This window comes from Siniperca chuatsi, linkage group LG15, assembly GCF_020085105.1.
Source record: "Siniperca chuatsi isolate FFG_IHB_CAS linkage group LG15, ASM2008510v1, whole genome shotgun sequence".
NCBI lineage: Eukaryota > Metazoa > Chordata > Actinopteri > Centrarchiformes > Sinipercidae > Siniperca > Siniperca chuatsi.
Window position 1 is genome coordinate 11,824,634 of NC_058056.1, and position 121,896 is coordinate 11,946,529.

General features: G+C 40.6%; 12 protein-coding genes and 1 long non-coding RNA gene across 31 annotated transcripts in view; 8 read left to right on the forward strand and 5 right to left on the reverse strand.

The window, feature by feature from the left end:
• LOC122888998 (uncharacterized protein KIAA1522 homolog) overlaps positions 1-14,108 on the reverse strand; it is a 29,873-nt gene extending 15,765 nt beyond the window's left edge. The window contains exons 1-2 of one of the 5 annotated variants that reach the window (XM_044223971.1): positions 13,588-14,108; positions 4,168-4,483 (exon numbers count right to left, since the gene is read on the reverse strand). In XM_044223971.1, coding sequence (XP_044079906.1) covers positions 4,168-4,459 — 292 coding nt within the window. In that variant the 5' untranslated portion in view covers positions 4,460-4,483; positions 13,588-14,108. The other 4 variants (XM_044223968.1, XM_044223969.1, XM_044223970.1 and 1 more) reach the window with 4 other exon arrangements.
• LOC122862226 (syncoilin-like) lies at positions 11,674-17,807 on the forward strand. Its single transcript, XM_044167574.1, has 7 exons — positions 11,674-11,705; positions 13,872-13,929; positions 15,266-15,346; positions 15,616-16,104; positions 16,947-17,357; positions 17,456-17,580; positions 17,655-17,807. The coding sequence occupies exons 1-7, from the start codon at positions 11,674-11,676 to the stop codon at positions 17,698-17,700; spliced, it is 1,242 nt and encodes a 413-aa protein (XP_044023509.1). The 3' UTR covers positions 17,701-17,807.
• Positions 17,808-17,938: 131 nt separating this feature from the next.
• On the reverse strand, positions 17,939-23,188 carry LOC122889002 (histone-binding protein RBBP4). Of its 2 annotated transcripts, XM_044223978.1 has the most exons (12): positions 23,031-23,188; positions 22,375-22,522; positions 22,110-22,255; positions 21,747-21,755; positions 21,415-21,588; positions 21,205-21,320; positions 20,720-20,880; positions 20,471-20,597; positions 20,302-20,379; positions 19,004-19,138; positions 18,650-18,760; positions 17,939-18,509 (listed from the first exon to the last, which is right to left on the reverse strand). In XM_044223978.1, exons 1-12 carry the CDS (start codon positions 23,044-23,046, stop codon positions 18,447-18,449), a joined length of 1,284 nt encoding a protein of 427 aa, XP_044079913.1. In that variant the 5' UTR covers positions 23,047-23,188; the 3' UTR covers positions 17,939-18,446. The 2 variants fall into 2 exon arrangements, with proteins under 2 accessions (XP_044079913.1, XP_044079914.1); XM_044223979.1 differs by lacking the exon at positions 21,747-21,755.
• Positions 23,189-23,645: 457 nt separating this feature from the next.
• zbtb8os (zinc finger and BTB domain containing 8 opposite strand) lies at positions 23,646-26,748 on the forward strand. The gene is made up of 7 exons (XM_044165493.1): positions 23,646-23,857; positions 24,098-24,122; positions 24,224-24,345; positions 24,476-24,558; positions 24,967-25,019; positions 25,838-25,874; positions 26,106-26,748. Exons 1-7 carry the CDS (start codon positions 23,776-23,778, stop codon positions 26,190-26,192), a joined length of 489 nt encoding a protein of 162 aa, XP_044021428.1. The 5' UTR covers positions 23,646-23,775; the 3' UTR covers positions 26,193-26,748.
• A 1,592-nt stretch (positions 26,749-28,340) lies between these two features.
• khdrbs1a (KH domain containing, RNA binding, signal transduction associated 1a) lies at positions 28,341-34,285 on the forward strand. Of its 2 annotated transcripts, XR_006380804.1 has the most exons (11): positions 28,341-28,710; positions 29,257-29,384; positions 30,013-30,129; positions 30,252-30,398; positions 30,554-30,681; positions 31,104-31,371; positions 31,549-31,625; positions 31,725-31,786; positions 31,926-32,099; positions 33,876-33,937; positions 34,020-34,285. XR_006380804.1 is itself a non-coding variant. In XM_044223980.1 (9 exons), the coding sequence occupies exons 1-9, from the start codon at positions 28,545-28,547 to the stop codon at positions 32,033-32,035; spliced, it is 1,203 nt and encodes a 400-aa protein (XP_044079915.1). In that variant the 5' UTR covers positions 28,341-28,544; the 3' UTR covers positions 32,036-33,171. The 2 variants fall into 2 exon arrangements, 1 of the variants encoding a protein (XP_044079915.1); XM_044223980.1 differs by lacking the exons at positions 33,876-33,937; positions 34,020-34,285 and having other exon boundaries at positions 31,926-33,171.
• Positions 34,286-35,867: 1,582 nt separating this feature from the next.
• tmem39b (transmembrane protein 39B) lies at positions 35,868-41,067 on the forward strand. 2 transcript variants are annotated; one of them, XM_044165495.1, is made up of 9 exons: positions 35,868-36,054; positions 36,732-36,986; positions 37,158-37,377; positions 37,640-37,723; positions 37,958-38,112; positions 39,645-39,978; positions 40,108-40,295; positions 40,391-40,511; positions 40,686-41,067. In XM_044165495.1, the coding sequence occupies exons 2-9, from the start codon at positions 36,856-36,858 to the stop codon at positions 40,917-40,919; spliced, it is 1,467 nt and encodes a 488-aa protein (XP_044021430.1). In that variant the 5' UTR covers positions 35,868-36,054; positions 36,732-36,855; the 3' UTR covers positions 40,920-41,067. The 2 variants fall into 2 exon arrangements, with proteins under 2 accessions (XP_044021430.1, XP_044021429.1); XM_044165494.1 differs by having other exon boundaries at positions 35,869-36,054; positions 36,784-36,986.
• Positions 41,068-42,485: 1,418 nt separating this feature from the next.
• ccdc28b (coiled-coil domain containing 28B) lies at positions 42,486-49,365 on the forward strand. Of its 4 annotated transcripts, none has more exons than XM_044165502.1 (6): positions 42,502-42,856; positions 44,103-44,413; positions 45,192-45,361; positions 45,586-45,740; positions 47,173-47,195; positions 47,328-49,365. In XM_044165502.1, exons 2-6 carry the CDS (start codon positions 44,178-44,180, stop codon positions 47,380-47,382), a joined length of 639 nt encoding a protein of 212 aa, XP_044021437.1. In that variant the 5' UTR covers positions 42,502-42,856; positions 44,103-44,177; the 3' UTR covers positions 47,383-49,365. The 4 variants fall into 4 exon arrangements, with proteins under 4 accessions (XP_044021438.1, XP_044021437.1, XP_044021435.1 ...); XM_044165500.1 differs by having other exon boundaries at positions 42,503-42,856; positions 43,986-44,413; XM_044165501.1 differs by having other exon boundaries at positions 42,503-42,840; positions 43,986-44,413.
• Positions 49,339-63,384, reverse strand: LOC122861324 (TOG array regulator of axonemal microtubules protein 1). 3 transcript variants are annotated; one of them, XM_044165499.1, is made up of 24 exons: positions 63,107-63,380; positions 62,490-62,501; positions 61,326-61,762; positions 59,389-59,455; positions 58,123-58,251; positions 57,606-57,869; positions 57,201-57,484; positions 56,722-56,951; positions 56,053-56,153; positions 55,804-55,968; positions 55,623-55,688; positions 55,130-55,299; positions 54,859-55,030; positions 54,066-54,302; positions 53,540-53,663; positions 53,154-53,259; positions 52,626-52,861; positions 52,052-52,210; positions 51,829-51,955; positions 51,616-51,731; positions 51,271-51,454; positions 50,891-51,110; positions 50,696-50,782; positions 49,339-50,597 (listed from the first exon to the last, which is right to left on the reverse strand). In XM_044165499.1, the coding sequence occupies exons 3-24, from the start codon at positions 61,743-61,745 to the stop codon at positions 50,341-50,343; spliced, it is 3,921 nt and encodes a 1,306-aa protein (XP_044021434.1). In that variant the 5' UTR covers positions 61,746-61,762; positions 62,490-62,501; positions 63,107-63,380; the 3' UTR covers positions 49,339-50,340. The 3 variants fall into 3 exon arrangements, with proteins under 3 accessions (XP_044021434.1, XP_044021433.1, XP_044021431.1); XM_044165498.1 differs by having other exon boundaries at positions 54,859-55,027; positions 61,326-62,501; positions 63,107-63,384; XM_044165496.1 differs by having other exon boundaries at positions 61,326-62,501; positions 63,107-63,384.
• Positions 63,385-64,556: 1,172 nt separating this feature from the next.
• LOC122861327 (kelch-like protein 28) lies at positions 64,557-72,577 on the forward strand. The gene is made up of 6 exons (XM_044165505.1): positions 64,557-64,723; positions 65,639-65,899; positions 65,997-66,634; positions 66,775-67,218; positions 68,594-68,802; positions 68,896-72,577. Exons 2-6 carry the CDS (start codon positions 65,639-65,641, stop codon positions 69,057-69,059), a joined length of 1,716 nt encoding a protein of 571 aa, XP_044021440.1. The 5' UTR covers positions 64,557-64,723; the 3' UTR covers positions 69,060-72,577.
• Positions 72,578-72,651: 74 nt separating this feature from the next.
• On the reverse strand, positions 72,652-77,179 carry lg15h14orf28 (linkage group 15 C14orf28 homolog). The gene is made up of 5 exons (XM_044165506.1): positions 76,874-77,179; positions 76,063-76,587; positions 75,454-75,543; positions 75,229-75,363; positions 72,652-73,777 (listed from the first exon to the last, which is right to left on the reverse strand). Exons 1-5 carry the CDS (start codon positions 76,957-76,959, stop codon positions 73,594-73,596), a joined length of 1,020 nt encoding a protein of 339 aa, XP_044021441.1. The 5' UTR covers positions 76,960-77,179; the 3' UTR covers positions 72,652-73,593.
• Positions 77,180-77,405: 226 nt separating this feature from the next.
• On the forward strand, positions 77,406-91,005 carry mthfd1b (methylenetetrahydrofolate dehydrogenase (NADP+ dependent) 1b). The gene is made up of 28 exons (XM_044165504.1): positions 77,406-77,596; positions 79,980-80,064; positions 80,368-80,427; positions 80,510-80,563; positions 80,819-80,955; positions 81,097-81,197; positions 81,306-81,442; positions 81,906-82,017; positions 82,127-82,254; positions 82,647-82,744; positions 82,898-83,071; positions 83,794-83,930; positions 84,016-84,062; positions 84,156-84,263; positions 84,361-84,435; positions 84,520-84,622; positions 84,744-84,820; positions 85,264-85,404; positions 85,495-85,563; positions 85,840-85,951; positions 86,182-86,321; positions 86,714-86,755; positions 87,060-87,160; positions 88,134-88,311; positions 88,766-88,873; positions 89,038-89,190; positions 90,225-90,338; positions 90,449-91,005. Exons 1-27 carry the CDS (start codon positions 77,559-77,561, stop codon positions 90,312-90,314), a joined length of 2,805 nt encoding a protein of 934 aa, XP_044021439.1. The 5' UTR covers positions 77,406-77,558; the 3' UTR covers positions 90,315-90,338; positions 90,449-91,005.
• Positions 91,006-95,157: 4,152 nt separating this feature from the next.
• LOC122861330 lies at positions 95,158-97,201 on the reverse strand. Its single transcript, XR_006374476.1, has 5 exons — positions 97,055-97,201; positions 96,925-96,970; positions 95,626-95,636; positions 95,477-95,536; positions 95,158-95,354 (listed from the first exon to the last, which is right to left on the reverse strand). It is a non-coding gene; the product is annotated as an uncharacterized LOC122861330 (long non-coding RNA).
• Positions 97,202-99,755: 2,554 nt separating this feature from the next.
• Positions 99,756-120,991, forward strand: LOC122861331 (coiled-coil domain-containing protein 9B). Of its 7 annotated transcripts, none has more exons than XM_044165507.1 (14): positions 100,199-100,248; positions 105,642-105,749; positions 105,923-106,027; positions 106,179-106,334; positions 108,675-108,821; positions 111,363-111,428; positions 113,492-113,670; positions 115,103-115,152; positions 115,292-115,342; positions 115,552-115,648; positions 116,820-116,853; positions 116,953-117,571; positions 117,656-117,738; positions 118,130-120,991. In XM_044165507.1, exons 1-14 carry the CDS (start codon positions 100,222-100,224, stop codon positions 118,154-118,156), a joined length of 1,749 nt encoding a protein of 582 aa, XP_044021442.1. In that variant the 5' UTR covers positions 100,199-100,221; the 3' UTR covers positions 118,157-120,991. The 7 variants fall into 7 exon arrangements, with proteins under 7 accessions (XP_044021443.1, XP_044021447.1, XP_044021442.1 ...); XM_044165510.1 differs by lacking the exon at positions 100,199-100,248 and adding an exon at positions 101,884-102,576 and having other exon boundaries at positions 106,176-106,334; XM_044165511.1 differs by lacking the exon at positions 100,199-100,248 and adding an exon at positions 102,665-103,168 and having other exon boundaries at positions 106,176-106,334.
• Positions 120,992-121,896: the final 905 nt, after the last annotated feature.

Below are 121,896 nucleotides of genomic sequence, written 5' to 3' on the forward strand. Positions count from 1 at the left end.
TAAGTATTGAGAGATGAAAAAGATTTGAGTACACTGTGTTTTGAAAAATGTGTTTGCAAAAAGAGTTTGAAAGAATACAGAATATGCTGCTTTGTATTGCTGGGTCAAATAAAACATTTTATTTTGTAAAAACACAACAAACAAAAAGCTGGTTGTAATATTGGAGCTGCAACAAACAATTATTTTCATTATCGAATAATGTGCTGATATTTTTTCATTTGACGAATCATTTGGTATATAAAATGTCAGAAAATTGTGAAAAATGCCCATCGAAATTTCCTAAAGCTCAAGGTGATATCAGAGAGCTTGTTTGTTTTGTTTAAGATATTCAGTTTACCGTCATATTTGAAAAAGAGAAGCAGAAAAATCCTTACAATTTAGAAGCTAGAACTAGGGAAGGTTTGGTTTTTTTGCTTAACATTTTGCTTAAGTATTAATCGATTATCAAAACAGTTGCAGATTACTTTTCTGTCAATCAACAAATCGATTAATGAACTAATCGTTTCAGCTCTGATATTGTCTACTTTGTTTTTATGATGATATATATACTCCTCTTGTAATTTCAGTATCCACTAAGAGTAAATCTGGTATTTTGTGAAAACTATTTTTAAAAAGATGATGTAAATGTCGTTCTGTATACCTCGTATCTATGGTGATTTATAAGTCACATGACTGACCAGCTGATCCTAAGACTGTATGTACTGCAAGGAAACCAGAAGCAACCTAAGACCACCCTGATGAAAAAGAGATAGCTAGAAACATTTGGCAAATCCAGCATGGTGTACTGGAGAAGGGTCGTGCGAAAAAGAACTGAGGTTTGATACTCAGGCGTTCATACTAGTCTCATACGTACACATACTCCATGTGATCATCTATGGATACCAGTGTCTCAGTGTGAGGAACAGTGTGAGTGGAGGGGTCATGAAAAACAGAACCCCTTGTTCCTCACTCACTGTAACGGTCCTGGCATGGCTTTTAATTAACTGGCATTGTGCCTACCATACCAGGCATTTAGTGGGCAGGAGGCCCCTCTGGCATCAATGCAGATCATCATCAGGGGCTCAGCTGGAGGTATTCAATTTTCTGGGCAAGTGTGTTACACTGCACCATGTCCTGTTCCTGCAATAAACCTCCTCTGGATGCATTTTGGGAATTGCTGAGCTCCTTCTCTAATCAGAGGAAGCGTCTGGTGAGGAGTTTGCTGTGGTTGTTGCCAGCACCAACAATCTGCATTCCATACATAACACGTTGATTGCAGAAGGCTCAATAGCAGCATATGTTAATTAACATAAATCACACTTTACAGTCAACACTCCCCAGCTTTGAAGTGACATATTTCTGTAACCATAAGGCAACAGGTACACCATTTAAAAGAATATTCATTGTGGCTGCCATCACAGCAATCATTAAAAGGTTGGTTTCAACTTCCAACTCCAAAAAAAATCCAGAAATTGGCTCTTTTCAGTAATTCTTCTTGAGTGCACGGGTGGAAAAGTGAAGGAGAAGATTTCACAGCCTCTGCCCGATGTGGGAGGTAGCCTCTAAGCCAACCTTGGCGAGATACCTTATCTGTCCTCACAGTTCACTTTCTCTTCCAAAAAGCTTCACACTGCTGCTGTAACTAACCATAAGTAGCACAATGTAGTTGTAGTTGTCAAAGATTGTGTAATGCAGTCTACATACGCATGTTTCCAGTCAATGCTGACGCGCTTGTCTATGCATTCATCATCTACCAAAGCCAAAGATGTGACTGAGAACATGTTTATACATATTCATCTTCTGTTGTGGATATATTTTGACCATGTGAGACTGAACAAGTTTGAATCCCGTGGAAATCCACTGACACCCTTCCAGCTGAACTACAAGCTCTGGGCTTCCACTGGGAGAGTACGCAGCAAGAGAAACAGGTGGGGCCTCCTCTGTCTGTAAAGCAATTAGCCAAGACTGCACAAGCACTGCCAGATACACATAAAACAGCCCAAACCAAATGCTGTTTGTACTTTTTGTGTTTTTGTATAAGCCGACTCAGTAGAACAAGGTTTAGCTAGTTGGTCTGATGTTTTTGTGTTTCAGGTCTGACTGCATTGTGGTGTGATTAACGAGGGTGTAAAACTAAAGTTAGTGCTTACAGTTCACAATACACTAAACTGAAAAAAAAAACTGTTCACAAAGAAAAAACAGGACTTGTAGAGTTCAACATGCTGACATATGAGTGCACATGTGCAAGCTCCAACAAGATCCTAGAGCTCTGGGAAAAGTCAGAGTGTTGCTGCAATTTTCTTGGGAGTGTGTGAATAATACGTTTTTATGCGTTCACTATGTGTGTGAGTTGGGTTTTTACTGGAGTTGTTGACTATATGGGTGTATGTGTGTGTCTGCACAAAGGTTAAAATAAAATACACCATCCGCTCCATGCATGTCCCGTGTGAATAGCAGCCACAGCGCAGCACTTCACCCTCCATGTAACCCGAAGACCAGGTAAGATAAGTAATGGTATCACAGAACAGGACAGACAGAGATTTTTTTTTTTTCGCAGCAAACAAAGCAAGCGTGAGGTCAGAAGGCGAGTAGGAAGTCAGTCTGTTCAAACATCCCTCCACTGAACAAGCATGCCTGGGAGCCAAGGAGCAGCATATTCAACTGGTTTTAAGGAACTTATTCCTACTCAGATGTCACTGTTACTATACTAAACTGCTCTGGCCCATTAGCAACAATTTACTTCACTTGGTAATAATGTACTTATTACAAATATTTCTTAGATTAACAAGTTTTTAGAGTAATTTCCTTGCTTGCAGGCACCCATTGGTTTTCAGTAAAAAACCTTAATCAACTGGAATGGTCTTGACTGAGATAGGGAATTCATCACAGTTTAATCATTTGTCGCTTATATGTTTTGGTTTTTGTGTGTGTGTCAAAGGTACCTTATCTTGTACTCCACTACACTACTTGCAAGCAGAGACTCTGGTGATGCATTCAAGGTTGCTCTGACATCCAGAAACTGATTGCCAGCTGCTGAAATTGCCCTTTTGTAAGGCTGTAACTAATGATTATTTCTGATTAATCTGTAGATTATTTATTTCATTTATCAATTCCTCATTAAGACTACAAGAAATGTTTGAAAATAGTGAAAAAATAGCCCATTGCAAATTCCCAGAGGCTAAGGTGAATTCTTCAAATTCTTTGTTTAATCTAACAACCCAAAACCAAATGATATTTCATTTACAATGATATAAAATCACACATTTGAGAAGCTGAAACAAGCCAATTTCAGTCAGTCCAACATTATGAAGTTATATTATGGGAGCAAACACAGACGCCATGAGGAGGATAATGTAAATTTGGTCAGCCCAGTTTGAAAACTGATGAGAGAGACCCTGCTTTCAACTGCATCACCACACAAGGGCAACATAAATTTGGCAAAAAAAAATCATTCAGTGTAATGGATTAGCTATCTCAAGCAGGCTTCAAGTCTCTGCAAGCTGATTCTCATTTTATGGTGACATGAAACCAATGGAACACGAAATGGAACATGAAACCTACCCTCCAATTCTGGAGGGTAGGTTTCATGTTCCATTTCCAAATAAATATCGGGGTTTTCCCCAGATAACTGTTTAGCTGAGGTGATTTGCCAGCCAGATCTTGACACATCTCATCTAGTGATCAACGAAAGTATAAGAGGACAGCCTAATCAATAGACACATTCATTAAATATATGGCATTTGCTGTGTCAAATAGTGCCTCTGCTTTTTCCCCCAACAGGTTAATGTTTTATTTCATAAAAGTGTATTAACTTTTATAATGATTGTGGGAGTAGTTTTTGTTTCTGGCGAGGTGGCCACCCTAAATTGGTGTGCTAAAAGAAATGTTGTTTTACTTTGGGTTTTTTATTTAATATATTGTAAAATACAGGCAAATTGTAGTTGGTCTAACACATGCAAACCTGGTGATACGCTCCTTTGTCTTGTGGTGGAAATTCATATACAGTAACTTTTTGGAAATGTTCAGTCTACTTTCCAGGTCATTCTTTTACAATGGATAATTAACAGCATGTAGTGTACTGTCAACTACACCACTGAACAACTGTTAAGATGCAAACACCCTTATAAAATACTAAAAGGGGATAAAATGGCTGTCGAGCATCCTGTAGGCTCTTACCATGGCCGTTACCTTGGGGATGAGCCTGCCTCCCTGACTTGTGTCCTCCCTTGTGTCCTCCCTTGTGTCCTCCCTGATGACCAGCAAGGTGTCCATCCAAGGCCAAGTCAAGTGCAGGACCTAGACCCAGCTGCCCCTTAGCGCCAAGATCCTTCCTCTTCTTGCCCTTCAGCCAGCCCAAGGCCCGGCCCAGGGAGTGACTGCGCTTCTTCCGGCCCCTTTTGCTGTGCTTCTCCTGGGCAAAAATATCAACCACATCCTGGGGAATCAGTTCCCCAAACCCCATCGAGTCACGGTTTGACATTCCACCTCACACGGGAGCTACTCCCTGAAAAAAGAAAAAGAAGAGAGGGGGGGCAGAAATCCTATTTTAGTCATCATCGTCCAGGTTATACATGTGTTGGCACTCAAGGAGAGGTAATAATCAAAGGACCATACCAGATTTTTTAAATTGATTTCTAACCTTCCTGGTATTAATTAATGCCAGCACTGTGTTAAAATCAACTTACGGATACCTGAAACTTGCTTTACAGCGAATTTTGAAAAAGGAGACAAAATGTCAACTTTATTTTTATTACTTGTCAAAGTTACCCTGTCACTGTGTGCAGTTGCAAGCAGGGGCTGTTATGAAAATTAACCTTGCTTCTGTTGAAGGAAATCTCAACATATGATATTTGAGAGTTGGCTGCTGCAAAGAAACCTTTTTAACTCAAGAAGCTGCGTTCTTACAACAATTACCATATCTGATTACTGTCTGCCTTCCAGCTCTGATTACCCATCAACATAGCTCACTGTTCTCACGCTTTTCCGCAGCTGATGTACTGGACATTGGTGCTTCCTTGAATGCACCACAAAAGTCATTACCTATGCCAAACAGGTTTCAAGTCTTGGTAAGGTGATTTTCATCTTGAGAAAAAATTGTTTTTTAAATAAAGTAAAAACTTTAGGTATGCTTTGGAAAATGCTTGTCAGTAATGTAACGTGTACAAAACCAGCAGTCTGATGAATCCAGTTGTACTGCAAATATATACAGCATCAGAAAAGTGTCCATAGTTGCAAAGTTTTTTTAGACCACCCCAATTGGTATGTGTGTGTATATGTTTGTGTTTGTGCGTCTCCGTGGGCACTGCTCATTCAGCCCACATGCTCAGCCTACACAGACCCCCTCCTGCCTCTAAACCAAACTTCACAGTTCCACAAAGAAAGACCTGGCACCGCTCCCTTCATTCCATAACATGGAGTCATAATTCACAAAGCCGCACCCGTAGGCTCATGCACTTGTATACACAGGCACAACGGCACACTAGGAAGAGCTGGAGAATAGAAAAATAAACAGACACCAATGTGCATCGGGGGCATTTTTAACAAACAGTGTCCATTCATATATAAATGTAGTTTCTGTTGTATGTTCCTTGTTATGTTTCATTGTCTTCCTTCATCTTATTTTTATTTTTTCATTCTCAGTAGAATGACCTCATCGCCTTCTCTCAGCCTCCTTCCTCCACCTTGCTAAACTGCTCTACTTTGAGGCAGGTTTCCCAGCATTGCTCCTGGGGATCTGTAGCTTACACTAGGCTTCTTCCAGCTGCGTACTTTATTAGATACTTATCTCCAAATCACAGGTTAAAAGTAGGATCAGGCTCTTAAGATGACAGGAGTCATATCTTGTATATAAGCACACAAAGACTGAAGGAAGGTAGGAGCGGAGTGGAGTCAGAAAGCTCATGAAAAGTTTTTGGTTGCTATGTTGCTTCATGGTCATGCATGAAAAACAAGGCAGACAGATTTTAGTACAAGCAATGTGTGAGCAATATAACCAAACATCTCTCAGTAACACAACTCTAGGAATACTTTCCTGCCCCCAGACTAGACATGAAAATGAAACACAGAAACCTATGTCATGTTCTCTGGGGATTACAAACAAGACTTTTCCAAACCGCTCCTTATCATCACAGCTCTGTGTAATGCAGAGGGGCAGTTGTGATGAGAAGTTAGAGGTTTGGATGTATCACATGGAAAATTTTCGAGCAGATGTGCACTTTTTAAAGCCAGATGCCTTACATACTGTACACTGATCATAAATTAACCTTTTATCAGTCAAATCTTGACAATGTCAGAATCTCACAGCTGGAGTACAGAAGACACGGGGAATATACAGTAGCCAGTTTATTAAGTACACCTAGCTAACACTAATGTAGTCTAATACAACAGTCCTGCAATAAATCATCCCTTCATGGAGGTTATAATGTTTAGTTTCTGTTGAAACTATTTTAGAGAGGTGTCAACTTTATGGTCATTTTGGAGGCTGTAGTTTGTGGTGGTGGTGCTGTTGAACTGCGTTGCATTATACTGACTATTATTTTGTCCACCCCATTTAAATCAATGAGGGTAAATAACAGAAACACCTCTCTATGTAATGCACTAGCACCACATATTAAATCCTCCAAAATGATCATAAAGTTTAATCAACACCTCTCTGAAACAGAACAAAAAAGGGAGGATTTTGCAGGACTGTTGTGTTAGGCTGCATTAGTTTTGGCAAGGTGTACCTAATGAACTGGCAACTGAGTGTAGTTTCCAAGGCAGGCGGTGGTTTTCACTGTGTACTTGAAGTAGATACTAAAGTCTATAGCCATGCAAGCGGCTCTGTGAGGCTGTAAGCCTACTTAGGCACAGCGATGCTAAATGCTAATGTCAGCATGCTAACATGCTCACAATGACAATTCTAACATGCTGGTGTTTAGCAGGTATATTATATATATATTAAACCAAGTATTGGACAAAGTAAAATTAGTAGAGGAAAGGTCACCAAAGAGATTAGGGTTCATCCTCTGGGCACCATGAATTTCTGTACAAAGTTTTGTGATAGTTGTTGAGATATTTTTGTCTCAACAATGCCGCTAGTATGGCTAAAAAGTAGAGTTAAATCTGGTTTGATTGGTTTGCACACTCCACACTCATGACAGGAGTATGCAGTCCCATATGAGAGGCTTAAGATGAGTACTTGAAGTACTTGAATGCTAATTCTAAACTTTATACAAATGTGGGCGTTTTGATGCAGTTTGTTATCATAATGTAGCCATGGTAAACTTGTTATTCACTGTAGCACAACTGAAGTGGCACAGTGTATATGGAGTAGACGTAAGGAGTGAGTTGTAGTGAAAGGCCAATAACAAGAAAGACCATCCATCTTCTCTGGAGAAAAGTACAAGGCCTCTCCCTGCACTAAGCCCTGTGTTTCTCCAACTCCAAATTACAGTCATTTGGGCATGACTAAGACCGTGCATCTGTATTGGCTACAGTCACCAATAATCAGACGCCACTCTCGGACGAAGAGGGGGATGGTTCATTCATTTACAGCCCAAGGGCTGCTGGGAGTGCAACAACTCCTCGTATTATTTCCATTACGGGGGACCAGAGTAATGCTAAGAACCCTGGGACACGGCGGAGGACCACCCGGCAGACTGCTATGCAATCTGGTCACAAGGAGTTCACTCAGGCCACCATTGCTGTGGTTACACATGACAACCTGCAATTTTCAGTTTTGCAAACAAATGTAATGAGGTGACGCACACAGTGGAGTGTTCTTTAAAACTGTCAATGCTCTAAAAATGTCTGTTTTTTTGTTTGATGACGTCTACTTTTATACAATTTGTATTGAGATTTACTAAATAAAATGTCACATTCCTTGGGTTTATCTAGGTAAAAAGCTACTGTCACAATCCTCTCTAGCAAATAAGCTCTCACAATCTCTCTTCACAGCTAAAGCACCAATGCCGACATCTTAGTTACAGAGTTGCTTCATTGTCCCAGCAATCACTTAACCCTTAACCACACCTCTCAATTCATAAAAGTTGATACACAAACTATAGGCACAAAAGACAAATTTAAAATCAGATTTTTTTTTAGGATTTGTAGCACAAACCTAGCTAAAAACCTTTGCCAGCATTGCCTACACTATACCACATCAGGGTGTATCATATTATCATAAAGATCATGTTCAAGTTATATGCCCTAAGCTGATTTACAAACAAAAAAGTTGTATGTTCTCTCTCCATCTCTCTCTCTCTCCCACACATTAAACCTGCTGTGGTTTTCCAGCCCAGCCCCTTTCCTGCCGGAGCAGGCATGTGTTCCAACATGCTGTTTACTTATCCTTTACAAAAGACGCCAGGCTTTCACATTGGACAGGAGGTACTGCTCAAACACAGCAAACCTCTACCCAGTGTGTCAATACCTGCAGCACTGACTGATTATCTGACATTGACAGCAGTGTGTACACATCAGCATGAAGTAAACTGGGGTTGATAATAGTTTATACACTGTCAGCACTCAGCATATCTGGAAATGTTGTTTATTGATTGTGTACTTTTGACAGCTATATGTCCTGGAGCTTGGGACTTAAATTCCAGTGCAAATGTGGGTCTCCTCTCCACTTTTATGCAGGCAGGTAAACAGAGTTAAAGCAAAGCAAAGCACTGACACCTGCCTTGCCTAAAGCAAAGCACATAACGTAGCTTTCTGAGCAAATCCAAACCCAAATCCATGAATATATGTAAGATCTCCATCTTACACTGGGCTCTAATGTAAGTTTCTTTGACAAACTGGTGTGTACAAGAAAGAGGGAAAGCAGCTCATGTTCTATATGAAAATTACTTTAAGTCCAAGTATCTGAAGCACGTACACACACTCAACTGATCTATGTCAAAGAGGAAGTGCAAATAATTCTCAGTATTTGTTTTAAACATTATGCCTTTCAGCTGGGATTTACTCCACAAGACAATTCAGAGAACTATACTGACTCTGAAATAATTGTTTTCTGTGACAAACAGCACCCATGTGGTAATGAATTAGGTTCAAACATTTCAGAAAAAGTAGGTTAGAATACTATTTGATTCAAATTCAGAATCCAACTAAAGAGTACAGCAGCCCTCTGTGCGTAACAAATCTTATGGTAAACTCACAATACTGATTTTATGCTCAAGTGTAATCACACCCTTATCTACTCTGGCAAATATGAACATTGTGAATTTCGCAGGCAGTGACGGGGGACAGGGGAGGGGTCTCCAGGAACAGTAACTTTGACTGCGGTGAGTCACACAGGGAAGATGACGGAGCAGACTCCAGTGTCTCAAGGGGATAAGGCAAAGCCAAGAGGGAGTGGCAGTGATACAGGCAGCCACCTTTGTTTGAATTAGGACTGGCTCAGTTTAACCAGGAGGCCATTCACATCTTAGCCTGAGCTGCTGGGTTAAGCATGGCATGACTAAGCTGACAGTGAGCAAGGTTAAGCTCAGGCTGAATGTGGTTAGTCTCTGCAAGATGGAAATGACAGATTAACAAGGTTAATATTGTCCTTTTTTGGGGAAAAGAAGGATGTTTTGGATCTGTTCCAGTCTTCCTGCTGAGATCACCAGAATAGCCTTCACAGTAACAGCCAGTTTTGGCAATAACAGTTTTTAAACCACACTTAAAGTGACTCTGTAACTAAATGGCAAGTGTTTAGCAGTGTGACAACTGGTGTTACTGTACAGCACCTGCAAGCATCATTTAGGGCGTTGGCTGTCTTCTCTGGGCATTATCAAACAAAGGAGAGCACTGCTACTCAAGAGCAGACTTAAGCAACCATGTCTGGGCTACAGCTCTGCACACTTATGTGCAAATACTCAGTGTACAAGAAATGTACTGTGATGGATGATGAGGCCACCAAGATATAAACTGGAAAAACTCAATTCCACCACTTGAGGAGGTTTGAGACCAGGGACAGTCTGAGGAGAGCTTTTTAGGAGAGCTATGTGGGAGTCATCAGGCATCAATGAAAGATTTCCCATCTTAAGGGAAGTATTCTCCTCTTTCACAGCAGACTTATTTTTGTACTGACAGAGAATTTACAAGAAATATATATAATGAGACCAAATAGCTCAGGGTTCAGGGTGGCCACACGTTTCCTACAATTTGGTTCCACACCAACATATCAGCATAAACACACAGTGACGAAGGACTTGGACTGAAAGACAATCCCTAACTGACATTATGTGGTCCCTTTGTTTGCTGCAGAAAGGATACAGTTTCAGAAAAATACCATGTAGGTAATGACAGTGATAAAAAATAAACACAACAACGCTGTAAGACAATAATGACACAAATACACCAAAATGCTATGTAAGTGAACTCACTGAGGTTATAGACACTGTGTGTGTGTGCGTGTGTGTGTGTGTTTGTGTGTGTGCGTGTGTGTGTGTGTGGTGGTACCATGCAGAGATCTGTGGGCAGGGTAATGCAAGTTGGCGTGCTGCGAGGCCGCTGTAGCCATGCAGCAGCTTGTCTGGTAAGAGCAGCAGCTGCATTCCTGAGAGATTGATAATTACCGACTGAGGAACTCTTCACTCCAAATCTGCTTTCACCCCCCCACACATCCCCTCCTCTTGTTCTCCTATTCTCCCTTTCACCCCTCCCTCCCTCCCTGCCACACATCCCTCATACAGTACAGTGGCCTAGGAGACAGAACCATAAAAAAAAAAAAGGATAATGGCTGGCGCATGAGAGTCATTTTGAGATAACATTATAACATGTGGTTGTGTGCACTGGCTGAGATTATTGGTCACTGTGTATTCTTTTTAGAGAAGAGTCACAAATATTTATCTGTGGAAACAGGACATGTTTTTCTTTTACAGAATATGTGGGGAAAGTATGAAAAAACATATTTACACATACAGATGACAATTTTCTAAATATATTTGGAATTGTTGATATATTTTGACGAACGTTTGTGAGAATTGCAATTTCCTGGTAAGTGATCCGAGCGTAGAACCACATTTTGGTTCATTTTTGTCTACATTGATACGTGTGTTAAAATATAATGTGAAGTCAAGCCGCAGTACCTAAAATGTTCTTATGTAAGGCTGCAACTAAAAATCATTTTCATTAACGATTAATCTGCAAATATTTTTCTTAATCAATCAGTTCATCACTGTCAATAACATGTCAGAAAATAGTGAAAAATACCCATTATAATTCCCCATAGTCCAAGGGAGCCTCTTCAAATTCCGTGTTTTATGTGACCATCAGTCCAAAACCCAAAGATATTCTGTTTTCTATCACATAAGACAAAGAAGCCCAAAAATCATGAAACTGAAAGTAGGTCATGCTTGGCATTTTTGCTTGAAAAAGACTTAAACGAGTAACTGATTATCAAAATAATTGCAGATTCATTTTCTGTCGACTAATCGATTAATTGACAAATCGTTTCAGCTCTAATATTCTGAGCTGCTGACATACTGTAGTTGTCAACAATGCATAAGAAGTGCACTTGCCCGGAATGTGATATAAAAGTACAAACAAATTTTGGTCCAATTGTCGATTTTGGTCTTTAATTACATTTTGAAATAAATGACAGTAAAATGTGGTCAGCTCCTACAATGTTACTGTTTGAATCCCTATAATCTTAGTTTCCATTGTTTACTTCTTTGCTTCTTTCCAAAACAAGGACAGAAAAACTTTTCTCTGGTAGTATAAGAGATGGCAGCCAGGAGAGACAGTGGCAGAGCTCTGTAAAGTGTGTTGTTTGCTTTGCTTCCAGGGGTTGCCAGGGGGCTCAGTCTGGACTGCAGCCTCTGTGGAGCTTAAGACCCCTGAACTGACAGGTCAGTCAGGGGTGAAAAAGAAAGTGTTGTGCAGCAGCAGTGACCAGCTCGCAGCGAAGGCAAACACAGCTGGACCCTCGGGGTTTAAAAATACATCCTGGCATCTCAGTGTCTCTGCTCTGCCCCAGTCAAAACAAAACTCTGTAGCTGCTTTGAAATCCTTTCAATCTAAGGTTCACTCAGTCTGACAGTCGCCTGAGTGGACGGCAGTCAAAGAAAAATGTAGTGTGGGAATAAAAAAAAGAAAGAGTCCTCAGTTTGGACCAGAACTTATGTGAACTTTCAGAAAGACAAGAAAAGAAAGGATGCAAGTGAAGTAGAAAAATCTGAAACGGGCTTGTTTGTACGCACACACAAACTCCATCATGCCTTAATGCCACTAACAGCTATTGATTTAATCTTTCGGAAGTGTTGATGAGGACTCACTGATGAGTTACTGATCAGCTAATCCTTCTGATTAACAGCACACTGTGTCCTACTCATCAGGAAGGAGTTTCCTCTCACTGCAGGCCTGCATGACACACACACACACACACATAATCATGTGTCTTTGTCTGTTACAACACCAATTGTTGTTCCTGTTGCCCTCCCCTTTCCTCCACTGAGCTGGCAGCTTCGTCACTTAGGCGGCACGAGTGAACACATTAATCAAGTGCACCATATCCCGAATACAGAATGCAGGTTCAGTCTTTCTTTCCAGTGAATTCCTTACCCTGTTCTATCCCTCATGTCTGACTGCCTCTGCGTTATCATCCCGTCTCTGCCTTGATGTCTGCCTTACACCAGGCTCTGCTGTATCTCTAGCGCTTACATAACACACCTGTGATCTCCATGGGTACAAGCCCTGGCATGGCAGGCTGGCGAGGAAGGAGCACCAGTATGCGACACACCCTTTCTAAACAAATGGCTCTGTCTTCGCCTCACCTTCCAGAGGGTACAAGAGGTAAACTTGAAGCCATGGAGCTGAAAAATAAAACATCTGCCAACGTTTGATCACTGAAGTGCTGCAGAGTTTTCAGAAAAGTTTGGATTTGGAGCTCACTTCCAGTCCAAAGTCTAGGAGAGGCAGCGGACAAACAGAGAGGGGGAGACCGCTAAGAGGTCCCGAGGTGGTCCTGTTATCTCTGTCAGGTTAATCAACAAGCAGTGGATCTATAGAAGAACATTATGAACTGCACACAGACTGTCATTGACTGCCATAAATGAAACCAAGTGTCAGAGCGTCATGCTGTCAAGCAGTCATTTGCTGCTGAGACGGTGACGGAAAAAACACAATAGTTTTCATTGTCATAAGCTCCATAGATGAGAGAAGCACTATAGGTCTTAAATTACCTCTGCTTAGGATCCCTCAAGGCCAAGATAAACAAATCTCCCACACCTAGTTTTCAGTGCATGCCTATACCTCAACTTGGAACTCCACTTGCACCTCACTTTATCTGATTACACTTTACACTGGTTTCGACAATGTTCTTTATTTTAAAGCCTGATCTTTCTTTTTTTTTTTTTTTTTTTTAACATTACAGCAACTGTTGTAGACCAATCAGACAACATGATGCAACAGCTTCACCTAAAAATGTACTTTCTATACATCCTTAAAAGTTGATTCAGCCGATCCTGGTGTTTTACTTTAATTTGAACTTTTGGAAAGAATACGAAACAATATTTTTCATTATTTATCACGCGAAAGAACAGTTTAGGAGGCTTTATAAGTAGGAATTGACAAAAGACACAACTGTACTTTTCTGTTACAACTTATACAACGACTAAGAAAAGCAACTGTTAATCATACCTTGTTGAACTTTTCTGATCCAGATGGGTTGATTCACCCTCTCTCCATTTGAAGCGTCTCCCTGCTGCGTCCTTCCACTCCAACTCCAAACTTTCACCGTCCGAAGGAAAACTTCAGGTGAACCATTTCCGTGAAAAGCACTTCAGGAAGCGGCTGGAGTGTGGATTTGTTTTTGTACCCGCGTGCTCAAGTCCGTTTGTTGGATGGCAGCTATAGACTGACTGCTCCACTGTCGGTGCCGTTCGTCTGCGGGCGGTGCTGTGGACCAAATAGGGGAAATGAAGAGAAGTCGCGTCGCCGTCGACCTGCAGCTCCCACCTGGAGAAGGCTGGGCGCCCTCAGGTGAGAGTGAGAGGCTGCGGTCAGTGCTGTGAGGACATCTAGTGGCGAGACAGCGGAACAACAAGTGACACAGAGCAAGTGAGGGCGATGAGGACTTTTCTCACGCTTAGTTTGCATTTCCAGCTTTTTCTATGCAAAGACATGTTTTTCTATTTCCAACCTGTTTTTTTCTGGATATGCACATCCGGGTATTAACTGCTGCATAAATTGCATTACATTCTGCATTTAAATACCACTTTGAATGTTAAATGTTAAAACACAATCTCAAACATATTCTTTGATAATGATCTGTATTAAGCCTACAGTTCATTTTTTGCTTTTCTTTTTAAAAATATACATATTCCTTTTTGTTTGTTTGCCTGTTTTTATTTATTTATGCAGAACAACAAATCGGTGCAAAACCATACAAAATACACAGGGCAAGTTGCTGTCCTGACAGGCCTGTTTTCAGCTTTGCAACAATGCATTTTTCACATTATCCAATAGGTTTTTAAATTGTGCATTTAATTGAAGACGTATTAGAACTTTATTGACCCATAAAAGAATCCTTCAGTTTGTCTGAAAAAATCAAAATCACCACATTTGGAGATACATGGTTTTCTTTGGACAGCGTAGAGATTTTCACATAGCAAAATATGATAAATGGTTAAATGGTTGACAATGACACAATGTTGCCATGGACACAGATGATGCACTCATGTTATCTTAAAGGCACTCTGGATAAACATACAGTGGCAATTCAGTGCCAATCAATTAACTTCCCTGTTTGAATACTCTTTTACTGTATTTTAGTGGGGTTTTTATGTGGAATATGGGATATTATAAAATACATTCTTTAAAGATGCTCACATCTCCCTTCTTCTTCCTTGCATATCCCAGTGTGTGGTGTATGTTTGTCTCCATTTGTGTGTGAGGATAGGCAATATGCAAAACACCACAAACAAATACTGTATATGAACCATGCAAACTTTATGGGCAGCTGAGCTCAAAAAAGATATTCAAAGAAAAGCCTGCATGGGCCTGCTAATGTTGCCTCCTCTGCCTGTACAGCAGTCTGAGGCAAAATGTTTTCAGGTAGAAAGTTGAGGTAAGGTATTGCTCAATAATACAAAACACATAAAAAACAGGCTGTAAAACGGCATAAATATAGCTCTCTCTGGCACCCAGGCTGGTCCAGACATGTGTTAGCTGATGCATCCAGAGCATGTAGGCCAGTCTGCTCTCAGCACTGACACAGTTTGTGATCCCATGTGGGGGTATGAGAGAGTCTTAGATAGAGTTTCCCCCGTGCCTCCAGTGTTATTAATAAATACAAAGTGTGCCTCTGTTTTCCTAGAGACAGATACACTGCAGAGCTGTCCTTAAAGTCAAACGAAAATTGTCTTCACAGCTGTCTGGACTGTCACCTCCAAACAAAGTAAGTGGAAATATAAGTTAATATGAATTGTTACTGATTTTGACAATGAACCGTAGGTTTTTAAGGCCCCTCTTGTGTGCCATCTTTGGATGTTTTTAAGGTTTGCAGCTATCAGTATTTTAAACATGATTACATTTACATTAAATTGCTTTCTTATGCAAAACAACCTAAAAGGAATGAGCAGATAAGAGGGATTTTAAAACCACAATCTCATCATTTATTGCTGTGGCTCATTTGATTAATGACCGTTCTCTCCTTTTCCTTTCTAGTTTGCCTCTCAGAAGACCATTGACAATCAAACATCAGCAGAGAATAGGAAAGACATGGCATCTACTGAGGACTCACACATTAGATTTGTTGAGGATATCACAGACAGCAGCCATACTGACTCTGAAACAGAGACAAATGAGTGTACAACACATCCCATAATACAAACGGATCAGGCGCTCATGGACAGCTTGGGGCAGCTTTTCGACCACTGCATCCAGCAAGTGTCCCACCTGGAGATGCAGAGGAACGAGCTGATACAAGAGCTCCTCCGTCTGCAGGAACCCATGCTGCGAGTTGTGGAGCACCTGAGAGGGAAGCTGGTGGAGACGCAGAGGCTGCTCACTCTGGCTCAGCTGGATTATATTGCTGTTTACGAGGAAGTGCAACAGGTGAAGAGGAAACTGTTTGCCACAGCCAGAGACTGCATCCAGAGCCAGGTGACACTGGCTGCACACAAGTACGAGGTGGCTGAGTCCGCTGTTACACAGGTAGGAACCGCTGGATTCATGACACCTGGAGGATTGATTTACTGTGGCAGGTTATAACAGGTCATTGTGTTCCCAATGCTAAATTTGAGGCACAGTGACAAATTATCATCATCACTATGAAATCTACAAAGCAAACTTTGTACATTGTCTGGGAGTGATAACAGATGATAATATGTTGGAAACCACATATAAATTATGTTAAAGCCACTTGTCTCTATTAGAATACTGTATAAAATGTAATCAAGCATAATTACACACCTTATATTGTTCACCTATAATAGTCATATACATTACGTACTGTGTAGAAGTATGGGGAAATATATATAGAACAAATACAAATATAATTTCCATACTTTAATAGAGACCCACAAGAATGGTAAAACAAAACTATCAAGAACCAAAAAACTCTCTATTTATTAAATTATTATTATTTTAAAAGGCTCTAAAAGTCAATAGCTCTTGAAACAGCACAAATCATGTGTGAAATAAAAATAAATAAATGACTACGCGTACAGTAGGTATCCAAAAGATGTTTTCAATGAGAGAAAGTCAGTATGACTTGAGAAGAATGTGCCATTTTATACATGTAAAAAAATGTATGACCAGAATGGCATGTTGGTAAAGTCTGGCATCAAATAGGTTGTGTATTGTAAAAAGGGTCGGCACAGTAAGCTGTAGCTTCAGCCTAATTGTTTGTTTAATTACTATGGACTTCAATAAATTTCAAATGAAATCTTGATGAACAAATGTCTCCAGTTTACGTGTTTCTGCAAAAACTTGGTTTACAGTAGCTTTGCTCCAGAGTGTTGTGTATGTTTTTTTGTTTCAATTTCCATCCATAGGAGGAGCTCAAGGCCCACATCCAAAGTCTGACCCAGGAGTTGTCCCAGCTCCAGGACGCCTACCAGAACCAAGTAAACTCCCTGAGGGACCAGGCCGCTAAGCCCTGCAGGCCAAGGGCCATGAGTGACGTCAGCCAGTGCCGGCAGGCTTCTGTCAGACTGCAGCGGCGGCTTAGCGGCAGCGTAAGGGCACTGGAGGGCTGGTACGAGCCTCGGCTCATGGCCCTGCTGAAGAGAAGGCAGATTGGGGAGGACGCCTTGAGAAAGAGCAGGGACCAGGCCATGGACCTGAGGGCCAGCCTGGGGCCCCTGAGAGAGGACATACAGAGACTGGAGGTGCAGAGAGCCTGTCTGGAGCAGAGGATCACTCTGATGGAGAGGCAGAGGGAGGAGAGCGTCACACAACACAAGGTACAGTAACTGAAGTCAGGTAGGACATGAAAGTTTGGAGAAAGGAAAGGATGTTTGGTGAAAGTAGACCAACTATGACGTTTCTCCACTTTGCACAGGAGACTGTGGAGACATTAAAAGAGACTCTGAGAGAACTACAAGTGGAGTTTGAGGTTCAAAGAAAATCTAAGAAAGACTTGGAGGTTCATAAGGATGGCCTTTTAAAAGAGCTGAGCTTTCTGAGGTAGGTTTACTCTTTTCCTGTTTAACTTACAATAAATTGTGAGAATTACGATTTACAAATACCTTATTTTATAGAGGCTGTGATGAACCCAATGAAACCACTGCAGAAGAGGATCCCTAATTTTCTGTTTCCAGCGGATATTCTTAAACCGAGTATCTACACCAGACCAAACCTCAGCATTGCATTTACATTTAATGTCAAAAAGATTTAAAAAAAAAAAAAAAAACGTATATACTATGCAGCAGAATTCAAACTTGGTATTTATTTGCTTCTACTTCTAGACTAATTTAGTTATTAATTCATATTTTACAGGAAATTACTTGCATGGAATGCTGTGCAAAGAAACAAAGCAAACAGATTTACTGTAAATATTTTATTATGAATATATTTAAGTACACAAAAGATCAGAGGCAGCACAGAAAAAAACAAACAAACAAACAAACACACATACAAGTGACACAACACGGAATCTGGAAAATTTATACTATGAATATCAAGCAAATACAAGAAAACCCTACAATATGTACAATTTTAATAAAAATTAATCTCTGTAGAAATGTTTTCAGCACAACTAATCAAGACGAAAAAAGGAAACCTGAATGTTGGACACATCTGTGATGGCTTCACAAGCCAGAGTTGAGTTCTGGGAGTTTGAAAAACTAAAAGATCTAAAAATCTGACCAATACAGACTTAATTTAAATACTTCACGACATGATGATAACGCACCGTTTTATTCTTTCATTTTCTAGAAGATCACTGCTGCCCAAAATGTATTTTAAAAACACATTACTGCTTATGCACCCAGCACTGGAAAATGGATCCATTTTTAACAAGCAGATCAAATGAAGAGACGTGGAGACTGGACTCATGCCTGGACCTCTGAATCTGCAGCACCTTCTGGGTCCTCGTCATTGTAGATATTTTCAGCCTGTACAAGAAACAATTCAAACGTATATTCACTGTAACTGGTGTTCGATGTTAATAAATGCACTTCAAAATGTGTCTGACATTTACTGTCCTTTATAATTCCACATCATTTCATGAACCTCTGACAAACAAAGCTCTTACCATCTGCCAGACTTGCATGATGTTGTCTTCTGATACAGAACAGATGACCCAAGGCTCATTGGGGTTCCAAGAGAAGTCTGAGATCTTAGCTGTGTGTCCGCCGTGGATGAACTAAAGAGAAACAGAGCAGAAGGGATTACTACAGCACTTTACATTCAATTAAAATATACAATATAATGCATTCCCTAGCCCCTTACCGTCACAACTAAATGCCTAACCCTAACACTTACCTAACCCTTAAAACCAAGCCTTAACCATCAAACAGCCCTTTGAAGTTGTGAGGACCGGCCAAAATATCCTGACTTTCCAAAAATGACACACACACACACACACACAGTTTTTGTCACAACTGACCAGCAGCTCAGGAGGGCCATCCTCAGCATCCTCTGGTGACTGTTCCTCTCCGATCTTGCTGAGGTCCCAGACGTTGAGCCTCCTGTCAGTGCCGCTGGAGGCCAGGATGGTTTCGTTATGAGGAGACCACTGAACCTGTTGGGTGGAGATGGGCCAGATGTTACATTTCTGCGGCAAAGTGCCATAAAACGACATAAAACTACAAATAGCCACAAACAATAAGACTAAAACTGGTCTAACAGTTGGCTGACTGTTGTTTGTTGTGGGAATATTCCTCTGTTTCAGATGGATAACAACTGTAACATGCTTGATGTCATACAGCCAGAAGCTAGGTATATGCATGTATATGACTGGCAGCGCTCCTTCAGCCTGAATTTTTAACTAAAAGTCTTCTGTTTCTTCTTATGATTCCATTGGCCATCTGTAGTTGAAGCTAGACTTTGTTTGCTGACATTTAAAACCCAATGTAACTCCAGATCAGATCATAAAAAGCAGCTTTAATTCCATTAACAATTTTCAGCAAAGTGGGCTCTGCAATTAATCATTTAATTTAAAGTTTTAGTGTTCAAATGGCAAAATCCCATTTTAATGTCAAATTAAATGCCTGGCTCCATTGGTCTTTTAACAGTCAGAATCTTTTAGTTGAGTTTATGTCTTTTTGCTCAGTTTCTCAAACTACATTTGGCTTGGTTCTCTTTTAGTGTACAAACTTTTATTTTGTTGTATATTTTATCATGCATACAATAAGTATAAGTAACTCTTCATTATGAAAATCTAATTGTGATAATTACACCAACAGATCTTAGTGATTTCTCAACAACCTGCATGTTCTCATCTAAAATCATAATTATATCAACTCTTCATTATAAATTTAAGAAATGGAGCCATTTGTATTTGAAAATCATTCATGTATGGGGCTGCTAGCACTTACTTGTGTCTCTTAAAAAATACATCTCTAAGCACTTGTACTGTAGCATTAAACATGCTTTTAGTTATTCGTTAAAAAAGGAATTCACTCCCAATTTTGGATGATATCTAGCTCTTGTTCCTATGTGGTTTGAATATACTTTTTGTAATGTAATGTAACGTAACATAACGTAACAGGTTCTCCTTAATACATCTTGGTCAGGCTAACTGTCATTAAGCCTGAACAGGTTTGGGCTTAAGACTTGTTTCTCTGACAGCAGTTCCAGATTAATTTTAATTCAGCTTCAAGGGAACCAAAAAATCCAGACTCATGTCAAATCGTTAACATTCAAAATGAAAAACTTCTTCTTACTCAAGAACTCACTTCTTACCTGAAAGATCTCGTCCTTGTGAGACTCAAATGAGTGCAGCTTCAGCTTCAGGTTCCTCAGGTCCCAAAGTGCCACAGTCTAAAAATAAAAGCAGCCAGTTTCAACAGATCCTGCGTCAGGGGACAGCAACATGCTGTGTAATAGTTCTACAGAGAATGAGTGGACCCACCTTATCTGCAGAGCCAGTGGCCAGGATGAACTCGCTGTAGGGATTGAAGGATAGGCAGTTGACCTCAGCGGTGTGGGCGTCCACTGCATGGCTGGGCTTGGAGGTGTTGTTGGACCGCGTGTCCCAGCTGTGCCAAAACAGACAAAAGCATCATTGTTAAAGACAAAATTGAAACAGAACAACAAATTTTTTTCTCGTGAGTCATCACAGTGGGTAATAAATTTTGTTACCAACTTAAGAGCTGCTCACATCATGAGTTTCTGGTCATCGGCAACAGATCCAAAGAGTGACTCGTGGAGCAGGTGCCAGGAAACATCCTCCACCACAGCAGTGTGTCCTGTGAAGATGGTCTTGGCATCCACAATCTTTCCCTCCTTGGGCACTGTGCTGATGTCCCACAGGCAGATAGTCTGTAAAGGAGAGCAGAGATGGGTGAGGAAATGTATCAACAACAACAATATTTAAAAAAAAGTTTTACATACAACATTCCAAACAAAGTTACAAAATGCTTTGCAGTAATAACAACAGATAGGTCAACACAACAGAAAGACTAGTTAAGTAAAACAGTAATAAACTGGTTAATCTGTAATAATTCATAATTATTTTAATATCCAACAGTGATGATTAAAAAGTTAACATGAGCCACAGGAAAACACAAGATTCTAACAGGGTAAAACAAGAAGAGAGACAATACTAGGAAGAAGAATTCCAGTCAGTTGTGACAGGTTGCTTACATGGTCATCTGAAGCACTGAGGAGGCAGCCGCTGAGGTTTGGGTTCCAGGAGAGGCCATAGCCCTCCTTCTGGTGGCCTCTCAAACGCAGATCTGGGGTGCATTCTCCAGAGGGGTCTTCAATATATATAAAATCAATGTTACAAAATTTGTGCAGAAACAACACTTGTTTTTGAAAACTCTGAAAAATGTGTTTTGGCTGTAATCCTACCAGGCTTGGAAGGGTGCTTTGTGTAATCAAAGACCAGCACGTCGCTGGTGGGGGTCTTGGTGGCAATGATGCAAGGATTCTGAGGCATGTACCGGGCTCTGTTCACTTCTCCTTCATGGTTGATCTTGATCTCAATCTCTATCTTCCCACTTACAGACCCAAAGCCTCCAAACTCTGGAATGAAGGACAACAGATACATAAAATGGCTCTTGCAAATGACCATGTGTCGAATACAATTCTGTTCTACTAAGACTGTTAAATAGTAAATTGTATGCATGTATGGTTTATTGCATTTTACTAACTAAAATATAATCTAAAACAAAAATACGTACCTATATTTTCTGAAGCATTAAAGATTTCAGCAAAATTGTACTTTATTCATTCACTGAGAAGAACTGTGAACCACAATATTCAAATATAAGAACTTGTTTGTGACAATTTGAATACACTGAATGACAATAATGTTAATATTATAATATCGCACAAGCCTAGCTGCGACAATGTGAATTAGTTTGTTTAATCTATTTGACTTCGTATTGTATATGAATAATGGCTATGAATTGATATCATTTTCATTAGAGAACATAGTTTACCCATCAATACATTTATTTTGTGCTATAAGCAGCTAGGCACAACATATAGTATACTTTAGTTTTTAACACAACAAATCTTGCCACGCACATATCATCCCTCACCTCCTTTCTCGCTGTCGTAGTGTGAGGCATCAAACTGGGCATCATCATTTGGGAGCTGAACGCTCGCAATTACAAGGTGATTCTGCTCATCAGAAGTGTGTGTCCCCAGGACCAGCCTGTGCACGCTGTAGTCTTTCCCTTCCGGCCTGAGAGAGATGAATCAAAATATATATAATTTATTCATTCATAAAATTTTTTAAAAAATCTGGTCGCTCTCTAGTGTCATGTTGTGGTGTTTGTCAAGGTGCAGCAGACCTCCTCTCACCTGGTGACATCAGGCAGCCACTGGGCAGTGAGGCTGGGCCACTCCAGGGCGTGTGTCATGACCAGGTCGTAGAGGAAAGGGGTGTTCTTCTTCCAGATCTTGTACTCCTCATTGATCACCCTCTCCTCCACAGCATCATCAAATGCAGCTGCAAAAGTAATATTCACCAGCAACACAAAGCTATGTCATAATGACTGTCAAAACTAAAGCCTGTAGCATCTAAGTTGCTTGAACTGAACAGAGGATATTAGGGTGACGTTAAAGTTATAACGTTACCCTAAATCACCCAGTCAAGCCATTTCCTTGTTAAATTAACGTTTAATTTTGCAGTTAAGATAGCGTTAGCACACGTTACTATGGTTACCTACATGAATACAAAATCCTAAATCAGCCCGCGAGGAAGATCCTGAGCAATACGTCATTCCATGTGGGACAGAAAGTTAACCTGCACTTGTAAATTAAAAACCCTGTATAGCCAGCCTGCTAGCAGCTAACCTTAGCTAACAGCTAGTTGGCTTGGCTGGTGTGTGACAATGAAAGAAGATGCTGCCTGGCGCGCCAACAACCACCGGTACATCCTGACTAGTAGTTTCTATCATTCTGGACAACATACACACACATTTAATCATGTAATTCAGAAAAGTGAACACCATTACCGTCTTTATCAGCCATTGCGTCGTAGTTAAACCGCTAATACTGGCAAAGAGTAGCAATTCTTTGGGAAAGCGCTCTTAAGGCAGCACGGATGCTTGCGATTAGTGATGTGTCGGTCGCGAAGTGAACCATGGGAGCCGACTCCCGTCTGAGAGCCGATCAGAGCAGAAGTATTTTTTGTTTCACATTATATCATAGAAATTATGAACTATATTGTATGTGTCTGTATAGAATTGTGTGATTATTTATTAACCATACTGTTTCATTAGTAGGGCGTTATTTTTGTTATACAACTAGGATACTTATTCTTGATATATTCCACTTTTTAACCATCAATATGACAGAGTATTTCAATGTATTGCAGATGAAGAATCTTGCATATTTATTTCTTGCAACAAATAAGAATGTAACTTAGGCAGTGACTAGCAGAAGTGGTACTAAATGAAGAGCCATTTGGCAGCCGAAAGAGCCGGCTCTCGGAAAGTCTATGAAAGGAACGGAGCCATAAGATCCGGCTCCCTTCAAAGAGCCGTAATTCCCATCACTACTTGCGATGGCGCCAACTCCATGGAACAAGACTGGCCAATCAGCACTCACCAAAACCGACAGGAAGTCGCTACAGCGAAACATCACTGCATCCGGAACACCTTCCTACGATCCATTTTGTTAGCAGTTGTAACCACACACTGTAGTAACACAGATCTGATGTGATCATCGTTTAAAACGTTGAACAAACTCACAGCTACAATGGACGACCGTCAGCTAGACCTGACAGAGGCGCAGAAAGCTACCAAGTCAAAATACCCGCCAATCAACAAGAAATATGAATGTAAGTCTGATAAATAATGTAGCTGGCTTATCTTGTTCGTTTTACTTGTGAAAACAGTGACAGAAACTATTTTCACCGTCTCCAACGTCAGCTAACTGTAGCTAATGTTCATGAAACAGTATCTAAATTAAGTGACCAATGCCATACATAGCCTTTGAAAACAGTATTATCATATCTGCCCAGCTTTTCTAAGTTGGTCTGACAGCATGCCCTGGCTCACCTTGTGTTTTACTATTACAGACCTGGATCATACAGCAGATGTACAGTGAGTGTGTTTTGATATCATCTAACTAGTGTTTGTCAGATCTTGTGTTTCTCTGTTATTCAGTAGTCATCACTATCATATTTTCTGCTCTGTCATCCAAGAATTCACTCCTGGGGAGACTCTCTGGAGGAAGCCTTCGAGCAGTGTGCCATGGGCATGTTCGGCTACATAACGGACACAGAGACAGTGGAACCGCTTGATACTGTTGATGTGGAATCAGAGGGTGAGAACACAGACAGTTTGTCGCTGTCTGTTCAACACAATCCTCAATCAGCCTTTTCTATACCTGCATCAGTCCTGCTGGTTCCAGATCAGTGAAACTAAACTGTATGCATACTTCTTCCCTTCTCAAGGTGACGACATGGAGTCTCTTCTTTTCCACTTCCTAGATGACTGGTTATACAAGTTTAGTGCAGACCTCTTCTTTGTTCCCAGGGTGAGTATGTCATGGTCAGTAGTCCGTTATGGAGTGCTGGATTTTTTGCATGTAGTTTAAAAAAACATGCAGGGGAGGTATGGTGGTCGCAGCAAGAACAAGCATAGATAGATTAGAAACTGTTAACTCACCACAGATATGACTATGAGGGCTTGTCCTACAACGGACTTGCGACCTGCTCAGGTGTTTCCCTGCCCTTTGCCTACTGTATGCTGGGATAGCCTATAGACCCCTGTGGTCCTGAAAGGGATTTACATCATAACATGTTGCTTATTAAATGAGTTAATTTGCACTGCTGTGCATAATTTACATTTTATATATAATTATTTCTAGTTTGATGTAAAGATCATGTTTATTAATTGTTATGTTATTCTCCTGACACAATTATATGTTACATCTGTCCACTAGGAGATCAAAGTTTTGCACATAGACAGAATGCGCTTCAGGATCCGCTCCATTGGGTAAGTTTGGGTACCTTTTCACTAGAACATAGTGCACTCTTCACTGCTATAGTACCATCAAGGATGCATATTAGGCATCCACACGCGCTCCACTGTGGAACTCTTTATCACTCACTCAAAGTATCTAAGCCAGTAACAAAAACAGTGAAAATATGGTCCCCTGAGGCCATAGAGACTCTGAGAGACTGCATGGACTCCACAGATTGGGACATCTTCATGACCACCAGTGACAGCCTGGATAACGACGCTGACACAGCCACCTTCTGTGAAGACACCTGCATTCCTACCAGGATCATCCGCTCCTTTTTAATAATGATAAACCCTGATTCTCTGTTGAGCTCAGGATGCTTTGATACACGAAGGAAGAAGGCTACAGGAGTGCTGACGGGGTGGCTAACAAAAGTGCAAAGCAGGCACTCAGAAAGGCAGTAAAGTTAGCCAAACAACGGTATAAGGACAAACTGGAACAGTATTTTTCTGCTGGGACTTCAGACCTGCACAGATTATAAACCTAAACTTTTCTACAGCTTCTTTCCTCAGGCCATAACCCTCATAACCTAAGACCCCTCTCACAGCCCCACCATTCCTGTCTGCTACTTGCACCCCGCTACACATACTGACAATGTGTCACCCATCACAGTTCCTTGATCTCCTCCATTCCCTATACTTTGCACATTATGCACATTGTACTCGAATACTGTTGCACACTATGTGTATTTATCTAAACTGCTGATGGCACTGGATGTAACCGACAACTATTGCATTTATCTCCCTGAAGCTACTCTCTCATATGGTCAATTTTCTTTTGTTTATTAAAGTTGGGGTGAAGAATTCTCTCTGGCAAAGCATCCACAGGTAAGCCAGTAAAGGAAGCTTGTTTGAAGGTATCACTTAAGAATACCACTGTAACATTGTTCAGAATCTAATTCTGAATATAATAAAATTATGGAATAAAAATACAGAAGGCTTTACCCTATTTTTTTTATCATTGACACTTATTAGAAGAATTCTGTAAAATAAATCATAAAAACATCCATAATTGTAGAGTGTTTATTCTAAGTGTTATGTCCTTTGTTGTCAATCCAGGGAACTGAGGTGAAAGCCATCACATACTCCGCAATGCAGATCCACGATAAAGAAAAACCAGAGATATTTACCATAATTGATATCTGACGATACCTCCAGAGGCACCACACTCCTGGTTCATTGGAACTGGAATATCTACATGGCTAATTTAAGTGGCCTTTTATCTAATGCATTGATTATTGATTTGTAAAATCTGGTTTTCTACTTGTAGGGTGAAGCATTTCTTGTGATTATGGATGCACACAGTACAGTGGAAGAGCTCTCTGACAGATTACAGATGAGTGATATGACATTGATATCTTATGAGTTGCATTATTTCAGAAATCACAAAACCTTTAATATAAATAAGACTTCTGAGAATGGCAAGGATATGTAGGGAAATACATTTCACGGATATAACAGAACTATTTATTTAGTCATTATTGAAACGTAAAACTGATTTAGAACAATGTGTACTTTTTAACACATCTGTTATCCCAGTTTTACTTGAAATGCTTTTGCAAATTCTTATTATTTATCACAAATTTGAAATTTGTATGCCTTTTATTAATCATTGTAAGTCAATCAACACATGTTTATTTTTTTCTGCTTTGGGATTGATTAAATGATTACTGGTACTTCAAAGTAAAATCTCACTTTTGAATATTTTGTGGATGTGTGGTCTTTGTGGAGGACAAAGCAGTAAACGGGAGCTCCAAATTTAGATTTACACGGCAAACATCATAAACAAAAAATAACCATGACTCTTACCATCATACATTGACTCTTCTTTTTGAATTGTTTAAACCTGCTCACATATATACAAGCCTTTTAGTAAATGTAGAGTATGCATTATTGTTAATAACACTATGGTTGATTTAAGTTGTTCAACACACAGACATCCAGTTAGGACATCCAGTATTTATACATGTTGATTTCTACATTTTTTAGAGCACTAAAGCTAAAGATACATTGTGGACTTCATGGTGTGTGTCTATGCCTGTTCAAAGGATTGAAATTTGGGGAATATGTAATCTTAAAAGAAAGAATGCTTCCAATGAGTCAACATGGAAGAATAGCAGGACGTTTTGTTTTGTAGCATATTGGCTGAATGCCAGTATCTATTTGCTTATAAACTCTAGTGTTTCCACAACGTGAGTAGGTTTATTGATAAGTTGATTGACAGAAACAGACAGAAAACAAACACTTGCTGGTTACACCCTCTCAAATGTGAGATCATCTTGCTTTTCTTTGTTTCATATTATTGTAAAGATAAATAACTGGGTTCATTGGCTGTTCAGCTGAGTAAGTAGACAATTTGAAGGAAAACCATTGAGCTGTGTTAAGACAAGAAGGACATTTAATTATTTTGACATAAAAAATGATCAACAAATGATCAACTAATTCAAAAAGAAGAGGCAGTGCAATAATAATTGTTGCAGCTTTATTAAAATATGTTAATTCTGTAACTTACAAGTACATACAAGTTGCAAAACTGTTACCAGTTGAAACAGTTTGTATGAAGCCACAGCATAACCCAGAGACACCTTATCCTCAAAGTAATATAAATAAAGTATTAGGCTACTAACAGTATTCAGGACTGATAGAGGATTCACCTTCTATCGTTTGTTTTGGGGATAAGAACCATGATGAGCTAGGGTGTACACTTCCTTTGTGGAGGGGGCGTTGGACCCATTACAATAGGTTGCAGTGGTATGCCAATGGCATAATGAGATCACGCCCCTGCTTGTCTTTCCCTGCAAACATGCTTGGCCCCACAGGGTTGCACTGTGTGGCAGATGCATGAGGTAAAGACATGTTTAATGCAGAAAGTAAACAGTTAGGCACAGAAGTAGTAACTCTGTCCTATTATATACCAGTGGGATACTGGTGGACATTTGGGAAAAACATGCGATTGTTTCAGTTTTTCTTTTTCATGACCTCTGGCCTCTGTCTGGATGGTACAGTCAATGGGTACATCAGGAGGTCATATCCAGAACTATCCTGCTCTCTGTGTGCCTGCCTTTGTTAAAATTGTATTAATGCCTGATAATATGAATTTATACAACATGACTGAACAATTTGAGCTTGCTGCTACCACTATAGCATGGTATCTTGACAAAGTGACCACGTAATCCCGCCACTGGGAAAAAAATAAGCGGCGCAAAGAGGCTCTTCAGGATTTTGTCTCTACCTTGGTGCGCTCTGGTGGTGACGTCATTGTCGCCTCCCGTATTTCTTCGTCCCACCGCACTCAAATGCAGCTGCGCCATTTCTCCTTTGTCCATTGAAGAGAGTGAGACGACTTGCAACGGGAAAAAATACCGGGGCTTTGCAACTTGTCCGTTTATCGCGCAGTAGTTGGAAACTGCTGTTATATACTTAGCCACCGTTTTATTTAAGGCGAAGATAACGAACCTAGCAAGGCTTCGTTCGTTAATCTGGTCGTACTAGTGCATTATGAGCCAAGTGGATGCTAATAAGAGCAAATCTGAGTCCGCCATAGAGTCAAGCCCAGTACAGAAGAAAATCAAAATGGAAGACACTAAATACCTCCCAGAGCTACTGGCTGAAAAAGACAGCTTGGATTCATCGTTCACGCACGCTATGAAACTTATTTCTGCAGGTAACGTTAAGGGGATTGCACGTTAACTAGTTTATCGAGGCTAACACAGACTAGCTAACGGTAGCGTGGCGTGAGGCCTAGTCTCTTTCTTGGACGAGTCTACAGTATAGCGGCCGACAGAGGCCTGAACAATGGTGCATGAAACACGTGGCTGTTAGCGCCGTGGGTCAGTCCCTCTCGGATGAAAATGTATCTGGTTAACGAGTAGTCGATGTATAAATATTGTATGTATGCAAGAATCAGTTTTTGTTTAACCAGACGTTAATACTAGAGTTTGTTGAATAGCTTAAATTCGCCTCAGCGACTCATTCATTTTTGCAAGGCACGTTCATTTATTATAGGACTGTGTATTATATTTCATCTGATATTGGTATTGACCCAAAACCTTGATATTCATTTAAAAGCATTAGAATATATAGAGTCTTTGTTTTGAGTGTATTGCAGGCTGCTACAAGATCAACTGGCTAACATTGCGAATACATTTCTCTGTATAGCTGGTTGGTCATTGCATCTGTGAATGCTTAAAAACCCTTTTCTTGCCTGCAGAGATTGAGAGGATCCAGAAAGGCGAAACCAAGAAAGAGCCAGAGAAGGAAACATATCTGGATCTATTTGCTACCAAGAACCTCAAACTCAAAGAGCGAGTACTCATTCCTACCAAGCAGTACCCCAGGGTGAGTATTTCCTTTCTTCTTTTACTCATGGGTGGGCTGCTGTCTGTTGTCCCCAGGGAGCTTGGATCAGCCAGCTGAGGAAGCTGTTTAGTGACTCTTAAATGTTCCCAGTGGGACTTAAAAAATCACCTATTATTGTTATTATAATAATAATAATAATAATTATTATTATTATTATTATTATTATTATTATTACTACTACTAGTATTATCTTATTACTAGTATTATTATTAATGCTGTTTTCTTTTTTCACACTGGGTTTAAAAACATACAACTGTGTGGTACATGTCCGACTAATCCTGTGTATCTGATAGATGCATCCCCTCTTCCGCCTGCTTTGCTGTCCCAGAATTAGACAAGTCATGCGCCCAGTGGCCTACTAAACTTGTTTCTGCATGAACAGTTTTGCAGTAGTCTAAAAATGCAGTTTGTGAAGAGGGGGCTGTAGCAACTACTGTGGAGCCAAGAAAGGAAATTTTGTGCTGAATGTGACTGCTATAACCTGATTTCATATTAGAGCATTGTACTGTAGAGCCTGTCGTCATATTTACCTGCAATCTGCTTCTCTTCTGTAATGGTAACAAAAGGTAATATAGTGCTTCAATTTTTACTAAAATATTTCCTACAGGTCAACTTTGTTGGTAAGCTTTTGGGACCTCAGGGCAGCACAATCAAGAGACTCCAGGAAGAGACTGGTGCAAAGATTTCAGTTCTGGGTAAAGGTTCCATGAGGGACAAAAATAAGGTATGTGTAGAAGTTTTCCTTGCTGCACTGTTCAAAGGATCTTACCTTGTATTATTCATGTGGCTGATGTTTTATGTTAATATAATGTGTTAATTATCATTTGTATTCAATATGTTCATCAGGAGGAAGAGCTGAGAAAGGGCGGTGAGGCAAAATATGCTCACCTGTCCATGGAGCTGCATGTGTTCATCGAGGTGATGGCACCCATACCAGAAGCCTATTTGCGCATGGCTCATGCCATGGAGGAGGTCAAGAAGTTCCTTATCCCAGTATGTGTCCAAGGCAACCTTTTTTATAACCCATTTACAGAAACATTTTGTACACTCAAACTTGACCATTGCATTCCAGATGTGCAAGCTATTTCTTCTCTGGCATACCCCAGGGGAATGCCATTCATCATTGACGTATTTTGTCTCTTCTGTAGGAACCTGGTGAGCATGACCCGTACATGGATCCCCACTTCCTGAATGGATCTCAGGATGGTTCAGGCAGGGGGCGAGGTGGTCACCTAGGAAGGGGCAGAGGTGGGCCACCTGGTGCTGGAGGACCAAGGTAGGAGCCTGATTGATAACACAACACACTGCATTGGCATGTTAACTATATAAATGGCAAATGGACTGTACTTGTATAGCGCCTTTCTAGTCTTCTGACCACAAAGCAAAGTGCTTCACACACTACATTTCACATTCACCCCATTCATACACTGATGGCAGATGCTAACTGCTCATCAGTCCAAAGAAACTAATAATTCACACACCGGAGGCACAGCCCTCGGGAACAATTTGTGGTTCAGTGTCTTGCCCAAGGACACTTTGACATGTGGGCTGGGGGAAGCTGGGATCAAACCACTCTACCACCAAGCCACAGTGACACCTTCTCACTGGAGCCATGTATTATTACGCTTTAGTCTCTTGTTTTGCCATTTGTTCTCAGTTTGGTTGGTCACATTTTACGCCCTGGCTAACTTTCTACAGGGGGCGGGGAATGCCACGTGGGGGCCCTCGAGGAGCAATGCGTGGTGGAGCTCCACGTGGAGGACTAGGACGGGGCAACGCTCCTAGGGGTGCACCGTCTGGTAGGGGCGGACCACCTTCTACTCCTAGTAGAGGAGGCTCGGCTCCCCGCTCTAGACCACCTGCAGCAGGGGCTCCAAGGATGCTCCCCTCTTCAGCCATGTCTCACCAGCAACACCAGGGTCTTCCTTCAGCGTCACAGCCCAAAGCTGATGCCTATGAGGACTATGTAAGTAGCTTAAATCCTGTGTTTGTTTTTTTTTTTCCTCCATTTCACATGAATTGTCTATTTATAAGCGGTAGTGATCTCTTGTTGGGTGTAGTGTGGGAACCTACTATCACAGTAGTTGTGACTCACTTGACGTTGCCTAAATATTCTGTTTTTTGGGTTGTTGTTTTTTTCTAGCCTCAATATGAAGAATCCTATGCAGAGCCTGCCTATGAGGGATATGATAGTTATTATAGTCAGCAATCTGCACCTGCGTAAGTCAAAATTAATTTGGGTGACTGTCTGCCCATTTAATCTGACTATTTATTTAAAAGTGGAGGAGTACTGAATTAACACTACTTTACTTCCCTCAGGGATACTGAATATTATGACTACGGACACGGGGAGGCGCAGGAAACATCATATGAGCCTTATGGTAAGGTTATAAATGACTTTTTGTCTTGCCATGTAGCACACACACTGCCTGAGGACCCTTGTGGAGCACTTATTGGATGTCTTGTCTGCCTCATTGAGAACTGATGTTTTGTTTCTTTTTCTCTTTTCTGTCCTTGTAGCTCAAGATGATTGGGACAACTCATGGTCCAACTCCGGGGCTGGAGGCAAAGCCCCAATGTCCAGGCAGTCAAAGGGATCGTATAGAGAGCATCCATATGGAAGATACTGAACAGCTACTGGTAGAGAGTTGCTATGGCAATGTCTCAGATTGTAACTCTCTGAACTTTTCAAAAGTAATTTCCCTCTCGTTTGCTCCTCTTTTTTTCTCTTTTTTATGGTTTGTTTTATTTAGTTTTTTTTAAACTCAGACGTTTTGTTGTATGATAGTGCCGGAGGAGAGACATGAACACAAAGTTTTTCATTGTTTACCTGTTTCCATTTAATGTTTGTTTCAGTTGCGTAGTTGGCAGTTGAGGTCCTAGTGACATAAACCTAACAAAGGAACAAGAGTGATATTTGATGGTTATCGTTTCAGTTAATTGTTCCTGAGCAAAATGTGATTGTGGCGATAAACTCTTCTCACGTAGGCTGCATTTTAAAAGTCCTTCATGACTGGACAAAAATTATTCATAATGCCTCAGTGTAACTTTACTATAACTAGAATAGATTTAGTTGCAAACTCAAACACCCTGAGCTGTTTTGATTTAAAAACAAAAGTCCCATATATTTGTTTATACTACAATACAAATCTACTCTTGTGTAAAGTCATAGAATCTCCTAAAATACTATTGAAATCCATTTGACAAAGCAAAATGCTTCTATTTTTGCCACCCTTTCCAATTGGTATATTATGATCTGTCGTTTTATTACTTGCAAAATAATCGCTGATGATCGACTAATTCTTGTAAAGCTTGAAGGATTAACAATCCTTACTGTGTGTAAGAAAGGCTGCAGCCGACTTAATATTTTGTACATAACCTTTAGGACAACTGTGTATGCTTTAAGCCGTGCCGTCTCCAAAATGCATAATGCTTGTGTACCTTTTGGCTAAATAGGATACTAAATATATCCCAAAATGTTTTTCTGCAGTGCGTGTTTCAATAAAGTTTCTAGTTTCTTTTTAATCAATCTAAACATGGTATTTTGCCTTTGTTGTACCAAAGGAATGCCTTCAGTTTGTGAAAGTGGTCCTCAGTGGTTTCTCAACGCTGAATAAGTTGTATGTATACACATCAGCCTGAAAAAAAACAACCAAAAACAGTGTTTTGACAAGCTTATCCTCTTCGTCTGTTTTCAAAACTTATCTAAATGACGCTTGTAATGTCACCTTCAAAAAAAAAACAAATAAAGCTGATCATTCCTTGAGGTAATGTGCTGCCAAATACATGTTTGACTTGAGAATGATAAAGTGCTTGAACATGTATTGTCATTAACCTTTAGTTAGTGTATCTATTCAAGCTCTCGAGAGCAATGTATCTTCAGCCACTTGAAATAACTGAATTTCAACAGTATTTCAAATCAAGCTTGCAGGGATCTTACTTGATGCAAAGTCATGCTGGCTGGTTTTTATAAAAGAAAAAAATCGCAGAGGAGAGGATTCTAAAAGCCTAAAGATCGCCACAAGAAGGTAAAACTAACCCCAACACTCATTTGTTAGATTTTTGTTTTGTTTTTTTCTGTGCAAAACATCAAGTTATGCAAGTCATCCAAAACATATCAAAAACATTGAAGTACAAAATTATGCTATCTGTAGTTATTCCGAGCAAAATAAGCCGTACAAAACAATCAGAAATGGTTGTGATGCAACTCTTGCTCAAATAAAACCAATAATGGTCCTTCATTTCACTCAATACTTAACAATTTCCATCTTGATAATTTCTGTAGAATGTAGATTAATGAAAATTAGTAGTTGCACTCAAAGCGTTAAAACATCCCATTGGTGGACAAAAGCCCCTCAGCTTGAGTTGCATGATATTTTGTAGTATAAAGTTAGTGTTGCATGTGTGTTGTCCACTGTGTGCATGTAGGCGCTAGTGTGTCCATGAACTCATTTCTGTTTCTCTTCTTAGGTTGTCAGAGAACTGTGTTGGTGCAGTTGACACACTGAACTCCAGTTTACCAGACATTCATGGTCAGTTGAAAAGAAAATGCAGACAAGTGATAGCATTGAATTTTGCTGTTGATATTGTTAAATTCTTCTCTGTCTTTAACAGGTCCATTGAAAGTCCCTGGAAAGAGCAGAGGCCTTGCAGTGTCTCTGAGACTGATTTTGCTTGTTTATCAAAATCCCTCAAGGGATTTGTCTGGTTTAAACAACAAAGTGTAGAGGGAGCGTTCTCCCTCACTACTGAGAAAATGCTCTGCTCTTCTGAAATATTGCTGTAGCAAGTTTTTAAAAACATGTTTGTATTGAATGTGTCCGTTTTTACAATATTTTTTTTTAAAAAACACCCTGAAAATAAATTATTTTTAATGTAAATTGTGGTTTTATTCTTAAGTTATAAGAAGTCTGACTTTACATGATGTGATTGGATCACTAAAAGTGGATTGTCTGTATTAGCTGGATTGTCTCTACACAGAATCACCTATAGTCACCTATTATGATTCACTGTACGTTGTCTTGTTTGGAATTAAGTCACTTTTCGCTTTTCAAAAAGCACAAGTGAGATTTACCAAAGACAACCTACTGTAGACTTATTTTCAACTGTATGCCATTTGAAGACCCAGGATAAGCGGGTTTACAGTTCACACAGCATCTAATAACAGACACAGATGAACTGTGCAATTTATAAAAAAATAAAAAGTGAAATGAGGTGTTGGGGTGGTTGGACCATGGCAAGTTTTTCACTACATACTGTACCTCCCTGAATACCCAGTTCAGAATTTTAGCTACCATAGCTGAGCCTGTGGTGGACTTGGGATTTGGAGTCAACTGGGTCAGCAGAAGAGGCCTGGTGCCTGTGGTGAGGCACTACTAGCACCAGTGAGAGGAAAAAGCCTTTCAATTCTGATCTGTGTCTTTATATCGGCAAAACAAATTGAGATGTATTTCCACTTTTAAATGTGGCCCAAAATATTAGATTCCGCATGGCTTTTCCCAGTTTAGTTCCCATATTCCATGCGAGGTAAATGTAAACAAACGTCAGTCAGTATCTAAAACATTATGGATGAAACACTACAACTGCACAGGTTGCAGCAAACGGATGTTTTTGATACGTTAAAAGCATAATTGTATACATTAATTCTACACTGTACAAAAATACTGTTACAAGAGTCCTGCATTGAAAATGTCACTTAAGTAAGAGTAATAAATATAATCAGGAAAACGTATTCAAAGTAAAAGTCCTCAATGCAGAGAAGTGTCCCCTGTGACTGTTGACCTTCACAATGCTTTTTGTCCAACCAAAAGTACAAAATTCTAAATTATTAAAAATACATTTAAATTAGTAAAAATGATAAGCAGCAAATTTTCACATTTGAGAAGCTGGAATCATGAAATGTTTTTGCATGAAAAATGACAAACGATTATCAAAATAGTTGTAATTAGTAATAGTATAAATAGTAATTAATTTTCTGTCGATCAACTTATTGATATTCAACTAATCGTTTCAGCTGCAACGTTACTTGTATATACTGTTGCGTAAGTTAGTTTAATTTATAACAAAACATAATTTATTATCTTTGTATGTTTTGTGCAAAAATCTTAATTTGTGAAGTAACTAGTAACTAAAGCTGTCAAATATTTGTAGAATACAGTTAAAAGTACAATATTTCCCTCTGACTTAGAGGAGTAGAAGTACCAAGTGGCAGGAAAAGAAAAGACTCAAGTAAAGTACAAGTACCTCAAACTTGTACTTAAGTACAGTACTTGAGCAAACATTATATACAGTTGCAACAGCCTAGATTTGTTAAAAAAAGGTCACTTTTATGATCCTGCAGTTGTATTACAAAGAAACATAAACATGTGCAAGTATATTCTCTATCATCAAAACACACTGCTTTCCTTTCTTGTTGCGGCTGTCTGAATATCGGCGGAATGTCCCTTTAAATGACTCTCCTCCCACAGGTCGCTAACATATCCGCGCCCCCATCTATCAGCGGCTAGTTTCACATCAACAATGACTGTCTTCGCTGATTTCATAGAAAAACACGCCAGTATTTCAATAAATATTTTGAAAATGTTTTGCGTTTAACTTATTATCAATGCAACAGAGCAGCATCTAACGCAGACAACAGACGCCGCCACTGGTAAGCTTACATTTTCTTGTCTAGCCTGTTTGATAGGTTGGTTGGAAGCTACCTAGCTGGCCAGAGAGACTGTTAGCCTAGGCCTCAATCTTTGTATTTAATCAAGCATGGTCTTGGCGGACACATTGGAGACCGTCGCTCATTGTGTTCGTCCACGTTGTTTTCGCCGTCTGCCTCATGTCCCAGATTGAAACGGCTCTCATGAGCTATTTGACCCGGGAAGAGAGAAAATGATGTAGCTATTAAGCTAGCTTGTAATGTCAGCTTCCGCAAAACTTGCACCATATTAAGGGATGCTATGCAGCTAGTGCAAACTTGTTTAACGCTAGCTGTTTGTGATGCATATTTATGAGGGAGAGTTTTTGCAGATCATATGATCTAGTTGGCCGTGCACGTGCTTAGTTGGCAAAAAAATAAATAACCTTGTTTGGCAACAAAAAAAAAAGAATTTAAGATTGCAAAGATGTATTTTTTGTTGTGTTTGTTATGACACCACTCCTTTTATTATCAGCTCTGTGTCTAATCCAATCACTGACCAAAATATAATTTCATTACTAACTGTAGGTTGATGCTGTGCCAGTAAATTCTATCCTACGTGACACATATCACAGACTCATTGAAATAATTTACACCCATTACTCAAGACATATCATTACATATTTTGTTGGATGTTCCAGGTTCAGCCCTCCCAGTCACAATGTGTCTGACCTGCTCTCTTCTTGTAAAAAGGTATAAGAACAAGGAGAGAAATCATAAAACTAGACACACAGCTGGGAGAAGTGAGCTGTGGGTGTGTCTGCGATGGCTGGTGGAAGGAGAGGGGCGAACCGTACCACGTACTGCAGACCTCCACTAAGCAGTGAACCAGGCTCGGTCAGCAATGGCAACCACTCGACCAGCTCCCCGGTCACAGGGGTGCGATCTCGTACAAGGTAAGTCGAGCTCGGATATACCGCTGCTAAACACACACTGTGAGAGTAAAGAAGTGAACGTTGCAGCCTGAGAGTCTGGAAGGATTTCCTTCCATCTGGGCTGCAGGAATGCACTATGACATTATAACAGAATAATACACGTCATAATAAAAGGCTTTGTTTTGTCTGCAGGAATGGTTCGGGAACGTGCATGTCCAGCCCCCCGCTGGCTGCGCAGACGGTGGTTCCTCTGAAGCACTGTAAGATCCCAGAGTTATCTGTGGATCGTAATGTGCTGTTCGAGCTCCATCTTTTCTTCTGCCACCTCATTGCCCTCTTCGTCCATTATGTCAACATCTACAAGACTGTGTGGTGGTACCCCCCGTCACACCCTCCCTCACACACATCACTGGTGAGTGCTCAGTGGTCAGCTATTGACTGACGATAATGTTTATTATGGTTATCAGGTATTATATTCAGCAGTTGTTATGTTTTTAGTATGTGTTTTATGTGGGCTGCCATAGATGACTGCATCTCTATTGGTTTTTAAATGTAAATATCTACTGGTACGGTATGGTTACTGGTACTGTTGGGCTGTGCTTATTTATGCTGACAGAATGATGTCAGTGGGTGTGGTGAGAGCAATAATCCTAACTCAGTCTTATTATTTACAGAACTTTCACCTTATTGATTATAACATGCTGGTGTTCATTGTCATCATACTGGCAAGGAGGTTAATTGCAGCAATTGTTAAAGAGGTAAGAATTCTGTTTTTGGCTTCTACCTTTTTGGAATTAAGCGTTTGTCCCTGACTTGTTTCTCTATACATTCAAATATAAAATAGTTATATGTATGTTACTCTGTAATAGATGCAAGGGTCCTTTTGTTTCTCTTTTACATCTTAGATTGTGTTTCTATATTGATTAAAGGTGCAATGGCCAAATTGTATCAATGCATTTGACTGTTCTGTCTCCCTCCTCTTCTCTCCCCAGGCATCACAGAGTGGGAAACTATCCTTCCCTCATTCCATCTTTCTAGTGATGGCTCGGTTCGCTGTGCTGACGCTGACAGGCTGGAGCCTGTGTCGCTCCCTCATTTACCTCTTCAGAACCTATTCTGTCCTCAGCCTGCTCTTCCTCTGCTACCCGTAAGTGTCCACAGGAAGAACAAAGCTGCCTGTAGTCATACCATCATTTCACCTAATAGCTGAAGGGCAGTCACAGTCTCCTTCCACTGATTCTCTTCTATCAGTGTTGTCATAATCTGTGCTTGAAATGTCCAATTGACACTCATTCCTCCACATTTCCACAATTATTTCCTCCAACTTCACCGAGTCCACTTAGGAAATAGTTTTATATATTTATTTAAACTTTCATGTTGTCCACACACATTACTGAAGTTCCAATGCTTGAATTTCATACCTTGTGGTACCCAGCTTTAGCTGTATTTTCTCCATCTGTCATTATCTAGATGTGCATTTCTGCACACAAATGTGTTTTGAAAACAGTTGTTGCTGAAACAAGCTGTATATATGGTTGACAAAAGGTTTGTGCTTGCTTAAATGTAGTCTGAACCAAGATTTGAATGCTGAAAGTGATCATTCAAGGCTTGTTTGCTTGTTCTGTTTGCTGTTTGTTGTGTGTTGAGCATAATAGTGAAGAGCTTCAATTGAAACACATTTGGCTTATTTAAATATTGATAACTTAATGCATGGTGAAATGGCGCTTGAATGATGTACCCCTCATTTCCTGGTAGGCCTGATGGTATATGTTGTTAGGACACTGTTGTCCATGGTGTCTGTGTTTGCAAACATTTTCAGCCTGGGTGGCCTGAGTATATCACCTAGTTAAACCAAGTCAAGACAATGTAGTCCCTCATTCGTCCAGGAATGTTCCATCGTAGAAAAGGTTTCAGTCGTAGTCATCTGGACATTGTTTTCAGAATCAAGACGTTTCGGATCCGGAAGTCATTCTCAATTGTGAAAATGGTCTGAGAACTCAGAAATTTAAGCTAATCTGTGTTGCTTACAATAGGCCTGATTACTGGGCCATCATGGAAACAAAAGAAGGTCAGTTTCAGGTGAAACTAGGCAGGGTAAACAGCAGACACTCAGGAAGACTCCTCCCTGAGGGCAGGGCCTAAGCAACGCAGAGTAGCTTAAATTTCTGAGTTCTCAGAAAACAGAACAGTGTCCAGATGACTACGACTGAAACCTTTTCTTCGATTAAATCAAGTCAACTTTATTTATATAGCCTAAAATCACAAATTTGCCTCAAGGAGCTTTATAATCTGTACAGCAAATGACACCCTCTATCCTTATACCCCCACCTAGCAAGCAGTTGAGTGATGTGCAGAAGGTGGTCAAGTTTAACGTTTTTCTGAAAGAGGATACAATTTTCATGATGTGGTATTATTTAGGTTTTGTGAAACTGTTTTTAACTGATGAGACAAAGATACTTGGCTCACAGTTTTACAAAGCCTTGCAAGTCGAAACTGTGTATACTGTCAGTGTCAACCACCATTTTGGAGCCATATTTATTTGGGGTTTTAACATCAGTGCAAGCTGTTGTACCACAAATGTATGTAATCAGTGTAAGAATATTTGCCCGCCTACCCTGGCAGTGTTGATGCAGGGCTTTAGGTATGGTAAACCTTAATTGTAGCTGTTCTTTTCTGCAGATTTGGGATGTATATTCCATTCTTCAGGCTGAGCTGTGACTTCCGGCGAGCAGGTCCGCTCTCCCCCATTGCCAGCATCGGCTCCAAAGAGGTGGGCAGTGTGGGCCCGGGCAGGGACTACTTGACGGTGCTGAAGGAGACGTGGAAGCAGCACACCAGCCAGCTGTACGGCGTCCAGGCCATGCCAACTCATGCCTGTTGCCTCTCCCCGGATCTCATCCGCAAGGAGGTGGAGTACCTGAAGATGGACTTTAACTGGAGGATGAAGGAAGTGCTGGTCAGCTCAATGCTCAGTGCTTACTATGTGGCCTTTGTACCTGTCTGGTTTGTCAAGGTAAGAAACTGTTGGACTTCTTTAAGTCTTAATTGTAACTTGTAACTTTTCTTAAACTTCATCATTTAATATGCTCTAATAACGCTTCTCAAAGTCTTAATATTTTTCCGCCTGTATATTTTCCTTCAGAGTACACAGTATGTGGACAAGCGCTGGTCTTGTGAGCTCTTCATCCTGGTGTCAGTCAGCACGTCAGTCATCCTCATGAGACACTTGTTGCCACCTCGATACTGTGACCTGCTTCACAAAGCTGCAGCTCACCTGGGCTGCTGGCAGAAAGTAGACCCCTCCCTCTGCTCTAATGTTCTTCAGCACATGTACGTACCGCTCGTAGTTTATTACTGGGCTTTAGGTCCATTTGGACTCATTTGAGTCAAATCCAACTCTCACTCTGCTGTCTCTCTTTGCACAGATGGACGGAAGAGTACATGTGGCCACAGGGAGTCCTGGTCAAACATAATAAGAACGTCTACAAGGCCATGGGTCACTACAATGTTGCAGTTCCATCAGATGTGTCCCATTATCGCTTCTATGTGAGTATTCCTAAATGATCTGTTCCTGCAGAACAACAGCGGACGCCACAGATTTCAGAGAGCCTGTACTGACAAAGCCTGTTTTGTAAAATATTTGTGGTATTTCAAAATGGCAGCTACTTGCACATACGTTATCTGATGACTGACTGCATCCTGTCTCTTTCCCTCACCTAGTTCTTCTTCAACAAGCCTTTACGAATATTGAACATACTCATCATCCTAGAGGGTGCCATGATATTCTACCAGCTCTACTCGTTGATATGTTCAGAAAAGTGGCATCAGACGATATCACTGGCTCTGATTCTCTTCAGCAACTACTACGCCTTCTTCAAGCTTCTCAGAGACAGAATAGTCCTGGGAAAGGCATACTCGTACTCGAACAGCTCATCAGACCAGAAAGTCAGTTAGACTTGAGTTATTATCGGTCGCATTCACTTAGGAACAACACAAACATGCCTAAGAGCTCTGTATTTTTTTCTACCAACTGCATTTTGTGTCATGTTTTTGTTCTGATCTGCCATAATAATAAAAATAAATATTTTTGTATTACTTTAAAGGTTTGCTTTAGTTTTATTTGGTTCTAAAATATGTTTTCCATTCTGACCACAAGAGGCCTCTGTGTTTCAAAAATGAAACAATTTCTCAGCAAATAGGTGTAAATGTCAGTTGACAAGGTGCACTAATTGACTCTTCATTGCTGTGAACTTTTAATGTTTTACCATTTCTGAATTAAAATATTTAATGGGTTTTTCCAGCTATTTAGGATTGATATGGAAGTATTGGCATTGAAGTATTTTACTTGTAAAACCATCAAACTGAACTGAAGTGCTTTGACAATTTAAAAAAAAAGCTGTTGCTCAAATTCAGTTGCTCATTTTTAGATTTAAAGATTTTAAAAAGATAAGTAAAAGAAATTGCTCAAATTGGATTAGTGACCACCAGACATCCGGGCTGCCCAATCTATCACACCTATCAGGTTCTGTCAGTCTTGTTCCAAAGAAAGAGAAGTTCAGATTTTTGAAATTGCAAAACTTTAAATTACTAAAAAGACAGATATTCCAGCCACATAAATTTAGATGGATGGTTTTTACAGTGCTATAAATTCAGTGGTGTTGAAATTTCAATCCTGAGTATTCAGTAGTTAAAATAAAATTTGACAAACAGATATTCAGTTGTTTATGAAACTCATATTGTCATGGCATTTTTCTGCATCCATAGTATCGCACTTTTCATAAAGCTGTGGGACGTACCTGAGACAGATTTAAAAAAGGTCAATCCGATGCAAAAAAAAAATGCTGGATCATTCAATTCCCATAATACAAGCCAATATCAATTTATTTTAGACCCTTCCTGGCTGGTAAACATCCACTTCTTTCAAACTCCATCCCTTTAGTTTGTGAGGAAGTCTCCAAGCCCAAGCTGAGATAACCCTGCTGACATCATCAGTTATTTTCTCTGTGGAAAGCTCCCTGCAGAACCACAGAAGAAGAGGTGTCCCTGCTCTGTTAGAAGTTTCTTTCCTTTTTCCCCCCATTGAATGTTTTCCTTATCCTGTTGAGGGTTAGGGTAGAGGGTGTTGTATAGCCTACTGTACATTTTGACTCGACAGAAGACAACCTTAAACGGGTCTTCATGTGTCAAATCCTCTTTAAGTTACAAGGAAAGCCACTAATAGAGGTTTCCCATGTTTACCAACAACATATCAACAACAGTCCTACCCTATTATGTACAGCACGCAACACCTAATTATTAAATAAAATATTTGGTACTACTATACTTCGAGACTTCAAGACATGAAAGGGACTGAGAGGGAGAGGCGGGCTTGAGCGACTCAGCGACTATCTATCACTCAGTGCTGACTGTCTTACTTCAAGATGTCAGTGACAGCGATGAGCACTGGAAAGAAAGATGGAGAACACTGGCGCCACCATGTGGCCTGTTTGTAGTTACTGCAGGTCCTGAGTAACTGTAACGCTAAACCCTCTAGGCTATAAAAGGGGATATAAGTATAGTTGTAAAGAACCATCATCAGCTGATCAGTGTCCAGCAGTACACACGCAGCACCCTGTTCTCCGCACCGTAAAGGCTGCTGCTCTGCTGGCACACGGCGGGGCGGACTGGCCCTTTAAGAAGGATAAAGACTACTCCGCACGAGCCGAGCGCATCGATGCCGCGCTTTGCATTTTATCGGTAATTCACACTGGTGCTGCAGGGATAATTCAACACCACCGTGATTTATAAAGGCCAATGCATATGACTTAAGTGTACTTCAACGTTTTAAGTGGCAGGAGGAGAAATGTGACGCTGTGCCCAGCCGGTTTGCTCTCCGGTGCGTAATTGATTCGGTAAGTCTTATTTGTGTCATTCGTAGACGATGCATCTATCTACACGTCTTCTCTCCCACTGAATTTAAGAACATGGTGTAACAAACTGCTGTCTGCATATTGGTCTTTCATCCGCTTTTCTGCAGTATTGATGGAATCCAAGTAAAGAAGGATTTCAGTGTATAAAGTTGCCTTTGTGTATTACTGTAGTGGCCATCTTTGGATTCTACTTTGAACGGAGGCTGGCGCAGTGTTATGGAAATGACAGCTATTATAATAGTAATTTCTTCCATTGTAAAAGGATACAGTGTTATTTAGGCTCAGTGCCGAGATCATAGTGACATTAATGCACTCACTTGGTCTGTTGATATAACAATAAACTCTACTGCTGTAATTGGGAGAAGATACGGATATCACTGCATAACTGCTAAGAGCCTAATATAAAACACCACATTTATAAGTCAACAGCAAACGAGAAACAATTGCAATCCAATACAAGTCCTGTAATAATTTTAATATAAAAGTATTTGCATTTATTGCAAGGCATTTCTATTTCATTGGATTGCTTCACACTGAAAATGTGTTTATTCTGGTCACTGAGTTTAAATAGATAAGAGTAAGGCCTTTGAACTCCACTATCCTACCATAGAGAAGTCTCAATAATAATGCAGCATATTGATTTTCTCCTTCAGCCATTTGTCTGAACGCTATGTTCATTTGGTCCATTTGTACAACATACAGTAGGACTCATGTTCTGCATCTTGGTGTCTGTCATTCATGTAGTAAAAGATGAAAACAAAGCCTACTGCTACTGTTTGATTGGCTGCTGGAAAATGTCCTCAAACCAGTAATTCGCCTCCCTTCACTTCACACATATTCTCTAAGGTCTAAAAATATCTTTCCAGGCAGCTGTTTCACTCCCACTTTTTACACCAGGGAAGCATTATGAAAAAACAACTAGAAAATGGCTTTCTATTAAAAAATTTCATCTAAATGCAATCCCATTTAGGTGGGCAGATCAGTGTTATACTCTTCCTCACTGTCACTTAATTTTAAAATGCAATAGCACATAGATTTTTCTGTGACATTGTTGTGATTACCTGGGAATGCTGTTAAACTAATGAAAGCATCACTGTTTATTTTTTTGCAGAGTGGAGAATTTTGAGCTGCAGCACTAATTTAGGCACAGTCCGGATCCTCCACAGGGCCCTTGTTTGAGGGAGGGGAAGACTGCTGGTTTTGAACTTCCTACCTTTGTTGTTTTCAGGACATCCTGAACACCAGCCAGGCAGTGCCCCCTCATCTTACCCCAGAGAGCTTCGCTTAAAAGATAAAAATAATAATGGAAGACAAACGCAAAAAGCGGAGCCCAAAGGTGTCTCTTCCCCAGCCCCCTCCTCCCCCCATCAACCCCCGCAAACTCACCGTCCTGCCAGCCAGCAAAAGTGCCACCTTCTCTCTCGGCCTGCCGCAGCCCCCCTCCCCCAAGAACAGAGGCAAGTTTAAGCGGTCCATAGGAGCACCAGGACAGCCCAAAGAGGTGTTCACAGCCGTCGTAGCTCCACCAAAGACCACCAGGTTTGTGTCTTAATGTAACAGGGAAATCCTCCAGGAAACACCAGTAGTTCTACTGCTGCAGATGTTGTTTGCATTTTTTTGTCCTATCATTCTAACAGATTACTGGCTATGAGAGATGAGATCGCATGAGATCACGTACAGTGTGCAGTATCTCCACCACAGCTACGTCTGAGTATAGTAGAAAAAGTGTATATAATCTTGAAAATCATGATTTTGGAGTGCCTCAAAATTAGATGCACTACACTCACCATTTTGTCAACGTTGATAATATATACGGTATATTACATCAGAATAGTTCTTTAAAGCGTGACTACGTAACTTTTTCTGAACAACTGACATTTATTGGTTAATGGTGAATGCATGAACTACTGTTCAGCATTTAGCTAAAATGCGTACAGAGTCATAACGTCAGGGGACTGACTCAGTAATGTCTGTTATACAGTGATGTTTACATAAACTTTTCTAACATTAGCCTCCATAAGCTACTGGTCATACCAGACCAAGTAAGGCTGCAGCAGCAAAACCCCTAAGTGTGTTGAATTGAGCATGGGTTGCTTTTTATTGCTTATGAATTCAACTTTTCATTTGTAAAAGGAAGATTGTGTTGTTGTTTTTTTTCTGAAAGTTACATATTCTCACTTTGAGGTTTGTCAAAAGCCATTCTGGGAATAATAGAAATAGATGAGGCAGGTTGCATTTCACCTTAAAATGTAATAAAAGAAAGAAACAATAAATACTTCGTACTGTATGCGTGTAATGAGACGATTTTCTTTTTCAGGCCCCACAAAGAGAAGCCCAGGCCCCCCCAGCCTGCAGGACCCAGCAAAGTAGTCCAGTCTTCCCCCCTGCAGCACTCCTTTCTCACCGATGTCTCAGACGTGAGAGAGATGGAGGGAGGCCTCCTCAACCTCCTCAACGACTTCCACTCAGGCAAACTACAGGCTTTTGGTAAAATAACCTTGATTAGAGAGGCCACCAAGGGAATATTCTGTAACAGGCCGAAAAAAAAAAAAGCCAGTTGAAAAGTGGCTTTGTTACATGAATCAGACTGAAATCAAATAGCTGTGGTGCTATTTATACACACCTGGTGCCATGGAAATACTTTTGACTTTAACCAAAAGAGATGACACTTTGTGCCTTTGAAAAGTTACACTTGTCTGGTTGAACTCTAGGTAAGGTGTGCTCCTTTGAGCAGCTGGAGCATGTGCGTGAGATGCAGGAGAAGCTGGCACGGCTGCACTTCAGCCTCGACAGCCACGTGGAGGAGCTTTCGGAGGACCAGAGGAAGTGCGCCTCTGACCACAACCTGGAGCACCTGCTCTGTAACGTAAGCACAAACCACAGCAGCACAGGGTCATCCTCATCTGTGTTGTTTCTTTTGATAAGAAGATACATAATCTCAGTTTTCACCAGGTCATAAACCTGCATGAATGTGTGAATATTCAGTACCTTTTTAAATTTCACTTTTGGCATGCCAAAACTGCCCCATAAATGACAAGAAATCGGTATGTGTTTCACTATCGTCTCTGCCATGGTGTCACAAGCCGCCACTGAAACAGCATCATATAACACTAAAGCTCTCCACTGAAAGTCTACTCTAGTTTAGTTGGGTTAGAAGTTCCGTAGTGCAGAGTAAGACAGGTTTCACTGTTGGTTTTTACAAACTGTAAAGCCTGAGGCTATGGAGTAAAGTACTTACACATAACACTGAAATGTTTTCACCAGTGAGACATTTCAAGTAAAAATAACATTAAAACAAGCTGACAAGCAAACCTCTGTTATAGGTCCAATTAAATAAATGAATACATGCAGTTTGATGGATTGTAATAAGTGTATGTCAGACATAGAACATCAGGGCATTTTACAGCTGTGACTTTATAGCAGTGTACCAGAATGCATTGCCCACACATTGAGTGCATTCAATGTATTTACCCATTTAAAAACAATACCAGGAGGGAATTAAATTATTAGGTCATGGCAGCACCCCAGTGTAGTTATTAACTGCCAAAAAAAGTATCATGGAATATTTTATCAGGGAATAGTGAAACACTGCAATATGTTTTTTTTTTTGTTGTCCTTTTTGAGTGCTCCAAGGCTCAGAAGAGTGAGGCATTTATCGCATGTATGCAGTGTTAATGAGTCGAGAGTTTCACTCTTAGCTGTGAACCTTCCAATAAAGCAGATATGCCATAAAATAAAAATACAATATAGTAAAGACACGGTGAGGTTAATCATATAGCAGTGTTAAAATTGTTGTATGCTTTGCAGATTTTCTAGTATGTTTAAATGTTAAATATTATCCAGCACAAACAGTGATGTGTAGTCCAAGAATGCCTTGAAAGTGTTTCTATTGTTAGCGTGTTTGTGTGGCTCCTAGTTACCCACGCCTGAGGCTGGTATGCTGGCTGTGGGGAAGTTGCAGTATTGTGTGTGTGTGTGCGTGTGTGTGTGTGTGTGTGAGGGAGGTGAGAAAAAGCCTTCAGCTCATTACAGATTCTGCTGCCAGGAATACTTGTTAGCTGTAGCAGCGGTGGATAATTGTGCCTCAGCGCAGATGGGCTGTGAAGTAACTTTGCTTTCTGTGGATAAGAAGGGAAGCTAACCATTTGCTTTTGTAAACAATGCTGTCGGATGATGGCAGTTTAATTCAAATACTGACCTGACACACAGGCCGTTATGTAATATCATCACTTTTAGTGATTAGTCTAGTTTCTATTTTACGATACACCTCTCATCCATTTGTTCATTTGTTCCTGCAGCTGGAGGAGCTCAGCACCTCAATGTATCCTTTTCTAATTAAATGACTGTTTATTGATGAGAATCACCCAGCACTCTGGGTGCAGATACTGGATTTAAATAATCTGTTTTCAGTTCAAACTCTTTCTGTGTGAATCCTTAATGTCTCCGCGTTCAGACAAAAGCTCCACTTGGCTGAGAACCAGGACCTGCCCAAGACATCTGGTCCCTGACAAAGTGAGGTGCGGAGGACGGCAACCACACACTCATCTTCTCCCAACATCTAACCAGTCCAGGTTGCCATGGCATTAATCCAGCTGCCTTAGTAACAGAACGGAAAGATCCACAGGAGGAGGGGCCATTTTTCCATTTGGTCAGCGAAGCCGAGGGAACAATACAGTAAAGCATGCAGAGCATTAAATGAACACTCAACCAAAATCATAAACCCCTCATTCATGGCACAAGAAATGATCAGAGGGTTTACTGAACAGTTGTGTTAGAGGAAATATGTTGTTTTAAAGTTTTCAGCATGGTCTTGGCTCCAGTTATTAGTTACATCATTTGGTAACAAATAACTGAATCCAGGTGTAGTCTTTGCTTCTCTATTTGTGTTCACAAAAAAGCACATTTCATGACAGTTTAAGAACTAGAATTTCATATTATGGCTTGTCTTTTGCATAATTTCAGAAGGTATTTGTCTCTGTTAGCAAAGGTAAGAATTTGCCATTCTTGAGTAGCAAAGATATTTGGCCCTTGTCGACAATGCCACTGTGGTTAGCTCAGAACTTTTTAAAAGGGAGTTTTCACTTTTGCTATTATTCTGAATACACTCCCTCATTTTTATATCTTTGCTCTTAAAGTTTAATACTGGAAAACAGACTGGATTTAATAAACGCAGGGTGAACATTTGTTATAACTGTGCATTTTAAAGGGACTATGTGAGGAGACCTAATGTACAAAATGTATGTTTGATTAACTTACATATGGTTTATGGTTACAATGGTTTATTTGTTTTGCCAATGTGCAGTCCTACTGTATTTGTTGACACTGATGGTTTAACATAACTTGAGTTGGAGGATTTTGTCAGTGCTTTATCAGGATTGCCTTTAGACTTTGTTTTTGTGAAGGCCCAGTAGCAGCATCCCTCCAAGTGCAAGCTAGTCCATCCTGCTACTGCAATGCTGTAAAATCACTTACTGTAACATGTAGGTCACAGGGACTCCGTCCAGTCTGACATTCACTTGTCTCTCATTACACTTTGTTGGACAGCACATCCACAGAGTAATGCAGCTGGCAAAATCTCTGTACAGTACAATTTCAAAATGGCAGCTACTTTCATAGTTAAAAGTTTAGGCGGGGGAAATTATGATTTGCATTGTATTTAATTCCAAACTTGGTAGCGATGTACCTTGGCCATAATATTCAATCCCTGAAAAGCCAATTAAAATCATATTAGTGATCAATCTGAAACATCAAAGCATGTCAAAACATTGGTGCATTCAATGAAATGTAATATAAGTCTTTTTTACTGCTTGCTAAGCCTACCTCTTTTCTAAGGCCTTGACCTGGATCGCCTCTACAGTGACATAATACATTTCTTATTCTGGTTACTCTGTCAGATCCTTCACAGTAGGGCCGCAACTAACAATTATTTTCATTATCGATTAATCTGCAGATTATTTTCTTGATTCATCAGAAAATACTGAAAAATATACATCCCAGTTTCCAAGGCGATGTTTTCAAATGTTTTGTTTTGTCCAACCAACATTCCTAAACCCAAAGATATTCAGTTTACAATTATATAAAACTGAGAATTTGGGCATTATTTTCTTTAAAAAAAACTTTAAACAAGTAATACATTTTCAAAATAGTTGCAGATTAATGTTGACTAATCGTTGCAGCTCTACTTCACAGTCTGCTATTTTCTGTTATTTTACATACATAAGAGGGGCAAACCATTAGCTTTACAGTCAAAACAGAAAACAAGAATCCCATGTGTATTCAGTAAATGCACCCATTAATAAAGGTATTAGGTAACTTAAAAGGCATATAATGTGTGTTTCTTGGATTTCATTTTGAAAAACAGTAAAATGTAACTGACAAGTTTAGACATGAATAGCTGTGGTCAATTCCCTTTTACCCCATTTCCAGTCCCATTAAAATTTGAATGAGGCACCTGGAAGTTAGCGTTACAGAAATAAAACACTTTATTTATATATCAATCTGTCTTTGCTTCTTGTTCACAAACAATTTCAATATAATTTAACAATAGATCAGTAAAAAGGCTACTTGAAGACTGGCACTATACTGAGACAGAATCAGATCTGGGCCTTCACTGTTTCTCAGGCAACTGCTGGAGTAAAACTCAACTCCTTTTCCTTTCACGCTGTCCCCATCCAGGAGAACTGGTTCGAACCCAACCTTCATCTAGGCATCGGTGTACATATATATCTTCTTAACAAAAATATACACTATTTTGATCCTGCCAGTTAATTTTGGTCATGCAAAAAAGAAAAAAGACAGACGGTACCAACAGCACATCATTAACAGGACTTTTAAACCATTACACAATAGATAAATTATATACTGTACCATCATACATCATATGATTACAGATTAAGCTAATACTGTGCAAATACACATTTGAGCTGTACAAAAGTATTTTGTACTATTTTTGTTAATCTCAATTCACAAATCTTCAAAACAACAACATAAGACATTTTGAAAATATCACATCACATTTGATGAAACAGCAAAAATATACATCTTTCAGGTCCCTGTCTTCTTCCCTGTGTTTTTGTGCATTTAAATTTTACATTCTACAATAGTGTCTCTGATTTGTCTACAGTACATGTTTAGATTATGAAAAAAAGCAATGACAAACATGGGATGGTAAAATGTAAAACTCATGAAGTCTATCATGATAATGAGCTACCTTTTCAAAGTGCAAAGAGAGCAGGTTGAGTATGTGTAAGACCTGATGTCAGTATGTTAAAATTGTCCATGCTTCTGTACCAGAGGAAATCTCACTGAGATAAGAATAAGAGCTCCTAATTTTTAAGGACTTTCTCTTTATTGATATAAAAGTGCAGGCACTATAAGAAATGTAGAACATCTCTGTCTTCAAGTACGGTCAGTGTTAATGTTCTTCTCTTCCAACATCTGGTTGTGTTTGGACTTGTGATTTACCTTTAGGACAAGGTCCTCAGGACCTCATTTAAACCTTTGTGGACATTGGCAGGCTGGGAGGCCTGAGCACACTCGATCAGGCTGTGCCCCATTTGGGCGTAAAGGGCTTGGCACAGGTTGGCTGTAGCACCCCTCACATTGCCGCCCCGGCCATGAATAGTGCCGCTGTGAGTAGAGGTGCCCAGAAGGTGCCACAGCAAGGGCAGCACTTTCTGCTCCACCATCTGGGGCTTGCGAGGGTAGAGCTCCATCACAAGATCTGGAAAAAGTGAGAAGAAACAAGAGGCGGTCAGACATACAAACCAATAAAGCCAAGGCTTAAACTTACTACAGTGTTCTTAATTACAACAAACATACCTGCAATCTTTTCAATAAGATCCACCTTTGCTTTGCCATTTAAAAACTGGGCCTTGGTGCAGAAAGGCTGAAGAAGAAGTATGTTATCTGTCATGGAAACAAATACAATCACAGTCAAATAATGACAATTCTCCAAACAGACTCAGCCTCTAATTTGACCTCTTACAGAAATATTTCAATTCTCGAAATGAGTACCAAGATTTGAGATAAGTGCATTAATAGCTCCAATAGCAGCAGAAGAAATGGCGTTGTTCTTGGAGTTGAGGTGATTGTCCACGATTGCTGGGACCAGGATGTTGACCACTTGAGACAGGTTATCTTTCAAGAAGTGGATGATTTTCTGTAGAGACTCAAGGGCATGTAGGTTGACCTTGCTGTTGGACTCCTGCAGCCTGGCCTTGAAGGCATCAAACACCTGAAAGAAGGGAAACCCGGAGGGGGAAGAGGAAAAGGTGACAGAGAGACATTTTGGTGATGTTTTCATGATGAAACTGAATTGTATAGTGGTAACTGAGAACAATGACAAACCACATAAAGAAATCTTGATAGGATTTAAAATAAATGCTAGAACTAACCTGGAATATACTATTGATGACCATCTGGGGGTTGTGCTGGCAGTCGGCTGTTAGCTGGTCGATTCCCTTGATCCTCTCTCTGAAGTCCTTTGAACCCAGCAGACCTGAGATCTGCTTGATGTATTCGGTCTTGTCTGCAATACTCTGTGTCTGAGATCTACAGCTGTAATGGCTATTAGACTCCCTGTAGATGATGCAAAACACATCGAATGGTTTATAAACCTGGGAGTAAAGTATGAATAACGTACTTTCCATGTGTATTAAGCAGGTTGTGTAAGCTACACCTCTGCTTAAAAGGCTGAATTTAGTGTTTACAATGCTGTACTGGTTGATATTCACACCCACCTGTTGGTCTGGTTGAGTGGCTCTCTGGTGAGAGATGAGGCCCTGACTGTACCACTGCCTGGGAGGGAGCGTCTACCCCTGGCTGACTGGGTGTCTTGGGGCATCTCACCAAGACCCTAAACCCCCCCCCAAAACAATCTCCAGGTAAGATAACAGTGTGACCTTTAGAAAAAACACCAATGTTATAAACACATACAGGAAAAAACACTGTACCTTTGTCTTGAGAGTGAAGACAGTGTCTCTGACCGTTGGCAGGTCTTTGGTGGGGATATATTTCTCCAGGATCTTGTCAAAGTCAGGGTGGGATGACAGGGACAGCAGCATCCGACGCCCAAAGTACCTGTGGGTTGAACCAGTATAATAGTGAGAACTCAGTGCAGATATTAACCAAACTGAACACACATGAGAACAAAAAAAAAAAAGTGTCTCTACATACCTGGCTTCCTGTGAGGAGTCTTGTGCGAGTTTGGTGACAGCAGGTAAGATTCTGTCAGTGAGATCTTTACTTCCACACAGAAGACGGACAGCACCGACCTTCTCTACAAGATTAGCCAGATGCTGGGCGGTACATCTTCTCACCACTGCGTTGAGGTGACTATCAGAAGAGGGGAAACCAATTCAGCAATCAAAGATTGAAATTTTAAAAATTATTTGGTGTTAAGAAAAGTGCAAAAGTAAACAGTAAATAGACTGCATTTATATAGCACTTTTCTAGCTTAACGGACAAATCACTTCACAGTTTTGCCTCTCATTCACACACACACTCACACACTGATGGTGGTGGAGCTGCCATGCCCATCAGGAGCAATTTGGGGTTCAATGTCTTGCTCAAGGACACTTCGACGTGTGGACAGGAGGAGCAGTGGCACGAACCACCAACGCTGCGATTAATGGGCGACCCACTCTCCCTCCTGAGCCACAGCCGCATAATAAGTACCCACAAAAATTCCAAATTGTAAGTGTGGTGAAACAGAACTTCATTGTGGGTGTATGTTGACATACACACTGACCTGAGTCCCCCAGAGAGTAAAGCACTGATGCTACGAGTGAGTGTGCAGTGCTGCACCATGCAGTCAAGTGCTGCATCCACATCCTGCCTAATGAAGGCGTTACTCTCCCCGGCCTTCTGCAGTAAAGCTTTAACTGTCCCCTCCAGCTCCTGGTCCATTGCCTTCTGCAGGTGGGTGTACAGGTCGCCCAGCGTACATACTGCAACCCTGGACACACCTGACCGCAGGTTCTTCACCTGAATAAGATGGACATTATTAATACCTCACGGGAAACAGGATCATTCCAGCATCAAATAACAGGAGATAATAGTTATAGACATATATCTGACAGAAACACTAAGCACCTGGCAGTCAAGGCTGAGAATATGTATACCGGTAATTACTAAGACACAGAGAAATTAAAGTGGTCTGCAAAATCAGATATTAATGTATAAATCAGGAGCAAAGCAGTTCAAGTTCAGATGGAGTAACCAGCAAAATAACAAAGAGTCAAAATGATGTGGGAGTGTTATACAACAGTTATACTACCTCTTGAATGAGAGACAGGCAGACATCATGAAGCCTGCCCTGGAGTGTGTCTGAGTGGTAATGAGCCAGACTGCGCAGGAATGTCAGACCCTCAATCTTCTTCTCCCTGAAGTAAAAAAAAAAAAGACACAGCTGGTAGCCATTTTTTGTAGACTTTCTTGACCGAATTGAGACCAAGTTTCTTTACAAAAGGTATAAAATGTATAGCTAAGGATTTTGTTACCCCACAAGTATATCATATCACCTGCAAATGCATTTTTCATGCTATTCTATATTTTATAAACCTTTGTAGAACCACTGGATTTGAGTTATCAGTATGATGGATCAAAACTATTCTGCTCTGAAGCAGTGTAGCTGAGATACTGTAACATGCAAGTGTTTCTCACCATTCTTCGGAGCTCAGTAGGTTGAAGCTCTGCGTCAGTGCCAGGTCAGGCTTGGAAAATGGACACAGCTCCGGAGGCTCTGAGGGATTTTTCTTTTGGCCCATAGTACCAGGGGACAGCTCATCTAGATGGCCCGTCAGATACCACACAACACACACACACACAGATTCTGTCTCATGTTACATCTCTATCAGTCTGAAAACAAGCAGTGTGTGTGGGCAGCGGTGCATTAACAGAAGGTTGTCAAAACAAAGCATTGTGGCACATTATCCAAAGCAAACATCTTATTCACCCATGCTCTGATGGCTCTGACAGTCTAATTAATGTTCCAACAGTTTCTATAAACAAAGACCTGTTAAAGCACTGGTTCATCTATTTATAATGTGGTGGAATACTGCTACATTGCAGTGTCAAACCATCTGAGAGATGATACATAGCAACATAATAAAGATGCAGAGTGACATTTTTTGGTTTTTTGGTTGGTGCAGCAGGTAGATAAAGTCTTAGGTTTTTAAGATCCACTAACCTGAGCTGTGGGACAGTGATGGTTGGGTTCTGCCGAGGCTCGGAGCCCTCCTAAGACGGGACAGGTTTTTGGGGTTGGGGGGCACTGTGGGGGGGCTCGGCTGGTGGGGCAGAGCTAAGCACTTGATGGGGCTTTGGGGTCCTGGTGGGCTGACAGGACTGGTGGGGCTGATAGGGGACTCATTGGAGAGAAGGTCTGCTTTGGTGGAGGTCAGTGTGCTGCCGTTCAGATGCAGATCTACATCAGAAAAGAATCAAAATTTCAAGTCTCTGGCTGCAAACATTATGAGCTGCTTAATGGATGATTTCATTTCTTTAAAGAGCATGAGAATAAAATAAAATATAACACACATGGTTCCCACACCTTCTTAATCATCAAATTCAAGGACTTTCCAGGCCCATTTCCTTCAAATTCAAGGACCAAACACAGCATAGTTTGAGATACGAATTAAGGTTAATTACTGTTACAACACTGAGAATTAAGTAAAAAAAAAAAAACTATATAAATTCAAGCACTTTCAATGACCCATGTCTATTTATGCCTATTTTCAAAAACTTTCAAGGCCTTGATCCCCCCCCCCCAAATTCACAAATTTTCAAGGATTTCAAGGACCAGTGGGAACCCTGAACACAGCAAGATGCAATCCTAAAGTGCAATATGGCAACAAAAGTGATTTAAAAAAAGTCTTTTGTCATTATGCCTTTAAACTCTGCCTTAAACTCCACATTATGAAGAAATATACATTTAAGCAAAATAAAAACAGTTGGTTGAGGTTTCCAAATCTTTCTCTTGCCTTTAGTGATTAATATTCTATTCTCCTCTGTGGGTGAGTCAGACAGCATCTGTCTGACTCGGTGGCGAATCTTGTCTCGTGTGAGGTCCCCTTGACTGAACTGCCCCTCTTGCTGATCCAGACACTGCGGCCGCATCTTATCTCGGCTAAACCTTGCATTCTTCACCCTCTGCTGCACATGGATTGGTAGAAAACACACCAGGTGGGATTTTGATAATTGGAAACTTTGCACGATGTACTATGATTTACCACCAGACAAAGTGTGACTAACCTTAACCTCATCTGGACGTGGGCGGTCATCACTGTCTCGGTGACTGCCGGACAGCGCATGGCTGTAGATGCCTGCTGAGGGATCAGTGGGGGGTTTGGCCACAGGATCACCCTGCTCAAGTGACAAGGCGACTCCTGGATGGCTGGAGGACACTGCAGTGCCAAACATGCCTAAGAAGCATGAGGGGAATGTTTGCAGATAACGTAAATGTATTAACAGAGAGGTGGACATCAAACCTTCTCAACTGCTAAAAGAATCAGTAATGACTTCTATTTAAACTCAGAAACAGTAGACAGTTTGACTGTCTTTGTTTGTATATGACAAGATGATTATGGGAAAACAATGCTCACTGCAAACTTTGGCTGTGCTTCTATGTAACTCCTTTCAATCTGTTGTAAAACAGCACTCAACTAGAACACCTTGGCAACAGAACAGAATACTGGACAACTGAACGATGACTTGTGGTCACAAATTAAGATCTGCAGTGACTGACCTCTTCCAATGACTCCTTCAGGCATATCTGTGGCTGGGGAGTTCCTGCTGCTGTGGCTCTGAGATCCTAGGAATCAAAGGAGAGGAATACTGATGGATTTAATTATTTAAGCACACAAAATATTATTAGAAGGTAAATCCAGAAAATCAAGCTGTTCTGTTTGATATCACTGCTGACGGACCTTTGGCAGGCTTCAGAGCTCTGACTGATTCACGGAAGGCTGGTTTGACCAACGGAGGGGACGGTCCTATTGTCTCTTCCTCAGTTTTGATTGATCCGTTGGAGTAAGTGACTCTCTGACCAACGACACCCACCTCAGACGACAGTTCGTTTCTCTGAGACAATCCTTGAAAAAACAGAAAACATTGACATAAATAAGATAAACTAAACAATAATACAGTTTGGTAAAACCGTTTAATCCCTTTTATACCTTGAAGGCTGCTGAAGTCCATGGACACAGAAGACCTCACTTTTGCAGAAGGCACTCTTGCAATGCGAGGTTTTATTCCTGAAGAGGCAGAGTTTCCGGTACTGCCGACAGATGTGATAAGTGAGAAATTGTGCTGGAAATCTGCTTAGCACTGTTCAGTCAACACATTGTCAAACAACACCAGATGGGTACCAGCTTACCACTGCTTTAACTTGTTACCAGGTCTATGAAAACATTTACTCAATGAACTTGAATATAACAACAGGTAACTGAGCAGACTAATGTCACCACATACTGTGATCCTCATTACAAATTAAACATAACATAGTTTGAATAATAAACTAATGAAATAATACCTTATTTGAAAACATGTTATACAATATGTTTATGCCTGTGTTTACATAAGACATGTATAAATACAACTTGACTTGATAAAACATGCAGTTTTTCCTTAATATTGCTTATGAATTTTTGCTAAAGATGCATCAACATCCAATTAGATCATCTAGTCTACAGGAGAAACCTATGATGTAAGCATAAAGCTTTTATCACAATATGAAGTTATTGTATTTAAAGTACAAGTCTACACACAGACAGACGGCATGTTTCAGTGGTGGAGGGACTTCAAAAGCAATATATGCAAAATGCAGCAAAATGTAGATCCTTTACCTGGTTTTGATGCCATTCAAGCTGGAGTTGGCGACTGAGCTCAGACTGGAAAGACCACTCTCACTGGCTGAGCTGGTAAGCATTGGAGAGGTGTCTGATGGTGAGTCCAGACCGAGGTCCAGCCTCACAGCTGAGTCAGGGCTGTCTGGATCTGGATCTGAACTGCTAAGGCTCACTTTGGCCCTCTTCTTGGCAGCGCTGTTGCGCAATGAGCGCAGGGAGTGCAGCATCTGTGTGCAACACACAAATTGGCACATGTGAGCATGGAGAGGAAAATATTATTAATGGAGCCAAACTTCAACCCCCTGGACTAGCAGACTGTGCCCTCATGCCTTTGGTCGCACAGTATCTATTGTACCCAAAATACTGGAGTATTTCTTTAAGGACTCTCAGATGCTGAGGGTGCAAGTTGGAACTAGCAGTGTCCAATATTTTCCAGCTGAGTCTTTCTAAGGAAAAAAAACAGGCAGTTTGCTGACCTCCTGCATGTCCAGACGATCATCTTCTTGAGATTCTTGCACCGCATTGATGCTATCAGGGTCCAGATGAAGGTCCCTTTCTAGCTGCTGACTCTGAGGGCTGCCTGGAGCATTGGACCTCTGGCCATTATGGGACTGGACCTGCTCTGCTGTAGGGACAACTGGCGAGATAGACAGGGTTGCCCTGGTGCTGCTCAGAGCCCGGCGGAATGATGAAGTGGAAGAAGAACTCACGAGGGAGGCACGGAGAGGCCGGGGAGAGCATCTGCTAGAGAGATGGTCTCCTAAAGGGAGTAGAACAGAGAGAATAAAAAAAAAAAACAAATCAGATGATACAAAGAGGCCACAACTTTTTACATTCAGCTGACCGCTCATGAGACGTCTTAGGTCTTTTTACTAGATTACCCTTTGCTGCGCCTGTTGTGTCTCTCCAGGGGCTGGTGTCTCGCTGGTGAGGGCTGTTCTCCCTCTTGTTGGGCCAGGTGTTGGACATAGAGAGGGAGGAGTCTGCATGTCGGCGGGACAGTGTTGGAGTAAGCATGCCTCCTGGGAGTGTAGCCAATGGGTAGGAGGGCAGTAGGAAGGAACCGGATGTGGTGGGGTTCGAGGGGAGGGAAAATGTGCGCTCAACACTGGGGTTCCTTGAGAGCAGGCGTCCCTTGGGTGCCACTGTGAGACAGGGTATTCACATGTCAGGAACCATGAAAAACTGAGTAGATAAAAAGTAGCAAGGTGGAACTATAGTTCATGGCTGGCTGGATGTTGAAAACTGTCCATTTAAAGGACTCAAGTTCTTATTATTCTTATGTTCTTATTTCCTGATTTTTTCTTGCTCATCTGTATGTAAAAAGTTTCAAAAGGAACTTTAAAGGGATGGATTTTTGAAAAATAAGCAGATCGTTTCAAGGTAATGACTCCTTACCAACATCTGGGTCAGAGAAGTTGGTGGTTTTAAAGATGTCAGGGTCTAAGTTGAGGCTTCCACTTCTTCTGAGGCGTGCAGGGGACGCCCTTCTTCTGGGGGATTGTGGCTTCTGAGGCTCTGCAGAACCTAGATGGAAAGTATATTTTGCCATTCACACTATAAACCTAACAGGGTTGCACAATATCCCGATAACTTACATGACCATAACAATCCCCCTGTAAACCGATGATTTAAAAAGTGTATTATACAAAGGGGAATAAAATTATCAGAAATTTACTTACTATACTCGGTTTACTTTTACTAATTTCTTTTTTCTTTTTGCTTTTGGTATTCAGTTTTACTCTTTCCATGGTCTTCTAAAACCTTATTTAAAACATAATTCTGACTGTGGCTGACTGTTGCACTACACAAATGTTCAAGTCCAACAAAGTTAACAAAAGTTCCTGAACTTTTGGCTGAGATGTTTCTTGTTGAACAGTCCTTAAGTTCAGATATAATGAAAAAAAAAAAAAAAACTGATCTTGACCGAAGATTTTGGAGATATTGGAGAGATTAGACTGATGACCAGATTGTTTGTTAAATACAGCTGGGAAACTTTGCAGCCATAAATTCAAAACGTTTCAAGTCCAGTCTTGCCTGTGAGAACCGGCTGTTCGGACACACAGAAGCTATGCAGAGGGGGTCACACACAGCTGCAGCCATAAAAACTGGACATTTACACAATAATGTTACACAAGAGCAGAACAATTTGTCAGAGCACACAAATGATTTTTGTAGGGTATGAAAAAAGAGACAGCATTCAAATATTCTAAGCACACCTCCTACACTTGTAATCTTCATTTAAGGATTACCATGAGCATGTGTCCAGATTACATAAAATATAGGAGCAGTAGGGCTGCACAATGAATCGCAATATTATTTAAATCGCAATATGGCCAATATCCAAATCACAGAAGCTGCAATTTTTTGATAAAGGTAAAATGTGTGACAAAACAGCATTATAATGAAGTACTGTAGTGCTGGCCTACAAATCTTGTTTTCCAGCAGACATAACATACCAGCAGGCTAGAGTTTAGAAAACTAACTACAGTGCTCATCTCAGGGCTTTTGGTGACATGTGGCATGATGACTCCATTGACTCAGCATGCTAATCCAATTTAAAGCCACTCTAATTTGAGTCCAGCTGAAGTTGACCATGACAACCAGTCAGCTGTACTTGTCACCTCATATGGGATACATTTGGAAAGAAGTATTGGCACTTACTGAAACTGGGTATGTAGGTCTCTGGACTCAGCTTCCTGGTCAGGGGGAGTAAATCCTCACTGGCCACCTATTAGTAGGCAGAAAATTTAATTTGCACATTTAATAGAGGATGAAGTTCAAATAACTAACGTAAAGCAATCCTTAAACAAACAGGAGTCTAAGTGTAATTCCATCCACCGGCCTGAACAAAGGGGTGTAGCAGATACTTGACCAGGTCAGACAAGAGACACAGGCATTTAGGTGGATCTTCTGCTACTGTAAACAGACTTAAGTGAATGTACGTGACATCTACTGTTCTCAAGAAACTTTAACTGCCAAACTGCAACCTGTGAAATCTTGGTCTACCATAAATAAATCAAGTGGAGAGACAATTATGACAGATTTTTTCCATCAGTGCATGCATCTCAGCCTTTGACAGAGAGAGAGTGTGGCTGAGGTGAGTCTCACTGCCTACAATCTGATCAACACTCATTGCGAAGCACTTGGTGTGACTGCAATCAACACTAGAGCAGTAAATAAACCATGTTTTACAAGCATAACCCCGTGATATTACCAATTATGTTTCACGCCCCCTCTGGTAAGTGTGCTGTGTGATAATGGGGTTGCTGGGAAACAGACAATGCTGTAAACAGAACATTTTTTCAAATGGAGGCTCTAAGCTGGATAATAGTTTCCAGAACAAAACATGGTCAATTAATACCTCATGAAACAAAGCCACTCATCTCAACCAATGGACATTATTAGAATAGAGCTGATAGAAGCTTATGTTTAACAAATCATTCTAGTTACTTTGCTAATAAAAAATGATACAGTATGTATTCCACATTACATCCTTTAACCTGACAAAGTGGTAGGTTGACCCAGATTGTTACAAGGCTTATTCTCAAGACAATGGCTGCTCATCTTTGCAGCGACAGTGTCACTGTGCAGGGAATGAGTCACCTACTGTATTTCTTCCAGGAATAGTGTCAGTGATCCCGAAGCTCTCTGAGAATTTACCCATCTATTCCTCTCTCTGTTTATAATGAATAAGAATGTATCAAATTCAGCCTATTTTTACCCTACCAACAGATACAGATTGACTGCTAATAAATAAAAAAATATGTATAAAATAAATAAAATAGGACAGCAACAACTCTTATCAAGCATGAGCTGTCTAGACAATATGTTCTTAAGTATGCTGTGCCTAAGGATGCACTGATGACAATCATACACACAAGCAGAGGTTGACTGAAGAGGACAGTGCAGAACTCTACAGTATGTAGTAAGATATAACTGTCCCTCTCTGTGCACTCCATCCATACTGCATCATGAGATGTTTTCTCCCCTGAACTCTCTGCCACTTCTAAGATTCAAACACCAAATGTAAAATTCTGACAAATTGTCAACACCCCAGATTTCTGAAGATGAATTCATTTGTAATGAGGTTTAGTTTTATCATTCCTCTGTAAACTATACAAGACTAAAGGGAGGCAGAAAAAGCAGGCACAAACAAATAACCACTCCTTTCATGCTCTTTGCAATGCCTGCACTTGCTGACTGATTGGGAGCAAATCAACATAACAAAGTCAATATGAAAAACACTCTGGAAAACTCTCTAAAACCTCTGTACAAGCAGTCTACAAATGACTGATTAAGCCCTAATTGCTTTGGATTTCAAAGAGTATTTTTAGAAGAAAAAAAAGAAGGTGAGCACTGCTTGTTGAGTCAATAGCTGCTTCATTAATGTCAATCAATGACAACTAAAAGGACAAAATTTTCATCTGTTATCAGGGTAAATTAACCTACAATACACTAGAATATCCCTCTAAGCTGTATGACAGAGAATCATAGAATTAGTAAAAACATATGCTAAATCTGGAAATGTTCCCAGATGGCTTACTTATCATAAGAGATAAGTGAGAATATAGCAAGTCGACTGTGTTGATGGACCCCACCTGTTCAGAGCACTTTCCATTAGGGGTACTGCATTGCTGGTCATGCTCAGTGGTTGAGAAGCTTGACATCTCCCAGGGTAGTTTGTTCTTCCCTTTACCTGCGCTGACAATCCTCCTTTGAAGTGGAAGGTCATCAGTGAGGGAGCCTAAGCTGCCATAGCCATACAATCGGTCGCAGTCTGGTTCAGTTCTGTGGCTCCTGGCACTGCTTATCCGCCCTCCGTTCATCACCCAGTCCAGATCAGCTCCAGAACCATACTGTGGGGAGCATCGCTGTCCTGGCTTGGGCACCACCAAGCCATACTCCACTATCCCCTCCGAGGAGAGTTTTGGCAGGACGTGCCTTGCTCGTCTTGCCTGTACAGCTGCCATAAGACCCTCTGCATCCTCATTGAGTTCAACCATGTCCACAGCTTTCATTAGAGGCTGCCTTTTCCCTGTGTCAAGGCAATAGTCAAAAACAGCAAACAGTTCAAGGGCAGCATGACGAACCTTCTTTTTGCTGTCTGCCAGGTATGGCGCAACCTCAAAACAAAGCTTGGGGATGTTGAAATCTTTCCTAGGATGAGTGAGCATAGCTACCATAATAATGTTAAGGACATCTTCCCGAACCCTTGAATTCTTGTGTTTCAAGTTGCCAATGATATGATCCAATATTTGTTGCGGTGCAACAGTTTTCATCATCTGTCGAAACACGTTCATGTATTCATTTCTGGTGATGGTGCGAGTGTCCCCTAGGGCCTTCAGAGCCACAAAGACTATCTGTTTGAAATATTTGTCTACACCTATATCTAGCTTCTGAATGAGTAAGTTTAAAACTTGTAAGGTGCCATACAATACTTTAAAATTACTGTCATCCAAAAGTCGTGGGAGAAAATTTATGAATTCCTCAATACTGCCAGATGGGACTGATTTCATGTCCACTCCTGAGAGGATGAGTTTGAGCTCTTCCACCCCATTTGTGCGATTTTGGTAATTCTTCAGGTCCAGAAGCTGCTCGTGTAACTCCTGGGAGATCAATCCAGGTATCATTATTGATGGTCTTATGGATGTGGTCAAATCTGAGAATCCAAAGACGCAAACACGATCCTGCGAGGACAATAATATTCCTCCTCCTTACTTCGAGCTTTCATCCTGAGTGGTTGGTGATGGAAAACCACTCACCTGTTTGTCAAGCTGTGAATGCAAAACATATGATAATTAATACTATTAATTAAACATAATTAATAGGAGTAGACTCAGGACTGAATTAATTCCCATTTGCTTAGAGTGAAATGGACGCAGTGGCGCAAAAGGCTCGGTAATACTGTATATAAACATGTTACAACACAGCCACGTAACTGTACATATTCTAACTGAGGGAGTGTCTTATTGCTCCTCAACACCATGATCGATCACCATGAGCGAATGGACACAACCACTTGTGGCTGTCAGGCACGATAGTTATCAGCAGAATGACTAAGATAACCTTTAACGTTACAATTGAACCTACGTTACGTTATTCTCTGCTATTCTAACAATAGTTACTATGAAGTGTGTCGATTGGAGCCTTAGCCACTTATACGATACTAAGTAATGCCTTCAATGGGCTTACAATCAATCCCTGACTACACGGTTACCGTTAAGCAGCCTACATTAGTTAGCTAACGTTACATAGAATCATAGCTGACTGCAACACCGTTCAAACGGCGCTAAGCTAACTCGCTACTCCGCTAACTGTGTTAGTGGTTAGTGCTGGCTGACTGGGCTAGCAAAGTTAGAAAAACAGCAAGAAAATATACCTTGCATTTCCACTGGTCCTCTTCGGTGTCGCTCGACGAGACTATCTAGTGTTACGTCGTCCAAATGTCCATGCCATGCTGCGGCGGCTACAGTTCTCTAAAGTGCAGACATTTTCCCTGGTTGTTTTAGCTGGTATCTGGAGTGTTGTATGTTTGGAAGCTACAGAGGTATTCCCACAGAGAGGAGACCACACACATACACACACACACACACCGAGGCAGCAAAATGGCGAATACATGTCGCAAACTGAGCGCTTCCATGGTGACGCGAATTCCAGGCTGCTCCAGACGGTATCATCATCACAGAGCTGCAGCGTAGGCTGTGATGAAAAGTGAATCAAACAGAGTGGAACATTTGAAATAATGCACGACCTAAACAACGTGTAACATGCATATATTTAATGTTCGATTTGTGCACTGGTTTGTAACTCCACACAGGTATGAAGGGATATAATAAAGAGCACTTATTGCAGGTTTGTTTGTTTTGTTATTTGTGTTACTCGTAAGGTCATATACATATTACAACAAACAAACACTATATACAACATATTTTTGTATATAGTGTATTTTATTATCCATACATCCACGGTTTTATTAATAGAACAAAAACAAAACATAGGTGACTGCCTTAGAATGATGATTTACAAAATGCCAGCCAGGGTTGTCCAACCTTGGTGTTGTGGGACACAGATGAGGTTCACATTTACTATAAAATAGTTATTTATGTTAAAATGCTTCTAACAATGAAATGAACAATGAAATTCAGTATACTGTATTTACTCAAGTATTGTACTTCAGCACACTTTTGATGTAGTTACTTTTCTTTAAATTTATAACTCATAACATTAGTGCGTTTTTTGACAGCTATAATTACTCGTAAATTTGTAAATTAAGTTTTTAAATACAAATCCCATGATGAGCTTGAAATGCGATGCATTGTTATGGACTAAACTACCCAACAGTATATAAATTAGTTAAAATTAGCTCCACCTGGACCAGCAGCAACAATAAAATGCTGGTTACAAATTGAAGCATAAGTAATAATTTTATGTAATATATAACACTGACATTGGCCAATAACTTTCACACACTCACACACACAATAACACTCACAGACAGATAAAAAAATATATTATTAAGTATATTTTGCTGAAAATATTTTGTACTTAGTTAAGTTGTTAATGGAGAGCATTTACTACTATACAATTATACCGTTTACAATATACACTAATACTTGTGTGTATGTGTGCTTTGTTGTTATCAAAACAGTCTGCAGAAGAATGTTTTTATGTCCTCAAAAAATTACTGGTAAAGTTCACTATCATTGTAACACGTTTTCTCGGCCTGTCGCTTGCTGACATGAACGTAGCTCTTCCTTGTAAATATCGTTTTTAATCGTGAATGTCGTTTTATTTTGAAAACAGCGGAAGTGGGTGTGCTGCTCTGATAGCTTGTGATAATAAGAGCACATCTGTAGCTTTGTGGCTAGTTTGGCAGTAGGTTGTTTTCCTGATAGCCGCCCGGGGTTCCCAGTCGTCGCCGCCGCCGCCGCTGCTGAACTCCGCCACTGCAAAATCGGCTATTACAGCGGCACACCAGACGGACTATAGGTTACAGGTTTGTTTTCCTTTATTTGACGATATCATATCCAAGCGTTATTTTACAGCTAGCTATAACGTCACGTTTTGTATCTGTCAGCCATGTTACTGTATATCAATCAATGATGCAGCTAGCCACAGTAACCGTGTTTATTTTTAGCAGCTAACCATCGCTGACTGCAGTGCAATGAAACAGAGCTATATAGGCACTATGTATTTGCTGGAGTCGAGCATTGTTGACGATACGATGTTCACATGAATGTCGATGTTAATATAAATATGGTATCCGTGGAAATTTGTTTTTGCAAAAGCCAAGCTGTTGATGGGTTTTAAAGTGTGTTAGCTAGCGCACTAGCTGTTAGCTGTCTGCTGATGTAAGGCTAAGAGGTAGCTACCGAGTTCTGATCTGGCCGTGTCCTCCGTTCAGAAATCAAGCTAAGGCCCCAGTCAACAAAGTAACAGTTCACGTTATTTTGATTGAATGTCATAAAGCATAAATGCACAACAGCATATAGGCAGTTGTTAACAGTTAACCGAAAAATGTGTATGCTTTCTAGCCAGTACGGTTGGTTAACTTTAAGCAGCGTTAGCGCAGGATTAAGAAGATCATGCATCTTTAGCTTGCCTCACAGTAGACTGCTAACAGCGGGTCGGAATAACTACTGCATTAACAGTTTCTTCAAAACATCCCTGGATGCATCATACTACCTTGGCATTTTTCCTTAACGCGTGCTGTAATTACGTCATGTTGATGACTTGGACTATGTTTTGTTGACTTTTCAGGCTTGTAGTCTCAGGGGCAAGATGACAACTGGTTATTTTACAGTATTTCCATTGGTTGTTGGTCACATATCATTTAATCAGAAAATTTCACTGAATCATTAGCCTTTACAAAATGTCAACACTGCACTGATATATGGATTCCTGCTCTCAGATGGACCAGCAGGACCAGTCCTATATGTTTGCCAGTCTGAAACGGCCTCACTCAGAGCAGCTGCTGCAAGGCCTCCAGCTCTTGCGGCAGGACCACGAACTATGTGACATTGTTCTACGTGTGGGTGATGCCAAGATCCATGCCCACAAAGTAGTGCTGGCCAGCATCAGCCCTTACTTCAAGGCCATGTTCACGGGTAACCTGTCGGAAAAGGAGACCTCTGAGGTGGAATTCCAGTGCATCGATGAGACTGCCTTGCAGGTATGCTTGGAGCCAGCAGACACCTTTTTATAAACTGCACTGATTAACTGGTGTACCATAGTTATTGTTTATGTGACGCTTTTACTCTCTCTTCTAGGCCATCGTTGAGTATGCCTACACTGGCACAGTGTTTATCTCCCAGGAAACAGTGGAATCTCTGCTACCGGCTGCCAACTTACTCCAGGTTAAGCTAGTACTTAAGGAGTGCTGCTCTTTCTTAGAGAGCCAGCTGGATGCTGGGAACTGTATAGGCATCTCCCGCTTTGCAGAGACATATGGCTGTCATGACCTGTGCCTGGCTGCAACCAAGTTCATCTGTGAGAACTTTGAGGAAGTTTGTCAGACAGAGGAGTTTTTTGAACTGACAAGGGCTGAGTTGGATGAAATTGTATCCAATGACTGCCTTAAGGTGGTCACAGAGGAGACTGTATTTTACGCCCTGGAATCGTGGATCAAATATGATGTAACTGAGAGACAGCAGCATCTGGCTCAGCTACTGCACTGTGTTCGCCTTCCACTCCTCAGCGTCAAATTTCTCACTCGCCTGTATGAAGCCAACCACCTTATACGAGATGACCACGCATGCAAGCACCTGCTCAATGAGGCCCTTAAATATCATTTTATGCCTGAGCACCGGCTCTCCTATCAGACTGTGTTGTCTGCACGGCCCAGGTGTGCCCCAAAGGTGCTGCTTGCAGTAGGAGGCAAGGCTGGACTGTTTGCAACATTAGAAAGGTAATGATAATGTCTAGATAATATTTTTAAGCACTATTGAAAAGACAACTTTCCAAACATCTGTACTGTTTATGCCTTCTGTATGTTCTGTGTTTAAAAACAAACAGACTAATTGGCTAATATCTGTCTTTCTCTTGCAGCATGGAAATGTATTTCCCTCAGACAGATTCGTGGATAGGGCTGGCCCCTCTCAACGTACCCCGATATGAATTTGGAGTGGCAGTGCTGGACCATAAGGTGTATGTGGTGGGAGGCATCGCCACACACATGAGACAGGGCATTAGCTATCGGAGACACGAGAGCACGGTGGAGAGCTGGGACCCCGAAAGCAACACCTGGTCCTCTGTGGAGCGTATGGCAGAGTGCCGCAGCACACTTGGGGTGGTGGTCCTGGCTGGTGAGCTTTACGCCCTCGGAGGCTATGACGGCCAGTATTACCTCCAGTCGGTGGAGAAATATGTCCCCAAGCTGAAGGAGTGGCAGCCTGTGGCACCTATGACAAAGTCCCGCAGCTGCTTTGCCACTGCAGTGCTGGATGGCATGGTGTACGCTATTGGAGGCTATGGTCCAGCCCATATGAACAGGTACTACCACTGAGAGTGGATATGATCTTTTTTGTTTAACTTGTGGAAACATACTGTATGTTATGGGCTGTTTTAAACATTAGGAATGAGGAATTTTGAGTAACTTGTGTGCTAATTTATCTAATTGACTAATGAACTTGTATGAAAGTGCCAAAACTAAACAGTTTGACATTTATTTGTGTGTATAAATGGTGAATAGCAAAACATTCAATCCCTGTACAGTTCGGACAGCAGGAGGTTTAATGGGTAGGTTACATGAAGATTAATAACTATATTTGTTCTGTACATTACCCAATAATTAACAAGGCACTGAATCATTCTGTAGCTGCTCAGTTTCTTTCTGTATATGATGTGATACACCTCTTTTCCTTCAACTGTAACCTCTTCTGTTGAAGTTTTTGTATAATGTGAAGACTGCAGAAAGCTACATAGGATCAAAACATGCAACAAACCTTTCTCTGTTCCTACAGTTGACATTTGACATCAGTAATGTATGGTTGTGGTGCTCTACCACACTTTATTTATTTATATACTCTTTGATCTCTAGCTCTTTTAGATCTCATAACCTGACTTTCTCTCTCAAGGTCTTCTTAGTTATTTAATAGAACTGGCAATCAAGTGAAGGATGTCAAGTGTTGCTGAGAAAATGGCCAGGGCCCTGTTAATGAGTGAAGAGGAGTCATAACAGAAGTGGTGGCTGAAGTTTCATCGAGAGGGTGCCTGACTGTGTGCTGCTGGTTAGACCTCTGTTGTTGCTGTGGCTCTCTAGAGAGCAGTGTCTCTGTTGCTTGTTTCCTTGACTCCCGAAACCCCCCAGGAGAATGTGTTTGGACAGAGAATCTTTGGGGACTATTTTTTTCTTTTCCCCAATGTCTTTTATGTCCTTGCACACTGCAAAACAATCTCAGATTGCCAGTGTTCCAGTCGCTGTCAGGGGGTTCATTTGACTCTGGTCAAATCTGGTAATTCACCACTGCCATTGGTGGCCTCATTACTAAGTTGCACCAGGTGTGTGTGATCAGACCACCTGAACTGTTGTCCTCTTTTTTTTTTCTTCTTTTTTTTATAAATGGGAAGTAGGTTCCCCGATCCTGAAATGCACCTTTTTGAAGAAGTACAAAGGTGTTGTTGTAGACAAATAACTACAATACAATACTTCAGACAATTTTCCAAAACACACCACATTATGCCTGTCTAGAATAAAAATCCACTTTTCAAGTTTCTTGAAACTTGCTTACAATGGGTAAATCATTCCAGCAATCAGCTTGGGAGTCTGTTGAGGAATTGCAGAGGGCTGGGAGATCGGATCAATTTACATTTGGACTTTTTAACCATTGTGTGTTTTTGTTAATTGTGCTTCATTTGCTCTGCACAGCGTGGAGCGGTACGACCCCAGCAAGGATGCCTGGGAAATGGTAGCCCCCATGGCAGATAAGAGGATCAACTTCGGAGTAGGCGTCATGCTTGGCTTCATATTCGTGGTGGGAGGACACAACGGCGTGTCGCACCTGTCCAGCATTGAGAGGTATGATCCGCATCAGAACCAGTGGACAGCCTGTCGGCCAATGAATGAACCACGCACTGGTGAGTATACGTCAGCTTTTAGCTAAAGCCCCTAATTGTAGGATTTAGAAATGCATGTAATTAGCTACATATGACCGTGACATCATCTTGCAGGTGTGGGCTCTGCCATCGTGGACAACTACCTCTATGTGGTGGGAGGTCACTCTGGGTCATCCTACCTGAACACTGTCCAGCGCTATGATCCTATTTCAGACAGCTGGTTGGACTCAAGCGGCATGATGTATTGCCGTTGCAACTTTGGTCTGACTGCCCTTTGACCCATGGCCCGGCCAGCTAGGACCCAATAAGAGAACTTAGACACAAAGACGTTTCTTTTTTGTTGTCTCCTCCTCCTTCCCCACATTCATCCTCCAGGTGCAGAGGAGCGCTGCACAGCAACGTGAACACCAGAGGAGAGAGCGAGCCTGCTGGGTGGATGGATGTGCCGGGCCAGCTGGCTGGCTAGAGGGGGACCACAGACATGGCTGCAGAGAAATATCTGCAAAGTTGTGCGGGGAAAAAGGGGGGAAGATGATTGGACGGCTGTTGTCACTGGCACGAGGAGACGACGGCTCTACTGCTGCTGCACCACAATGAGGACTCTGAGCCATTTCCCAGAGGATTGTGGGAGAAAACTTGTCACTTTTGTTTCCAAATTCTCTGTTATGTTAGCAGACATTTTTTCCCCCCCTTCATGCCATTAATCGTACACACTAATCTTTTTTTTTAATTTTATTTCCCTGCTGCAACTGGAACCATGTGTTCAAATTTTGTAGAACACTGCAGTTTGCTGGTGTATTTGTATGAATATGTGGTTGCTGGCAATGAAGTGTGTATGTCTGTGTGTATGCTTGAGGGGTACATGCATGTCAGATAGGATTGTTTGTTTGGTTTGTTACGTGTCTGCGTGCAGAACAGATGCTCGGGCTCAGCGACGCAAGAGTTCTGCATCAAAATCAGTGCTTCACAAAAAAGAGAAAAGTTGGAATCTTTATATTTTCTCAAAAAGGGCTGCCTTTTTCTCTCTTGTAAATAGTATAAATGAAATATAGATATGAATATATCCTCTAGTGCATTGCCTGTAAATGTTTTTCTGCACTGGGGTGTGTGTGTGTGTGTGTGTGTGTGTGTGTGTGTGTGTGTGTGGGATGTGTGTTTGTGTATGTGTAGTTTGATTCCAAGGGTCAGTGTAGAGGTGAACGACAAATTCTCCTGAGAGTGTTTGCCACTAGTCTCTGCTTCATCCTCGGAGCCATTTAAAAAAACAAAAACAAAAAAAACAAACAAAAAAAAATCCATGTTCTAGCTTCTGTTACATCTTCCTAAGGTCAGGTCATGCACTTGCTACTCTTCACAATAGTTGAAATCGACCTTGGCCCTCTTTTCACCCTTTGGTCTGTACACAATACCAACTGGTGCTATATTTAGGATTCAGGATTCAGCTGTTTGTTTGTGTTGCCTCACACAATTAGGTCAACCTCTGTTCAGCCTCTGCTACATTACTGCGTTAGATGTTAGTTATTTGGTTTATGTGCATTTAAATGCCTCCAACCATGCAATAAAATAAAAGTCCTACTGAAAGGGAAGCCTGTGGTTGGACAACCACAAACTTCAGTCTGAAAATTAGCACTATGTTTGTTTAGTTTTTCTTTTTTTATTTAAAATATATCCTAGATGGCATTCCCCTTCCCTCACATTGTCCCTGTTGCAGGATATGAGCATGCTTTATCGTCTCAATGCCTGTTCCTAGTGCAATGTCACTCTCTTAACTATGAACAAGACTTTTCTGTCTGTGATTGGGCCTGACACCCGCTCTTTGCACTCACCAACTCGCCACACAAACGTGATCCTCATATGGCCAAGGTCTTGCTTGCAAGCTCAGGTGTGAGGTAATTCGTTCACAGCTTAATGTGAAGTGCCAAAACATGACCTTTTTTTGTTTTGTGTTTTGCATCTTTCCCACCTCCAGTGCTAGAAACAGCTTCCCTCATGTGCCACAATTGAAACATTTTCTTCTCGTCCTTAATTGCTGATGCATTAGCATTACATTCTTCCATGCTGTCATATGGAGGTGGATGATAAAGCAAAAAGGGCTGTGCTAGCCAACTCGGGCTACTGCCACTGTCACCAGTCCTGTGTCCTGGGAGAGAAACCAGAGCGCTCCCCTTTGGTTGTGTCTGACTCCAGGTCAGCCTCGGGCTAGGCTAATGGACGGGTCAAGCAATGCACAGCAATGGAGGGGGCACTAGACTAGGAAAGGCTAAGTGTGGTGTGTCTTGTTGAGTCGCAGTTGATGTTCAAGTCTAGTTTAAGTTGCTTTGTGCACTGACGTTTGCACATAAGTGGAAACTTTAACCAAGCTCTGCATTGCACTTACCAAACTATTTGATACATATTGTAATTTGTACATATGTTTTAATTTAGGACAATGGCATTTAGATAATGCAATAAGATTTCTGTTCTTTCTGTGGATGAATGTTTTGTTTGTCTCTTTAAAAAGCCAAGGCATCTCATTGCTGTAACAGAACCCCACATGGCATGTCTTGTTGATTCACACTGTTGGCCTGTAATGTCGACGTCTAATGAAACATCAAAATGGTACCATTGACTTTGCCTCATCCCACCAGACATCTCGTGTTGTCATTATGTTTGTGCATGCTGGTTAATTTCTACAAGGCTTATGTTTATTTAGGCAGATTCAGATGGATTGCTCACAATTTTTGAATAAATGGCCAAATTCGATGTATACACTTTAAAAAAAAAAAAAAAAAAAAAAACCAAGCAGTTCAGCTGTTTTTACCATGTACAAGTCTTGTAAACACTAGACAGGACATGTGCTCTTCCACTTTAACCTTGTACACTAAACTTGATGTTTTAGTAAAATGATTACCGTCACTACAGACGAAAACTTTAATGACATTTGCCTTGCAAATTGGTCAGGGTGTCACTGGTGAGACATTTAGTTTGCAGATTGTTTGCATCACTATATAAAGTACTTTCCTTTCAATCTCTGGTTTATTTTGAAAATGTAACGCATTAGCAACCCAAGCGTATTTCTGCAAATATGTTATTGTATTTTAGAAAGATGTGAATGACTTATTTTGTATTTATGATTGTAATTATAATTTGTATTGTTTATGTTCTGTAACCTGATTTTGTTTGCCAATTCTGTTCTGTCTATTGTACTAGATTTTGTTAGTCACTCAACAGCCACGGCACAAATCACGCAGGCGTAATTATGTGCTGCTGCCATGATTCATCTAGCATCAATGTTATGTACAATGTCATGACTCTGAGGTGTATGGTAACTACTACTTTAATGAATTTTGGAGAGATTCTGATGAAAGTCTGCAAACGTGAATCTGCAAAAAGAAGGGATGTTCAAATTGAGTTTGTACACATTTTTATTATGGCCTAACCAATGTCATGTTTTTGCCACCACTCTCACCAAAGTGCTTGTTCAAAGAAAGCAGATGGATGACTAACACCTGGTCTGCAATGGACTACCACTCTAATGTTTGTGTCTGAAAGAAAAATCCTTTGAAACTGATGTCAATGTTAGCCAAATGACCACTCTGCTTCTTTTACATTTCCCATTGTGTGTCAGGAGTAAGGTGATGATCTTGAATTTTATATCCTGTGGATTAATACTGGAAGTACAAGATAACCTTAGGTGTAGAAACAGTAGCTTTTCACATTTTATCATGTTTTGATTGAAGACATTTTACATACATTTTAGTCCGTTTGTGTGGTGCAGTTGTACCCAGTTTAAAATAAATGCCTGCCTTAAAAGGTACTGTCTGCTTTTATGTGGCTCTTGTTATACCCATTCATGCAATGCACAAGTGCAACAAAATAAATCAATACAAGTGTAGCACAAAATATTTGTATTTGCATTTTAAAGACCAATTAAAGTTAGAAAAACCAATTAAACTGATCACGATTGAGGATTTATACTTGACAGGATTCACTTTCACAAACTTTCCTTGGAAGAGGCACTGTGTGATACCAGTAATTCTTTGAGGTTAAAAACTATTTTAAAAAAATAACATGTAAATATACATATTTCCTGTGTTGGCAAGTGTAATATTGCTTAAATTCAATGTATCAGTATGGAAATGCTGCCAGCTTAGTGCCCTGGAAGCCAAACAGGTAATATTTAAGTTTGTAAAGAAAATAGATATTTCACACTGCCCTCATCCTTTATATAATTTAAGAACTTTGTATTTTAACATTCACTCATTATATTAAACGTTTGCCTCCAATTTAAACATCTTAACAAAAAACAAGACATTAACCTGAAATGGACTTTGGCCGTGTTTGGTTGTTTGTAAATAGAAAAAGCACCAGTTTAAATTTATGAAAGGGCTGATATGCATAAATGTAAAATTAAACTGCCAAAATTGTACACCTTGTCTGTCAGGTAACTGTAAATGCATACAATGTACATTATTCACTGATACTGTCATGTTTGCATATCAACCCAGAACTATTATAGTCCATTATATTCTTGGATTCCAAGCATGCCCAAAGAAAAGTAATTTCCATTTTGCACAGTAAGCTCTCTGCAAGCATTCAGGTGAAATGGAGCATGCGTCATTCAGCACTCTTACAACTAACAGAGGAAGCAACAGCTGACAGGAGTTCATTAAAAATCGAATGATGCGCTAAGTAGAGAAACATGATTACGGTACTGTAATGCCATCCATGTAGTCGTCACAGAATAATCATAGGAAGGGTGGATGAATGCTTTCACTCTTGTGCTTGGTGTGACTCCTGCTCATCGGTGTGTCCGCTTGTGACAAGATTAGTTCACTTGTCGGCGGCGCGGATGTAGACCAGAGAGGACAGCAGCAGGAGCTCTGGTGGCTTGTATAACAGGATCAGATTGTCACTCCTCAGACCGTCGTAGTGCATCCAGCAGCCGTCTATCTGAAAGGCTGCAGAGTAGTGATGCTCTTCCTTGTTGAAGAGTGTGGCGCCCTCTAGTAAGTACCTGCGGAGAAAAAGACTTATCAATCCCATTTTCTGTATACTGTCCAGGAAACCCAAAGTAAGAACATAAATAATAGTGAGAACATATTTTTCTCTTTCTGGGACAAAGAGAGTCAGAAGTAACTGAAATCAAACATTTTGAAAACAAATAAATGTATGTAAATTGAAACATTTCATGGAATAATGAAGTTCAATGACAGCTACTTTGCAAATATTCAGTGCTGGATGTTATATATAACATATATATATATATATATATAGATATATAGATAGAGAGAGAGAGAGAGAGAGAGAGAGAGAGAGAGAGATTAGAGCTGCAACGATTAGTCGATTAATCGATTGGTTGTCAACTATCGCCAACTATTTTGATAATTGATTAATCGTTTTGAGTCATCTATTAAGAAACAATTTCCAAATTCTCTGATTTCAGCTTCTCTAATGTGAATATTTTCTGGTTTCTTTAGTCCTCTATGACAATGTCAATCTTTGGGTTATGGACAAAACATTTGAGAACGTCACCTTGGACTTTGGGAAACGAATTATCATTTTCCACCATTTTCTGACATTTTATGGACCAAACAACTCGATTAAATCGAGAAAATGATCAACAGATTAATCGATAATGAAAATAATTGTTAGTTGCAGCCCTAATATAGATATAAACAGTATATATATTTTACATACAATTTTTTTTTTAACAAATATTTTTTTCCCTAGATACTTCATCTTGTAGGTGCGAAGCCTGTAGCAAGAAACTTGGTAATTTTTTAAGGCAGGATGAGCTTTAATTAACCAGTTTTTTTTATATTGTGACTTTCAACTGAGTAATATTTTTAAAATTAGCTTTCTTTTTGTTTACCGATGTGGAGAAAGTCATCCTGCTTTTATCTCTTATTGCTTAGACTACCAACTGTTTTCCTGCCTCGGTTATATCTCTCTTCTCCAACTTGTCCAAACAAACACAGCAGCTAAGATTCTTTCTGTAACAGAAAAACTGGATTTTAGTAGTTTTACATAAGCCGTTGTCTGACTGATTTTTAGTATCCTACAGATCATGACAGATGGCTATGGCACCAAGGCACGTATACCAAAAATATTCTAAATCCATCTTAACTCCATCATAGCTATCCACAATGTAGATTAAAAAGCAGGCAATCCATTCTTCATTATCTTCACTGTACTAGACTTATAAAAAAGGAAGAAATAAAAAATGTTCTAAAATATTACTGAGAAAATGTTTTATGACATGTTATAACCATGTATTATGGTTTTAGCCTCTTCTTATGACTTACTACTGTCTTTAATCATTTTTATATCTCTGCTTAGTTGCTGGAGAAATGGTTATGCGCCCAAGCCATGATACTGCGATGGCTTGAGGCTTGCACCACGGTGTGGCTAAAGCATGGAACTGTATACCAAGCCAATGGCCACACACTGTGGAAAGCTCCATACCTGTGCTGGCAGAGAGCCAGATGGTAAGGAACATAGGACAGCTCCTCTGACTTCCACTGCTGCATGTTGAGAATGACAAAGGGTGGGGGTCCATGGCAGAAAACCCTCTGAGAGAACTCCCTTAGACCATCACACCTGTTAAAAAAAAAGATAATCAATTTGTCAAGGAAGTGGAATAAGACTGAACCAAATTAGAAGATGACAAACATCCTCCCTATGTCTCACCCCAGTTCTGAGCAGAGCAGGAGCTTGGGGCAGAAGAACTCATCCACGGCCGACTGAATGGGGTCTCTGTGAGGCAGCTCATGAGGAGGGCTGGAGGAATGTCAGAGTGAAATCATAGGAAATCAAATCACGTAAACCATCCAACAACACTCCGTTAACTAGAACTGACCTACTTTGTGAAAGGTAAACACCACTTATGAAGACAATTAAAATTCTACACTGTGCACTGAACATGTGGATTAACATGCCTACACATAAATAGTGGGAGACAACCATGTATGCACTCTCTTTCTGTCACCTCAGTTAGACAGGTGGAGATTTTTTAAAGGTCAGAATATCAAGGGGTGAAAATGAAACCCATTTTAAGATGGAGCTGTACACCAGCTGACCAAAACCATTAGTAATATTTAAAGTGGTGACAAGGGTTTCCTACTGGGACAAAGTCCATAAGGACGTTTGATGTTTTTAACATTTGATACAGAACAACAACCCTGTCCTAAGTCCTTACACACTGAACCTCTGCTAATGTTCACAGGATGAAGCTGGGAAAAAATGGCATCAAGCTCACTTTGTAGCATCAGGATATTGCACTGCCTGTGTGCAGTATACCTGATGTTGATTGTAGTCTTGATGAAATCCTGGAAGCGGGCCGGGCAGCACCAGTTGGTGCACAGACTCTCCTGCAACGTGGACATGAGGTTCTCCAGGTTCTCTGTGAAGTTCTCGTGCTCATTACCAAACAGGTCAATCTCCAGGGCTGCCTGGTGGATCTCAGAGCGGTACTGTCTTTTAGACATCCTGTCCCAGATCCACAGCATCTTCACTGTGGTGTAGTCGCAGGAGTCCATCAGGTGGAGGAAATGCTCCACAAACTGCTTACCGAGAAAGACTGCCAGCTCCCTGGGAAAGCCCTGGTTGTCCCGCAGAATCACATACAGGATCATGAGGAAGCCATCAATGGTGCAAGTGTTTTTTAGGTTGATTTTGACGTACAGAGGGGTGCATGATAAGGCCTTCCTTCCTGCCTTGATGGTAAAGACGCCACCCCACGGGAGCACAGGCCTCCAGAAGGAGCGGTCCTCTTCGTCATTGTTGTTGATGGAGGCACGGATCTCTTCAAACAGTGTCTTAGACCTAAAAGGACATATGCATATGAGTTAGCAGAGGGTTAGACAGAGCTCGTCTGAATGTAGGTGAGGTTTAGTTAGTCGAACTGATGGATTTGGACTGTATAATTTTAAGAGACGGCGGCGTTACCACTAACGCTGACAGAGGCTATGCAAATAGATGTAAGTTAGCTTGCAATAACAAAACAAGCCACGCAATGACGAATAACGTCCGGTTATCCTCCAGGAAATATACAGAGCCCAAAAGCCTAACAAAGCTTAACACATTAATAGCTGCTATCAATTAAACTTACCTTTCGAAGAGGAGATTGTTCTCGGTGTTTGAGATTAGCCTTTGGAGGTCTTCGGTGTCGCTCAAAACACAGAATCTACTCTCCATAGCTCTCTGTATTTCTTCATGTCTTACATCGGATTTAAAGCCAGATATCTAAGTATAGTATTTTCTAGCACTTTCTGGTGAGTAGCTGAATGATGATACTTTTGCAAGCATCAAAACAATCCCGAACAAATGTCAAGGTTTCTTTTTGACGGATAATCTAAGCTGTGTGTAAATACAGTGCTGCCCTCTGCTGATTCTCGGCGTAATTACGTCCTTTGAAGTCCCGCCCATTCTCCCACTCTCTTGTGGGTGTCATAGCTGAACTGGGAATGCTATTGGTTTACAGTTTCTACTAACGTGTTATAGTAGGTATATGATTGGCTGTCAGAGGTGACAGTTTGTCAATAGTCCCGCCCTTCTCCGTCGTCTAGCCCACTAGCGAGGCTACGTTCTACGTTCGATGCTATTCCTGAAAGTTAATACGCTGCTTTTCGGTGGTAGTGCTTGGTAAACGAATGGAGGCTGCGTCATTACCTTCCATGAGCATTTTGAATACACTTTTTGGCAGTGACGTTACTCACCGCGCTCCTCTTCTTGACAGACAGCGAGTGTGCAGGAGACACCATCTCCCTTAGAACACGGACTTTCAGGACCAAAAGATGTCAGCTCAGATCATAAATGGGAAACAGGTTTCAGCGTAAGTGTCAGATTTCATCCAGCACGTTTATAGATGCACATATAGCCAAATGGGTGTAATCAGCCTGACGAAACGTGTCTGTGTACTGGCTAACTAGGTAGCTAACTAGCCATCTGATTTACATTTGAGTTATAAACAGTTTTTGTACATGATCAAGCCTTATACACATTTTTCATGGGGCTGTTATATATTATATAAGAGTCATATAAGATACTGGTTTTGTCTTTGCTGGCAGCAGAAAACGATTTCATAACTTAGTTACTGAATAGGTGCTACATGATGCTGTCCACGTGAATGAAGTGTGCCAGCAGATTCACAGTTACTTGTGAATAACCCGCTGAGAAATCACAGTGGACTCTTCCTCAAGTTGCATGGGATATTTGTTTCCTTACAGCTATGTAGATTATTCTAAATGTGTTCACACTAAATTGACTGACTTTTGACTGCCAAATTTATAATTTGGTGGTAATCCATAAAGTTAGATCATTGAAAATTTTGGAATGAATGGTTGCAAATCCTTCCGTATTATGTAAGAAGCTATGGTGGTGTGATATGATCTTTGCCCTAATGGTCCAATGACCTCAAGTGGTGAGGCTGACAAACACAACTCATGAAACTTGAAACCCAAAACTAACTTTTTAACAATGCATTTGTCACTGTATTATCATACATATTTGTTGTATTTGAGTACAATCTGCAAATGGGTTCCTTGTGTGTTTATAATACTTCAAAGTTTGAATGAATCCAAATACAATATTACCAAATGTTTGGGGAAATATATTTGGCAAATAGACAACAAAGTGTATGACATTTAGTTGCATGTGCTTGTCACAAGACATGACAGCCTGCACCCTGTTAACTGCCCCTCACAGTACTCATTAGTTCAATTATTTTATGCAACAGAAATGGGCTATACAGCTTCTCCCCAGATCATCACCCCTGAAGCTTGACAAAAGCTGACATAGCATTGATTGTTCTGGACAAGTGAGGTTTATGGACAGAGGTTTATTGTAGAGATGGTCGCTGCCTGTCGGGAAATGTAGTTTTCTACAAACCATTATCCAAAATTGTGTTCTTCAAAGAAGCATGATTGACACAGGGGTGACAATCAAAGCACAACAACAACAGTACAGTTGATTATAGGCATATGGCCCTGGTTGATCAGAGACCAGAGACCAGGAATTAAGATATACCAACATGCTGTTTTATGAGCCGCCATTGTGATAAGGATAGTTGTTATGATGCAATATGTAATGATGATTTTTTTTTTTTTAAAATCTGCGAATGATATATATTTTTATTGATAGTTTCTCTGTTGCCCTGGGTGAATAAATAAAAATCAGCATAGTGCCGGTTATGTTAAATAATGTACCTTAATAAAGTTTCAATAGTAAGTCTACGTTTTATATTATTTAAACTATATTAAAATAAGGATTGTTTCATTGTTTTCCTCTGCATCCTAGACTTTAGAAGGGCTAAAATGTTTTTTTTAGATTAAGACTATCAGAGCATGCTATGAGTATTTGGACCAACCTTTGGATGAACCTTTTTAGAATAAACTAAAAGAATAAAATAAACTAACACTAATTTTGCAAAGTTACCAGGGCAAAAACACTCTGAGGTTACTTTAAAGGTAGTTCAAACTGGTGCCACTCCATTGTGCCATGCATCCATAATCAATAGCAATCACATGGTGCATTCCATCATCACTGCCAATGAAGTTCATGTGATGCACAAAGACACTGTGTTTTAAACACAGTCTATTTAGCTTTTTGTGTAACTCTGTTCTTTTTCTCATCCACAGTGGATGAGATCAATAAAGCTGATGAGTTGTATGATTGATTGTGTGAATAGAATACAAAAGAAATACAATCAGGATTGAGATTTGTTTAGACAGACATGATAGATAAAATAGATTTTTAGATAATTGCTGTGAGTTAAAGTCCAGTAACTTTGTGTCCCTGCTGTCTGTCTTGTCTTTTGATTGGTTGAGTTGACCTTGCCCAATCTATGTGTTAAGGAAACAGTCAAGCCATAACTGCCATAACCAAATCATTAAACGAATACAGATAAAACAAAGACCAAATATAAGCTTCTCATTCTCCCAAACCGACTCTCTGATGACCTGGCTTTGCATGTGCAGTGGAGATTGATGGTCGAGGGATTGGAAAATGATTGCCAGTTTCACAGTGAGATAGCCAGATTAGTATTGGTGCAGAAAATCTGTAACCATTGTAAAGGAGGGGATTTGGTTTGGCCTGTGACTTGTGTACCATATGGTCCTATCCCTTTCCTCTTTATAATGCTGCCTGAACGGTGCGCCCACCACTGCATAGAGATTAATAATCCAGTTGGGTTTTATTCTGTTGTCTTGTGTTCTCAGGCAGGTGAGGGAGCGTCTGAAGAAGGATGTGGAGCAGATGAAGCTTCAGGACCCCAACTTCAGACCCGGTCTAGTGGTTTTACAGGTAAGTGTACGATGGGAACTAGCACGTGTCAGAGTTAAAGCACTTTTTTTGGAAGTTTCGTTTGCTAATTTTGCCATGTGCTTTCTCATGGCCTTCCCCTGGAGACAGTCGGCAGTTAAGGATTTGGGTTGTGTGTGTGCCATTGTGTGCCCCTGCATGGATAAAGAGTGTATAAATGTGTTCTACTAAAGTCCCTTCTTCAATATGGAGACATTTATGCAAGTGCTCTGTCATCAACACATATGGATCTGTATGGCAGAAGGCCTATGCAGGCAGGCAAAGTGATGCTATGTGTCTTTGCAGGTTGGAGACCGCGATGATTCAAATCTGTACATCAGCATGAAGTTGAAGGCAGCAGCAGAGGTAAAAAGGGATTTACATACAGTATGTACACCACACTTCTACTGTACATTTTTTGGCCTAATCTCTTCTTCTGTGTTCACAGATTGGAATAAATGCCACACATGTGAGACTTCCCAAGACTGCAACAGAGGAGGAGGTGAGAATGGATTTGAAGTATTAGTGTAGCCTGGTCTTTTATTTGTCTGTATACACACACATAGTATGACACTCCTTAATTTTGTTGTATTGCCCAGTGAAGCCCACAAATCCCTAAATTTCACTGTTGATGTTTTAAAACTTAACATAGTTGACAGATGATTTTGAGTGCTATTGGTGCCATAAAAAAAACAAGGTTAACATGGTCAATGACAAACTGAGAGTGTGTAAAGGCTGTCTGTCTGTCTGTCTGTAGGTTCTTCACAGTATCACAGAGGTGAATGAGGACTCCTCTGTCCACGGCCTCATCGTGCAGCTGCCCTTAGACTCAATCCACAAAATGGACACAGAGAAGGTCACCAACGCCGTGGCTCCAGAGAAGGATGTAGACGGGTAGGCACAGACAGGAACTATAGATCAGGGTGTTCATTTTTAAGGTTTGCTTAACTCCTCTTTTGAATCAAGCTGAAGTGTTTCTTTGCTTCCTTCGAGTCTTTAATTTGTAATGTTCAATGTGTTCCGGTCCATTTACAGACTGACCAGCATAAATGCAGGGAAGCTGTCTCGTGGGGACCTGGGCGACTGCTTCATCCCCTGCACACCAAATGGCTGCATGGAGTTGATCAGACAGACTGGTAAGCACAACAGTTAACACCCTAAAACATCTGTGCTGTAAAAAAAAATATGAGACCAAGAACTGAATGAGGCCAAAATGAAATGATGAGTCGACCACTTCTCTACAGGTGTGTCTGTGGCAGGGAAGAGGGCAGTAGTGATTGGTCGCAGTAAGATTGTGGGCGCGCCGATGCATGACCTTCTGCTGTGGAACCACGCCACTGTCACCACCTGCCACTCTAAAACCGCTGATCTCGCTGGAGAGGTACAATAGTAACACCTCCACCCAAACCCAGCAATACAGTCTCAGGAACGTATTCCCTTTAACCAATGCAAGCAGAGCATATAATGTGAGCACTAATGGGTTGATTTTAAACTTACCCAGGCAGTGATACAAACTGCTGCCTGTTTAAATAGGGACCTGCAAATTCTCCTTTTTCACATGTGAAATTTATACATGAGAATGTAATAATTAATAATAATTAGCAATCTTTATCTTACTGTTGATTGTTGCATGAAACTCTGTAAACAATTGGTTGGTGATGACATACAGAGAATTACAGATCTCTGCTGCCATCGTGTGGCGTAAACAATAACATCATGTCTTGCCAGATTTTGAAAATGACAATTAACTCTCATAAAATGAATGTCCACCAAGCCTAGCATCATTGTTACACATGCTCTTATTCGTGAAACATTCACTAATGTCCAGCGCTGTTTTTGTCCAGGTGAGCAAAGCAGACATCCTGGTTGTCGGCATCGGGAAAGCAGAGATGGTGAAAGGAGAGTGGATCCAGAAGGGTGCAGTGGTCATCGACTGTGGCATCAACCACATTCCAGGTTGGACTCTGCACCCATGAGGCTTTTCAGTCTACTTTGGAGGTTAATCAGTAGAAGTCAGAGGTGATTGTATGGTATTTACCTCAAAGTTTCTCTCTTTGTCTTTCAGATGAGACTAAACCAAGTGGGAACCGGGTGGTGGGTGATGTCCACTACGACTCAGCGAAGGAGCAGGCCGGCTTCATCACCCCCGTGCCCGGTGGTGTGGGACCCATGACTGTGGCCATGCTGATGGGGGTAAGGTCCATCTGGAGAGTGAATCTTGAACTAAACTCTATGTTGGCATTAATTGAGCTTTCCAGAAAGTGTTAGGTGCATGTTGTATATGTCATAGTAGTTATCAGTGTTAACATTTTTTAAAACATGATTAAATCTACTCTTTCTGTTATTTTGTCACGATTTGCTTCAATGCTGCACTTTTATTGCAGCTACATGATCTGACATTTTCTTATTTTCATTGCTAGAATACTTAATAATAATAATAATAATAATAATAATAATAATGATAATGTGAGAACACAGTATATAAGGTTGAAACAAGAGGACATTTCAATGAATTCTTTCTTTAGTTTCATGTAACCTAGATGTTAAAAGAATGACTGAGCGTGCATGTTTGTGTGTATGTGTAGAACACAGTGTTGAGTGCAAAGCGTTTCCTGGAGCGCCACCAACCAGGGAAGTGGAACATTTCTTACACCAAACTCAACCTCCAGAAACCCGTGCCGAGGTTTGTCTCCTCACCTTCCCCTTCTCTTAGTCAAGTGCTCTGTTAATGTGTCACTGAAGGATTCATTAAATTCAAAAATTCACATGCAAGACGAGCCGGTGTAATTCCTTGCCTCACGTTGGAACTGATTTTGTGTGTTGTCTTTTATAACAGTGACATTGTGATTTCTCGCTCCTGTGTGCCCAAGCCCATCGACCATCTAGCCAGAGAGGTGGGCCTGCTCTCTGATGAGGTGGAGCTTTATGGCAAAACTAAGGCCAAGGTCCAGCTGAATATCATCAAACGCCTGCAGGCCCAGCCAGATGGCAAATATGTGGTGGTCACTGGGTATGCTGTCAGCACTTTTATCTGCTGTACTGTACTATACTGTCTTCCTTGGCCTACAGCATTTTTTTTTTACAGGACTGTATGCTGACAGAGTGGGAGACACTTTTTTCTCACCTGCCAAGAGCTAGTTAAGTTACAGAAACTGACTGCCAAGATTACTGTTATTACAGAAGACACTGAACTATAGTTCAATTTGCGATTATGTTTTTTTTTTTTTTCATTTTTCGAGAATCTGGCAGCGTGTGATAATTTATTCCTTGGCATTTGATTAATGCTGGGCAAAAAACCAATAGCAATATTTATTATCTTTCAAAAGAATCATACTGTAAGTAATATACTGTAATATTATGCAGAAAAGGGAAATACTTTTTCAAATTACCGTTTCAACACGCCTTAACTTTACCCAACAGGTCAATCCCCTGAAAAGAATTTGATTATTTTAAGTGATTTGTGTTTGCTGTTAGATGTTACAGTATATACTGACATCAGCATCCCAACCTTTGTTTGTGATGTTTCTTTTGCCCAGCAACTTTACACAGCTGATCAGGTTCCTTCGTCATCATGCCATGCAGCAGAATTTAAAATGGCAAAAGATCCTTTTAATGAACACCCCTCACCACATGTTCTGTTGAAGTTACCCACTTTGATTTATCTGCCAAAGCCAAATTCTTTTGTCATTTGGTGCTTGGTACCTGTTCATTTTTGGCCCTTTGTGTGTGCAGAATTACACCCACCCCTCTGGGTGAAGGAAAGAGCACCACCACCATTGGTCTGGTCCAGGCCCTGGGAGCCCACATGAAGCTCAATGTGTTTGCTTGTGTCCGACAGCCCTCTCAGGGACCCACCTTTGGCATTAAAGGTGAGCTTTGGAATAACGTACACTCAGTGAGGGCTTGCACAGGTATGCTAGTATATGAATCTTTAGTTTTGTCTTCTGTCTACAGGTGGTGCTGCAGGAGGTGGATATTCTCAGGTCATCCCAATGGAAGAGGTACTACACTGCTGTTTCAAGTTGGAAACTGTGCTGCTTGTTTAAGAATAAAAAGGCTAAATTGCATTTAATTAATGAGTCTGTTAATTTTAGTTCAACCTCCATCTCACCGGTGACATTCACGCCATCACTGCTGCCAACAACTTGGTGGCTGCTGCCATCGACGCTCGTATGTTCCACGAGGCTACACAATCTGACAAGGTGGGTACTCCATTCAGAGGTATATTTAAAAAATACACTTTTTGCAAGTAAATTAATGGATTGTGACTGTTATTTTTCTCTCTTTATGCATCCTTAGGCTCTGTATAACCGCTTGGTCCCGTTGAATGGAGGACAGAGGAAGTTCTCCCCCATCCAGATCAATAGACTGAAAGTAAGTGATCGTGTAGTTTTTGACTTGACTCACAGTCCAGAGTATGATGCACATCTGACATTTAAGTTTTCTGTATTTGTTTAGAAACTGGGCATAGAAAAGACGGATCCCTCCACTCTGACTGAAGAAGAGATCACCCGCTTTGCCCGCCTGGACATGGACCCAAGCTCTATCACCTGGCAGAGAGGTATGAACACCTGAGACGCCTCATTAAATCTACTGTATGCATGTAAGTGACTGTGAGTGTATTAATCAGGCTTTATGTACAACTAATGAAATGCTCATGTAGTGCTTGTGTATCAATTCAGTGTTGGATACCAATGACCGATTCCTGAGGAAGATCACCATCGGCCAGTCGCCAACTGAAAAGGGATACACGAGAGAGGTAAAGAGATAAGATCCACAATGCTGTTTCTTAATCAGTAAATGCCAACATGTAATATTACAAAATTGTTTTGGCTCCACCCAGTGGTTGTATAAAGAAACGCCACTGTGGTAGGTAGCAACCCCATTTGAAAGCCACATAAAAAATCCACATTTAAGCATTGGATCACAAAGTAGAATTAGACAAGTTTATAGGAGTTCACAGCAATTTTTTTTTTTTACTTTTTACTAAAGCCCCATCTTTAATACACATGTAATTCTGTAGCAATGTATATTTATAAACAAAAATAAAGTCCTTGAGGAGAGATTTATCAAAAAAAAATGTAAATCTCTGAAAGCAGTTTCTGTACTTTCCTGCTTGTGTATCGAGTGTACCTTCTCTGAGTCCAGTACGCTGCATTGTTGTTGATAAGGGGACATGTATTCCCTCTCTCTGTCCTCCAGGCCCAGTTTGACATCACGGTGGCCAGTGAAATCATGGCGGTGCTCGCCCTCACCAGCAGCCTGGAGGACATGCGTCAGCGTCTGGCCAAGATGGTCGTGGCCACCAGCCGCAGCGGACAGCCCATCACCACCGAGGACCTGGTCAGTGGTCTGGAGTCTCCCTTGTGATGGGACCTTCTATATAAGTATCGTGGAAACCAGGTTTCTATAATGTAATGTTTTTCTCTATAGGGTGTGAGTGGTGCTTTAACTGTGCTAATGAAGGATGCCATCAAGCCAAACCTGATGCAGACCTTGGAGGTGGGTGAAACACACATGCTAACCTAACAGTCGCCCTGAAAAGAACTTTGCAAACCAAAGAAGTACAGTGTGAGAGCACCTAGATCTTTAATCAGGTTGGGAACACGTGTTTACAGTTTTAGACTCACAGAAAAATCTCACAAGCTTTGACAGTTCAGATATTGTTCTGGTTGTTTGTTGTTGTTTCTGGTTTTAAAGTGACTAGGTTTAATTTTAGCTAAATCTTTGTTATGAGTTCTGGGTTTTGTGTCACATTTGTGTCGTCTGAATCCACAGGGAACCCCTGTGTTTGTCCATGCCGGCCCGTTTGCAAACATCGCCCATGGCAACTCCTCCATCCTGGCTGATAAAATAGCTTTGAAGCTGGTTGGACCCGAGGGCTTTGTAGGTAAGTGGAGCTGAGAAAATGGCTCTATCTTAGCATGATTTCATCAGTATTTACTTTTTCATGCCTGATCTGGTACTGCAGTGCTACAGCAGATGGTTTCCTGTGTTGATCGTGCAGGTGATGGTGTAGAAGATATTATATTGTAGTACGATATTACTCAGTGTTCCTCACAGCTGTGATTCTGTTACTATTCTCTTTGTCTCACAACCACTGTCAATTGTGCCCAACAGTGACGGAGGCGGGCTTTGGTGCTGACATTGGCATGGAGAAGTTCTTCAACATCAAGTGCCGCTACTCAGGCCTGAGACCCCACGTGGTGGTGCTGGTGGCCACTGTCCGAGCGCTGAAGATGCACGGAGGAGGACCAACAGTGAGTTTGCTTGAGTTTTCCCACAGCATCCTAATAACAAGATAATTGCTTTAGTGATTTTATTTTGGAAAAAACACGTGCTTTTACATTTATGTATAATTCTCTGTTGTGAATTCTGAATACAACATCAGCATCTACACAATCACAATGTCTAAACCCCCGGGAATGACAGCACACTGCTGGGAGTGTAATTGCATTTCCTGCTGAGTGGACGTCTCAAAGCAATAACTCATTCATATTCTCACTTCTTCATTCACGCAACTGTTAGCTTCTTAATAATCCTGAAGCCAACAGCTTAGGAAAAACAATTCAAATAGTCTCTCTTGTATTAGATGTGGTGAGTTCATTGTTTTTTTATTTAAATTAACTAAAACATTTTATTTTTTGTTCAGGTCAGTGCTGGGATGCCACTGCCTAAGGAATACATTGAGGAGGTAATGTATAACAGCAGCCTACCAAAATGTGGTCTTTATTTTAAATGATAGTTTTCTGTTAATGAGCTATAGATTAATGCCAGATAATAAACGTTGTGTATTTATTAGTTTGTACAGAGTGCTTAAGACACGTCTGCGCGAAGTGCAGCAAAGCACCGCAAATTTAAAAGCTTTGCTAAAGCACACAGAAAACACCTTTTTTATAAGCATCTACATTAAACATTTATGTGGACTGAGAATTGCTGCACATAACTACCTTCTCATAAGCTTGCTTAAAAGTGTGTTTATGTGTACCCGTATATAGAACCTTGAGCTGCTTGAGAAGGGCTGCAGCAACATGAAGAAGCAGATAGAGAATGCACAGCACTTCGGCGTGCCAGTGGTGGTGGCTGTCAATGCTTTCAAGTAAGTGATGGATGACAACACAGTAGAAATGGACTAAAATGGTCGATTTCGCAAACATTTTTTTATTTCACTTAAAGCTGCACTAATCAGTATATTTTATATTAATAATGGATGTGTAATGTGAAAAGTGTCTCTTTTAGTGACGAACCTACAGAGAATTATCAACCAACTCTGCAGTTCCCCTCAGCTCTACAGAGCGTTTTAGCAACTTTCAGCTCATTGTTTTGGCTTTTGGGCCCACAACTTTTCTGTTTTTGTTCACTCTCACTGCTTTCATCAGCGTTGTTTGCAGCAGTGAAAAAGCTCTGATAAAACCACTGTACGCTACCTGCTCTGCACCAAACACCAGACAGACACAGTTTGCGGCTAGCTGGTGAACATAGCAGAGCATTGAGCAGCTAAAGAGCCAGATATTTCCCTCAGAAGTTGCTGGACAGTAAAATCGAGCTAAAAGGAGAGTGAATATTACTTTATTCAAGAGAACAGAAACATGATTCCAAATGAATGTTAATGTTGCTCCATGTCTGCTGGATGTGTAAATATGCAACTGCATGCTAACACGTTAGCCTTGACAACGTTACAAGGTGATAATATGTCAATGTTGTGTTTGTAGCTTGTTGTGCTGCCTCCAAGCGCCAAAAAAAATAATCAAGAATGCAGGTTTAAAGCAGTATCATGAGACGGTGAAGCTATTTTCTTTTTTTTTTTCTTCACAAATTATAATGTTTTCGGTTGGCTGAGTAGAAGCAAGTCTCAACGAGAAAATCTTACAGAAAAGTAGTTTGTCAATAATGAGATTAAGTGCTAAATAGTGACCCAAATGTGTTGTCATATATTGACATGTAGTAAAGAAATGTTTCCTGTGTGTTCCTACATTCTTAAGAGGCTGTCTGTTTCCCTCTTTTCTATTTGTCTGGAAGCTTCTGTGTCTGTTTATCTCCAATGCCTTTTGCTGCTCTGACCCCTCCTGCAGGACAGACACTGAGGCTGAGCTGGACTTGGTCTGCAGCATGGCCAAAGCTGCCGGAGCCTTCGACGCCGTGCCCTGCTCCCACTGGGCCGAAGGTGGAGCCGGTGCAGTGGCCCTGGGTCAGGCTGTCCAGAGGGCCTCTGTGGCCCCCAGCAACTTCAAGTTCCTCTATGATTTGGAGGTGTGGGCCATCACGTTTTCTGTTTTTCTTTTTGCAGTTCACTAGGTATTTCAGAATTGGTTTAGGTTAATTGTGTGAATGAATTTGCCAGAAAACATAAATGTTATTATATTTGTAAATGTCTGTAAAGGGAAATAAAGACGTCAGCCACACTGAAGATAAAAGAAAATGTTCTCATCCACTAAGAAATTCCCCCTACCCTCGCTCTCTCCCACATTTCCACATTTCCTGTCTCTCTTCAGCCCATTAAATAAAGGCCAAAAAAAAATTCATCTAAAAAAATAAATAAATAAAGAATTCTAGAATGAAAATAAAAATGACCTCATGTATTTGGGCACTAAACTCAATTAATCACTGAAAACTTACTAATTTTGTCTGATTGGCATTAGTGGGCTGACATGTCAACTTAAGGATTACACTGACGGCAGTATGTGTAATACTAATTCCTCTCTAGCTCCCGATTACTGAAAAGATTCGAATAATCGCCCAGAAGATCTACGGAGCAGACGATATTGAGCTTCTCCCAGAGGCTCAACACAAGGTGGAGCTCTACACCAAACAGGTCAGCATCTCTCCTGGTCAATTAGTTTCTTGTGTGTGTCTTGTTGGGACTGTACGTTGGCTGCTGATGTCAGTGGAAATCATCATAATTGGATGGAGAATGCTTGAATAGGCCTTTTGTAAAAGATCTAATACATTTTTCTTTGTCCCCTCTTCTCCCCTCAGGGTTTCAGCAATCTGCCAATCTGCATGGCAAAGACTCACCTGTCGCTCTCTCACGAGGCCGACAAGAAGGGTGTGCCCACAGGGTTCACCCTGCCAATCAGAGACATCCGAGCCAGTGTGGGCTCTGGCTTTCTGTTCCCACTGGTTGGCACGGTAAGCTTTCATTCACGTCGAGCAAAAAAATGCCTCCGCGTCTGGGAGGCATTAGAGTGTGACTCTTCACTGCTCTGCACCTACGCACCATCAAACCGCATCAAAATGTACAAAACTGAATTTTCTACATTCAGGTGTCTTTCTTATAGAGTAGTATCCTGTTAATAAAAACAAAGCGTGACTTGTAGTCACTCAACTGTCTTTCACTCTTTTCATTCAAATAACGAATACGATGTCACACATTGTCAGCTTTGTTGCAAACAGTGTGCATATAATGATCTACGACTGAAAGTAAATGGCTGACTCCATTCCTGATCATATGACAGCATGTGCTCTGGAAGTATAAAAAAAACATGTTTGTGTCACCAGCTGTATTTGCTGAAGGTACACCTACTACTATGAATTTGCAAGCCAGGTATCCTAACCAGGGATGCAACTAATAATTATTTTTTGTTACTATTGTTGTTTTCCATCAATAATTTAATATATAAAACATAAAAATAGCAAAATGTTTGTCACTATTTCCCCAACCCCAAGAAGATGTATTTAAATAATAATAAAACTTTATTTATAGAGCAAACAAAGTACAAATGTCATGTTTTGTCCGACCAACAGTCCAAACCCCAAAGAATTTACATTTGAAGGGATTATATAACAAAGACAGCAAATCCTCACATTGGAATTGCTAAATTGAGCAAACATTTGACTTTTATACATAATTGAATTAAAGATTAATCAGTTATAAACACTTGTTGCTGATTAATTATCTGTCAATCAACAAATCAATTAAGCAACTAATCGTTTGAGCTCTAATTCTAACAGTGCTGTACAAGAGATGGTATATTATTCATTTTAAAAATGGGTCTCCATGTCATCACGTGAAGTTCATCATGTATCTATACAGATGTTGTTTGTGCCTGTCTGTTCAGCTTGGTTCAAAGGCTGCATTATATGTGTGTACAGTACATCAGTGCATGCATGGCCAGAATTGACCTTTTTATATAAAAACTGCTTTCTCTTGCTGTTCCTCCTAGATGCCCACGATCCCAGGTCTGCCCACCAGGCCTTGTTTCTATGACATTGACCTGGACCCTGAGACTGAACAGATCAACGGGCTCTTCTGAAGCACGGCTCTGCACTGTATGATGGTAAGGCAGATAGTTAAGACATACAGATACCAATCTCATACTGGAATTGGCATGCACAGATGATAACTGTTAATATCTTGCCCTTGTTGTTTGTTTTTCCCACTGTATAGACCTGGCCCAGTGCCCCCCACTGAACCATAATGAAATGTGATGGCCTAATATCTGGAAGCGCTTTGAGCTCATCTGCCGGCCCTGTTTGTTGTTTTTCGCTCAAACACTGACATCTGTAAATAATTGATTTGCTTTGCCCAGAAGGCTGCTGATGGGTAAATCAAGAAACAATTAATCACAGAACAGTTTATCCCCTGAGATTGCCAGTCTGTGATAGACGTTTTACAAGGGGGAAGTGTCCTATTGACAATTCTTTCTGCTACATTGCTCGCTGCACATAAACAAGCCCTGCTTGTATGACAATAATAAGCCTAGACTCTTAAGTGACAGAGTTTTATAATGTTTTGTTTTTGAGCAATCTTGTGACTATTGCCTGTCAGATTGCCTATTTTGCCTGTCCTGTATTCTAACTGAATATTTCTAACACTCTCTAACCTTATTGAGTTGCCACTGCTGGGAAACTGAACTGTCATGTTGTAGTAAATCAGTGGTTTCCACTTTTCTGTCAGAAAAGCTCAAATAAAGTGTCCTTGATGGAATGCCACTAAGCAACCCATTTCTGATGTGAGTGTATTTATCGTACCTGTTTTTAGAAAATGGAATTTGCTGTCTGTCTCATTGTGCCAGCACTTCCGTTCCCTTCTTTGCAGTCACTATTAGTTTATTATTCCCTCAGACCATCAGGATGACGAACTGGCTCTGGCTCTAAGCGTGTAGCGTTTATTATATACTCTGCCTACAAATGTGAAATGTTTTTTTTAACATTATTCCTATACTGAAAATCTTCACTTTAACATTTTAATACTTTTTTTTATTTTTATCTTTGAATTGTTACTGTTTGTTTCCTTATTTTCCCCCTCATATTTAAATTATTATTGCACATTAGCATTTCAGCACATCATCTAGAGCATGCCACCCCCACATTTCACTGCACAAAAATATGAAGTGTGTGACAAATAAATCTTTGAATCTTTAGTATAAGTGGTAGTAAATATTATAGAGTGCATACTGAGTGGTAGTGGTTACTGTACATCTGTAGACATCAACATCTCCAGACACTGAGTGATGACTGCTGATATTCCCATTCAATAGAAAATTAAGGTGAGTGTGGCCTGATCACATGCTGGCAACTTTTTCTTTCGCACACACAAATGTAGAATGAGACAAATTCATTTAGAAAATGTTTTCCAGCTAAATATCACAAATTAATCAGGAAATGGTTTCTGAAATGCATTTCAAGATAAAATAATATTATTTGGTTAAATATCCTATATTCTTTCAGTAGCTGTTTACTGGTGTAAGGGTGGTTGGCAATTTCGTGCCTCGTGCTACACGTCAGTCATTGCATCACTATGGAAACCAACGTGCCCGGTTGCTGTTAGAGCTCTGTTGAGCATCTGAGGTGCAGAGCCACATTCAAAGGTGTGCCACATACAGTGTTATGGAGTGGTATAAGGGGAATCGACAGAGATAGATTGACAGGTAAGGAGCAATTTTACATGCGTGCATTTTATCTTCAGCTGAAGTGTTAATTGATAGAAACTGTAAAAAAAAATAATAATAATTGAAACTTGCATATTAGGACATATTTCCTCAAAAATGAGAGTGGATGTAATTTGTTCATATGTGTTGTGGGAAAATACCCACTGGCTACACTGGACAGCAACTTTTTTGAAAACATATTTTATTGGATAGTAACATATTGTACGTACTGCCATAAATATTTATCAATGGCGGAATCAGACAGCAGTGTTCAGAAAGGTCTAATCTGCATTTTGACCAAAGGAGAGTGACTCAGTGATGCACAATCTGTCTGCTGTGAACAATAACAGATGGTGTATCAGTGTGACAAACTGCAAAGTGGATATAAATATTGTGTTTTGATATGGGGGGGGCTACTATTAAACAAATGCTTTTTTTCTATCAGCAGGAAAACAGCTGAGGACCATGGATAATCTTAAATGTCAGTAACAGAAGCTCAAACTGGGCGTAGTTCGGTTACAAAAATGCTCAGGAGAAAGACTTGTTCTTTACTGGGGAAATCAAAGATAAAAACTGGAAATGGGAGCTTTGAGGTGTGCAGACACAATGGCTCAAACTGCACATGTAATATGACTGAAATTTCAGCGCAAAGCTGTGAAGAGAAAATCAAAGTTGAAACTGTAGGTACTGATCGTCCGAGGCACTCGCCCTCCATGAATCCTGAAGCTCACCGATCCGACCAAAATCAGTTCACACAGAAGCTGAATGCTTTGAAGCAAGTTTTCTCAACATCACTCAACTGCTTCACGAGCACCCAGAAACTTGGTGAGGGAGGCAGCCACGATGAAGGTGAATATCATGCTGTTACAATCTTCAACAGATACACCAGAGACTCTGTGGACCTAAACACTGTTAGTGGCATTTCAGCCCCAGAAATACATACATTCAACAATGCAGAACATAAGTCACCTGTGGAAGAGCGGGAAGCAAGTAAAAGCAAAACATTTAAACGCCTCAATCAACTCATTATTGTTCCTAAACTCCAGTCAAAAGCAAAATCTTCAGGGCCGGAAAATTCTCTGCAGCTAAAAGCATTTTGGAGGCAGAAACGGAACAAGCCTTCTCCTTTCTTCCAGGAGCGTATTGGAGAAACTAAGGAGTATATCACAGAGGAGATAACAGTCCTGGCAAATGAACATGCTTATGAGAGCATGACCCTGAGCACATACCCCGAAACTGAGATAAAGCGCCACTGTCCTGAGACGCTGACAGTGAGTGTAGATGTGACTGCTGTGACATTAGAGAACAAGGGCAATGATGAAGACAGGGAAGCTTCTAAAACACCTTCACATGTCAGAAATGACGTGAAAGTGAAATCTAGGTGAGAGTGGTGGTAATGGAGAGCTTCCTGCATTGCTCAGAGCAGCACGGTGAGTCAGGGTCATGGCGGTTCTCACAATGTGGACAATTTACACAAGCAACAAAGCATCAACACCTCTGATGTGACCTCGACTGCCTCAGAGCACACAGCATTAAGGGACGAGAACAGACTGTATGCAACAGTCAACAGTGACTCATTCTCAATTCACCACAGTACTGCTCCAGAAAATAACTCAATGGGAAACAAAATACCAGCAGCCACTGTGATAGATGATGTTGCTGCTGTGGACCTTTTACACTTAGATGCATCTGATGGTAGATGGCGCACACACACACACACACACACACAGCAAAATCCAGAGCAACAGTGTGAGAAAAGAGAAAAAGCTTGCTCCGTGGTTCAGGTTGCAATAAAAACTGCACTGAAACAGTTTAAAGATGAACTGCTGGATACCTCTGCCCATCTGGATCACTATGACTGACACCACTGAGCAGCTTATTATGGAGAGAAAGTGATTATGTTTGTGTATAACTGCCTATCATGAAATATTTTGTGTGCCATGTTGACATTTTAAAGTTCTTGGTGGTGCTACAGGAAAGGTCATTGGTTATCAAAACCATAAGGAATCCTTCGTGAACGTGGACGGATTTGCTGCTGGGCCCCATTTACCCCCCCCCGTTCCTCCCATTCTCTGTGCAATGTGTTCAGTTTTTCTGTGCTGGAATACAACCTAGACTCAGTGTGGTAAATTGATTAAACAGAAATAAATTTTGAAATATGCATATGTGCACAAAACTGGCAAAAGGATGATCTTGAAGGAGTAGATTGACATTTTGAGAAATGCGCTCATTCACTTTTTTGCCAAGAGTTAAATCAGAAGAGTGATATCACTCTTATGTAGGCTATATACAGCAAATATGAAGCTAACACCCGCAGCTGGTTAGCTTAGCTTAGCATATGGAAACAGCTCGTCTTGCTCTGTCCAAAGTTAACAAAATCTGCCTACCACCAACTCTAAAGCTCATTAATTAGCACGTTATATTTCATCTATTTAATCCGCACAAAAGCTCAGTTTTAGGGGTGGTTATGTGTCTGAGTGGTTCTTTGGGATGTCAACACTTTTGTATTTTAATTGATTAAATTTATTCTCCATAATAACCTTCATACAGCCTGTGTATGTGTAAAGTAGAGGTTTTTAAAGAAGCTAAATAAAGCTACACTATAAAGTCTATATTCTCCTGGTTCAGTTTGTGTTAAACTGACTGTTAATGTGAAAAGTTAATGGAAGTACTTAGAAAGTGTTTGGTAGTTTATGATGACTTGAGATCTTAATATTCTTTTATCTAGTTTATAACATCACTATAGTATTTTAAAATATTCCTATAGCCACTCGTGTTTCTGTCACTTAGTATTTGAGTTTTATTGAACTTTATCCTCTCAGTATATATAGACATTTTCTGTTGTAGCCACATAACAGTGGGGTTATGCTCTTTTCATCATATTGTTCATCCTCACACTTTTATTGCATTTTATTTCACCAACTTCTGCTCATCCTATGCAGAAGTTCTCCAAATATTTATTTGCCACAGGATGTTGCTGTCATGGCTGAAATATTCATAACAAGCCCACATCATCCTATTCCTCTGTGAAACACTGCCCTGCATATAGTTATCAGCCAACTGTGCATGTTTACCACTCAAATTATAGAGGCTTTAGACTTGTTGTGAACCTAAGACATGGAGCTATAAAACTTCCCATGCATCTGTTATGGATAAATGTCTTCAGTCTGCCACTGAACTTTTATTTATGTGAATAAACAATAAATCAGTCTTCTCTATTTCTGGATTAGTTTATAGATGAATTTAATTCTTTACAATCATTTTCACAGAATGGCAATTCAAGAATTCTGTCATCGTTTATTTTGGACCACCAGCATGTCCTCCACGTTTTTGTCCTTGTCCTTGTCCTTGTCCTTGTCCATGTCCATGTCCATGATCCTTTCCATGCCCCTTCCCTTGTTCTTTTTTCCCTTTTCCTTTCCCCTGTAAACAACCACAAGAACAATGATTGACACATTTTCTTAAAACACAGACAGATAAATGGCTGTATAGTTTTAATTCAAAACAGTATGAAGCAGTCTTTAGGAAGAGGAAAGATGGCTTACTCCATCTGAGTCAGATCCTGAACCTTCTACTGGCTCCTCTGGCTTCTTTCCCTTCCCGCCCTAAGAGAGGGAAACAGCTTCATGAGTATTTATGTTTTCAAGCTGTTAGTCACAGGTCTAAAGCACTGTAAGGAAACAAACTGACTCACCTTTTTGCCGTCTGTGATGGATGACAAAAACAAAGGCACAAAGTTAACAGAGAAATCACACATGAACTAAAAATGTGTCAAAATAGGTTGCAAATTGGCATTAAAAACATCAAAACGCAATCTTTGTTCAATTTAAGCCAATGCTGTCTTTCAAAAATAATACTGATGATCACATTGCACCACAGAATGAAAATAATTCTCTTCAACACAGGCAATGGTCTTATTTGAATTATGTTTGACAATGAACAAAATGCTTTAACTTTCACTGAATTATTGGGAATACAAGCGCTTAATCGCCGCGGGGGACGGGGGGTTCATGCTATATGAAATATGGAAATGTGCCCCCCCACACACAATATTTTTATTGACCAGTCATCAAATGTCTCCAAAAGCTAAAAGAAAGCTAATTTTCTCCACTCTATATTCAGAGTTAAACTGACTACAAAAGACACTGGATGCTCACTGAACACCTCCTGCGTCATGTTGGTTTAGATATCAACAGCAGCTCTGCGCGTGCCAAAGCTTTTGGCCGTTCTGTATCCTCAAAAAATGAATCCGGTATCTGTGGCTGCCGCAGGACTGTAATAAACCCATCCAGTAATTTCATTGGCTGGCCTACCTGCCTGTCTACCTGCCTACCTGTGCGCGCTCTGCCGGAGCGCTCATGTGTTTTGGGGGAGTGGCTTTGGAGGGAGCTGAAATCTAGCTGTGTCTTGCTAGTTTCTCCAACGTCACCTACCCCAGCTTAAAATCGCAGCATCACTGATGCACATGTTAAATAGAAAGCAGTGTGTTATATATATATATATATATATATATATATATATATATATATATATATATATGTATATATATATATATATATATATATATGTATATATATGTATATATATGTATATATATGTATATATATGTATATATATGTATGTGTGTACTTTTTAAAAAAATATAAATTTCTTTAATTTTTAATTATTTTTTTTAGGGTTCCAAACGAGGTATGACAGAAGCAAAATGGAAATAGACCATTAAAATTTTAATGTGATTATATTATGCCAAACACCAAACCCTAAGGAGAGATTTGACAAACTATTCTCAAATGTGCAGTAAATGACCAAGTACAAGATGCAGTCAAAATGTGTGCATACAAATAGAACAAAGTACAATAAGCGTGGTATCTGCACCAATGCACTAAAGCACAGTGTTCTCAAACTAAGATCATAATTAGATATTTTTCTCAGTTCTGCACAGAAAATTATTCCAAAGCATAAAAAAATATAACAGTTAATCAAAGAGACTTACCGTCACTCATTTTGTGTTGTTGACAAGTGCAGTACAAAGTCTTTTCCTGGTGAAAAAAATTAAAGGATTTTAAAATTTGAATCATTACATTTCTAGCAATCATTGCAAATAATCAATACCCACTACATACCTGATGCAGAAATCCAAATTATTTGTGTCTAATGCGTGTGTTCAGTCTGTATTTATAAGGCGCAGTATGAGGTGATGTGGGTGTGTTAGTGCTGCAAGCAAACCTCATGTTGTGAAATGTGACTGATAGTTGCAGGACAGGTATGATTTGGGTGTGGCCAGTCAGTGTTTTTCCATCTGAGAGTAAATGATAGTTCCACCTCTAAACATTAATACAAAGGACTTTCACAGACACTTGAGAGCAGGGGCGTAACCAGAAGAGTTTCTAGTATGAAACGGGCCCAGTCTTAACATTACTATGAATGCCAAACCCTTTCTCCGAAAAATCACCTTCATGCCCCGCCATTTTCTGTTTGCTCAATAGTTTATGTTGTTGGGGAAACGTAACATGCTGCTTGGATTACATTTTATATCAAATAATTATATTGAATATATTTGGAAAATGTTCACAGTCAGTGTATTTTGCTGATTATTTATTGTGAATAAGTTTTCTAGGTAAGAATAGGAATGGTTCAGGTATAGGCTACTGAAATTACTAGGTAAAGATTATAGAAAGATTACAGCTATGCTTTAGCTTTACAAAAGTCTCATGCTGGAACAGATTTCTAGCATACTTCAGTAGGCAAATTCCAACATAATTATACTGGTACTGAAAGTTCCCAGTGAACTTAAACTGCTCCTGCAAATTACTGTAGGTGTGTATGCACTTAAACTCCTCAGAGGCCGGGTTACATTTTCTTGCAGGCTGTTTAACATGTCAATAATGACACGTTGACAGCCCAATTCTAGGTATTAGCCTGACATGTTACAAGTAAGGGATCATTGTTTTGGATGCATTTATTGGTTTTTTGCTCATGGCAAGCTTGGTTCATGCAACAGGTTCTGCAGGGTGCAGCAGGCCTACCTTGCAGGATCTACAGCGGCAGCATATTGTGGCTAAACAAATGTTGAATCTCAACTAAACACTTGCATTACAAACCTAGCTGAGTAGCAGCGTTAGGAATATTGAGATTGTTTACTTAAGTAAAATAAGAAATACCACACTATGCAAATACTCCATCACAAGTAGAAGTCCTGCATTTGTAATTTAAATGAAGGTCACAAAGGTATCAGCAGCAAAATGTCCTTAAAGTATCAAAAGTGCACATTTGGCATCATTATTACTGTGTATGTAACATTTTAATGTTTTGCTAATTGAGGTGGAGTTGATTTGAACTACTTTACACGCTGTTGGGAAGTGAATCTATAATAATACATCATATTTTATAAGCTGATCATATGTTTTACATGTAAAATCTTGTTCTTCAAAGTAACTACTAATTATATAAATGTAGAAAAAATGTATTAAAAGTACAATAAATGTCCTAAAATGTATTTAAGTAGAAGTAAAGCAGCATAAAATGAGAACACTCTAGTAAAGCACAAGAGTGTACAAATAAAGTACTTGAGTAAATGTACTTGCTACATGCTGTATGTATAATGTAAAATGGATCCCTGCCAGGCCTCAGCGGAACTGTGAGTTGATTATGAGGAAACAAGAAACGTAAATGCAAAAGCAGGAGCCTGCCATCCGTAATTGAGGCCATCCTGACACTAGCCTCCACATGTGTTTGTTTGTAACCAGTCACCACCGGTTCAAACTGCAACAATAGTAACACCAGCCTCACTGTCTGTCTGGGTATTTACAATAATTATACAGCTCACAACTCTAGGACACACCTTTCACTGTCTTAAGGCGTTCATACAAAACTAGAAATATGTAAAGTGTCACATGGGGTGATCCAGGCAGTGCACTATGGGACACACAAGTGGAATTTTGCAGTAGACGCCCAAATGCTTATGACCTGAAACCATCTGTCTTTTGTTTTCTGACCTGCAGACATGTCTAAAAACAAGTTGTTGTCTCGTATTTTGTACAGCTCTTTGTCATGTCTATGATCACAAAGACATTTTGGATTTGTGCACTAACTCAGCGAAGCTGGGCATACGTAGGCAAATGTGTGGCTCGGGCAAAGGAATGTCTCATCTCGTTTTATTATGAACATGCACAAACTTGAATATTTGTAGTGCATATCTTACTTGCGTGCAAATAACCTCATCTATAAAAATGCTGTCAAATCATATTAATTTGGGTTGAACTGTTAAAGGGACCGTTCACCCCCAATCAAAAATAGGCCTACATATTTTTCCTCTTACCTGCAGTGCTATTTATGCATCTAGATTGTTTTGAGTTGCCGAGTTTTGGAGATGTCTGCATTTTTTGAATATAATGGGACCATATGGCACTCGGCTTGTGGTGCTCAAAGCGCCACTCAAGATAATTCAATAATTTGTTGTGAGCAGTTTCATGTAGGAACTATAGGTAGAAAGAAAATAGTCCCTACATAAAACTGTCCACAACAAATCTGTGGATTATCTTGAGTAACCGGGTCATGGTTTCTGGAAACAGACAATGCTGTTTTTTTGACGCTAAAATGTTTACAATGCATATGCTGTTTAATTAAATTATATTCGCTTTTTTTTGTTTTTGTTCATTCAAAATGTTTTATTTCATATTATTTTTCATTACATTATTGTTTCATTTATTAGAATTAATCTCCAGTAGATTTTAATTGAAAAAAAAATAAAGTTTTTATTTTGAAAATATTAGTATTCATTATATATTATTTGAACTACAGTTCCATGGCAAATGAGTAAACTTAATCTGCTGATGAGGACCAGGGGATACGGTTGAAAACTCCAAGACAAGCAAGGAAGTGGACCTTGAGTTGAGATTGCTTTGTCAACTGTTTTAGAGTCACCATGATTTTTGAAGCCAGTCCCTCACAGGGTGACTAAGCAGCAGATCCATACTAAATATCTAGATCATAGCACCGAGCAGTCTATGCTACAGGAGGATTACAGCATACAGCTTCGTGTGCTGATCTGTGGAGCACTGTTTTAACTTGACTGACTGACTCTTCTTCTGTGTCTGTAGCTGCCTCTACTTGTGTAGGGTTACAGCAGTGCGTCAGCTGCTATGAAACGAGCAAGGCGCTCCCCCAGCCTGAAGCTCTTGGCCTCTCCTTCATGTGTTGGTGGCGCCAGGTGAAAAGGGATTTGGCGCCACCTCGTGGACCCGGTGTGGAATTGCAGTTAGTCTCTGCTGCTGCTTCTGCTGTTAGCTTGATGACGGTGAATCCAGCTAATGTGGAGGTCAGTGCAGTTTTACTTGCCTCACTTATCTATCTATTGAAAAAAAAACCTTTAAACTCTTGAAATTATCATTTTGAATTTACTGTATGTACTGATATTAGTTTAAAAAAATCTCTGTTATTTAAAAGTTGGCTTTAGATGCATCTTCTCTGTGGTAATCAAGCTGCAAAACTGTAAACTGTGAATAGTCATTATCATCAACATGAAAAATGTTAATCAAGTTCATTGTCAACCTGTTCGTTGTACCTGTCGCCCAGTGTCAGCTGGGATTGGCTCCAGACAAAGCAGTTTAGAAATTAATGTAAAATTCTTGAGATATTATGGAAATTACTCAAGCATTGGATGGATTGCCATGAAATTTGGTAGATTCATGTCCCTCTCAGAATTAATTGTATCCTTTAACTTTTCATCTAGCCCCATCATCAGGTCATTGATTACTAACCAGATACCTGCAAGACTAATGATATTCCCACCAGTCTTAGCTCTTCTTTGTATTTAGTGCTTATTAGCCAATGTTAGCAATAGCATGCTAACATGCCAATCTAAGGTGGAGAACATGGTAAACATTATACTCACTAAACACCCTCATGTTAGCATCGTCACTGTGGGCATGTTAGCATGGTGGCGTTAGCATTTAGCTCAAAGCACCACTGTGCCCAAGTTCAGTCTCACAGAGCCACTAACATGGCTGATTCTTAGTCTTCTTAATCGATTTATAGGTTAAATGCCCCTTGAATTACAATAATTTTAAATTTAACTACTATTCACTTGACATTGCCCTGATAACAGGTTTACACTAATTGATGCCTTCAACTGCAACTGCAGTTCATAAACCCAATCACAAGGTACTACTTAGTTCACCATTTAGTACCATACTATTAACATGTTAGGGGCCTACACATCAAACACAAACATTTTTGTCAAGACATTTCTTACATTAATTCTAAAATAACTCTAACTCTAAACTATTTAGTAAAGAGCTTTTGCTCATTAGCAGGATTGATCCATCATGCAGAATGTAAGATATGTGGACTATGTGGCAAAAAATGTAGCTCAGACTTGTAACTTTCAAAGATGTGTTTGTTTCCATAATGATCTGGAAATTGCAGAGCACTGACTCTGAGTCTCAAGTGACTGACTTCACTCCTTCTGCTCTCCTTGAGACGCCTGTGGCATTTGTCTGCCAGGCTGCCTGTTTGCTGCATGTCATTAGCTCTCAGACTTGGCTTTGGCTAAAGGCAGTGTACCGTGCATGAAGAATTGTGGGAAATTCGGCAGGCGAACACCCCCCCCCTCCAGTCTTTAGGAAGCTTCTTTAGTACTCTAAACATGTAGTCTGGTGCTCGTAGGAGACGCAGCTGTTGTAACCACAGTGAGAACAAACAACACGCATCTCATTTATGATCTCTGGATTTATATCGTACCATGTTTAGATGTGAATGAGGATCCCCTATCAGAATGGGAGTGATTCAAAAATGTATAATTTTTTTATATACCCCCCCCCATCTTGTTAGGTCAGGACACAAGGATATAACATAAAACAGATCTGAAAGCACCTACACAGAAAACACACTATACATAATTAAATATCTACAAACATTCAAACATTCTCATCAAAAATGCAGACAACAACATCTCTTCTACATATTTACTATTTGGAAATCAAAAACCTTAATTTAACACAAATGATCAGCACAAATACAGACCCGAAGCCAGTACCCAACAACCCTATATGTCTTTTATACCTATAAACCCATGGCTTTAGGGAAGAAAGAAAGAATAAATGAATAAACAATCAGATTATGGATATTATAAAACTGTTATATTGCCACTCCAGCATTTTATATGAAAGAAAAAAAATATAAGTAATATTATAGATTTGTTGTGGCTGCGTAGCATATGATGATGCACATACACAGAAAAAAAATATTATAACGTCAATTAAGCAATAGTGCTAATTTACTTTAAAATTTAGTGTGTGTTCGTGGGCAGGGTGACAGGATTTAACTAGCATGCTTTGAGCAGAGGATAAGTGAGGAGGGGAAAGAGCAAGTGCTTTAGAGAGGGCAAGAGGGAGTGAGAGAGCGCATATGTGCAGGAAGGTGGGAGGGTTGGAGAGAGAGAGAGTGGGGGGGAGGACAAGCGGATGGGTGCTGTGAAATCCGTTAACAGGGGAGCTCTGTGCATTTGTTAGACGTCTTGGCTGTTTGCCCAACTTGGCTCATTGTAATCGAGGCATGATCGTCGACTCCAGGCAGCCCTCTCTGCCGCCTCGGCTGCCTCGCGCCTGGACCCAGCCCAGCTCACACCGCTGACATGGAAAGAGCCGTGAGTACCTTCTCTCTCCTTCCCCTCTCTCTTCTCATCACACACTCTTCAGCTCTCTCTCTCTGGTATTAGGTTCCCCCTCTTCCAGTTCTGCTCTGTCGCAGATTTGGCTGTGGCTACATGCAGCGTTTCAGTTGGGTCTATGGCTCTTTCTCTCCCCTGTTGTAGCTCCTGTAGGAGGCAGGAACGCTGGGTAGGGAGAAAGCCTTGGCAGCTTTCTCTCTGCAGGGCCCCCTCCTCCCCTCCGCCTGCCTGTCCGGGCATGGGTGCCGTCCGCTGGCAGACCCACAACGTCTCTGTGTGTTTTGTGGTTGTGTGTGTATGTGTGCACGTTAGCCTTGCTGCTGCACAAACACAGAACTGGCCGGCAGAACCCAGAGGGGTACGGTCCCCACACAGTCTCCCCACTTTGGTTTGTGGAGGCCGGCGTTCACTTCAGTCTCCGCCATTGGCTTCGCTGAGATTCAGAGTCAGCATCGTGTCTCTCCCTTGCGCCTATTCTTGGTGGTATGTCCTCATGGTCTGTTGTGTTTGGATACCCTGACAACTAGAAGCTGTGAGGTAGCCACTTTCCAGCCTGCCGCCTCTCTGAGTGAGTCCCAACTTTTCTCATGCTCACTGTGTCTTTGCAGGTTTGACACAACTGCCTTCAGGATGTGTAGTTTTTGTTGTTTTACTAAAAGTCTGTGCTGTCACCTTACATTTAAAAAAGGTCTGATCTCTCTTATATAAAGATGTGTGGTAGCTGAACTCAAACTGTTCAACAACATATCAGTGGCAGCCATTCTTTGCAGGCGTAACAACGGCAGCGATGGAAAAACGAAATAATGTCTTGCAGTCCTAATGTGGTGGTCTTTGTGCGCTTGCTAGCCATGAGTCATCATTCTGTGCTAGTAATATCACATATAAGCAGCCTTGACTCTCTTGTCGTCACTGGTGCAACAGTGGAGGATGACTGACTCACTTTGGCAGGTCTACTTCCTGCCTCTGTCAAGAAGGTTTGACCCCTCCGAATAATTTATACAGAGTGTGGAGAATGGGATACTTCAAAATGAATTATGTTTTTTTTTTTTACAGTTTCAACAAGCACCAGTGGCAACTTTTCTATTTGATGGCGTTGTTGTCACTCTCCTCAGCTGTGAATAACAACAGATGTTGCCAGCATTGATTCAAAGTGGGAAAAACTTCAGCAGATTGAGTTGAGAGCTCCTTTTTTGACAATGGTTTTCTTTCATTGAGTATTATCTGACTACTGTTGTTTGTGTGCCGAATGAAATCTTTGTGACGAGAAATGCATCCCCCCAGTTATTTGCTCAATAAGCAAACATCAGACGCAGGGATGAAACAGCCGCAAACTCTCTCCCATCTTTTCAAAGTTTTGGCACATATTTGCCTATCACATCACTTTCTCTTATAAAGAGAGAGAGAATTATTACTGTTAAAACTTACATTTTGTTGTCTGGCTTCAAGCTTAAACTACAAGCTGAGCGCAAGTGAGCAGTTTGCTTGAGAGAAGAAATGTTTTTTTTTCTTTTAGTATCATCTCATTGCCTGGGGCATGTTTCTTTGGAACAATATGCTACATTTTATATGAGGCAGAAGCTGCCTTGTGACCAGTCCTCGTGCTGAAGTTTCAAATACACTGGTGTACCAGTTAAAAGGATTAGTTCAACATTTTAGGAAATATGCTAATTTGCCTTCTTGCCGAGAGGTAGATGAGAAGGTCGATACCACTCTCATGTCTGTACGTTAAAAATATGAAGCTAAAGCCAGCAGGCGGTTAGCACAAAGACTGGAAACAGGGAAACAGCTAGCCTGGCTCTGTCCAAAGGTAACAAAATCCATCAGCTTCCTCTTTCATGGCATCTCTGACATGTAACGCACCTGACCTGAACCTCTAGCGATAATGTTCTTTAAAGAAAGTGGCATACTCTCTTAACCCTCGTACTGCAGAGAGGAGTTACTTTAGTTTGCTCTACAGCCAAGTAAAGGAACCACACTTTCCCCACTCACCCATCCCGCCGCAACTAAGAAAAACTACACAGACCAGATTGGAGAGGGAACATTAAGTTACTGCAGGCTAAAGGAAATGAGATCTCTGTGTTGGAGATGGTTGATGCCTCCTAGAATTATTATTCTATAATATTTTCCTAATCTTGTCTGTTTTAAATATTTGTGCACATTCCTTCAACTCAGCAGCCCTCTTGCACATGTTTGCAGTTGGTACAGCAAGTTGAAGAGAGATTTTCTTGAAAGGAAATGTTAACACTCACCTAGTTGCCGTTCCATGAGAGCACATTCGGTATGGGGCCTCTTGTCATGTGAGGAGGCATGCCCTGATGACCGCATTGGGATGTTTAGGATGCTCTGCATATGCATTCTCCCTGTGTAACTGAGCTTCGTAATGAATGCTCCATCTGTAGTAGGTGTGTTAGTGTTGTGTTATTGCAGCACAAGGGACATTTTCCTTTTTTCTTCTTTTTTAAATTTCATTTTATTTTGAACTTTTAGACCTACACACAGACACACCCACCAACAGACAACGAAAAAAAACTTTGGTTAAACTTATATTACATATGGAAATAATATCTGAACATCAAATTTATTTTGGTACAGACCTAAATGTGTCCATCGCAACAAGTATTGAGAACCCTCAAGTACCAAAAGCTGGCATACAGTTTCTGGTCAGATTTGTAATCATTGTTTTATTATTCTTTAATCAGTTAAGTTTAATCAGTTTTGCCAGTTTTACACTATTTTATGTGGGCAAAGTTCTTGTACAGCTGCTTATGTTTAGACAATATCATTTGAGAACCTTGGCTTCTTTTATTAAATGAAAGAAATGTTGTGTAGAAAAAAGTTTATTTCTCAAAGTATGGTAAAAAAAAATATTATTCTGGTGTCTGTATCCTAGACTCAGGTATCAAAGTAGTATCAAAACATTTCATACGATGCCCAGAAGCTTAAAATGCAAGGCTGCAACAAATTTCTGCTGAGGCACTAAAGAAAAAGTTTGCACAATTAGCCATAATTTTGAAATGTGAGGGTACTGTGTCTCTTCCCAGACTCCCAGTGACGTGATGCCCAAGAGGGATCACGAGAGAGACCTGGAGCTGGACAAGAAGATTGAGGCTCTCCGCAGGAAGAATGAAGTGCTCATGAAGAGGTACAAGGTAAGGACAAGTGCTTGCAGGCACAGAAGCTTCTCTGGAGTCCAAATTTCAAAATTTCACTGGTCACCATCAGGTGTAGAAATGTAAGTCTGGGGCATTTGTCTTTTCTATGGTTGCCTGCAGCTCTTTCAGACTTCCTGATTAATTTGCTGTTTTCATTGAGTTGCATTTAGGAGGTGGAGGAAGACAGGAAAAGGGCAGAAGAGGAAGGAATGGCGCTGCAGAGCCGCAAAGGCAAAGCTGATGATCTTACCATCACAATCAGCAAGTCCACCAGTGTGAGTTTTTCAATATGAAGTGACAGACTTAAGAACTGATAATACTAGACTAACTATTGCCTTGTTCCTGACAGCATGTAGTTACAATTTTTCTCAGGAAAAAATACTACAAACAATATGAATATTTCTTGTTCTTGTCTTTGGTTAGCAGGATAATCGTGTGGTGGTGACGAAGCCATTTAGTGGTAGTTCACCAACTGGGAAAGGACAACAGGAAGCCGGCCCCGACAGGGGGGAAGAAGGCCCTCCACAGGGTGCTGGCCGAGGCCACAGGAAGCAGCTACTGGTCACCATGGCTGGCAAAAAGGTAAATACACTGCAGTGCCAATTTCCACTCAAAATGACAATACAGGAAAAATTAAAATATAGGAGACCCCAAACCCCCTGTAGTTTTACTGTAATAAATGAAAGAATAACACAGAAGAAATTCCTCATTCAAATCAGTAAGTACACTTAGCTGAAAGCAATGTAATAAGCATTCAACCAATAGGTGTTAAGTAAAAAAAGTATGATCACTTGCAAAGAAAGCAGGAGCACTTAAGAATGATGGATATGCAGCGTAGACTTTATTCCATGAGCTGATGCATATGCAAAAGTGTGCGTTCTTAAGAGCATTTGATCACTGTACAGCTAGAGTAGGTCAGACAGCAGACAAAATTTGAGGATACTGAACTGAAAATATTAGGTTTATTATAAAATATGAACTATTACAAGACCTGTATATATATGTCAGAACAATGGTTGAAGCGAATGATGGCGCTGTGAGAAAATGTTGCAACATTTTGCGATAGTCAGAGCTTTTACAGTTGAGATTATGTATATCTGCTACTCAGCAGGTGCTTTACTTTTCCAGAAAGTTTACCTAATATTTTCTGATTTTAGGTTTCTAGTTTTTAATTTAGATATAATACAGTGCTTGAATTGGGCCAATACTCAAAGCATGTTAGATTTCTAACTGAGAACCATTACTTAGTAACGCAACTTTCTAATGAATCTATGTACTCATTGTGAAGTTAACAAAATAGGCTAAATATACGTGTTTCCTGTTCAGCCAACCTGTGAGAGTAGTCAACAAGACTAACACCTTGATGCAATTTGGATTCAGAAAAAAACATTCAACTGAAACAGCATGCTGCTACTTCCTTGAAGTCATTAAAGCAAACCTAGATGAAGGAGGGGTGGTGGGAGCAGTCTTCCTTGTCCTGCTCAAGGATTTTGACACAGTAAACCATCAAAAAATGCTCAACAAAATGGCTAACTATGACTTTTCCATAACTGCACAAAACTGGATTATTCATACCTAAATGGCCGACAACATTATGTGTGGATAAATTATCACCCCTAAAAGCCTGCACCATGGGAGTGCCATACAAAGCTCAATTCTAGGACCACTGCTTTTTCAGTATATACATCAATGATCTCCCATTTGTTTGCAATGATCTTGAAATCATGACGTATGCAGATGCCACCGTGCTATACACCCATGGGGAAAACATAATAGAAGTTGCAACGAAATTAACAAAGTAAATGGAAATGTCGCTAAATGGCTAAATGACTCCTGTCTCACTCTAAATGTTGGAAAGACTGTAACCTACCAATGTACTTTACCAATAGATACAAACTTAGAGACTGTCTTGACTTCTGCGTAAATGGACAAAAAATTAAAAATGTGGATGAATTTAAATACTTGGGTGTCATTCTTGTTCCAACTCTTGACTTGACTAAGAAACTCCCTTACAGTTGAGGCATCAAATACCTATTTAAATGCATTGATTCTTTCACACTTTTTGTACTGTATGACAAGTTGGTCTCAAGCATGTAAAACAGCCTTAAGACCACTCAAATAATTATATAAAAGCAAATAAAGAGTTTAAAATAAAATAAAAAACAAGTCTACAGCCACACAGCAGTGCTTGAGCTAAACGCTAACATCAATGATGAATACTAACAATGCTAAAATACTGCTGTTTAGCAAGTAATGTTTAACATGTTCTACATCTTAGTTTGGTGTGTTAGCTAATGTTTGCTAATTTGCACTAAATGTGTTAGTACACTGGAGGCTGATGGGAATGTCGTTAGTTTTTGTCATAAACCAAAGTATTGGACAAATTAAAAATTTGAAATGTCAACTTGCTGGTGGCGCTACACAAGAAGTCTGGGGATTGCCAAAGTCATTAGGATACATTCTCTGGGCACCAGGGATATCTGTATCACATTTTATGGCAATGCATCCAATAGTTGTTGAGATAGTTATTTTGTCTGGTGGGCTGAAGTGTGGTGGGCCGACCGATAGACCGACAGATCCATAGAGATATGATGCTAGCATGGCTAAAAATGTGCAGCTGTGTGAGGCACAATATGTAATCTTGTAATCAGAAAGCTGCTGGATGAAATCTTACATTTGTGCTAGCGCTATCAAAATCCTCTGTCCATGAATAGTCTGTATAGAGGCCAGCCGGTGTTGGGGTAAATGTTTTGATTTGTGCACATGAATTACTGTTAAAATATTGTATTACAAATAAGTAGTTTCTACACTCAAAAGTGTTGTTCTTGTGCACAATTTGGACATGATGAGGACTAGCACTCTCATATTACAAGGCACATTGCTACTGTTATGACACTCCAAAATGAGTAACTGTCTCTCCAGGGTAAGAGGGTGGTGAGTGAGAGGCCAGAGAAGAGGCCGGGCCCTGTGGACGTCAAGAACCCTACAGATGACGGACAGGCGAGGCGGGTGGAGTCAGCGGGGAGGGGACAGCCACATCACATGATTAAGAGAGACACAGCAGCACAGGTCTGAATCATACACTCTGAACACTCCAGTGATCATACGCTTCAGCACTTAAAACCCAGCATGCACCGTTCAGTCTGCTTCCACTCTCACATCCCCCTTTGTTCATTCTCTCGTGCTGCACTGATGTGTTTTACATAGATGTCAGACATGTCGGCTGGCCACACCCCTCCAGTGATGGAGCACAAAGGTTTGTGGACAGGAGGTGGACTGGGGCTATGACTGACTGGTGTGGGATTAACGGAGGGGGGTTGCTAATAGAGCTGTTGGTTGAGTAGATGCTCCGTAAAACCAAATCTTAACAAATCAAGAATTTCAAAAGGCCTGGATGACATATTTCTTTTTTTTAGTGTAATTCCCACACAGGTCTGATGGTTATTTATTTTATTTTCTCCCTCTTAGGAGCTTTTGTATTTTTATCAAAAGGAAAGTCACTCAACCTCTGGATGTAGATGCCTTTCGGTGTGAGGAACAGGCTGTAAAGTTCACAGAGTCCCTCTAGGGCCATGAAAGATAGATGGATGCTCTTGTCCCAACAAAAGACCTTGTTATCAATAGTATGAGATTGGAGATACTGTGTTTAACATCAATAGCTTTACTATATACTGTAGATCTCAGATCCCATGTTTAATGCAGATAGGCACAGACACGTGCGCATGCAGTACCTCTGGCTGGGCTGTGAAATGCCACACTGTCACTGACCTTAGGCTCCCTGGGTATGCAAAAACTCTGCAGCAGCTGCTCTGCCTCAGTCTGAAACACACACACACACACACACACAGACACACACACACACACACACACACACACACACACACATATCCACACACTCACAGACCCACACAAGCTGCTCAATCAATAAGCTGATGCACATCACAGACGGCTGATCCTCACCACTGTAAACATAGTCGCAGGAGGGGTCTCTGGACACAAAACCAGTGGAAGCTCTTTCTAAATATGCATATATATATATATGCACATGCATTACTGTTTGTATTACAAATAAGTAATTTCTACGCTCAAATGACTTCTTCTTATGCACAATTTGGGCATGATGAGGAACGACACTTGAATATTACATGTCATATATATTTTGTCTGCTTCTGATTGGCTGATACACTGAGTGCTGCTCACTAGCTCATCTGAGTTAATGTGCACTAAATCTATGGGCTGAACACGCTGTTCTCTTGCCTTTATTTCTGGTCTGTCCCCCTTTGTTTATCATGTGGACTGAATCAGCACTTGAACAGTAGCCAGCGCTCCAGCGCACCAGTCATCTGTGAATCCCAGAGACCTGGTTTCCATGTGGTTGCTGTTTACATAACCAGTATCATTTAACATGGTTTATTGAGAGCGGCGGGGAAAACACTGCAAAAGGGTGTTGATGGGAGGAGAAAATGTCATGGATCTATCTGGCAAGTGTTAGAAAAATATATCCATGATAAAACTGCACATTGCTATGGGTTTTGCCATGCCTCTGAAATATTTTTCTAATGAGTGTGAGTGTGTGTTGGACACCCTGGAAATAAATAATGACTCTGTGAGAGAGGTGTGGTTATTTGGCAGTGTCCCAGGCAGATTGTAATGCCTTGAAATACCCCATGACTAGACTGTCAGTTCACACTCATGAAAGAAAGAGACAGGAGAAAGGAAATGTAGAGGGAGGGAGTGAGGAAAAAACAGGGGGAGATTCTCCTGGCAGCCCACCATTTGTTTCCAGCCTCCATTTCTCCTCTCTGGAACCTTAAGTGGTCTGCTCTCCTCTGGCACGATTGCTTCCCCATTCCCACCATCCTGAAAGGGCCGATTTGATCAAATTAACATTCGACTGCCTTCTCACTCTGAAAAGGCTCATTATGCTGCCAAAGAGATGGGCCTGGCGAGGTGCCAGGAAAGGGTCAGAGAGGGAGAAGAAGAAGGAGTGAGAGGAGAAAGAAGAAAAGACACAAGGTAGTCGGGGATCTTTTGTGTTTGTGCAGAAGCCAGACTGCATTCGAGTGTGGGTAGGAGAGTGTGCATGAGTGTGTATGTGGGTGTCATTGTCTGTAGGTACACTAGACTACTCTGTCCAGCATTTATTGTCTTTCCCCTCTCGACTGTTCATGCAAGTGTCGCTGTTAATGGCAACATGACTCTTCCACTGTGGTCCGGTGTTCACCGGACCACATCTTTGCAGTCAGAAATACACTAGAACCAAAAACACAATCACTCTGCCTACAATAAAATGAGTTTCAATTTCCACACCACAGACGTTCAATCACCTGCAAACTGCACTCTGCTCTGATGACCTCATTGTAGAGTGGAAGTTTAAAACTAAACCACATGTGCTAAATTACACTGTAGCACCATTAGTCCACTTGGGGGCAGTGTAGGTCTCTTAATCTTAATGGATGTGTCTGTGCTCTCGCTTGATTTGCTTTTACTGTTTATTGCAGCTGTAATGTGACTCTTTACAACCAAGTTTAATTGGCTGGCAACAAGTCGCCGTGTTTTCCTTATTGTTATGCTCATCTTCCTTTTTTACTTGTCTCTCCTCTGTGACAGGCTGAGGAGGATAAACAAGGGCAGAGGCACACTGAGGAGCATCACAGGCTTTCAGAGCAATGCGAGGTACCACAATGCCTCGGTTACCATGGCAGACACACACCTACATAAACACACATAACATATTAACGTGCATATTGTCACTATCTCTAAAACGTACCCTTCTCAGGATTTGAGAAAACTCATAAGACAAAGGGGTTGTATCTGCAGCTCACACTGATCACATGATTCACTGAAATGAAAACAAATGTGAAATACACAAAAATGGGCACACAAAAACACAGAGAAATGCAAATATGCGCTGTACTCTCATCACAAACACTCACACGCAGACAGGCAAAACACGTTGCCATGAACACCCCCCTTTTGTAGTGCTTGTCCCCATCTGCATCCTGCTGGCTCACATGTTAACGTTGCTGGAGTAGCTCAGAGCTGTCTCACAGATCAGGCGTGCGATAAACAGGCTAACTGGGGAGGCAGGGAGGATGGGCTTCAAAGGCCCGCCGAATACGCCACATGACAAGTGATGCTGCTCATGACTCTCTGCCTCTGTGTACCTTGCCTGCTTTGCAGTCTGAGCTGAGCGAGTGCTCAAGGAAATACCATCTTGAGTTAATTTTTTTTGTGTTGTGTAAAGGGTAAAGATCAGACAGCCCTTGGCTTTGTTAGCTGTTTTGGTTAACAAATAAACTGTAAACCTCTTTTAGTCATTTTCAGGCCTAAACCACTGCAGTAGTGGATGATGAGAAGGAGCAGTTCAGCAGTCCAGAATAAAAGCATGATCATTCTTATTGAAAATGGTCAATAAGAATGATCATGCTCTTATTCTGGATCTCCAATCTTTAATCCATCTAATTGTGCATGCACAGTCTGAGCCCAAGTCCTGCTCTCTCTCAGCATTGGCTAGACTCGCTGTGTAACGTCCACCCTGCCTGCCTTGGCCCCCGACAACCTCCCAGCGAGGCCTCATGGAGGCAAGAAATTGAAATGTGCTAATAAGCGCGGTGGCTGGGGTGGCAGCCTGTTGAAACATGCAATAAGCGTCCTCCCTCATGGCCCCTGACGTCCTCCGGGGGCCAGAGGAGAGGGAGGGGAGAGGAGATGGAAAACAGAGGGATGAGCACAGATGCCATGTTCTCCAATAATAATGTACACAGGAAGGCAACATGTTTACTTGGCTCTGATTGGTCCACACCTGAGGGGAAAACATCACCCATCATGGTTTTTTACCAGCACTGTGCTGTTTGTCTCTGTCTGACATAATATGCAAAGCAGCATGTAGATTTTTTTCCCTTTTACTCTCACACACAATCTCAGACAGTTTTCATTTTTCTCTAGACAGCAACATCATCGCCCTCCTGCTGTGTAAAAAACCAAGCACCGATGAGCACTTTCTCTCAGAGATTGCTGATCTTTTTTGTGATTTCCCTTGAAGCACAGCAGTGTTTGTAGTCCTGGTTCGCTCCAGGGCTTTGTAACACACAGCCTCTGTCCCCTTTGATGTGTAGTATTAGCAAGCAATACTTTCTGCTCTCATCACAGTAATCAATAAACAGGTTAAGAGGGGAATGCAGGAAGGGGATGTAATTTCATTTATTGAATGCTGCACTTTTCCTGGAATATTGTCTCAAAGAATTTGATTGTGTTGCCTTGCAGTCATCATGGTAGACAAACAAGAAGCTATTTGAAATGCATTAGGAGTTGACTGGAGTTAATTGACACCCAGAGGCCATCATTAGTAATTTACAGTAAAGTAGCGATTGTAAAATGCATGAAAATACCAGAAATATCTTTGTTTGTTCCCTTTCTTTTGAACCCTACTGATCTGTATATTGCCCTGTTGCAGTTTAATTATTTGTTTAGAGATGAGAAGCTGTTCTTGTTTATGACCACCCATGCTTAATGTGAGGCTATTGTTGAGCTTGTTCCCATCACTGCTCTGATTAGTGTGTAGAGTGATGCTTCAGATGTATTATAATGTGACACATGAGTGGTGCGGGTGTTTAATTTCGTTTCAATACCAGTGCTTCATTACTGATGAGTGGACAGTACCATGATTTAAATCTACATTAAGAAGGCTACTTGTTTTTATGCATTAAAATGCACTGAACTGTTTTGTGTCTGCTAAGGAGCCCGAGAGCCCGCAGGCCAGCACAGACCTCAACATCCCCACATCGAAAGAGGAGCAGGGGGAGTATCTGCGATGGAAGAAGGAGCGCGAACAGATCGACAGGGAGAGAGTGGCGCGCCACAAAAACGCCAAGGGCCAGTGGAGACGGGCTTGGGACATGGACAAAACCGAGAACATGTAAGACTTCATAGCACTCGGCCTTCCCCAGGAACTTCATCTGCTGATGTCTTAGATTTCTTAAGCTGTTCCTCGGGGTGATTTCTCCCTCTTTTTTTTATGTTGGAGCATTCTTCTTTTCTAACCTGTCTTTGTCCAGAAAATGTTGACTAAACATATTTAATCTTCTCCAGCAATGCAACTCTGTGAGATAACCCCTTCATTTTAATATAACAGATCGCAATAAATGTGGCATTATGAAATATAAATCTCCTGAAATAAATAAAAGTAGTCCTTTGAAAAATGGTACTTTTTTACCTTTGGACAGAGCCAGGCTAGCTAATTCCCCATGTTTCCAGTCTTTATGCTAAACTAAACTAACTGTCTTCTGGCTGTAGCTTCATATTTAACAGACAGACATGAGAGTGGTATCAATCTAACTCTCTGCCAGAAAGCAAATAAGCATATTTTCCAAAAATGTCAAACTGTTACTTTAGTGCCTTTCTCTTAAAATATACTGTTATCATAGTACACATAGTAACTTTATTTTAATGTGGTCTGCTAAGTTGACAAACAAACTAACCTTTATGAACTGCCTGTTTCTTTCTAGTGAAATTTTTCAGTGGAAGAATCTATTAGATGAGGTATCTGGACTGAATGTCCTACCACATGATCACAAGACTAAATCTCATCAAGTCGCAGGATGTTGTTAAATGATTGCATCACCAAATAATTATGTTTCAGGTGAATTGTATCATTGTATGAACAGTATGTAATGGTAGAACTTGCTGTGTATTCTCACATTTCTCAGTTTGATCACAGCTTCCGCTAACTTTAAAATGAGCCTATGAGCAGCATGTTGAACACACATTATGATCTTAAAGCTTGCTATTCCATTGCTTTGTGAAAACACACAATAGCACCCCAAACTGAGTGGAGGAAAATATACAGCCCATTCATTCAAGTGTTTGTTAGATTTCAAACAAACCAGGCTGTAGTACAAAGCGTGACCAAGTTGCAAAGTAAATTAATGTGCTGTTTAAGGGAGCATCCAAATGTAAAGAGACAAGGGAGGAGTGGCTATTTTTAGCTTGGGATAAGGGATGGAATGCCTTGCCTTATTTGGCGAGGCTTAAACAAGTAGCTCGAGTAAGAATAGATGAGGAAATGTGTTTTTGATTCAACAATTTAGATGGTCTCACTGGATGTAAAATCAAAGGGTGAGAGTCATGGAGTAAAACCTCTCATTGATCCTGCAAAATCTCAAATTTTAGGCCCTCAACAAATGTACAATGATGATACTCAAATTTAAGAAGAGGTGGGGGTGTTGATGGGGGTGGAGATGGGCTGTTATGTCACCTGAACAAAGAGTGATAAATTATTTTGAGACATGACCAAGATACTGCTTGCATTTTAGTTTGTGTTTCCGTCTAAACTCAAACTCCACTTTTAGGTTTTCAGACAAATCCCTCCCTGACAGAGACTGGGGGCCTTCCAGCAGAGGTGAGACATTCACACAGTCCAAACTGAGAACATGAGGAATAAGACCTTTCACAACCAAATATGATGATAACATGATGTGTTTAATTTTTATCTTGCTCCTTTTTCCCTCATTATTTAATCAGTTTTTTTTTTATTCCAGGTGGACGAAATGCTAGAAGAGGACAATCCAGGGCAGGCTCTGACTCAAGAGGTATCCCACACTTAAATATTATGATATCAACTACGAAGAGATAACGTTAATATTGGGGGTGGCAGTGCTCGAAAATCATTGTTTTTTTCTGATATTTAAAGAAATTTAAGCACCACACAGCAAGGAAAAAAACTGTTTTCAGCAGAAAGAGTAATGGCTTTTTATATAATTTAATTGTGACATAAACTTTCAGTATCCTTCTGTCCTAGGTCATGAGAAGCGAGGCAAAGACAAGGGAGCTAAAAACGTGCTAGTGATGAGCAGTAAAGCAAAAGGCATAGATCGTCTGACTGGAAGAGCCAGGAGGTCTGTAACAGCTAAACATCATCTACTATAGTGCCACGCACACAACAGCCTGACGATAAAGTTGATTCAACCATCCGGATGTCTCCCACCACAGCCTCAATTAAGTGTTATGAGAAAACATACTAGGACTAATAAAAAACGTAAAATGAATGTGGGAAGGCATGTTGTTTTCCTGTGCTGTGCCCTATTGTACAGATTCGCCTGGATGTCATGAGACTTGATTTAGAAGTTGTGACAGCTGACCAACTAACCCAGAAGGCCTCATTCACGTCTCACTACTTTCATTTTTTTTCCTCCAGCTTTCCTCTGTAGTGAAACAAGCTACTGTGCTGGGTGGTCAGGAGGCTTTCAGGGTGTGTTGTTACCCAAGCTTTGCTCATAAAAAAGCCACGAGGCCACAGACCTGAAAGTGAGGCACTATAGCCTTTCAGTGGGAAAGTGTAATGTGCCAGATGATTTTCTCTCTATGTGTGTCAGAAGGCAAAAACAGGTGTGTCCTGACTGATTCTTGTCACCAGGCTGTGCTGGCAATAGACTGTAGTGTAGTGATAGGCAGCCCACAGGCCACCAAGACTACAACAGCTGAGACCAAAGCTAACTAGAGCTAAGCTACGCACAACTTTCTATCTCCACCTTTCTTTACTTTCTCTTACTTGACTATGAGATTGATTGAAACCACTCTCATATCTGTACAGTATGAAGCTACAACTAGGAAACGGTTAGCTTAGCTTAGCATAAAGACTGGATACAGGGGGGAAACAGCTAGCCTGGTTCAGTCCAAAATCCACCTGCCAGCACCTCTAAAGCTCACTAGTTAACACATTATATTTCATTTATTCAGTCTGCATAGAAACCAAGTGTAAAAATGACAAAATATGTTTTTTGCAGGGGGTTATGTGCAGGACTATTTCTTGGCCAGGCACAGTGTTTTTGCACTGATTAAACAAATGATTAACATGTTAATTAGTGAGCTTTAGAGGTGCTGGTAGATGGATTTTGTTACCTCAGGAAAGAGCCAGGCTAGCTGTTTCCTGTCTTTATGCTAAGCTAAGTAGCTGCTTTCTTTGGCTTCATATTTACTGTACAGATATGAGAGTTTACTGTAAGTTGTATATTGTAATGGACAAAGAAATAACAGAATTACAACCCACTATTTCTACTTTGTTTTTAGATGGAAGGCAAATGAAGAAGGAGAGAACCTACAGGTGAGATATAAAACCTGTGCGGGTGTAAACATGAATTGGTTGATAAATTTTACTAAAGAAGCAAAAACACCTGGTTTGTTGTCCCATCTCATCCTCTAGACTTCTGACACAACATTAGAGGAATTCTTGGAGGAACTCGATGCCTTTACAGATGCGGAGGTAGAAGATCAGAAAGATATGGGCTCAAAAATGAAGCTGGCGCCCAGCCCTGATTCACTGAGTACATCTGAGGAAGTGAGTGGATCCACAGCTCCTGAGTCAGCTGCTCCCCTGAGAGAGGACACCCCCACTCAGGGGAAAGCAGAGGCCTCGTCCCCTCTGGGTTTGGAGAAGAAAGTGCGCTTCTCAGAGGAACTCGTCCAGGGGGCTCATACAAGGCAAACCACAGGCTCTCAGGACTCTGCCAGCTCAGAATCAAGAAGTCTGAGCTCCTTAAAAGCTTCCTCGCCTAAAAAGACCCCAGACGAAGTGCAGGGGCCACAGCAACCTCTCGAAAGTGCCAAGCAGGATCATAGTAGTCCTCAGGATCAGGGAGGTGGTCCGTCTACTCCTCCTGTTGCCCAGCAGCAGGCCTCTGAAATTGAATGTACTAAAAAAGACAGCAACCCCCCCACAGCTCACAGCACCCCCTCCCTTGAAAAAGCCTGTGCCTCTCTACAGGAGAGCTCTGTCCAGCCTGTAGAGCTTGCCAAGTGCAACATCAGCAACACAAACACAGGTATGCAATAGCTTCAATGGCCTCTGACTTTTTCCTGACAGTACATCTGGATGGTATATAACTAAGCTAATGTTTCTTTCAAAGAGGAACTAATAGACTCCGGTCTGTCTGTCCTGAGCCTGGAGTCAGGAGAAACACACCCAACACACTCCACCAGCAGTGACAAGGTCAGTGTGAGAGACAGGAAGAGGGATGGGAGAATCGATAGATGTGTAAATAGACTGATGGAGGGAAGTGCAAATGGATGATGAGTTAAATGGATGAAGAGAGAGCGACAGGTGGTATATCTGCACTGTAGCTGTGTAACATCCAATTTCAGTTTAAGTGTATTCATCACCTCTGAGGCCTGTTTGAGTGCAGGAGAAATAGTCCCATGAGAGAATACCTCTTCATCTCATCCACCACTGAGACAGCTTAATAATATGAAAATTCCTGCTTAAATCATTCATATAGAAAAGAGAAAAGGTGGGCCTGAGATAAATTAAATATCTATGTGAATTATGGAAAAGTAATCAGTTGTAACTAGTACTTTTGTGTATGTTTTTCTCTTTTTTGCAGGCAAGAGAGCATGGGAAGATTGTTTGACATTTTCGGGATGTAAATACTGAAACCAAATCACAGCAGCACAGAGCCTTGCGTCTTTGTATTTGGATGCATCATTTTGCTTCAGGTAGCTCATTTGACATGCCCTATTTATGGCTTACACACAAAACCATGGTTTAATTTTGCTGTGGCGTGTCCCACCTGTGGAAGTTTTAAAATATCTAAAATTCGACGTAGTAATGGTGAATGTTTTCCCTGCTCAGATATTTTTACATCCAAGCACTTTATGAGTATAAAAGTATGTGTACTGACAAATTTATCCAGTATGTTAGTATGCTACTTGAGTGCAATATCATTGAATGTTTACATTTGTATGAAAATTTCAAGGTACATATCAGGAGGCTAGGTAATCAGTTACACTTAGGTAGCCCTTGGAAAATAAACATCAGCCACAGTCAAATTATTAGAGGTATTTTCAATGAATGAAATAAAGTCTGTATTATATGATGATACATTAGTGACAGACCTACAGTAGAGCCTGTATTTCTACACTCAATACTTTGTGAGTTGATATCATTATTAACTGCAGCATCAGTCAATGGCCTTTCCCGAATCAGAAATCAATACCTGACCAAAGGGTATATTTGAGATTGCCTTATTGGCCACTGACCAAGACATTGTTAAGTTTCTAAAATATTACTACTGACATGAATGTTTTTGTTATTAAGAACATTTAAAGGGGCACTCAGTTTACTTGTCATGGTCAGTGCTACTGAGCTTTTTTCAAACAGTTGTATAATGTCTTCTGTGGCTCTGGAGGAGTCTACTCAAGTCTGACATAAAACCCTCATGATGACATAGTGATGTCATCAAGGTTATCTCAATTTGAAAATCACAAATTTATAACAGAAAGCCTACATTACAACTGAGAGTGTCTGTTTGAGATGATTTAACAAAGAAATTCTATCAAGTAGCAATGTGGGAAATATAGTATCCAGTGTTTTTGGAGCTTGACCCATACTAGGGACTAAAAGTCAGGGTATCTCGGCATTTGCTACACAGATTTAGACTATTTTTATAGTCCCCCAACTTTCTGGAAGTACAAATCTAAAGTGCTGGAGTACCCCTTTAATGTTAAGCTAACAGTCAGCTAATAGCAAAATCCACATTACTGGCATAAAAATATGTTGCTGTTATTATCAATAACACTGTAGAACTAAAATCTCAAATGTACCCTTTAACACATTGTTATTGTGTTGGCACAGTTTTACAGCTGAATCCCAATTATCTGGTCTTCCTCAGACTCTTATTATATGTTTCTAAGCACTTAATATGGAAATGTAATGCATGTCTGTAATCTTCAGCAGAGACATGAAAGTTTTATGACGTTTTCTCAAAAACTAATTTGGGAACTAAAACATTATTTTCTTTAATAGTTTGCTTGTGCTGTTTTTGAACCACCAAACTTAAAGAGTCCAGGTACATAACAGTCTCCAACCTTTGTCTCTTGAGGCTTTAGGCCCCTGTTGGACCGGCAGACTTGAGATGTTGAAAATAAATGATCCAGGTTCGTGAGGGCTCAGCCTTTAGTCCACAGTCAAAACACTGGGATTCAGCTGTAATTCCGTCATTGTTTTGCCATTTGTTCTCTTTTATAATCATGAAAGACAACTAATATTTTTGAAAAGCTTCTTCATTAAGAATTTCAGCCAGTTGTTGTGCCTTGCATATTGGCTTCTTCAAATACTGAAGGTGTACCTTTATGTCATGGTTTGTATCTGAACATACAGTAGTGTTAAATGTACTGTACTAACAGTGCAGCTTCAGTATTGATTTTATTTATTTGCCTCTCCATTTCGACAACATAATGTTAACTAGAATGATTTTGCAAATCTAAAACTGCTTTAAAACAATGTCTATGTGCATTATAGTAGCTGTTTTTTCGTCTGTGACATGTATGGATTTGTTTTTATTTATTGCCGGTCTATTATTTTATTTTTGGTATCAAGTGACAACTATAATAAGAAGCCTTACAAGAACCCTATCCTCTAAGAAGTTTTTGGCTTTTGTCAATGCTACAGTTATGTAACCATAAGTAGAGAACATAGTGAACATGCTCTGAGCTGCAGGGTCCCTGTCAGCTTCAACTGTGGTTACATAAAAAACAAATCATCAGGAATCTTGTAGAAGCACACTGGGAAAACCAAGAAGCAAGTAACAAGGTCTGAGGCCAGTCCAACCATCAAGAAAGAAAATGAGCTGTTTTTGAATAGGGGCCTTATTCTGTGTTATATATGGAATTTGAATGGATGGTAAAGGAAACTGTTTGAAAAGCAGGTCATACATATTACCTCTGAAATATGTAAAATTCCCTGTGGGATTCAATTTAGTGAAATGAAATTTAGGACCTACAACCATAGAGCATTGTACATTTGTCCTTGTTTGGCACTTGTTCATTTAGTTACTAGACATCTGCATTGTCACCTCTCTAAAATGTAAAATTTAAGAGGTGGTTGTGATTGTCTTGCTCCACCTGGGTGTCCACTGCTGTCCTCCATGTTTTCACATATACTTATAAGGAAGGAGTAATTGTGAGTACCTGTGTGTGTGTGTGTGTGTGTGTGTGTGTGTGTGTGTGTGTGTGTGTGTGTGTTGTGTGTGTGTGTGTGTGTGTGTGTGTGTGTGTGTGTGTGTGTGTGTGTGTGTGTGTGTGTGTGTGTGTGTGTGTGTGTGTGTCAAGGTGTGATCCCAGCTTTTTAGTGTTCAGAGTGCTCATGCTAATTTAAAACTGTGTGCATCATAGATTAATTTACTGTAGAACACTATGGAAGGATACAGAACATAAATAAAGTTTTTTCTTTATTTCAAACTCTCAAATCATGACTGGCATCATTTTGTTGCACTGTCACCCTCTCTTACCCTCTCCCTCCCCGCCTCACACTGACTGATGCACCTGTGATAACACCACAAATATGTATGAATCCTATCTCTGGAGAGTTTTTAGTCTTCAGAAAAAAAACAAGGCCACTGTAGTTAGTCTCAGTGAGGGCAGATGTGACGGAAATGTAGAGCACATTGCAACAACAGTCCATATAGTTAGACCACAGTCTACTGCGTCTGCCTTCATGGATTTGACTAATTTCAGATGAGCTCTCTGCAGGGCTGTTACGTTGGAAACGGCTCCCTCTCGGCCGTACAGGTGGGACCTCCCATAGGTGCTACCATTTTAATTATCTGCTCCCAAGGCTATTTCCATAGCAGCCTTCTGCCAACGAGGCATATAGGCGTGTGACCTGCTGTATACAGGGAGTACAGCAGCCCCACTGTAATTGAAAATAAACTGTAATGATTTTTTTTCTTTAGTTATTCTTTTTAACACAAGCCTGAAGGTGTTTGATTCCTGCAAATTATTAAACACAGTCCCTAACACTCCTGGTTCACTTTGGTGCTAAGCTAGCTAATAGTTTGAAGGGTCTGACGCAATAGTACACTACAGTGGGGGTGTTGATATATGGAAATAAGTCCCGTAGGCTGTGTTAGAGGATTGAAGTACAGTGTAGGATTATGTCAGCTGTGCTCTGCAGTGGAGAGAAGCTTCAGTAACTTGACTTCCTGAGGAAAAATCCAAAATGCTGTCATTAAATCCGGCTACGATGATGCTTGGGGTTAATGTTATCTTTTGACTGCAGAATAATTTGGTAATTAGTATACAGCAATAGGTGGAGATTTTGGAAAAAACACTCACAAAACAAGTGTAATAAGAGTTAGATGAGAAGATTGAT

Bases quoted from the DNA above. Each gene is read 5' to 3' on its own strand.
- LOC122862226 (XM_044167574.1), top strand. From the start codon at position 11,674: ATGGCAGCCAGGAGAGACAGTGGCAGAGCTCT. The intron at 15,347-15,615 runs GTAAGTGGAAAT...TTTCCTTTCTAG, and splicing joins GACTGTCACCTCCAAACAAA to TTTGCCTCTCAGAAGACCAT. The intron at 16,105-16,946 runs GTAGGAACCGCT...TTCCATCCATAG, and splicing joins CTGAGTCCGCTGTTACACAG to GAGGAGCTCAAGGCCCACAT.
- LOC122889002 (XM_044223978.1), bottom strand. The intron at 18,761-19,003 runs GTCAGTTGTGAC...GTTTCTCTTTAG, and splicing joins ATGGCCCTCCTGAGCTGCTG to TTCATCCACGGCGGACACAC. The intron at 18,510-18,649 runs GTAAGAGCTTTG...TTTCTTGTACAG, and splicing joins TCATGCAAGTCTGGCAGATG to GCTGAAAATATCTACAATGA.
- zbtb8os (XM_044165493.1), top strand. From the start codon at position 23,776: ATGGACGACCGTCAGCTAGACCTGACAGAGGCGCAGAAAGCTACCAAG. The intron at 23,858-24,097 runs GTAAGTCTGATA...TTACTATTACAG, and splicing joins AATCAACAAGAAATATGAAT to ACCTGGATCATACAGCAGAT. The intron at 25,020-25,837 runs GTAAGTTTGGGT...TGTTTATTAAAG, and splicing joins TTCAGGATCCGCTCCATTGG to TTGGGGTGAAGAATTCTCTC.
- khdrbs1a (XM_044223980.1), top strand. From the start codon at position 28,545: ATGAGCCAAGTGGATGCTAATAAGAGCAAATCTGAGTCCGCCATAGAG. The intron at 30,130-30,251 runs GTATGTGTAGAA...TATGTTCATCAG, and splicing joins CCATGAGGGACAAAAATAAG to GAGGAAGAGCTGAGAAAGGG. The intron at 31,372-31,548 runs GTAAGTAGCTTA...GTTTTTTTCTAG, and splicing joins CTGATGCCTATGAGGACTAT to CCTCAATATGAAGAATCCTA.
- tmem39b (XM_044165495.1), top strand. From the start codon at position 36,856: ATGGCTGGTGGAAGGAGAGGGGCGAACCGTACCACGTACTGCAGACCT. The intron at 37,724-37,957 runs GTAAGAATTCTG...TTCTCTCCCCAG, and splicing joins TTGCAGCAATTGTTAAAGAG to GCATCACAGAGTGGGAAACT. The intron at 38,113-39,644 runs GTAAGTGTCCAC...TCTTTTCTGCAG, and splicing joins CTGCTCTTCCTCTGCTACCC to ATTTGGGATGTATATTCCAT.
- ccdc28b (XM_044165502.1), top strand. From the start codon at position 44,178: ATGGAAGACAAACGCAAAAAGCGGAGCCCAAAGGTGTCTCTTCCCCAG. The intron at 44,414-45,191 runs GTTTGTGTCTTA...TTTCTTTTTCAG, and splicing joins GCTCCACCAAAGACCACCAG to GCCCCACAAAGAGAAGCCCA. The intron at 45,362-45,585 runs GTAAAATAACCT...GTTGAACTCTAG, and splicing joins AGGCAAACTACAGGCTTTTG to GTAAGGTGTGCTCCTTTGAG.
- LOC122861324 (XM_044165496.1), bottom strand. From the start codon at position 62,357: ATGATACCTGGATTGATCTCCCAGGAGTTACACGAGCAGCTTCTGGAC. The intron at 57,870-58,122 runs GTAAGGAGTCAT...CCTGTCTCACAG, and splicing joins CTTCTCTGACCCAGATGTTG to TGGCACCCAAGGGACGCCTG. The intron at 53,664-54,065 runs GTTAGTGGATCT...CGGGCCATCTAG, and splicing joins ATCACTGTCCCACAGCTCAG to ATGAGCTGTCCCCTGGTACT.
- LOC122861327 (XM_044165505.1), top strand. From the start codon at position 65,639: ATGGACCAGCAGGACCAGTCCTATATGTTTGCCAGTCTGAAACGGCCT. The intron at 66,635-66,774 runs GTAATGATAATG...TTTCTCTTGCAG, and splicing joins CTGTTTGCAACATTAGAAAG to CATGGAAATGTATTTCCCTC. The intron at 67,219-68,593 runs GTACTACCACTG...TGCTCTGCACAG, and splicing joins GGTCCAGCCCATATGAACAG to CGTGGAGCGGTACGACCCCA.
- lg15h14orf28 (XM_044165506.1), bottom strand. From the start codon at position 76,959: ATGGAGAGTAGATTCTGTGTTTTGAGCGACACCGAAGACCTCCAAAGG. The intron at 76,588-76,873 runs GTAAGTTTAATT...ATGTCCTTTTAG, and splicing joins AACAATCTCCTCTTCGAAAG to GTCTAAGACACTGTTTGAAG. The intron at 73,778-75,228 runs GTATGGAGCTTT...TTTTCTCCGCAG, and splicing joins CTGGCTCTCTGCCAGCACAG to GTACTTACTAGAGGGCGCCA.
- mthfd1b (XM_044165504.1), top strand. From the start codon at position 77,559: ATGTCAGCTCAGATCATAAATGGGAAACAGGTTTCAGC. The intron at 82,018-82,126 runs GTTGGACTCTGC...TTTGTCTTTCAG, and splicing joins TGGCATCAACCACATTCCAG to ATGAGACTAAACCAAGTGGG. The intron at 86,756-87,059 runs GTAATGTATAAC...ACCCGTATATAG, and splicing joins CTAAGGAATACATTGAGGAG to AACCTTGAGCTGCTTGAGAA.
- LOC122861331 (XM_044165508.1), top strand. From the start codon at position 100,123: ATGTGTTGGTGGCGCCAGGTGAAAAGGGATTTGGCGCCACCTCGTGGA. The intron at 108,822-113,491 runs GTCTGAATCATA...GTGTCTGCTAAG, and splicing joins AGAGAGACACAGCAGCACAG to GAGCCCGAGAGCCCGCAGGC. The intron at 115,649-116,819 runs GTCTGTAACAGC...CTTTGTTTTTAG, and splicing joins CTGACTGGAAGAGCCAGGAG to ATGGAAGGCAAATGAAGAAG.